This window comes from Malus domestica, chromosome 10, assembly GCF_042453785.1.
Source record: "Malus domestica chromosome 10, GDT2T_hap1".
Lineage (NCBI taxonomy): Eukaryota > Viridiplantae > Streptophyta > Magnoliopsida > Rosales > Rosaceae > Malus > Malus domestica.
This window is the reverse complement of record NC_091670.1, coordinates 34,473,536-34,616,158: the sequence shown is the minus strand read 5'-3', so window position 1 is coordinate 34,616,158 and position 142,623 is coordinate 34,473,536. Positions and strand designations below refer to the sequence as shown.

Sequence of the window (142,623 nt, the reverse complement as noted above, 5' to 3'; positions counted from 1 at the left end):
TGTTGAGAGAGTTTGTTCCGAGCCTGATTTCTTAGATCGTCATCGCCCTGAAACTAGAGTCGCGGTTGGTGCCTTTGTAATCCCAAGGTTTAAGATTAGCTCCGGCTTTGAAGCTTCTAAAGTTCTCATGGATGTAGGATTGGTGTTTCCTTTCAATGGTGAAGGTGATTTGACAGGGATGGTGGAGTCACGTATAGATAAGGCCAAAATAATTCACAAATCCTTCATTGAAGTTGATGAAAAAGGCACAGAAGCTGCAGCTGTTTCTCTTTGCGACTTTGACGATGAAGCGGATGGTGATGATGAACCATTTATACCGAAAACGATAAACTTTGTGGCTGATCACCCGTTTATGTTTATAGTCAGAGAGGAAGTGACTGGAACGGTTCTGTTCATTGGTCATGTTCTCAATCCGTTAAAAGAATGAGCTTTAGAACGTGACAATGCAAGTAAGATCTACTCTTTATTTTTGTTTTTTTAACTATTGCATTGTGGATGACTGCCAGCGGGAATGGTTTTTAATTTCTTGTTTTTCTTTGCAATGTAACAGTTGAGGTTCAGTGATCGTTTTGTTTTTCGCAGTTGAATCCTCCTCTAATTTCTGCACTGTTTGTTCTTTTTGGTGTTGAGGTTCACTGATTGTTTATTTCCAACTTAAAATAAAATAAAGAAGTATTCGTTTTGACATCCAATGAATGAGCATACGATGATGAAAATGTCATATGCATTTTTCAGTATGTCAGAAACACGACATGATACACAATATAATTATACAATTAGTTGGAAACGTAATCAAGCAAAGTGGTCTTTCTTCTCTAAGTCTATTCAGAAAGTACAAATCTAGAGAGTCTAGTATTAACTGGACCAAAACATTTTATGCAATCAACATCTATACCAACTGAGACCAACTGAGGGCAACGAAGCCACTAATACTATCGGTATTAATTTTGGTTTGATTAATATTAGGTACGATTCTCATGAATTAATCAAATTTAAAGCATACTCCATGCCAATGACGAATTGGTTTACTAGCGTTTTAATCTCTACTTGTGTGTAAATAGGTCTTGAGTCTAACTATTACGAACTATATTATTTTGCCGATGAAGAGAAAATATTTATCCCAATTGCGTTCGTATCAAATCACAGTTACAATCGTACCAATCAGTCATGTACAATATATCTATCAATAAACGAGAAAAGTTATCGTTTTGTGAACATACTATTAGTGGAACAGTATGTAAAACTTTAGCCGGCTAGGTTTTCAGTTAGTTTTTGCACACCCCTTCAATCAAGGGTCGCTTGTATTTATAAAATCATAGAGATTACATCAGTGGGTTTGAAATACCCTATGTACACGCTAGTTTGAAATTCAAACTTTACAACAGCATAATAAACTTAGCTAAGGAACATTCAAAACAAGCATCGAGGTTTGAAATTACATCAGTGGATTTGGGCCTAGCTGCGAGGTTGGGCTTTTCAAACCCAAATTCCGACCCGAGACAAATAAATTCAAGAAAGAAACCAAAAAAAAACACAAAGGCAAAGCCCCAAATCATCGATAAGAGTACGGAGACTCTGCCACGCACAGCTCTCTCCAGTCCCAACGAGAATGGCAACGGCCCTCTCATTTGCGCAGACCACTCTCTTCTCCAAAACCTCACCTTCTCTCCGCACAGCTTGCCTCAGAAGCTTCACTTTCTGCCTGCCCTTCTCTTCTTCCTCTACAGCTCTTTCCTCCGATAAGCTTCACAACAAGAAATGGAGGCAGCCGGTGGCTTCCGTGCTCGAGCTGGGCGGCGTCAAGATTGCTAAAGATGGTAACTTTGACCATTTCCCTCATCTGGGTTGCTCTCGTTTTTGATATTTTTGTTGTTTTTCTGTATTGGGTTTGCAGTGGTGGTGAAATTTTTGTACTTGGTTTGCATTTCTACAACCTGAAACTGTGGAATTTCTTCGTTCCATAAGTAGTAGTTTTTTGTGAAATTGTAATATTTGAATTGGTTTTAAGTTTTTACAACTTTGGTTAGTCCATTTATTCTATTATTCATTAACTTCTGCAGTATATTTTGTTCGTAATGCAATTTGGTTGGTTGAAAAGTTTTGCATTTTGTTTTGTATACTTGTTAGAGAATTGTATCTCACATAAATCCATTGCACTCTGGAATACTTGTTTCCGGGTGTCTGTTTGATGGCCTAAGTCTAACAAACATTTCAAAGCATGTTAGAATTCTCATCATCTGTTGCTTTTGATGCTCTGTCGGATATGTGCAATTGGAAAGTTGCAGACTTGGTTTTCTGAAGGATTTGTTAGTGGCTTGATAGTTTTGGATTATGGGTTTGTAGATGTGCTGAGGGATGACCCCACAAACAATGTACCGGATACAATTTTTGCAAAGCTTGGACTGCAACTCCACAGAAGAGATCAGCACCCACTTGGGATTTTGAAGAATGCAATATATGAGTATTTCGACACCAATTACTCAAATCAGTTCGATAAGTTTGATAATCTTTGCCCAATTGTCTCTGTGAAAGAGGTACGAACTTGATTTTATTTTAAAAATTGGGCCATGAAATACACCAAATGAAGGGGACAAGAATCTTTAGTTTATAGCATTTATCATTCATATCTCCTAGGTTCGTTTCTGGATTGTTAACCTCATTAATTAAGTCATGCATTTTTCATAAAAGAAGAATAGTAAATATGTGTTATTGCAGTGCTCTTTTATCCTTCTAAGATTGTAAGAACCCTGTGACTTACTTCTTGACAGTGAATCAAATTTCAATTCTTTCAGAATTTTGACGATGTTTTGGTTCCTGCTGATCATGTAAGTCGAAGTTATAATGATACGTACTATATTGACTCTCAAACCGTTTTGAGGTGTCATACAAGTGCTCATCAGGCAGAAATATTGAGAAGAGGACATACTCATTTCCTTGTAACAGGAGATGTGTACCGTAGGGATTCCATTGACTCAACACATTACCCTGTGTTCCATCAGGTTTCTTATCTCTAATGCTTAGAATAAGACTTCAATGCTGCTTAGCTTATTGGAATTCTGCCTGAACGAATGAATTTATTTCCTGCCCATATAGATGGAAGGTGTCCGTGTTTTTTCTCCACAAGATTGGGAGGCTTCTGGGACAGATGGCACATCTTATGCTGCTGGAGATTTAAAGAAATGTCTAGAGGGATTGGCACGCCACTTATTTGGTAAAATCTATCTTGAACCACTGTGCTTCGTATCTCCTAGGCAAGCTGTAATTTGGTGTGCCATTTGAGTGCTTTAGCATTCAACAAATAGCTATTAAGCATATGGAGTTTTATTTGCTTAAAAAATTCTTCAAGTGTTTTCTTAATTTTATTTAATTTGTTTGTTTATTTGTTATATGATACAATTTATTTTTTTTGGTGGATTGATACAGTTGTTTTGGAACATCTAAGTTTATCAGATTGAAATTTTCAGGTTCTGTGGAAATGCGCTGGGTTGATACATATTTCCCATTTACCAACCCATCATTTGAACTTGAGATATTTTTTCAGGTATACTACTGACACTGATCATTTTGGGACACGAAACAAAATTCCGTGTTTCTTTGTGGATTGTGAATCTACTTCATGCTATTTCTGATACATATGAGTTAGGATCCTGGGACACACACTTTTGACACACATTTTTGTTTGGCCCACTCCTTAATGTATCTCAACGATTCTAACTTTCTATCTTTTAGGTCTTCTCTCAGAGATCAGGTCTACCCAAAATCATCCAAATCTGAAACCAACTGTTGGATTAAATTTAGTGTTTCTTTGTAGTATATTAGTTGCCAGTATGATTTTGTCTTTATCTGCTGCCTGTGAGATCTGGGAGTTCTAGAGTGCAAGTAGGTGTTTACGCTAGATTAAACTTGATAGCTATCCTAGATTACATGTAGTGACCCTTGCGCCCCTTTCTATTCTGTAGATGAAAAAGTAATAAAAGTAAAATTTATCAAAAATATATCTATGCAATTTCTTGGAGATACTTTCTATTCTGACTGTTTCCATTGTTGATTATTTCTGTTCATATCCAACTAGTGCTTTTGACTTGCTTTGAACTGGGACACCTGTTGATAATCAAATCTCACATTGAACTAGTGGCCACTGTTATAAGTCGTGGTTCTTATGTTTAGGAAAGTTTTCTGTTGTTACAATTCATGCTTTGAAACCCCTTTTCATACTTTTCAATTGCTGCTTGGAGGCATGAATATTTTTAGCATTAAATCAATTTTATAAATGTTGAATACAATACCAGGAAAAATGGTTGGAGGTTTTGGGTTGTGGGGTGACAGAACAAGAAATATTGAGGAGAAGTGGCAAAACAGACAACGTTGCTTGGGCTTTTGGACTTGGACTGGAACGGCTTGCAATGGTTTTATTTGACATCCCTGATATTCGGCTTTTCTGGTCAACTGATGAGAGATTCACCTCTCAGGTGGTTCCTCAATCCGTTAAATATGATTTTTCCCCTCTCTTTTTTTAGATATGTTCCATTTGCTCAATTTTAAGTCTTGACAAGTGAAATAAGCAAGTATTAAAGTCCTTGGCATTTTTCTAATCCATTATATCTAATTATCCAATTTTGGATATAGTTTTCAAGTGGCCAGCTGGGAATCAAATTCAAGCCATTTTCCAAGGTATTGTTGCATAGGAAATTAGCATGTTTACTTTCTGGTTACTGAGTTTTCTGGTCACGTATTATTGTGTAAAATTAAGATATAGTTTTGTGAGATATTTGATCTCCCTCCCTCTGTCCTCGTATGCTTAGAGCTTGTGCTGCCCTTTTGTTATATCTTGTATCAAAAGATAGAAAGCAAAAATTGAACCATGATGCTATTGAGAATGAGTCCCACATTGATGGGAAGAGGGACCTTGCATGGGCTTATAAGAGGTTGGGCTACTCCCCATATTGCCAATTGGTTTTATGGTGGAACCCCAACTTTCTTCAGTAAAAGAAAGAACAAAGAAATGATTATGTATGACTGGATTTTTTTTATTGCCTTGAAAAACAAATGGCTTCTTAAGATTTTGTTGCTTGTGGATCTAACTATTGGTTTTAGGGTAAATTACTGCGGGTAAATTACTGCTTGCTAACAATTCTTATAAACTTTCTTTTCGTTTCAGTATCCTCCTTGTTACAAAGATGTCAGTTTTTGGATAAACGAGTCTTTCACTGAAAACAATTTATGTGAAGTTGTTAGAGAAGTTGCTGGAGATCTTGCAGAGGAGGTATGGCTGTTTTCACTGATAAATTTACTGGAGGTGTAGATTTTGAACATTGTGGTTGAACCTTGATGTTTATTGGAAATAAAGAGCAGCTCTAACTTGACTTATTCAGTGCAGCTAGTTTTCTGAAATGATTTTCTACTGAAGTGGCTTAAAATTGAAAGATTTGAAAGTTTTTAACGTCTCCACACCTGAACTGCTATATTTATTAACTATATCAACCTTTACTAAAATGGTTCTGTGGAATAATTCCTACACCTGGAAAGTTATTTGTAATCCAAGTCTGGAAGTTTTCGTACGCATTCATGGAAAATCTCATCTATGATTACCACCACTGTGTGATATTTGTTCATCAAGTATTTTGCCCCAACTTACTCTGTCGAGTCTGGTGAAGTGATCGCTATTACCTGACAATACTATATTGGAAGTGTTGTTATGCGTTTACTGAAATACCTGCTCCCTCATTGCCAGGTGCAATTGATAGACAATTTCACAAACAAGAAAGGGATGACCAGTCACTGCTACAGAATTGCATATCGATCCATGGAACGCTCGCTCACAGATGATGAAATTAATAAGTTGCAGGTAAGTATTACAGCGAGAAGATGTAATCATATCTTTCCTTCATAGGAGCATTCACACCTCCATAACTGTTTCAAATGTGTATGCAGTGGAATGTAAGAGAGTTGGTGCAGAGCAAGTTGAACGTCGTTCTAAGATGAGAGGTCTCGGTGCAGTAGCCTATTGTGGCAGTTCAAACTGTAAAGCTTTTCACCTGATTTATAGGTGGTTGAATTTTTACCTACATTGTGGCTGTGAATACAGAGTTTTAAGCCCGCCTTGGCAAGAGATAAAGAGATCAAACTCTCCAAGAATTCAAGGGGTAGACACTGAAAATATATTTTTTTACTGAGAAAAAAGGAAGGTGGTAGAATCGAAAGTGGTTTTGGCAAGCAATCTCTATTTCAGCAGTGCTAATTTGCTTCAGAGAGATGCACGCCTGTTTTCTCTTCATGCACACCCTTACCCTTGTTTACTTTTGACCTTTTGGTTGAGTAAATCAAAGGTTACACGGCTAAAAGCATTTAGGGTGCATTTGTTGCACTGGACTAGCTTCAAGAATTACGCTGGACTGATTTAATGAAGCGTTTGGTGCATTATCGGGCTAAGAAGCAGGATAATGGGAACTTACAAAGACAACCTCCCTACTCTATAGAGGTCAAAAGAACCCAATTTCGATTCAGCTGCAAGTCCCTTTTAGCGTGGTATCAACCGATGCAAGTCCCTTTTAATCTCATAAAACTTGGTGCATATGCGTAACACACACGAAACTACACTAATAAGTAGTCCAATCTGGTGATGGCAAACAAACGCACCTTTGTGGATATGAATATCACATCTAAATCCCTAGCCAGCGCACAAAATATGCCCTTTTGGTATTTTGCCGGAAGAGGGAAGAACTCTATGCAAATGGGCTTTGATTATATCCAAATAGGAACCCTAGTTTCAACCCAGGATATCCCCAGACCTGTTTCTTCAATGCAGAAGCATGGCCTCCACAATTTATTTGGAAATTGCACGAATCCTTACTTAGCAAGCTTCTGGAGCTCACATCTAGTTCGTTACAGATTTGTGCGGCCTGTAAACTGGTTTGTTCGCATCCTCCTGCCAATGAAAGAGAAAACTCACAAGAAATCGAACACAGCATCTTATATATAAAGATAAACGCTCTTAATCATTCAACCAATAAATTCCTTGACAGGAAAATAACATTTTCGGAAAATCGCAAAAGAAGCTATATGAAGAGAAATACAAACATTAGTTGAAAAACCAATGCTAACATTCTTAATGCAGGAAAGTAAAACATTAATGATTTCTGCATACTCTGTTTTTCACATCTCTATTTTTTAACCCCTTTAATCTTTTTCCTTTATTCTATCCAAATGTTATACTTAAACAAAAGTTGCACAATAAGAGAAGAATGTAATCTTATTGAACAAAGTAAAAGTTCTACATCGTTCATCTTACAAAATAATTACAACTTATATACTACTTATGTTAATTGGTTACATTTTTAATTACATTAAAGATTTTTGCGTAAATACTCTACACTTATTAAATACACGAATAATAAAATTAAGACAATATGAATGCGATTAGTAGTGAAATGCTGCTTTTCTCTATAAAACGTTTAACAAATTGTAAAATATGTGCCATTTTTGCCGACAGTATATTGTGTAGCCATGAGCCAGAAGGTAATCTTTCAGGATGGCATCAGGTCTATAAAGAGTAGGGGAGTATAGGGTCAAAAGGGAATACAGAAGTAGAGTGCCATGAGTCAAACAACTGGGACAATGATGGCCTCTCGAATATCCTGACGTTGGGTCCCTTTCCACCTCCACCATTGTCTACTCTCTTCTCAAGGAGACAAGGACTCAGTAAAATACCAGCTCATCCAACATTTTCCCCCAAATTTTGTTTTAAGTAATATAACCACATTTAGCGGATTAAGCACAAGACAAGAGATGCTGAAGAGAACTGAGATGCTCCTGGTCCTAGGGGTGGGTTCGGTTTAAATCGGTTCGGTTTTTTGCCAAAATCAAAACCAAACCGAAATTTCGGTTCGATTCATTTTATTTCGGTTTTTTTCGGTTCGGTTTTTTCCGGTTCAGTTTCGGTTCGGTTTCGGTTTTTTGTTTTTTGTTTTTTTCAAAAAATGAAAAACATTGAAATTTTAAATTTTAATATATCCAATACAATCATAACATAAGCATTCTAACTAGAATCAAAGACAATGAAAATAAACATTTAAAGTTGAACTAAAATCATCAATCAAGTCTTCCAAAGTCCAAATTAACAACCTCACAACTAGGGGTGGGTTCGGTTTAAATCGGTTCGGTTTTTTGCCAAAATCGAAACCAAACCGAAATTTCGGTTTGGTTCGGTTCAGTTCATTTTTTTTTCGATTTTTTTCGGTTCGGTTTTTTGTTTTTTGTTTTTTTCAAAAAATGAAAAACATTGAAATTTTAAATTTTAACATATCCAATACAATCATAACATAAGCATTCTAACTAGAATCAAAGACAATGAAAATAAACATTTAAAGTTGAACTAAAATCATCAATCAAGTCTTCCAAAGTCCAAACTAACAACCTCACAACACAAAAATCGTACAAATGACTTAGAAAAGTTAAATTGTATGATGTTGTTCAAAGATCAGGGTTGTTTGCTTGTAACTGCATGTTGACAACTTGATTAGTAAAAGTAATGCGTGAGTGGATTTATTTAGTGTGTGTTGGATTCTTTTCCATCACAAATTACCCAAGTAATCTACCCGAAATAAATGTTTATGGATTCTGTTACATGTTATATGAGAGTAGATTTGGAAAAGAAAGATGGGGCAGAAGTAGACAGTGCTATGGAGATGGATGTATGTATTTCAGGAGGAGGTTTGGTTTCGGAACCTTATATGGGGGAGAAATAATAGGTTAGGGTTTAGAGTTTTTATAGGCCTTTTTTTAATATTTTGAGCTTAAAGTTTGGCAACACATTGGGTTTAGCACATTTTAACTTACAAATTGGGTTTAGAAAATAATACCCAAAACAAATAATTAAATAAAAAATTTAATTTAATTAATTCGGTTCGGTTCGATTTGGTTCGGTTTTTAGATCACTAAAACCGAACCGAACCAAAAGAATTCGGTTCGGTTTGGTTCGGTTTTTTTAATTCGGTTCGGTTTTTTTGTTCGGTTCGGTTTTTTCGGTTTCGGTTCGATTTGGTTTTCGGTTTTTTTCGGTTTTCGGTTTTTTGAACCCACCCCTACCTGGTCCTCTCTATCTGAGTATCCATTTTCCATAGCTGTGTTTTATAGTTTATCTTCAAGACTTCAACTGTGTTGTGGTGGATACAACTAGCTAGAAAGAATTTGTTTTACAATCGTTTTGGGTTCATCGTTTCTGTTACATAATGAAACGAATAGACACATTGAAATATAAAATTTTGTTATGAAAGATATAAATACAAAGAGATGTATAATCAGTTAAAAAAATAATTTTTTTTTTCCGTTGAGTTTGAGTGTGATGATGAAGAAATTAAAAACAGAAAGATATACAATCGCTTACAAGCCAAATTCTCTCATCTCACATGAGTTAAATAACCATGGTGTTAAATACGAACAAAGTATAAAGTTATACTTTTATAAGCTATACGTTATGAGCGACATGGTCGGAGCCATGCACAAGGTTTTCTTATCTAGATCAGTAGAAGAGTGGAGCAATCATTTTCTTTCACAGTGTTAATAGTAACATCAAATGATAATTGTCTCGGTGGAACCGTTGGTGTAGTATTGAGGGGAGGTAAAGCTCTGTGTTTGTACAAATCCGACAACATTGATACCCCAATAATGCATGCAACCTGGGGACAGATATAATATGAGGTCTACCAAATGCTAGATGCATAGAGACATAATAGGTTGATATGAACATCATAAGTTGTTTCGGATTAAAATCGGTTGTTGCTGATACATTCTTCTTGGTTTCTTCTTATCTTTCTTTCATAACCCAAACTTGAAGAAGGAAGAGATAAGAGGGTCGTATAGAGTATGTGGTTAGAAATCTATAATAGAGTTCGATCACAACAACCGAATGGATTATCTCCATGCATAATGATACTAGATTTAGTATAAAAAAATTTAAAATCATCACAACCCTCCCTTTTTTCTTTGTAGAGCGCGAATACGCATGACCAAAATAATATCTCATGCATGCTTTACATTATTACATAACCATAACAAATAATTTCTCTTTTAATGATGATGTGATATCATTTTGCTGTACAAATAATCTAATTCATTGCGTTCATTCAATTTGAAAATTATTTAGTTCTTCTTGTGTGTATTTAAAAAATGAACGATTAATCATCAATTTAGAGCAAGTCCACCCCTCATTTGAAGGCTGGTTCAAAGTCTTAAAAAAAAGGCTGGCACCCCAAAAATCCACTCCACCCCGCAAAATAAACCGGCCCAAAGTCCACCAGAGTCTTTAGGCTGGTCCAAAATGAGTTGAGTGAAGAATTGACCTATCTGACTTTAGCCACGGCTGATTCTTTTTTTGCGGCTAGTGCGTGGGAAACACGCAAGCGTGGACACGTGTTCCAAACTTAAATAAAAAAATGTCAAAATCTCACCATGGGCCACGTATCCACTTATGGGCTGTTGGATTTCAACATTTTTGAAATCCAACGGTCCATATTAATTAACGTAATAAAAAATGTTTAAAAATACAAAAAAAAAATTAAATGATATATATATAAATACCTAACAATCTTCTACAAAAATTGTACTTTCGGAAAATGACACATGAGTGACAAGATTGGTTAAAAATTCTACCTGAAATTAAAAGTAAAAATATTTTTTTATTATTTTATAAAAAAAATTTAATAATATTTTAATAAGAATTGACTAGATTTTGGGCCAGCTCATTTTTTAAGAATAGATATGCACTTGACTAATTACTGTTCAATCAAGTCAATTACTATTCAGTTTGGTGAATTAAATAGATTTTAAGCCAGCTTATGTTTTTAAGAGTAGACTTGCTCTTAGATAAGTACTAGATATCTCAACCTGAAAAGTGCAATATTCCTGCAATTTGTGTGAAAGTATTATCTCAATCCTGCCTCCTGCTGTCCTGCATGTGAGTGAGCTGCCACTTGACCTCCTGTGGAGCGCTTTAAATCGAATATGAATTTTCACATCAGAATTCAGAAAGAGCGTAGTGGATTTAGCTTTTTACAAAGGATTTGGATCATTTCATGAGGCAATGGAGAGGATCCTTCTGATCAATCATTGTGAGCCGAATTTTCATCAAACGGTTATAATTATTATAACTTTAAAGGAACCCTATGTTTGTAGTCGTTGGATAAAAATACAACGGTCTACAATGATTGATCAAGAGGATGCTCTCCATTAGCTCACGAGAGGATCCAAATCCTTTTACAAACTCACCCAGGTCAGATGGAAGGGACATAATACGCCGCGCAGAGAAAGATGAAGAGAGAGCGAAAAATCTTTAGCCATACGACTCATACCCATACGTATCAATCATTGCATGCTACATCAAATGGGTGGCTGGATTGAGTTGGTAATTGGAGGAGGAAAAACCGGTGAACCTGTTAATATCTGGTAAACATCGGTCCCACTTGGTTCAACATTTGAGAAAAAAGAGAAGCAAGATGGCCCACTTTTGTCTCTGTACTCTCACTTTCTTCTTCCTCCTCTTCGTCTCCATCTTTCACAAACATCTGCATCTCCCAACAACCACCACCGCCTCGCCTACCGTCAAGACTTGGAGTTCCAATATGGTATATATAGAAGGGAAATGAATACTTTATTTTTTGCCATTTTTCCGTCCGTGAGCAATGAAATTGTGCTCGATATCAAGGGGAAAGCTTTGCCAGAAAAGAACTACTAGCATCTGATGCTACGTAGTACAAAAGAAAAACCTGAGAGAGAGAGCGAGATGCACGTTGTAAAGGCTGACAAGTGTGTGGAATTATGATAGGGATGTGTGATCGATGTGTTAATAGAAATGTTGTAATGGATCATGTATGCATCTGTCTCCCAAAATCCTACATAAGTCCCAACTACTTCTCAGATTCTGCAGAGATCAAAAGGGACCGTCATACGACCTCATCTCTTTGTAAACCTATCATTGGAAACTTGAAATCGTCCATGCTATTGAGCCTGTAGTTTTCCCCGCAACTCAATTATTGCCATGCATTTTATTTAAATCTCTACTGTTAATAAGTAATTAACTGTAACTAGTAACAAGGGTTGTAGTTTGAGGAACTCAAGATTTGGGTGCCAATAACATGCCCTAACTCAAATTTTAGTAGTTACATTCTCTTGATAATTTTCATGCTCAAATTTTATAAATCAACTTGAAAATATCACAAGCATTAAGTGTGAAGCCAAAAATAATCACAAGGTGACACGTGAATTTTTGGTAAAAATGACAAAGTTACCCCTGAGACACACCGGTTATTCTACGCGCGAACAATGGACAATCATTCTTTAATCAAGCCAAGAGTGTCCAAAAAAAGTAACCAATTCCAAATTATCTCATCCATCCTCATCTTAGGTAATTACTTCATAACCTACAAATTATTCCATATAAATGGAGATTAATTCCTAATTAATCCATTAATCATCAATTAAATCACCCATTTTCACACAAAAACCTCTAAGGTCCGGCCACCTCCAATCCCTATATATATGACCCTATTTTTTCTAAAAAAGGAGTTCCACACTCTTGCAAAACTCCCAAAAACTCTCAAAATACTTTTCTTTTTAAATTCTAACTTTGACATCAGAGGTTCTTTGGTCAAAGCCCTCTCATTCATCGTGGGCATGTGAGGCTCTCGGCCTTGACCTAAGGTGTTAATTGTTTTGTAGGTGCAATTTTGTCCAAGAAGAAGAAGGCAGAAATTTGCATCCACATTAAGTGTCAACACGGTTAAATTAAGGGCCAATTTTACTTAAATAGGTGTCGACGGTGATTGTATATAGATACTAAAAAAAGTCTATATTTTGAAAGGAAATTTTTTTGTCTACATGAATAGTTATCAATGTGTGTGTACAATAAAAAGTTCTATGATGCTCCGGACTAAGATATTTAAAGTATTGTAAACTTGGATTTTAATTTTTATAATTTTAACTAAAGATCTAATGGTTACAAAGTCCAAAATATCAAATACTTTGAAACACATTAGAAAATCTCATGTGCATCAAAGTTTTTACCAATTTGTAAGTGTTGAGAGTATGAACCTCACATCAGAGAAATGAGAAACGTTGAATGGGCTTCTAACTAAGTAAGTTGGGTTATTCCCCATATTGCCAGTTGGATTTATGATGAAACCTCAACTTTCTTTATGGTATCAATGAAAGTTTTCCACATGTGAAGCCTAACGGCCACACGTGACGAGATGTGTTATAAGCGTATGATCCACATTGAGAAAAAGAACCTTGCATGAGCTTATGAGTAAATTGAGTTACTCTCATGTAACCAATCAATTTTACGATGTAACCTCAATTTTCAATAAAGTTTCAAACAGCATGATGAAGTAGCTCCTACTATATTCCATTGGGCAATTAACCGTGCCCAATTGAAACTCTTTTCAATTGAATGTCACACTCTGCAAACTGATTCTCAGCAGATTGTAGAAATTAAAAGTGAAATTCATTAACTAAAATTGACCCGAACGCTCCAAAAGTGAAATCGAAAGTGATTTCAGGTCCCCCACTGTGAATGGGTACGGTAACCTGCAGCACGACTCACGAGCCTCATAGTCTATTTGCCAGATTTCATTTCACTATCGTAATCTGCACATCCCAACTTTTTTAATTTCTTAGTTTTTTTTCTCAACCTACACGATTATCACGTTAATTAGGTTTACAATATGATTGTGTTTTCAGTTTAAGGACGAGATGCATATCAAATGTCATGTGTGTTGAAAAGACACTTAGGGTTTCAAGCATTTGTCATTTTACCTATGCTATTGTTTCATTGACTATAACAAATTTACAGCACATGTAGTTATGTTTCATTGTAATCCAATAATGTGGGGTGTATATTATCATAATGCACTGGTCATATCGAAGTGTTGAATCTCTAATATGAGTGGGTGGTGCTATCCACACAATCATTTTTACTTCTTACACACATTTTTTAATTTCTAACCGTCAGACCGAATGAATTGAAGAAGATCAATGGACAAAAATCAATGGACAAAAATAAACAAATGTGTGTTAAAGATAAAAAATGATGTGTGAATGACACTACCCTATGTTTAAAGTAATAATGTAGTGTGCATATCAAGTGTTACGTAAAATGAAAAACAAAAATGGCAAGCTTTTTCTATATATTCAGCTATGCCATTATCCGTTTGAATTCTACAATATATATAGTTATGTTTTTAATAATAATGTGTAATATGAGAATTAAGTTTCATGAAAATTTATAAGAAAAACAAAAGTTGGGTATCATATATTGCCATAGAAAGTTTGAGGGTTTAGATGGAGAGCCTCTAATATGCAACAAGGTGTATATTCTTGTTAGTATCTCATTATATAATACATATCACGTGATGATAGTATCGAAAAATCTAACTTGAAGAGGAAGGAGGTGGTATTGGTACTTGGTAGTATAACCATAACGGTAGTGCAACATATGGAACTCCAAAATATCATATATGTGGCAGATTCTATGAAAAGTCTCATTTTAAAAAAATCTCAGTGTGTCTCATCATAAAATTTTAACCGTTAAACCTTCATCATTTTTATCTTTATCCAAGAATCCATCTATTAAAAGTTATAAAGTAAAGAATACCCAAATGTATCCACATTCATAGCACTTCTCTAATGAAAGAACCTCAATAATGATTTTCAGATTACCTCGAGCTTGTTCCTCCTTGGAAATCACACAAACCTCCCTTCCTTCCATCTCTCTCTCTCTCTCTCTCTCTCTCTCTCTCTCTCTCTCTCTCTCTCTCTCTCTCTCTCTCTCTCTCTAAAATTTAGATATGCAACACATTTTCACATTGGAATGCTCATTCAAGCCCATAATACAAGCTTTCTGCACTGCATCCTGCATGGTAGTCCATGACTTAAGCCCATGGGCTGTGTTTCCTTTTTTCTTTCTTTATTGGAATTATTTGATGAGCAACTTCCACCTTCTGATGAAACAGAATAAACGAATAAAAACCCTTTAGGAAGACAAGAAGAACAACTTATGACAGAAAAAACATTTTAGCAGGAAAATGTCTTCTGCATTCTTTTGCAATTCATATTATTTTTTTCATAAATTGTGTACCTAGTGTAGAGAAAAGCTAAGATAAAGTTCAAATACTGTGGAAAGTTTGGAGAGTATTTACATGCAGTGTTCTTTTTGAAATGAAAAAAAAATGCAATATATGCAGACAACACTTTACAAATAGCAGTTTTTACACCTACATATTGGAGGATTCTTGATGAACACTTCCACCTTGTACCTTTTCTTTTACTCCCAACTCATAACTTCATTCAAAACAATCTGCAGAAACTCAAATAACAAAACGATATCTGAGAATTCTCCCAGTAAGATCAACAACAGAGAAACCCTAGATGCAGACGAAGTGTAATTCAATGGACTTATTTCTAAACCCTAGATGCAAATGAAGTGTAATTCAATGGAACTTTTTCTAAAGTGTAATAAGTAAAAAGAATTCGCGTCTACCATAATAATTTATATACATTTTATAAAACTATACAATAATAGAAACCCTAGTTGCAATAATTTATCATATACGTTGTGTGGATCTTTGTACTGAGAAATACTGGGAGAGTCAAAATAGTAGCCAGACTTTCCACGTGTAACGACCCCAAGGATGACAAGTAAGACACGTTGGCTCTGCCTAGGTTCGTAGGTTCCTACAATGGAAACCGAAAATAGAATGTGACATACCCATGTGACTCACCTGACTCCACATAACCAATAATGCGATTCTGATCCCACATCTAAAAGCCATACACTAGTAGGTGCTTTTGTGGATATACTTGACTGGAAAACTGGATTCTTCTTCTAGGCTCACTTATTTTTGGTCACACCGTGCTACCTCAAATCAAATGTATTAGCAGTGACGGAGCTAACATAGGATTACTGGTTTGTCTATAATTTCAATAATTTCATAAATTTATGTATGCGTTGGATTTGATTCTAAAATAACCAAGGCAAACTAAATGATCTTCTTCTCTTATTTTTATTTTTTTACTAGTATATACCCACACACAAAATGTGTGTGAAATATTTTAGTTTTGTTTTTAAAATTGAAGGAGAAAGGAAGAAAGTGAGTGGGGGAGAAGAGGGAGAGAGATTTTTAACTTTTTATTTATTTATATTTTTTTAAAATAGAAATGTTAAAATCATGTGTAAGTGAGGCTTAAATAAAAAATAGCAAGATTTTGTTTGTGAAATTATGTTACTGCCCTTAACTTTTTGTTATGATAGAAGACAAAATAGTTTTTTCATCTTCTTTTGATTGAGAAAGAGGGTTCTATTAATATGTAGTTTAGATAATTTGTGTCTTCCTTTCCTCTCTTCTTGTGTACGACTCTATTGTCTGTATCAAGTGCTTGATAAAATGCCTCAGTTGACAAGCATTGACAATCTTCAACGTTACTATACAGTTTCATGTAATCACCCTTGACAAGCATCTACATATCATAGTAGTTGTTGACATATGTTGGCATAAGTCTTCAACATATGTTGGCAAGAATCAACATGTTCCTACAAATGCTCTATGAAATGGTTGAATGAAATTGTTTTGATCAAAATCATGACTCCATTATTTGAAAAGTCTGTCGTGGCCATTTTATGTTACCAATACCTAAGCCCTAATTTTAATACCTATCAATTATATATGAGTCTATTTGACAACATACATGTTAAATTACTTTATGTCTTAGTGTTTCTTGTGTCCATAGAAATGTCCTCTCGCAAATTGAACACAACCAAAGGGACTCCTATAAAGTATGTAGAAAGATAATGCCCAGGATTCAAAAACCAACAAAATGAACTTACATATCCCTTATTGTTATTGTATACCCCTTTTGGTCATCTCCTTCGTACCCTTTTTTATTTTATTTCTCTTATCTAAACTACATATTAATAGAACCATGATTGTCAGTCAAAAATCAATAAAATTATTATTATACCCTTTTATACATAATTGAAAGAAAATATTAGAAAAAAGTGTGAGCAATAAAGTAATTTCAAACAAATAAATTTTTACTTTTTTTCTTCTAAACATCACAACCAAGTCACGCTATTAGTACCCTAAACCGTCTCTCTTTTCCCCTCTGTCATTTGCACCCCACGTCTAACTTTTTTTCTTTCCACTTTTTCAACCTTCCCCAATTCACTAATTTTTTTAAACATAATTTGACATTAATTAAACTTAATTCTTTTAAAAATTTTAAATCAAACACACAGTGTGTACTGCAACTATTTACATATTATAGTTTTTATAAATAACTAAGTGATACGCAAGTGGCCTTCTAACAAAGTGATGAAAAGATGTTGAGTCATTGCATGACAGCATGAGTTCGAACCCAGTCTGTGACTAATCTAACATCTAATCTAATAAAATTTATCATTTGACCAAAAAAAAAAACTGAAAAGCTAAGTGATACAACAATGAGAAGTTATTTCCACACACCTATTTAATCCTTCTACACATTTATCCTTTTGTTTATACAATCAATATATAAAAAATAAGCAACAATGCACAAAGTAAACTAATAAGTGAGCTAAAATTATTTTCCTGCAACAAATTACATGAAAGTTTTTGGTCAGTGAAAAAGATGGTAATAATAAGAAAGAAGAGAACAGAAAGGCTGACAGAACTTTGCAAAAACTAAAAGATTCGAAAGGCTCAATTGTTGTGCAGCATGTGGTGTGGTGGGAAGCTCAGCAAAGCCTCGGGTTTATCATTGTCATCTTTTGCTGCAAAACCAGGTCACACTAGTACATTGTTGTAGACTTCTTGTGTCCAAGTCCTCCACAACGATCCCAAACAAAATGTGGCCTCTTGGTAATCCCCACACCCCTTAAAACCCAAGATCCTTCTGTCGTTGAAGATCTTGACCACCCTAAATTTTTAGGGTAACTACTAACTAGTACCGTTGTGGTAGTACACTAGCTAATAGCCAGCCTCAGTCACTACTTTAGGAGAACCTTAAGAGAGAAGATGCTTCTTCGATATCAAATCACGAGTCTTTTCCATTCTTATACACCTTCTGAAATTATATGCATACGGGTTCCTTATAGAAATGATAGTGGTACGAAAAGAGATGAGAATAATCCACAAATGATATATCACAATCATGGACGGAGCCAATGAAGGCTCGTTGGGGGCAGATGTCCCCACTCAAGTAATTCGTTTGTTTAGTTGCATACTACAATTATATAATACATATGAGTTATTTTTGAAGAAAATATATGTATCTAATATCTAACATACATTCATTCTACTTATACTCCATATCAAATATTATATGAGCAATAGTGCTCTTGTTCTATCATTTAAACCGAAAAAAAAACTCTTTCCCGTCTATCATGTACTTATATTTTTCTCATCACTTGCCACTTTCCACCACTATATTGAAATTTTTGTAACATTGGAATTGTGATACATCGTCATTTGAAACCATCATTAATATCATATTGCGTATAACCATACTATAACAAGGTTTCCTTAGTTGTTTTCGGTTGCCCCCACTAGAAGAAATTAATTGACGACGGATTTTCATACGGGAGAAAATTTGAGCTTACATGCAAATTTACGTTGAGTGGTTTACTAATAAAGAAAAAGCATAAAAGGAGTTGTAAATTCAAGTATTCGAATCCTAAATTTGACATATTATGACTTATGCGCGTAAATGCTATGAACTACTAAAGCCATTGCCCGTTAATGACTATGAGTCTTTTAAGCTGAGTGGATCCCAAATACATCAATGGATGGATGCTGTATCCAAAAATAATATAAAAAGAGGAGTTTACAGGCTTAGCGTAGTGAAGTGGGAGCCTATGGAACCCCGTCCGATGGAGAAATGAGCTATTCTCTGCCTCTGCATCGGCCTATGCTAAGATACCGCAGGGACTCACAGGAGACGTAGATGAAGTGTCACAAGTCGTAATGATATAATATATGTGTCTGGTCAAGCCATTGCCAAAAACGAAAACAGCTATTGGCTATCACAATTCTTGAAAATGAGAAACTTACCAAATTTAGATCCCACCATTTCCAGTAAACTTTTCTGCTTCCCAACCAAAGAGTAATTTTTTATTTTATTCGAAACACGAACACTACTTGTTATTATATAAATATATAAAAACAAAATATATATATATATATATATATTTTTTTTATTCATGTATGTTATGATGCGTAATATAGCAACTCGTGTTCTGAATATATTGAGAAATCTCTCCCAACAAATACACTTCGTAGGTTGCTTTTTATGTTCAACAAGGATACCATTTTGACCAATCACAAAAGCTAACCAAAAAAAGAGAAAAGAAATGGGCTCTCAAGAATTGAGGAGGAGCTCCTCCTACAAATTTGTGGCCTATTCACATAATTTTGTGCTTATAATTAGAACAGTTCAAATTATAAATCACTTTGTGTATATCATTTCTACAAAAAAAATCAAACCTAAGATCATTTAGTCATCAAAGTGTATAAAAACAGATAGACGGATTCGGAAAAGCATTACGTACGAACTGTCTATTTATTTGCTTCAGTTGATTGACTAAACAATCTTAGTTTTAATTGACTTTTTACATAAATGATCTACATAAAGTGCTTTATAATATGAATGGTTCCGATAATAAACACATATTTTTATGAATAGGGCACAAAGTACATGGAAAAGAAACTACTCCTCAATCTTAAGGAGCCAAGATTTTCTAAAAAAATGCATGTGTACAATATATTTTGGGTATTTTTTTAGCATACTAGAAAAACTCAGTATAATTCCTATATTAATAAAAAAAAAGGTCGTACCCAGTGCACAAGGCTCCCGCTTTACGCAGGGTCTGGGAGAGGTGAATGTCGGCTAGCCTTACCCCCATTTATGGAGAGGCTGCTCCCAAGTCTCGAACCCGAGACCTACCGCTCATGGACGAAGGCACTTGCCATCGCACCAAGTGCGACCTCTTATAATTCCTATATTAATAATATAAAAAAATTGTGCTTAGTATGAACGTGAAAGTAGAATCATAAGACTTAATTAAATCGAAGTAGAATCATAAGATTATTGCTAATTTTGCTGTCACGTTTTCTTCTTCTGCTTTTGCTTGAATAAATGAAAGTAGAATCATGAGACTTAATTAAATCAAAGGTAAATGCAAATGAAAATTACTACGGCCAACATAATTGAGAATCAACCATACCATACTAATCAAGATGGTAGCTATAGTAGCTTAAATAATTGAACGAAAACAAATATTATAGTATGTACTCGCAAAGCTCCATTACCTTCTTAGATACAAAATTGGTGGAGATGATGAGAGCCTAAACCCTTCAATGTGGTTCACTCTCTCTACATCCACCTAAAGTCAGTAATGGAAATGCCCCATGCAAGGTCAATACAGACAATATCCATGCCAGAAAATTACACAAATTGATCTAAATATTAACCGTGGCCCGACCAACCTTAGTATTAGTACCTAATATAACATATTTCATATGATACCAATAACCTTAACCCTACGATTTATTTATTTTTTCCCAAATGTCTCATTCTAAGAAAGAGGAGCTCTCTGAGGAGCACCCTTTCTCCTGCTGCTAAGGGAGAGGACAATCCCAGGGAGGAATCCACTGCTTTTCTTCTTCTTCTTCTTGATAACCTCTGTTTCTTGCGACATTACCGAATCACTGGTTGCTTCATTGGAGCATGACGAAGCTCTGTATTGCTGAGGGTCTTCTACGGTGGAGCTAGGCATCATGTGGCCATCATCCTCGGTCATCTCCAAGCCGTCCATGCGTAATCCTTCGAACTGAGAGATGGTGAAGTCGGACGCATCAAATCGGTAGAGTATACCAGATAAATCTTGCCCTTGGTACACCAGATGATCAACCTGTAACATATATATTTGTTACATGATATACCGCTAGATTAAGAGAGATATATATCTGCCTGTAACGTAACCCTAAAATTGAGAAAACCCTTGATGCCTTTAATACTTGGATCAAAGAAAAAAAATAATATCAAGATCATAGTTCAGGTGGAGACAAAAAGAGGTAGTAAACTAAATAAAAAGTGTATGTGCAAATGGGATTTTTCTTTTTTTCTTACTTATCTTGAAGCCACACATAAAGCCGTAGAGATGCTTCCAAGATATATAGCAAATTAATTCAACGTTGGCAAAGGCTTTAGAACCAGTGTGTGCCAGAAAATATGCAAAAGCCATCGAATAGGCAATTGGACAATGAATGAGAGAGAGAGAGAGAGAGAGAGAGGAATATGGAGGTGAAATGGACCTTGCAAGAGAGAGAACAAAAGTGGAATGGCTCTTGGAGAATCCTGTCGCAAGTGAGGCAGATGTTGGCAGAGCCCTGCTTGCAAGTCCTAGACTGTGTCTGTGGCCTCTGATTCAAGAATATCACTTTGGCACCGTTAATTGTATAGGGCTGCCAAATAAGGAACAAACTTGTTATAACGGAATTGGAAAAAGATAAAAGTAATTTTCTTTTACACTCGATCACCTTTTCTTTTTTACTCATTTGTTTTTTTGTTTGATCATATTCCAGTGCGTTTGGTATGTATGGAAATTAATGTTATGAAAAAGGTGGAAAAACCGAACCCTTGAGGAATGAAGATATTTTTTTTCCGTTCATTTTTTCTAAGCCGTTGTCAAATTGTTTTCCCCAAACTTTATCCCATAAAGAAACAAAAATATTAATGTCTCTATCTTTTATATTTACTTTCTCAACTTTACCAAACTTTGTGTGAGAAAAAGTACTTCTGATCTCCTAGGAAAACACATGGAAATTACTTTTTATGAATTCCTCTTCGCATACCAAACGCAAGGTTGGAAACTTATATTAAACCACAAAATTAATAACCAGAATAATTTGATGTCGAGCTTGTTATCTAAGTGAATTGGACTTTAAAAACCTTCTAGTTACAAGTGAAGAATATATTATCTTCTACCCCATTCTTGTTTTTACTTTGTAGTCATACCTGGGTATAGGAACAGTCAATCAGCTTTTCAAGATCACCCAATCGAACCACATCATGGTACACATATCGTCTAACCTGTCACATGGAGCCAAAACAATGTCAATTGGACTTGTTTACTGCCACAAATGGTGATTTACCCTTCAGTTAAATTTACCCTTATGACAACAAAGAAGATGAACAATGTTGAGGTAAATTTTCTGCAATATGTGACTGAAAGTGATCAAGTAAATTTGCATAATCCAAGTACAATTTTTAACTTCAAAAAGTTCAAGAGCCAATTATTTACCTCACCAGGCAGGCAATTACCTGTTGGAAATTTAGGTGAAACGAATAGCAAGGCAACCGATCATGAAGGAAAAATAAATGAACTGAGAGCTGAATTGAATTAAAAGAAGTGGGATCTTTTGAGAATATAAACACTATATGGTCAAAGTTTCGCTTTCATTGAAAGGAACAGCTGAGGAACCTTTGCAGGGTGGAAATGAATAGAAACAAAATCTTCCATTGGTAGGAAACAAACCACATAAAAAAAGTGGGAATCAAAGAAGACATCATAAAACCTTTTTGGAATTCCATTTTAAAATTTTATAAAAACAAAAACACATTCTATTGCAATTGCATGGACAGATGACTAAAATTAGAAGAGTGCTATTGAACAAGACAATTTTGAAGGATTAAAAAAAATCAACAACAATTAACTTCATCATTATTTTCTTTCTTAATTTGTTTCTTTGGCCACAATCAAGAGAGTAAAAGTTTCACTTTGTTGAAAAAATTTAGTAAAAGTGAGAGAAGATGTAAAATTGCATGAAATTAATTATACTAAATTCTAGAGTATAAGATACCTCGGAGCATACTAGAAAATCTGAAAGTGCAGAGTACAACATTTCAGCAAGAGGTTTTGAGTTTTCAAATACAACCAAAAAATACTTTCAATTTTAGAGATTAAGAAATGAGATGATAGACCTAAACATGAAGATCAAGGGTAAAATTTGCAATCACTGAGCTCTCTCTATGGTAGAATTTGTTAATTGTTCGAAGAATCAAATGAAGTATATAGAGAGGTACAAAATTTCAGGCAAATTACATATGTATAGCTAGTGCACTAGCTGAATTCACTGGAAAGCAAATAAAAAGGGAATTAAGTAACAGACAGAGGATTCTACAGTACAATTCCACGATAATTTTCAACACACGCCCAGGAATCAAGGGTGGTTACAAATTTACAATTCATTAAAAAAAGTTAAACTTTCCAGCTAGCTAGCTAGAAGTAAAAGCCAACTGGAAGTAATTGAGCAACTTTGATCCAAAACTTGTGAAAATTCAAAAGGGTAGATGGATGGTGAAATTTGGTGACGTAATTTGATGAGTGAGAAATTGTAGTATCGGAGTACCTGCAGGAGAGGATGGAGGCGGTGAGAAGAGAGGCAGTGGGGGCAAATACTAAGGCAGCAGTGCAAACAGAAGACGTTCTTCTCGTTTTTCCGGCGGCTGTGGTGGACCCCGCACCCGCCAAAGAATGTCTCGGCCATTAAACGCTCAAGCCATGCAGGCTTAATGTTGTTTCCACCACCACCGCCACCATACGATTCTGTCACCATCCTTTAACTCTGTCTCTCTCTCGCTTTGTTTCTCTCCAACGAATTATGTCTGTTTTTAAAGAAGTGGGAGGATAGTATGAAAGAGAAGAAGGCCCTTTAAGTTTAGCTGCTACTGTAGCAACAGGTAGCTAGCCAATTACTATTGTGCGCCTTTGGTTTTAGTTTCTTTTTTTTTTTACCAAGTTGGGTTTCAAAAACCCTAACCTAAATGCTATTTTATAGCTGGTGGAAGTTCCAGAACTGTTGCGTTTTTAGACAAGAGAGAGCGTGTCTTTACTTGAGAGAGAGAGAGAGAGAGAGAGAGAAATGGATTGGGTGCATGGTGAGGTGTGAGAAAAATGCCTTATATAAAACATGTTCACCGTTGTTTGACGTTAGTCTAATAATACAATATCATGTAATCGTTTTCTTTACAAAAATTTAAGTCATTAAAATCTAAATAGCGGTGAAGTGAGATTGCATGTGTTGTGGTGTAGGATGGGGGAGTGGAGTTAATGGCGGGAGGACAGCCCACCAGTATGTATGTACTTTCTCTGCACTGCAACGAGTGCAACAATACTATAACACAATTCCTTTTTCCATCTGAGCGCCTCCCAAATTTCTGTTTAATTTACTGTGCATTTTTCTGCATTGAACCCTTTTGCTTAATCTGTTCTGGCTATAATATGCCCGGGTAATTTTGTTAATTCAAGATTTATGTTTATCATTCAGGTCAAAGTGTTAGGTCAAGCTTCTTCAGTAACTTCATTTTCAACAATATAATCAAATCGTATATTGCATAGTGTATAGAGATTGATGAACTTGAAACTGATTTGGTTATCTTTTTAAGTAAAAGTTCAACGATCAAGCAGAACTCAATTCTGTGCCAATTCAGTCCTGTGGAACCCCATACGGTGGGGACCAACTTAGTATCCGATGTGTAAACAATCCGACACAAATAAAAACGAAATCGTTCTCTACTTTTTTGGTAAACAATTTTCTTAGTAACATTAACATTTTTACAAATAAATTGCAACAAAAGTTTGGGTCAAAACCTTGCATCGGTTTTCCTGCAGAATTGCATTGTATGTACTATATATGTCTGCAATAGTAATAATGAGTATGAAAGAAACACTTACCTGCTGGGACAACTCTATAGGACGTGTTGTCTCATATCCTATAAAATTGTACCATAAATTGAGATTTGGCTGTAGAATGATCAAATTGTATTTCCTCCGTAATAGGCTAAACCTTCAAACCAAACAGGTTTCACAGATAAGGAGGGTGTAGGCTCAAGCAGGGTTGTGAATGCATCAATTCAAAGCCATTTTTACCCCAAAACAAATTTCAAATCTTAATCACCCTGTTGTAATTAACAGCTAAACATGATTAGCTAGGAGCACCCAGATTGTACAATATCTAAGGCAGCAAGAAGAAAATAGTACATTTTTTTGGCTTACTAATTAGAATAAGAAATAATAATATGATAAGACCATTGGTTGTTTTGTCTGTTTTAGCTGTAGGTACAATCGCACTACCTCGGTTAAAAAGCTTTGTCATATGAGTCATGACCTACAGGTCCTTTGCTTGTATTTATGCTTCCTTGGTGTGTCCTTTTTTATTTTCATTTTTGTTTATATATTAATACGTATATACGTTGTTTACAAGTTTAAAAGGATATGTATACTTGGTCTGTGGATTATATGATTTTAAAAATTCATCGAATTACTCAAAAACTATTTTGTTATGTATTGAATGACTCAAAAACACCTAATTATGGTCGTGTTTGTCCTCTCATTTTGGGAGGTGTGTCCCATTTGGATCCTACTCATATGCTCGAAATTGAGCCCAGCAGTGAATCAGGTGAGGGTTTGATTATAGTGTAAAACTTACCTGAAACCATTTTTAACTATCACGTGATGAGAGATATAGATTGATATATAAAACTTGTTATGGGTAGCGATATGTGAAACTTACTCAATGCCTTTTGGTGGAGTCTTATTTTGCAATTGCTGTCCAATTGGTATTACATGGTGCCAGTGACAATATATATTACTGCGTGACTGGAAATGTAATATTTGACATATATATTGTGAAATGAATTTTGTTGTTGATGAGTTGACCAACCTAATCCTCTCTCATCTTTTGGGTCCAGTCAATTTTGAGCAAGCTCCATCTTCCTATAAGCGATTACTATTATATAATATTTTTGATATCTCTCCCGACCTCATGACATTATTTTGTAATTTCTCTTTTGTCAGGCTATTAGTCCCTTTGTTTAACAAAAAAAAAGGTCGAACATATATGTTTAATTAATTGAAAGATAAGCATTACAAACATTGAAGGACTAGAAGTAGAAAAATGGATTAAAAATTATGGTTATAGTTAAGGGTTTTAATGTGTTTAGAATAGTGATTAGTAGTTTTATATCAAACAACAAACCAAAGGGACTGGAATGCATGCATTCTGCAAATTCACCAGCTGCATCAAGCAATTGTTGGGTGAAAAATTAGGCAGAGGTTCACGTGGAAATAAAGCGGACAACTAGCTTTCCAAAATATTCCCTAAAATAGTTAAATTGAGATTTAACACAATAACGTTTAACAATAACACCAGTTAGGTATTGTTTAATTTTTTAATAAACTAGGTTCATTCTCCTTCCAATAATAATGTTTAATGGTCTATTAGGGGATGCCATGGTAGCTTAGGATTCCTATTTATGTCGTGTTAAATCTTAACTTAATGTTAGAGGTTAAAATATTGGAGATATATGATGTATTCGCATTCTTCAAAGGATTTGTTCGACTTAAGTACATATTAAACGTTAAAAAACGATATGATCAATTTTAATGCTCTTTGCTTACACTTAGTTTGACATGTGTATTTTTCTACTTAATTATTACTCGACACTTGACCGGTATTTCCTTCAAAGTTCGCCAATTGGGTTGAGGTAAAATTATAGTTTAATATTTTAGAAAGGAACTTCGTATGAGATTTTAAAAAGAATAGTAATTTTAATGCTCTCAATTTAAATACTGACACTTCTTGTTACAACAGATGATGATTTTCGCATTTTTGTTGTTCTGTCCTTGAGACTGAAGGAATGAAGAGATAATTAATGGACACAAACAAGAGAAAGAATATAAAATTAGAAATTTGGAGCGTGGAAATTACGATTTGAGTTTAGGGTCCATTGGTATTTAGCCTTGTTATATTAGAGAACCATAAATAATTGTGTTGTGCTTAATTGCCTAAAACATGCGGTCCAAACACATTGATAGACCTTTTCTCACTTGTAGCTGGATTTTTTTTTTTTTTGGTTCAACGGAGGGGGTGAAGACACCTAGACCAAATTAAATTATATAAGGAGTAATTAGAATCCCTTACATTTTTTCTAATTTGTTTAGACTAAATATTTGTTCCTTTATAAAATTTGATTAAGACACTTTGAACAATTGTCAACTCTGTTGTGCCTATATTTAATAGAGAGGTGCAGCAAAGGGAAGTGTTGATGCACAAAACCAGAGGGTCTGGGAACAACGTAAATCCAACCGTGAATCTGCAAGAAAGTAAATAACACAAGATGTATTGTGGTTCACCCCAAGGTTTGGGCTACGTCCACACTAATATTGTATTTCTCTGATGGTATGTATGGATTACAAGGGTGAGGGGGAGTCCCCCAGAGAAAGAGAGAGTTTGAGAGGGCTCTCTGTTTGTGAGCATGAGAGCTTGAGAGAGATGAGCTTTGTGAGGGTGAGAGGGTTTGAGGTTTGTAAGGGTGAGGAGGCCCTTTTATAGAATAAGAGCTCCTCCCCTTTTTACATTTTTGCCCCTCCATTTATTCCCCCGAGTATTTATACGAGGTCTAAATACGGAGGCCCTAAGTATGGTATAAACAGTAGTCCCCCAAGTCTTCAGTCAAGAGAATCTTTTGGCTGGAGACTTAAGATTCAGTCCATGTGTGTGCCGAAGTAACTAGATGTCATCTAGAACTGATACTCGATATGAGGCGGTGCTCAATCTGAAATGATGCTCAACTAGAAGTAGCACATGTTGCGAGACTGCTCTGCTTGTGGCTTATGTTGCCTTGGTTGGCTCGGCTTGTGGCGTTGAAGGTGAGGGAGTCCCTTTTATAGAATAAGGGCTCGCTCCTCAATACATAAGTGATGTGTTATGAGTGATGCTCGCGGCGAGGCGGTTGCTCAGCTAGCGGCGATGCTCTTTAATGAAGGTGATGGAGTTCCTTTTATAAAATAAGGGCTCGCTCCTCAATACATAAATGATGGGCTACAGTTGATACTCACGGCGAGGCGGTTGCTCAGCAGGCGGCAATGCTCTCTAATGATGGTAAGGGAGTCCCTTTTATAGAATAAGGGCTCGCTCCTCAATACATAAATGATGGGTGCTCTTTAATGAAAGTGGGGGAGTCCCTTTTATAGAATAAGGGCTCGCTCCTCAATACATAAGTGATGGGCTAAGTCCCCCAAATATTTTTCATGAGGCCTAATTAAGGCTCAATATATGGTACATAGTGTAGTCCCCCAAGTCTTCGGTCAATAGAATGTGTTGGCTGGAGACTTCAAATTGAATTCATGTATTGGCCGAAGTGGCGGTTGTTTGGAGGCGTTATTTGTATACCCTGCACTAAAGCTTTGTAGGTGAAGCTTTGCAAGTGAAGCTTTGAAGCTGGAGCTCTGTAAATGAAGCTTTTGAAGCTAGAGCTTTTGTAAATGAAGCTTTTGAAGCTAGAGCTCTGTAAATGAAGCTTTTGAAGCTTTTGAAGCTAGAGCTTTTGTAAATGAAGCTTTTGAAGCTGGAGCTCTGTAAATGAAGCTTTTGAAGCTAAAGCTCTGTAAATGAAGCTTTTGAAGCTGATTGACATGAGTGATGCTCATGAAAGTTTTTGTTGATTGACATGAGTGATGCTCATGGATGTTGACATGAGTGATGCTCATGAATGTTTATGTATGATTGATATGAGTAATGCTCATGAATGTTTATGTATGATTGACATGAGTAATGCTTATATATAATTTGAAATACTGGACAAACTTTTGATCACCTGGTTGGTGATAATAGCGGCAAGCTGCCGAATAATTTTATAGTACTGGAAATACTTTTGATCACCTGGTTGGTGATAATAGCGGCAGGCTACCGAATAGTTTAGAGTACTGGGCGTACTTTTGATCACCTGGTTGGCGATAATAGCGGCGGGGTGCCGAATAAATTTTAGTAGTAGTGGGCGTACTTTTGGTCACCTGGTTGGTGATAATAGCGGCAGAGTGCCGAATAATTTTTTGTAGTACTGGACATACTTTTGGTCACCTGGTTGGTGTTATTTTGTGCTTATGGGCCTTTGCCCTCCACACAACATTCCAGCCCATTTATTTTGGGCTTTGCCCTTTTTTTATTTTTTTTATTTATTTTTTATTTTTTATTATCCTCTGATGGGGTTATACAGATGTCTCCGGAAGATAAGAAAAATCAATTACATCGTTCTGGTGGGGTGTTTATTCCTTGCTTTTGCAGTGTCCCCATGTGCCTTCCTTTTGCTTTCTCTTTATTTTTCTTTCTTTTGGCAGATGACAGACAAGGGAATAATGACATTTCCATTTTTTGCTTTTGCTTTTGCTTTCGTTCTCTTTTCTTTTCTGCTTTTATTTTATTTTATTTGCTTTGCTTTTGCTTTTCCACCGCACTTCTTTGTCTCTTCACCTGACAGACAAAATGAATCATAATAATAGGAAGATCTTTTGCTTTTCTTCCTTTTTCTTTTCCTTTTTCTTTTCACCTTTCTTTTCTGCTTTACACGACGAGCAGCTCCCACTCTTGGATCTACAACTTGGTGGCGATGAAACCCAGATGAATCTTTTGGTGGATCTCCAACGTCCACTTCAACCTCGCCCTGAAGCTCGACTGCAGCGTCGTGTCGGCGGGTTCATTCTTGTAATCGGAGAGCTTCTCGTCAGCGGACTGGCAGTTGGGCAGCGTGTCGACACAGCAACGAGTACAAGTTTGGGAAGATTGGATCTACAGCCTCCAAATGGTGGAGGGACACCAAAGGTGACAACAGGTGTGCAGATAGCATTCCAAACAAATTCCCTCGCATATCAACCTGATAAAACCCAGACTCATGCTCATCGGTCAACCCAATGCCGAGCTGGAGGACAATTTCATTGGGTTTTTTCCCGGTAACGAGGTTGGTGAAGTTCGATTCTTCAATAGAGGTGAGCAAGTTGAGATAGTTGGTGACTCATCCGTAGAGCTGATTCTCCTGCATGTTTTCATTGAATTTGGGGACTTTGAACGATTAGTAGACATGGAAGCAGTCCTCGAACCGCAGCCACCATTTCTTCACGATGTAAACTAGCCCAGTTCTGTAAAAGGCCACACGGATTGCAAATAAAGTGCGTAAGAAATCAAAGGGTTTCTCTTCCTGCATGCTGACTGATGCAACAGACTTCCGTGTTCCTATAGGAGAATACTACGTTTTCCGGATATATTCATCTAGTGAAGTTCTTGAGCCCGTTTTCGAGTCCACTGCTAGTGTTAGAGGACCCATTGAGGTCCAATGCCTGCCCAAACCAACCAACTGAAACTGAAAGAGATGGATAACAAAAGGAATGAAGCATCAGTGATGACGAATGTCGAATGGCGAATGGGGAGAGGTGGAACACCAGGAGTTTATGAAATGCACAACGACGAGGTGAAACACCAACGAGAAGGGAGAAAGAGAGAAAGCCAGAAACGTTAAAAACGTAGAGCACTTGGTTCTCGAACTTGGCGTGACAGGGCTGCTCCAGCAACACTCAGAATTCTTCGGTGATGGCGTTGAGAGAATAGTCGGTGATGCCCTTGGGGAGGAGACCAATCGGCAGGCCCTGTTTCCGCAAGTGGTCGTAGATGCTCTACGACGGAGTTCCGCTGAAGGGTCAGATCCGGGTCTAGATCTGACGATTGTATATCGGGAGAACTTGCTTGAACGGTCCCATCTTTTAATGTCTGTAGTGATTCTACCAACAACTCCGACAAGCACTGACTCTGCCAGCAAAAGCTTTTGATGATCTGACGACTGCATCTCTCAGCTTTTGATGTTTTGCGTTGGGGCGGTTTTGTTCAATTTATGGAAGGATGATGAGATTTTGAGAAATGGGTTTCGCACAATTTAGAGAAAAGTGATAAAATTTTGGAACTTCTCAGTATTTTTCAAATAGGGTTTGCTGGATATAGAGAAAAGTAATGAACTTTGGAGTTTTTGGGGTTTTTACAGATTTTGCAGATTCACGGTGGATGTGAGAAAATGAAAGAGAACTGACATAGTTTTTTATGTCGATTCCCATAGATGGCGCCAAATGTTGATGCACAAAACTGGAAGGTCTTGGACTGTTTATACCATACTTAGGGCCTCCATATTTAGATCTCGTATAAATACTCGGAAGACTCAAATGTAATTATGTAATAAATGGAGGGGCAAATATGTAAAAAGGGGATGAACCCTTATTCTATAAAAGGGCCTCCTCACCCTCACAAACCTCAAGCCCTCTCACCCTCACAAAGCTCATCTCTCTCAAGCTCTCATTCTCACAAACAGAGAGCCCTCTCAAACTCTCTCTTTCTCTGGGGAACTCCTCCCCACCCTTGTAATCAATACATACCATCAGAGAAATACAATATCAGTGTGGACGTAGCCCAAACCTTGGGGTGAACCACGATACATCTTGTGTTATTTAATTTCTTGTAGATTCACGGTCGGATTTACGTTGTTCCAAGACTCTCCGGTTTTGTGCATCAACATTTGGCACCGTCTGTGGGAAACGATACGAAAAGTTGTGTCAGTTCTCTTTCATTTTTTCACCTCCGCCGTGAATCTGCAAAATCACAAAAAACCTAGAAACAGAAAAGATCCAAATCTCAAACACTTTTATCCTCCGCAGGGATTTCACAGTCCCCAACAAAAGGACTCCGCAACAAAAGCGATTTCACAGGGATTTCACCCCAACTAACACTATGATTTCCAAAGCTACAAGCTAAGCTTATCTTTTGCTTTTCACAGTCCTCAACAAAAGCTACAGATTTGTCTGGTGGTCTTGTTCTCCGCAGAAACTTTCAAGATATCGTTAGCGTCAATTTCAAAGCAGACGGTGATCTGGGAAACTCCTCTGGGTGCAGTCGGGATTCCGAAAAGCTTGAATTTTTCGAGCAAGTTGTTGTCCCTGATCTTGGTTCTCTCTCATTCGTACACCTAGATCAAGACTCTGGGCTAGTCGTCGGAGTAGGTTGACGATCAAATTCATTCATTGTATTCGTATAGGGTCAATGAGTGTAGTTGTAAAAAAGCATCAAAATCGGAGTTAAAATAACCATTAAATTGTGATTTTTTGTTTTATAACCGTCGAAAAGTTTTGTTTCATTACTTGATCTCTGAATGTTTATTTTTTGTGATTTTTGGCGTATACGATCTCGAAGCATATACAAACAAGTTTGACGGTTGGATCGTTAAAATTAGTTTCATAGAATTCGTATCCCATCGAAACGATAGATTCACTAACACTTAGAGTTTATTTATACTTTCATTAAGTATAACATAAGATTTTGCGGCATCCACTAATGTAAATATTTTAAATTGAAAATCGAATTCATTCATTGTATTCATATAGGGTCAAGGAGTGTAGTTGTAAAAAATCATCAAAATCGGAGTTAAAATAACCGTTAAATCGTGATTTGTTGTTTTATAACCGTCGAAAAGTTTTGTCTCATTACTTGATCTCTGAATGTTTGTTTTTTTTGTGATTTTTGGCGTATGCGATCTCGAAGTATATACAAACAAGTTTGACGGTTGGATCGTTGAAATTAGTTTCATAGAATTCGTATCCCATCAAAACGATATATTCACTAACACTTAGAGTTTATTTATACTTTCATTAAGTATAACATAAGATTTTGTGGTATCCACTAGTGTAAATATTTTAAATTGAAAATCGAATTCATTCATTGTATTCATATAGGGTCAAGGAGTGTAGTTGTAAAAAATCATCAAAATCGGAGTTAAAATAACCGTTAAATCGTGATTTTTTTTTATAACCGTCGAAAAGTTTTGTCTCATTACTTGATCTCTGAATGTTTGTTTTTTGTGATTTTTGGCATATGCGATCTTGAAGCATATACAAGCAAGTTTGACGGTTGGATCGTTGAAATTAGTTTCATAGAATTCGTATCCCATCAAAAAGATATATTCACTAACACTTAGAGTTTATTTATACTTTCATTAAGTATAACATAAGATTTTGTGGTATCCACTAGTGTAAATATTTTAAATTGAAAATCGAATTTATTCATTGCATTCATATAGGGTCAACGAGTGTAGCTGTAAAAAATCATCAAAATTGGAGTTAAAATAACCGTTAAATCATGAATTGTTGTTTTATAACCGTCGAAACGTTTTGTCTCATTACTTGATCTCTGAATGTTTATTTTTTGTGATTTTGGCGTATGTGATCTCGAAGCATATACAAACAAGTTTGACGGTTGGATCGTTGAAATTAGTTTCATAGAATTCGTATCCCATCAAAGCGATAGATTCACTAACACTTAGAGTTTATTTATACTTTCATTAAGTATAACATAAGATTTTGGGGTATCCACAAGTGTAAATATTTTAAATTGAAAATCGAATTCATTCATTGTATTCATATAGGGTCAATGAGTGTAGTTGTAAAAAATCATCAAAATCGGAGTTAAAATAACCGTTAAATCGTGATTTGTTGTTTTATAACCATCGAAAAGTTTTGTCTCATTACTTGATCTTTGAATGTTTGTTTTTTGTGATTTTTGGCGTATGCGATCTTGAAGCATATACAAACAAGTTTGACGGTTGGATCATTGAAATTAGTTTCATAGAATTCATATCCCATCAAAACAATAGATTCACTAACACTTAAAGTTTATTTATACTTTCATTAAATATAACATAAGATTTTGTGGTATCCACTAGTGTAAATATTTTAAATTGAAAATCGAATTCATTCATTGTATTCATATAAGGTCAATGAGTGTAGCTGTAAAAAATCATCAAAATCGGAGTGAAAATAACCGTTAAATTATGATTTTTTGTTTTAAAACCGTCGAAAAGTTTTGTCCCGTTACTTTATCTCTGAATGTTTATTTTTTGCGATTTTTTGCTGATGTGATCTCGAAGCATATATAAATGAGTTTAACGGTTGGATCGTTGAAATTAGTTTCGTGTATCCCATCAAGTTCAATGGTGTGTGTATATATATATATATTTATTATGTAGATTTAAATCTATTTATTTTGTACGTATAATTATTATAGTTTTTAGGGGTATTAAATTTAATTTAAAACTTAATATATATATATATATATTTATAATTATTATAGTTAATATTTTGGGGGTATAATTATTATAGTATATATAATTGTTATAATTATTTTAGTTAATATTTTGGTGGTATAATTATTATAGTTAATTTAATATATATATATATATATATAATTATTATAGTTTTAAACTTTTTAGGGGTATAAAATTGTTAAATTAATATATATAATTATTATAGTATTTTTTAGGGTTATAAAATTATTAAATTAATATACTGCTTATCGTGTATCGTGTTACCCACGTGTATACCCGAACCAACTCGTTATCTTAACAGGTGCCTATCGGGTTACCCGATAACACCCGATTCGTTATCGTGTCGACCCAAACACCTGTTAATTTTGTGTCGTGTCATGTCGGGTTATCGGGTCGTGTCAGGAATTACCAGACCTATGTGAAGGGCGAATGCCCATATGCCCAAAAGAGTCAGGCCCTCTATTATCACCAACCAGGTGATCAAAAGTACGCCCAGTACTACAAAAAATTATTCGGCAGCCTGCCGTTTTTATCACCCACTAGGTGATCAAAAGTACGTCCAGTACTCTAAAATTATACATGAGCATCACTCATGTCATTCATACATAAACATTCATGAGCATCACTCATGTCAATCAGCATAAACATTCATAAGCATCACTCATGTCAATCAGCTTTAAAAGCTTCATTTACAGAGTTCTAGCTTCGAAAGCTTCATTTACAAAAGCTCTAGCTTCAAAAGCTTCATTTACAGAGCTCTAGCTTCAAAATCTTCATTTACAGAGCTAGCTTTAAAAGCTTCATTTACAGAGCTCTAGCTTTGAAAGCTTCATTTACAAAAGCTCTAACTTCGAAAGCTTCATTTACAAAGCTCTAGCTTCAAAAGCTTCATTTACAGAGCTCTAGCTTCAAAAGCTTCATTTACAAAAGCTTCAGCTTCGAAAGCTTCATTTACAGAGCTCTAGCTTCAAAGCTTCACTTGCAAAGCTTCACCTACAAAGCTTCAGTGCAAGGTATACAAATACCGCCTCCGAACAATCGTCACTTCGGCCCATACATGGATTCAATTTGAAGTCTCTAGCCAACATACCCTATTGACTAAAGACTTGGGGGACTATATTATGTACCATATATTGGGCCTCAACTGGGCCTCATGAAAAATACTTGGGGGACTCAAGCCCATCACTTATGTATTGAGGAGCGAACCCTTATTCTATAAAATGGACTCCCTCACTTTCATTAGAGAGCACCCATTATTTATGTATTGAGGAACAAACCCTTATTCTATAAAAGTGACTCCTTCCCTTTCATTAGAGAGCACCCATTATTCATGTACTGAGGAGCGAACCCTTATTTTATAAAAGGGACTTCATGACCGTCATTAGAGAGCGCCCATCACTTATGTATTGAGGAGCGAGCCCTTATTCTATAAAAGGGACTCCTTCACCATCATTAGAGAGTATCGTCGTCTGCTGAGCAATCGCCTCGCCGCGAACATCACTCCTAACCCATCACTTATGTATTGAGGAGCGAGCCTTTATTCTATAAAAAGGACTCCATTACCTTCAACACCACAAGCCGAGCAGCCTCGCAACATGTGCTACTTCTAGTTGAGCATCATTTTACTTTGAGCACCGCCTCATATCAAGTATCAGTTCAAGACGACATATAGTTACTTCGGCCCACACATGGACTAAATTTCAAGTCTCCAGCCAAAAGACTATCATGACTGAAGACTTAGGGGACTACTGTTTGTACCATACTTAGGGCTTCCGTATTTGGACCTCGTATAAATACTCGAGGGACTCAAGTGTAATTATGTAATAAATGGAGGGGCAAATATGTAATAAGTGAGGAGCCCTTATTCTATAAAATGACTCCTCACTCTCCTCATTAAAAGAGGCCAATTCTTAGGCCATACCCCCACCCTTTCAGAGCTCTCATCCTCACAGAGAAGCTCTCTTTTCCCTCTTCAACATATCAGAGAAATACAATAATCAGTGTGGACGTAACCCAAACATTGGGGTGAACCACGATGCATCTTGTGTTATTTACTTTCTTGCAGATTCACGGTCGGATTTACGTTGTTCCAAGACCTCCGGTTTTGTGCATCTATAGGAAGAAAAATAGATTGGAGAATAGACTTGAGGAATGGTGTGTTAATTCCCCAATCCTTGTGCCTTTATTTATAGTAATTAGGAGTAGAGAAACTTGCTCTCCAAGTAATACAAAGTATATTAGGAAAGATCTTCTAGATCCCAAATGATTCCTACTTTATCTCTACTTAGGATTTACACAATCACATATTGATAAGAACATATGTCACAACACTCCCCCTTGAGTGTGTAAATACTCAAGTAGATGGCATATCAGATCTTCAGGCAAATGTAGAAGCAACTGATGAAGTCGTCTAGTCTAGTCGGCCCAAGTAGCGAATGCGAGTCTCAAAACTAGTGGAAGAATGCATAGGTGGTAAAACTCACAAAACCTCGTTATGGCAAAACCTAAGGTGGGATAAAAACCCATCGGCTAAGGAGAAAAGTGAGAAGTTGCATTAAGTCAAAACTATACGTCTTCTGGACGTAAGTAGAAGAGCTCACAAGGGTATGACCAACCCAGGATGGGTGCCTCATTAAAACCTAGTTAGGTAGCAAAACCCTAGGGGTAAAATGCTCCTAATTGTAGGGAAAAAGAGTACATTAAGGTCAAGTGAGTATACTTTTGGATACTCTCCCTGAGTTTGACAAAACTTCCAAATGAAATTACAAACATCGCAAATGAGAAAGTTACGCATACCAATTCCTTGGACAAGCTTCTGGAGACTTCGGCAGTGACATCGTGTAGAGGTCGACAAGGTTGTAAGGATTAGACTGCTTGACTTCAATCTTCTGATGCTCATGTTGATGTAGACACAATATACTTGGTGTTGACTTGTTGGATGTATCATGATCTGGTCGATACATACGGCATTGTCATCATGGATCAATGTTGGGATTTAACGATGGATGAAAATCGCAAGGATTTTGAATATGCTCAACAAGAGTTCTCGACCATATCTCTCACGTGATGAAACATAATGAGTCTTGAAATGATTCAAAGGTTTCGCAACAAAAGGTCTATCTAGTTGACCTCCAAGATATTGCGGTGTTCCTTAATGGCAAATACATAACCATATGGGAACGTACCTTGTGCGGTCAGACAAATGGTCTGATTCAGTGAATCCCACAAGGTAGGCATCATTCCGAAGACTAAGAGGGTGTGATCTATTCTGAGATGCATAGGGATAGATAAGCCCAAATCCGTAGTAACAGAAAAACATCTTTAACACCAAATTTGGTAGTGGCGTGTTAGGCGCAGTGTTGCTTTATGCCAAAATATTATCAGCACATAAGATGTCCGATCTAGTGCATTTGAGCTAAGTACAACAAACGCTCATGGTACTTAGATATGGCTACCTCACGTTCCAATATGGAACCTTATGCTTCATACCCTCCGTAAAGGTCTCATTTGCATCTAGCATACAGACGATTAGGGTATACTTGGACGCAACACCTTTTGGGTCTAGTTCAAGTGGTGGACCAGAATACCATTGGAACTAGCTCGAAACTTCAAGTCGAGGTAATGCCGAGTTTTCCCAAGATCATTCATCTTAAAGTCTGATTTAGGTGCGAGTTAGTATTCTCAACTCTAGCAATTTCGGATTTTGTACACGCAGGGGCATATATCCCTAACTGATCAAATATTCACTTAGACGAGTATACCATATCCGCCTGGATAGTTCTGCATCCGCAAAGTGAAGGCCTCTTAAGAACCGAGATGATGTTCTTGTGGTCTATAACTATTTGAATCAGTACATGTAAGTCATTTGGAAACTTCATGTAGGTTCGTATCACGATCCTAGAGAGACTACAACCACATTTATAATGCTGCAATCAATCACATTGCGTATGAGAGAAACCTTACGCCATAAGGCGTCATATTGCACTATTTCATGCTTCTCATTCGTCATAGATTGATTCTTCTAGTTGACCAATCAGTTCTACGTTGACACTAATCAATGGAACACAGTTCGTCATCGTCACTTTTCATTTACGTTTGTAGTTACCATATAAATGAAACATCATATATGATAATCTCATTCCAATTTCATATCTCATCCAAACTAGTATACAGGACCAAGAACTTCAGGTCTCGGGAGTAATCCAAATTTAATCTCATGAAATGAAAAGGTTTGAGACAGCGATCGAAAGGCGGATTTGTTCATACCATATTCCTTCATTTTTGGGGAAGTGAATCCTCAAACCGAGTGATCTATCAAGCTTCTAGCTTATGACAGATTGATTGGCTAGCCGTTAATGTACGAGGGTTGGCCACAGTAGTGGCGTTCCTGCTTTCGGGATGAATGTCTGTCGTACATTTGGTACACATCTTTGCAAGCACATTTGTAGCTAGTATATGTGATTTTGTCACTTTTGCTAGATCAGAGGAAGTGTCTGGTTATACTCTGACGATCTAGATTGGGATCGAGATGTGACATAGTGGGGACGTCCACGAGAATTCGCGTTGTTCTTTTAGGAACGTTGACGTTATTATCTCCCCCTAACGGCGGGAAGACTATCTCATAAAAATGACAGTTCGCAAAACGAGCAGTGAAGAGATCACCTGGCAAAGGTTCTTTAGTAACAAATATTAGAAGGAGAATCATAACCGACATAGATTTCCATCCTTCCTTGAGGACCCCTTTGTTCTTTTGTACATAAGGGCGGTGCAAAATGGCACATAGACCACACAACCAAAGACATGCAGATGCGATATGTCGGGTTTGTATCTAGTAACCAACTGACACCCGTTTTATAAGGTTGGGTCATAACCAAGGAAGAAAATATCGGTAATATCGGAAATATCGGTAGTTCGAAAACACGGAAATATCGATGGAAATATCGGGATAATATCGATATCGATAAAAATTACATGGAAACCACGGAAATTGTAAGAAAAACTTGGAAATTTTTATTGAAACTTTGCAGGATGTTTATTTAGTCAATTATCTATTAGTTTATCACAAAAAATTGGAATGAAATGCATTGCATGATGGATTTAACATTATCAAGTTGATTATATAGCGAGCTGACAAACATTGTGAGTGTAGAAAATATGTAGAAATTAATGAAAGAAGTCTAAACACACCATAATCATTTATATATAATGAATTAGTACAATATTTTACACTTTATACATTACATGGTAAAATACATGAGTGACTTAGTACCACATAGAGTTCCTATGAGGTTCAAAATTTTCACTATCTTCATTATCTCTATGTGTAGAGTGAGTGTATTTTGAAGAGTAGTTAGCAACCATGGCAATGGTTTTCAAGAACCAAAACCCAAAAGTCAATAGGAAACCGAATACTTCAGTATTTTTCGGGATTACCAAACAAATGGGATTTGGAAACCAATCCCATATCGAAAATTTCGGTATTTTTCGAGATGGGATTCCCGAACTTCAGGATGGTTTTGGTTTGGGATTTTTCGGTTTGGGTTTGGGACTTTTTCGGTTTGGTTTGGGATTTTCCGGAATTTTTTCCAGCCCTACCATGTAAGTGACCAAATAAAAAATAGAAAAATTAAAAACCACATGCCATTGACTAAGTAATTAATTGACACAATTTAAAATATAATACCACAAAAAATTTGGAATATGTGCATATTTGTTTCTTGTAAAAAGAATTCAAAACAAAAGCATATATATAAATATTGTAGCATATTATCACAACAACATAAGTGGTATAGTGGTTAAGGCATTAAGGAGTTAAGTGGGAGGAGTTCGAACCCCCTGTATGCTCAAAATTGTGACTTTTCAAAATTTTCAGGAATTTTTGGACTAATATCGCGATATTATAGCTAATATCGCGATATTTTGACGAAAACTCATTGGATACTCATTAAAATATCGATAACTCAAAAAAACGAAAATATCGGCGATATTTCGCCGATATTTTGGATATTTTCTTCCATGGTCATAACGAGCCTCAGGTGGACCAACATGGTTGCTTGCAATATTGCATGGCCCCAAGCAGAGATCGGAAACTTGGTACGTATGACCAATCGATCACACAATCATTTGAAGGCGTTTAATGAATGCTCCTGCTGGGTCGTTCTGGGTATGAACATGGGATTGGATGTTCAACTTCAAAACCCAACCGACATGCAATATCCATCGAAAGTTAAAGTTTTCGATGTAAAATCTCCAACTTATCAAATCAAATAAATTTGATTAGATAATCAGGGTGGTGAGCCCTGAGCTTGTTAATCTAAGCTACCAGTATGGAGAATGCAATTTGTGGACAACAGCCACACGTGTGACAAACGTGTAGAAGCATCAACCGATACTATAAAGTATCTAAATAGTCCGCATAGTGGTTGAATTAATCCACAAATGTCCCATTTGAATCCTTTGTAGAAAAGATAGAAGATGCTAAGGTATAATACGTGTCCAAGTATGATTTCTTTACTTTTGGTAAAAGGATGCCCAAAATGGCGCATCACGAATCATCCTAGATATCCCAAATGTACATCCATAACGAAAATTCCTTCAGAATCGTAGGCTTCTGGCCGGCCACTTAGTGGCTTGAATGGGTGTAATCCACTCGTTATGCGTTCCATCTTCTCTAGAATATGCATTTGGCTATATTCATAGGAGGTGCAATATGGTAATGTGCTAAGGAATTTTACTCCATTTTTCTACATTGATTTCAATATGGTAATAGTGCTCTCGAATATCCTTAAAACTCAAAAAGGGCATTCTTTCGGAACGAATGAGTATAAGGCTTCCCTTTAAGGTAAAATTAGTACCATTTGACAATATAGGATAGTGCCATGCCCCACAAACAGGTTGGATAAGCCTGAAGGGTTGTCAGGGGATGATTAGGTATGATGTTAGCATAAAGCCATACAAGCTAACTTCCCCACAAAACATACCTAAGTATGAGTTAATTGTAGTCACATGTGGTAATTTCGTTAATCAACTCTTATTCGAGAATAATAGTGACATCCAAACATCAATCTTAAATTCGAGAATAAAATATATTATTCATAAATTAAACCAAATATACAAGGGGGTTTGGCCAATACGGCATTCCATGTCAAATTTCGCTCTTCCAAGTGTGTTAGGTGGAGCAAAATTAGTCTCACGGATTGACTACAGGAATGATACTCCTCAACAACATTGGTAGAGGCACATACAAGTGCAAAACCAATGATCTATTTCGTCAAAACGGAGTTAGATTCTGTAGGGTTGAGGTTCGAGAATACTATCCTTTATTCTTGAAGTTTTTAGGTGACATGGATCATTTTTCGGGCGTGATACTACCTATGGGCAGACCTGATTCTACTATATGTTGTAAAACAAACTCGAAAATGGGATTGTGGGATAGAGACGAACCCAGATTTGGGTTCGGTAGGCCTCTGCCGAAGCAAAGCATTATTGTTCGGTGCATCCCTGCCGAAGCAGAGCACCTTCATTCGATAGACTCCAGCCGAAACTGGGTCTATATCATTCGGTAGCTCCCAGCCAAATTGCTAGGGTGCCTTTCTCTCACAAGTGTAGTAGTAAACAGATCCGAGAATTTGGTAAACTTCCGCTCTCTATACTGCTACTTCAAGAGCAATTTAGATATAGAAGGACTAGAAAGATTTTTGTCCAGTCAAAATTTAAACGGATATAAACTTCAGAATTATACATATTCATGGGCGTAAAAGTTTCAATCATGTTTTGCTTCGGGCAAAAATTCATCTTTGCATGATTTTGAAACAGTCCATAGCGAGTCAAAGAGCTATTGAGTCCTCGGCAGTGAGGTATTTCCATTTGATAATGCTTCAGGCATAAGTCTTCGAATGAAGAACCGGCTACAATGATTTCGCAACTAGTCGTAGTCAAGCAATGTGTCATGTCTTGTATCCACATAAAGTAGTTTCTTGTTCGAAACTTCCAAATCAGTGAAATCGAACTTATTACGGTTCGACAATACACTGAATGGCGGAACAAGAATGTGATTGGTGTTTTAGGAAATAAAATTTCCATAAAAATCAAAGTTAGAACATTCAGTTTCTAAGACATGGTTTAGTTTGAACGGATATAAGCATGGAGAACTTCAAGTCTCAACATGAGTGTTGCGCGTTAAGAAACTTCAGGTTTCTATGACACTTTTCCAAAACTTCGGATTCGGAAGTATGAACTTCAAGTTCATAATACCTGCAAACAAATGCAATATATACAAAAATATGCAACAAGAAATTATGCAAATATTTATAGAATTTATAATTTAATTATTTGGACTTCGGGCCAAAATTAAAAGTTGGGCGAAAAAACATTTAAAACCCATAAAGCCTAAAAATAATTAGGCAAATAAACCTCGAGACCCAAAAGAAAAATTAAGCCCACGGGTGGCTTAAAAAAATGGTCTGTGCAACCTAGGCCCAAAAATTTGTGCAACCTACACAATTTATGTAGAATCTAAAATTCGAAAAACGTAAAGTTGGGTCATGTATTATGATGAATGTTCATGCTATCAGGGTTGTAAAAATATCGAGATAAAAACCGTTGTTTTGGAAGAACCTAATTGCGTGATGATATTGATGAATTGGTTTGATGCAGAAAATTATTTCTTCAATTTCGGCTTTCATCTTCAAACTTGTGTTACATTCAACATAAGAAGAAAAATAAATTGAATAAAAAAAAGTATATGAATTCAATAAAATCAAAATTTAATCAATTAAAAAAATAATTGAAACGTAATACTCCCCTAATTGAAGACGAATAAATTCTCTTTAGCATAGCTTGAAGAGCGTGCTGATAACGTGTTGTGGCCTATATTTAATAGAGATGTGCGGCAAAGGGAAGAGAAAAAGATTGGAGAATAGACTTGAGGAATTGTGTGTTAATTCCCCAATCCTTGTGCCTTTATTTATAGTAATTATGAGAAGAGAAACTTGTTTTCCAAGTAATACAAAGTATATTAGGAAAGATCTTCTAGATCCCAAAGGATTCATACTTTATCTCTACTTAGGATTTACACACTCACATATTGATAAGAACATATGTCACAAAAAACTCAGTATTTTTCAATTTATTTAGTATATATCCACTTAAGCTAGCTAAGAACTAATTTCCTACAATCTAGGAATTTTAAATTGGTGGCTTTATTAAAAATATGAATTTAACTAATTCCTTATTATCACTAAAAAAATTAACTTTTTATTTATGTTATTATATTTAATTAGTCTCTTCCTTTATCAAAAAGGTCATTAATACTTTCATAAGAAAACTTCATTAATTTGTTAAAATTTTAAGTATAGTTACATAAAAAATGTATTTAAAACTTATGGTACATTGAAAATAAACGTACCGACTTTTGGCACGTTTAGATTATAAATGTACTAAAAAACAAAATGTACCCATATTATAGGTATCAAACGTATCAATATAATCAAATGTACCTTTAATAAAATTGTAGAAAAGATGTTTAATCAAATTCTTAAAAGAAATAGATGTTTAATCAACGAAATTGAAAAACGAGACGCCTATATCAAAATGCTCCTTAATATAATTGAGCAACCCTAAGGGCTCCTATAAGATCATTCGCTAAATGTTTGATAGGAACATATTTATGCGACTTTGTTAACTTGTTTCTTTGCATTTAGTGAGTTAGTTTCTATTTATTATAGTGATTTAAGCTATTTTCGTGTGTTTATAGGTCCAATTGGCAAAGACGACAATAAATGGCTAAATGGAGCAATTTGGAGCAGTTTTGGACTTGGATTGGATAGCATGCGTGGGGAGCACTTCGGATGGACGTTTTTGGTGTTTAAATAATGCTAGAAATGTGCTACAATCTGGAGGAATTAAGAGTGAGGCTTGGGAGACAAGGAATCAGAAATTAAGGGGAAACCTTATCCTTAACAAACCTTATCTAATCCTATCATATCCTTACCCAAACTTACCTTATCTTATCCAGTCCTGTTTTATCTCAACCTTTTCTTATCTTATCTTATCGTAGTTTAATCCTACATTACCTTATCTCCAACTACAAGGGGGATTCCTTATCACATTCAACCACTTCTAATATGATTTAAGGAGTCCTAAAACACTGCAAACAACTTAATCATTTTCCACCACAAAGTAGGTCGTGCCCTAGCCCTATAAATACAAGTTATTGCCGCAAATTTTAGAGGGAGTTTTTAGAGAGAAAATTGATGAGAGTGCCGTAGGTTTCTGGAGGAGAGAAGGAGATTTTGAGCCGTGCTTGCAAGGAGAAGAGGAGCCAATTCTGCCATCTAGAGGAGGAGCCGAATCTGCCATTGCTGGAGTGTTTAAGAGTTCTTTCTATCCTTATTTGATTTCAATGTTTAATTTAGATTGGTTTTATTTAGTTATGACGAACATGCGTAACTAAATTTCTTTTTAGCTAGAGGTGAATTCGAAGCCATGATCATATGTTTTATATGAATTGATTACATCCAGTTATTGTTTCATAAACCGTGAATGCAATTTACTTATCTGTTTTATTAAGAACTTGTTCTTGTGTGTTGATTATGGGTGCATACTTAGTTTGCATGCAGAGATTTGATGCTAGAATATAAGGGAATTTCACCTAATCGTTATGAACTTATATTTACGAGTAGTAAAAGTCACTAGTCATGATTGTGTTAAGTAAATTCCTAGCAAGAGTATCATGTAGTTCATAGTTACGAATGTCTTGTCAATGTTGATAAGAATAATTTGGTTGCGTCGCTAAGTCCAATTCAGTGAAATTAGGAAAATCTGAGAGTTAATTAGTGTGGTTCACAATTAATTTGGGGCATTGTCATTTATGGTTTATAGAAAGAATAACTGGAAATCGATTTGTATGCATATGTTTCATGTGTGGAGAAGAATCCTCTAGCTAGCCTTTCACCCAATTTTCGTACCAAACTTAATTTGTTTCTTCAATTTACTTGTTTTAAGTTAGAATTCCTCCAAAAACTTCCCCCCTTATGTTTAGTGTCAGTTTAGCTTAGTTTTCAATTTTTAAGTCTAATTAGTGTTGATTAGCATTCCTTCTAATCCCTAGCCTAGAACGATCCTTACTTACTCATACTACAACTGTCTTAATATTATTTAATTTGTGTGTTAGTTTCTGCCACATTATGTTGCATAAGCTATGGGAGGAAGCTCTAAAATATACAGACCAAGGTCCAAATTGTAGCTCTATTTGGCTATAGCTGATATACGACATTGTTCAGTTCCCTGAAACTTGTTTCAACTCACAATGCACAATCCGTCTCATCATTATCCCTGCAACTCTTCAAAAGGGTAGCGAGAGGGTGAAAAATATCTTGCACAGATTGATTCAACAATAACACAGCAAAGTCAGAGTCAGTCTCAATAATTAATTTAAATATGCCTTCTTCAAGAGCAAGTTGGAGTCCGAATTACAGGCCCCAAACTTCAGCTTCGGTCATCTTCCCTTGCCCTAGATTAATAGAGAAACCTCACTTGTAGCAGGATTTGGTTATGACATCAAATGTAGAGATTTTGCGTTAACATTCAGACTCACATACATGCGGGGAAAATATGTATAGCTTTGTTTTGTTAACCCTTTGTGAATATATAGTTTATATCTTGATAGTGATTCCAATTAAACTTCCAAGTGAGAAAAACCCTACTGTCTATTCATGGAGGGTTTTGGATTTTAACTAATTACCGTATAAACCAACACAAATTTGATAAAGCCTTAAAAACCAAACTTGTCGAACAAGTTAACCGTTTATAGTAGAAAAGGCAATCTTACAATCAGCTTGCCAGCACAAAATAATTCTTACAATCTCCTTTAGTTTATTCTCTCCTTTGTCCGTGAGTCTTTCTTGATCGCCTTTTTTTTTTTCGGGCGCGGATTGATCATCCTCACTCATTCCTGCCTGGAACACAAAACTACTGCTCAGCCATAATTCCAGATCATACAGCAGAAAGCTAGAAACTATACGGAAATGTGTCAGTGTCTCTGCGTTTGACTGAGAGTGCGGAAGTGCAAACAAAAGCAAAAGCATGAACGCTTTTTATTGTTCACATGCAAAAGCAATTCAAGAGAACATGAACTATCGATTCACAAGCATGTCCAAGAATCCTGAATTATGCATCTCTTTGGAAACTACTTACACAAGTTAAACCAATACAACAAGAGTAACCCAATTTTAACAGCTCCAAAGACACTAGTGCAAATGAATTATGCAACTACCACGTTTTTCAATAGCTACTTTCTAAGTGTCATCAACACCAACAGTTTTAGTTACACACACACATAAAATGGAAATCCTACGATAGGGTTTAATATAAATTGAGCTATAGAACTGATCACATTTGGAGAAACTTGAACCGCTAAAAACTATTATGCACTTAATATGAACACCGCATTCACAAATGAGAAAGCACACAAGTGTAGTGTAATGTACTAAAGAATTACTTGTAGAGTTTTGCAAAAGTGTCTCTCAAGCGAGCAACATCAGCACCAACAACTTCAGCCACCTTCTTTCCATCTTGAAAGAACTGGAATGTAGGCTGCACCAAAATACACACATCAGATCACGAACCAAATGGAGCTTGGATTTCACCATATCCAAGTTAAAACATATAGAATTACTAAGAAGCAAAACCAGTAATAATCCATTCAAAAGACCATCCTAAAAAGATCATCCCACGAGTGCCATGAATAAAAGAAGCTATATACGAAGAACAAAACAAATTGGAGCATTTTCTTTCAAACATAATAAGAGCAATCATTTACCACAGAGGAAATATTCAACTTGCCCAAAGTGTTTGTAAGTCCTTCCTGTAGATAGAATAAACAAGGTTAGGTATGAATTAAAAAAAAAAAAAAAAAATCATGCTCCCAGATTAAAAATAAATGAAATTACATTCAAACTAGCTAACCATTCCACGGCAGATGGCTATGAGCGCACAAGTAAAGTTATTGCTAAAACTAACTTGAGAATCGAAACCCGTAACAAATAACTAGATTTCATAATTAACAACACTTAACATATAACTAGGTTCCATAATAACTAGATTCCGATGCGAATGCGCACCTCGTCGATGTCAATCTTATATGTTGTTACATGTGGGTATTGCTCGCTCAACTCTCCAATGACTGGAGATATGAACCTGCCTGCACAAGAGATCACACCAAAGTACCAATTTTAAGTTCAAAACACATAATTACGCCACATTTCGTGCCAATGACTTCGTTGCTTAAAAGAAAACGTCTTTCGAACTTACAAGGCCCGCACCAGACTGCAGTGAAGTAGAAAAGTGCTGGCTCGGCTCCGTCTATATGAAATTTAACATATAAATCAGATAATTTGCATAAATCTTTGATAAGTTTTCTCAAAACAAAACAATTTCGAAAACCGAAAAAAAAACCCAGAAAAATTACCCTTAGCTTTGCTGATTGCGCTGCTGTATTCATCCTCTGACTTAATGACAACAATGTTTGAGGAACCTGAAATTCAAGTTAATCAAGAATTCAATTTAATGAGCTATTCCAAAACCCAAAATTCAAAATTTGAAACTTTGAGCAATGGCTGAAACAATAACAAAAATACGGAGTACCTGAGGGCGAGGAGAGAGGTCGGAGCTGCAGAAAGCGAGGGTTTGGGGAGTGGTGGAGGGGATTGGAGAAGGGTTTGGAGGTGGAAGGGGTTGCTGTGGGCGGGGGAGGTGGTGAGATGGGGATTGATGAAGCCAGGGTTTGGAAAGAACTGGAAGGAAGGTTGTGACGATGAAGAAGCGCGGCGCAGAACTTGCTGCGATTGCCGAGCAATTGCCGTGCCATGGCTACACCTGAATTCCTTGCCATTTTTGTCTCTCGATTTGGTTCTTTGTATGGGGTTTAAGGCAAAAATGAAGAGGCCATAAATGGGCCAGTTGATGCAAGTATATACGCTTGGGCCATAAGGCCTACACAACCCATAAAGATTGTTATTTTTTGTGTGTGCAAGCATATAGGCTTTGAAATCACCACCTCCTCCCCCCGAACTTAGAAATCAGTTACACAAGAGTTGTGTGCTGCACTTTCAAAATCTGAGATGCCTTTGAAATCTATCTTCCAACTATTCGATGAATTATTTCTATGGGTATAGCCTCATGCGTTTGTATGCTTTGCTATGGACATCTTTTGATAAGATCACTCAATATATGTTGCATCTATTGTCATGCTCGCTCAAAAGTTATTGACATCAGTCGATATGCTCGCTCAAAAGCTATTAGCATATATCGACAAACGTGCAATATGACTTAGCAAATGATCTCAAACCTACCAAGACTAAGGTACCGTTTGGTACGTAGGACGGGATGGGACGGAACGGGACGAGCCGTTCCATCCCACGTTTGGTGCGCCTAAAAACTGTGGAACGGGTTGTCCCATGGGACGAAATTTGGCTAATTTTTCGTTCCACCTCTTCCCCTTGGAACGACCCGTTCCACATCCGTGGAACACAAATTTATAACATTTTAAGACAAAATTTCTCTTTATCTTTTTCAATATTTACATAATCTGTTTCGTCCTGTTCTGTCATGTCCCATCCCGTTCCGTCCCGTCTGCGTACCAAACGGTACCTAAGTGAAATGTCAATTTGCATGCTATTTCATCTAAAAGATTTGTGCGTTGTTCTTAATTTCTTATTAGCACCCCAAAAAAATAACGACAAGTTCATTGCCACACGAAGATTTTCATGTGAAAACCATTTTTGATTCTGTATTTTGCTCGGGTTTCAGTCTTCACTTACGTGCTTCAGTTTAGCTAATTATGGTACATGTGTTTTAACTCGTTTATAACAATCTTGGTCTGTCCTGCCAAATATGTTAATTAAAATTTTAATCAAATTTATAGCCAGTTAGCCAGTACCAATGACTACAATTACAGTAAGCCTAGTTGTAAACACTGCCAAACATAAACCTTGCCAAAAGTTGTTCTAAATTGCAACCAAAGCAAACTAATCATGTTTCCCATGGGTATTTTGACCCCCCAGTTTTACAAAAAAAAAAAAAAAAACATTGTTATCAAAATCTAATCCAGTTGAATTTTAGATAAATAACGTAATGTTATGTGTTTTAACTTTTTCACATAACACTACAATATTGATGACGATGAATGCTAGGCGGTGGTGTAATAGAACGCGTGTTATAAGTCTATCTCTTTTGTTTGTTGGCCTTGGTGAATTTACTCTATTAATAGACATGGCCATAACCTCCTTCCCAATGCTTGTTAGGTTCGTTTGAGTTCTTAAGTTTTGGACCCTAAGTTTTAATAAGACTTGTGATCTATATTGTTAGGAGCATGTGAAGAAGTTGATAAATAGAATCACATAGGGTTAACTAACTAATTAAACCTAGGTATAATATTTACATATATTATTAAGCATCTGCAACGCTATATGCTGAAGGTGCGTTTGTTGCATCGGACCATCTCGGACTGAACTAGCTTCAGGGACTAAGCTGGACTGGCTTAGACTAGACTCATCTGGACTAACTTAGTGAAACGTTTGGTGCAGTGTCAGACTAAGAAGTTGGACTAACAATAAATTATTATTATTATATTTTAATTTCTTTTCTATTAAAAATATCAATATGAAAAAAATGGCATCTTCTTCGCAAATTGTTGGTGCTCCTCTGCACCTTGGAAATATCAGAACTTCCAATAACAAATGCTTAACCCAAATTCCAGATAAATAAAAAATCTTTCAATTTGGTATCCTAGAAAAATCAGAACTAATTGAAATCATTCAAAATTTGATCAACCAGTCCATTCGTAGAATCCAGAAATCGTTCAATTTGATCAGAACGAAATGGTATCCCAGAAAACTCACAAATCCAGCCTCCCTTCACAAACCAAAAGCAACGAATTCACAGAATCCATCAAATGTTCCGAAACTTTAAAGAACAAAACAAATAAAGTAAAAATAAATAAAAAAGAGAGGAAGAACGCAAAGCACCCAACCCAGAACCCAATCATCTTCTGCAAACCCTGCATAGTTATAATCCTTCATAAGGAAAATTAAATCCCAGAAAAATTAAATCATTCAAGCTCACTTGTATATGCAAGACTAGAAATTCGATCTTAAAACCTTAAATCGACAAAGTTCTCTTAAATTGGAAATGGAGCTCGAGGGTTCTCTGATTAAAGGTCAAATCTGAGGTCTCATTCGTGATTCTGGGCTCAGGGTGAGGAGAGAGAGAGAGATTGGTGGTGGTTTGGACCTACGGTGTGATCTTGCCATAGTTTGGTGAGTGTAGGACGCGAAGAAGAAAGCAGAGAAGGACGCGACGCGAAGAAGAAGAACGCAACGAGGGTCTTAGCAGTCCCATGGTATTTGGGGGGTCTTGCTAAGACCCTTTAGTGAGAGAGTTAGTGAACGTGAGTCCCCTTTAATCCCATTAAACTTAGTCCCACTATGTAACAAACACAGGACTGCACTGATGAGTAGTCCAGTCGAGTCCAATGAAGGCTAATGAAGCCAAATAAACGCACCCTGAATGTACTTACAAATGTCAAAAGTTAAAAATTTAATCTAACATGAGAAATTAATTAAAAGAAATCACTTTCTAAGATGACAATCTAGCTATTTCTTTACATCATTTGATATCATAGTATACAGTATTATTTGACAAACCCTAACTTAGATTTGGTAGCGGACCAATTAGCTAGCTAGTATAGTCACAGGTCACGAGTCACAATTGTTAATAACTAATGTTGGATGTTGGTCATAGACGTTGCACCAACCATATATTCTTGTGTTTGATCACCTGCTAGTCACCAAGAACACAAACATAAATTAAAGCCATTTGATAAGGACTTCCCCAGTTTATATGTCCCAATCATCCATGGAGGATGGCATACACTTAAAGCAATTCGACTGCATTAGATTTTGATGGATTTAGTTGTTTATCAAACCTAGGGTTATCACCTAATTTATACTGGCCAAAATTACCATAGTACCCTCAACCATAAAGTACAACTTGTATTCAAAAGTTGCCACGTCGGGTGGGCAGAGAAGAAGTAGGTGCCACGTCAGTCAGTTGTGCCATTCGGAGGTGGAGAAGTTCTTATGTGAGGTCATAGTTAATCATGAGTTATGGGTATTGTGTGGGAGGGAAGTTGAAAACAAATGGAACAGAATGAACATGAAAAAAAATTAGGGTGTGAGAGGTGTAGAAGATTTTTGTGCGTAAGCCGTATGAGCCATCTGGTCCGGTCTCCGGACTTAAGAATTTCTCTTGGAGGTGGGTCGACAAAGCTATGCGTTTTGGTGGAAGGATGAGAAGTAGACCCATTGCTGTGTTGCTTTTCATGAGCTGTCTTCTTATCCTGCTTATTCGTGCATGCATGCGTTATAGTGGAGCATTATTTCATCCCTTTAATTTCTCTGTATTTTTCACTACTTTTTCTCCTCCGTCTGGTAAGTGGAAGCATGTCATCTTTCCAACAAACGCACTTATAATTAGCCTCTCGCAAAACGAATGACTCTCTCATCTGTTGCGAGTTTGCATGGCGATAATATGGCCCCGATAATCATTTGTTTTTTAGCTTTTAGGTTTCCTTTTTGTGCTGGAGACGGAGCGAAGTACATGGAAAAGCAGAAGAATAGATAATAAGAGTATAGGAATAATGGTTGAAGAGATGTAGAAAAAATAAACAAGTATACAAATAAAAATTATATATTTTAAGTTATTTTCCTTACAAGATTTTGTTTCTATTCATTCTTTTAGTTTCTTCCCCTAGCTCTTTCCACCCACCATTCTTCATCCATCTAATCTCTTATATACTTCATTTTATCTCAAGTATAAAAGATAAATACTAAAAACTTTACGAATCCTTAATTAATCAAGTGAATTTTAGTAACGATAAGTTTGCATTCGTATAATATAATATGGTATACACACCATACTTTCAACCCTCCATTGATCAGGAATCATCTTTCTTTCTATCTATTGTGACTGTTACTAGTCACATGTCATGTTACGTGAATATTTTATTGTTGTAATTTAGAAACCGACTTCTAGTTCAATTATTTTGTTCTTTTCAGGTATTCAGTTCATTTGTTTACTGCGAAAAAAAGAAGATATTTTATTTAAATTAACTTCAATACCACGAATCAATCACATTTAGGAAACAAATTTAGTTTTTCAAAGAAAAGGAAATTAATTTAGTTTAGAGACTATATTACCAAAAGATTAAAATAGATTACACACAATGTACATCATTTTTATTTTCTGTAAAAATGATAAAATAATAGTAATAAACCAACTAGTCTTTGTCTTTACAGTAGTTGTCTTGTCTCTACTTGGTTGAAGGAGGTCTCACATTTGACTTTCACATGTTAGAAGACGATATATGTTTGTGGTAAGTTTGATATCTAGTTGTGGTTTTTTACACAACTGTGAAGATGACATATATCTATATGATGAGTTTGTTATTTAGTTAAGTATGTTATTCTGTTCTAAAAGTAAAAGACGTACCGTTGATAACATAGTAAAGAAAAAGATGTACTGATAAATTTGATTTTAGAAAAATGTTGTTATTAGCATTCTAAAATTTCATATCGGCTTTCCGTATTTTTTTTCTTGCTCCCTTATGCTTTTACAAAGGAAATCTGCATGATGATATTTTTTGTAGTGCTGTTTGTTTATAAACAAAATCAAAAGTTTGTTAACTAATCACGTAGGTAGAAGACACTATAGGCTTGAGTAGAACATTGCATTTCGAAAAAATAAACCTAATTTGCTATCACTATAGTCGCTGATCCCGTGCTCTGGCTTTGGGTCGGTGACAACTCCTCACTTTCTCCTCATAGCTCTTCCTCTCTTCCTCTATCCCCCCCCCCCCTCGACCCAGACTTCCCTTTCCCATTCTCTACCGTCCGTTCATCCTCCCGCTCTAGCGCCGCCACAACGCCTTATCTCCTTATCTCCTTATCCCCTTCCCATTCTCTTTATCCCACCATTTTGTATGCAGCTTTCATGGATTTAAGCCTCTTATCTAAATCTGGGTCACGCCCCTCTCAAGGTCTCTTCTTTTATTGGAGCTTGATTTGAGGTTTAGGGTGGGTTTTGTGGCTGCTGGTGGGTCGGATCCACTTTTGTCAGTGTGATTCTTCAGTGATGATGCTCTCCTTGGCCGATTATTTGGTTGTCCTGCCTTATGTGCCCAGATTTAGCGGTTCTGCAACTTTGTTCGTTCAGATTTGGTGGCTTTGCCACCTTGTATTGTATACTCAGAAATGGTGACTCCGGCAGCGTTGTGTAACTTGATCTGGTGACTCGTAAAAATTTTAGATCTAGGTAATGCAATGAAGCTACAGATGGCGTTGGATAGAGTGTCCTTGTCCTCCACTTAGATGAGCGGACCAGTGATTTCTTTCTTGGAGTAACGTAGTTGTCATGTTGTTTTTACGCTTCTAAGATGACTGTATTTTGTCATCGTTGTAAACACGGAAATTCCTGCGATGAACGAGACAAGAAACACGTGTACAAAATAATATTTGTATTGATGATTTAGGGGTTACAATCTCTTCTACAAATTTAGCCTCTGATTCTATCTTTGTAATGGGTGGATTTGATGTTGTTGAGCCAAAGGGCCGTCGGGGCTTGATCTTGGGATAAACAGTTGTGCAGATTTGTTGACGTCGTGGATCCAAAGGGCCGTCGGGGCTTGATCTAGGGATGAACGAATGATGAACGATGGACACTTTCTTCAAGGGCCGTCGGGGCTTGATCTTGAATCAGCGGAAGTTCTTCAAGGGCCGTTGGGGCTTGATTTTGAATGAGGATTTGACGAAGAACGAAGAGAGCTCTCTTGATCCTTCGGGATTTGCTTGGGAGCTTTTGAGTTTCAAAGCTTCAAGGTTGTGGTATGAGGTGAATTGGTTATGAATTGGTCTCTAAAATGAATGCACATTGGCCTCCTATTTATAGAATTCCAAAACTTGATTTTTTATTTATTTAAATAATTAGATGAAATAAATCATTTCTGCCAGGCGTTGACACGTGTCCCGTTTGATGACTTTTCCGATTTATTTTGATTTTTCGTTTAGTCACATGCTATGTGTAAAATTTATGTGACACATAAACATTGAAATTTTAATTATTGATCAATATTTATTTTACCGAAATTTCGATGTCTACAATCGTCATTGAGCGATGCGTAATGTAGTCTCATCTTTTAACGATGACTTCATGTGGTCTAACTTCTTCGTGATGATTTTGTGTGGCATTGCTTGTTAACGATGACCTGCATGGTCGTCGGTAAAGATCTGTTACGTCTATAGTTATTTTGTGACAGATTTATCATGTGACGCTTGTATGTTAGTGATTGTTGTAGCAGTATAGGCCTTATAGGGGTTTACTCTTAACTTGTTTAATTGTGCAAATTCATTCCTATCAATTTGTCGATCACTGAAGCTATATATGTACCCAATTGAGACTATTATACTTGCTTGTGTTGATAAATGAAATATCACTCTATTGTTTCTTATAGGAAAAAAAAATTGAATTTCCATTTTCAAAAAAGTTGTTACGAAATAAAGGAAATTACGTGACTCCCAAGCAAATTCACTTTGTATTTCCCAAAACTACCATCGTAGAAGGTCACACTTATTTTCTCTTCCCTTTAAAATTGAGGCAGGATCTTTGGAACAAGTTGGCAACAAATTACGCGTTTTCGACGACTGCTAGAAAAATGAACATGTTCTTATTTTTGACAAATTCCAATTCCAATTTCACATTTCACGGACGAAAAGAAAGAATAAAGGAGAAAAATAATAGACCTTGGAGAGAGAAAAGCACATGGCCAGGTGACCAAACCAAAAACTGTGGATACACCATATCTTAATAAAATTTGCAAACCAGGTACGAAAAGACAATTGTAGCCTAACTAGCTCTAGAACCCAACGTAAATTTTAGGCTTTTTAGCCAAAACGGTTTTTCATATTATCATAACTCTTTAATTTGGTTTCTGAGATTTAAAATCGATAGAAGTGATTCCTGAGATTGTCTACGTCAATCATTTTGGTCCTTATGTTAGAAATCTTTATTAAATAAGGACCAACATGATGAAAATACCCTCAATTTAGCAAACAATGAGCCAAAATGATTAGACATAAATTGAGGATATTTTTTTCATTAAATCCTTATTTAATGGAGAATTTTCACAGAATGACCAATATGATTGATTGTGGACAAACTCATGGACTAGTTCTATCAATTTTAAATCTCAGGATCAAATTAAGGAGTTATGTCAATCTTAAATATCATTTTGACAAAAAAACCTAATTTTTTCCCTCATAAGACTCACATAGGTCAAATCATTACTTTTTTTTTTGCCAATAAAAATTGAATATATTCCTAGGAAAAGAAGGCACACAAACTCGGTATGCATGCATTTGGTGGAAGTCTAATTTGTTACCATTAAAAACGATATTATATTAGTAAAGAAAGAAGCATTATTAGCAAAAAGATAATCAACGCTAAAGTAAAGAAGAAAAGAGGATCGAATCATAAAGATCCCTTCAATGGATATCACATTATTGTTTGGTCACTATGATAGTGTCACATTAGTATCATACAAAAGATAGATAATCATGAAATTTTCTTTTTGAATAACTTAGGTTGATTAATTAATTAAGTGATTCCATTTTTAAAGTTGATAAATCGGAAGAAGAAAGATGAAATGCCACTATGAGTCTGCTCATTTCTCGAAGGGTGGGCTGCCATGCGAAACCACTGTCTGGTCTCATTTTTAAAAATTGACAATATTCTCGTGTCAAACAATTTGATACGTTATGTCATCGTGATAGATTGTTAGTAATTTATAGTCTGATAACAAAATTATTGGTGTAACAAGAGTAGGTTACATTTACGCAACCGAAATTAAAGCTTTTGTTTCAGGAGCCACGTCATTCGTATAATTCATCACCACGAGAGAAAAGAGACATGCGCAAACAATTCAAATCTGGTTAGGCATAGACAAATTTCCCTACGACATTAAGACACGTTTTGTAGTATTTAGACTGATTCTTTTGGTCGTCTTCACGAACGCACACGCCACATTGGTTGCCCTAAAAGCCACCTCCTTCGTGTAGTACAAAAACTAACGAGTAAGAAGTACAACTCGGTAGGGCCAGTACCTACCCATCACATTAGTAATTACCAAATATTTCCAAGGGCAAAAGAGTAAAATCGTAAAATCGTCACCCTCCTTCCCCACCACCTCTCCCAAAACTTTGGTTAAAAAATTGCTGTCTCAACCATCTCCCTCGGAAAAGTCTCCTTCCTCCTCCCTTTCTCTCTCTTCAAAAACCAACTCTCGCTTTCTCTCTCTACAATTCGCTCCATTTTTTTGTATAAATTTCTCGGGTTTTTTCTATCGGCTCGGTACCTTACAATGGCGCCGAGTCCCAGATACCTCCAGCTTACCCAAGTCTCCGCCGGAGATCGGAAGTCGATGGTTGCCGCCGGCGACTTCGGTGATTCGGAGGACGTGAGGCTCCTGGATTCCTATGAGAATTCGGAGGGAGTTGAAGCGGGGATGAAGAGGGTTCAAGTCAGAGTCTCTGGTATGACATGTGCTGCTTGCTCGAATTCTGTCGAAGGTGCTCTGCAGAGCGTGAATGGGGTTCTCACGGCCTCCGTGGCGTTGCTCCAGAACAGGGCCGATGTGGTTTTCGATCCGAGATTGATCAAGGTTGGTCAATTTTAGCTTTTGATCTCGTTTTTGAATGCTGGGTTTGGGTTTTGCTGGGGTTTTGGGTGTTTCTTGCTGAATTGGGCAATTGGGTTCGCATCGTTTTTTTCGAAAATTTTCGAGCTTTTGGTAGCTGTTTTTGGGTGTTTTGAAGTATGGTCTAGTCCTGGTTGCTTAATTTTCAGAAAGTTTGGTTTTTTATTTTTAAATTGTATTTGGGTATTGATTTTGTGGATTGATCATGGGTTTAGTGAAATTTTGAGTTTTGGTAGCTGTTCTGGTGTTCTGAAATTAAAGTCTTAGTTGCTAAGGATTACTATGGTTTTCGAATAATCGTAGGATCCCGTTTTGGTTGGTAATGCTTTTCATTTATTTATTTATGATTTATGTTGGGACTGGATCATGATTAAGGGTTAATTATTTGGTAACTCAATTATTTTGTAGTTGTACTTTATATACTTGGAGCTGCAATCATGATAGGAATTAGGCTAAGGTGACAGATTAGTCCTCCTCACCCCTCTTTAATGATGGTGTATCCGATTTCTCTCTCTCTCTCTCTCTCTCTCTCTCTCTCTCTCTCTCACACACACACACACAGAGGCAGAGACAGACACATTTACATCTTGTTCGACTGAATTATATGTCCTAAATTGGTGCATTATGATAAAAAATTGTGACCGGTGGTACACTTTTCTTTTGAAATTTTACATAAGGTTGACTCAGATATAGCCTATGCCTGATTTTGGGAGGTAGCCGTACTCAACTGGATCAGATAGGTTATGTAGATATGGGTACGACTTGTTTTGAAAATTAAAATAATGTAAGGATGTTCTCTGTCCAGATAATGCAAGGAACCTGCATTTTGATCAGCTACTTTTGAAAGCAGTGAAGCGGCCGATGGCATGCTATTAGTACTATAAATGTGGAAACTCTCTCTGAAACTCTCCTTGATCTTTTGTAATCTTCAATAATTCGGACCCCTTTCACATTTTTACTTTCAACTTTTCCAGGCTCTGCATAGTATCTGCACTTGTTGGTTGAATTCATTTATTTTCGACTATTGTATTGGATGACGTTCCTATGAACTGCACAGAAAAGTTAACGATTTATAGGATTGTTAGGTTGGGAGTTTAATTCTAAATTTTCTGTTGCTGTACCTGGACATTTCTTGAGTAAAGTTCTAGTAAACTTATCTTGTATTCTTCAGTTGATTCCTTTTGGGGATAACCTTGATTGTATACTGTTTACCACCATGTTGTTCAGAAGTAGGGTGCTCTAATAGTTACTGAGACAACTTTAGCTCTATTCAATCAGGATGAAGACATCAAGAAAGCAATTGAAGATGCTGGGTTTGACGCAGAGGTTATACTTGAGCCCAGTGCAAGCGGAACAAAGCCACATGGTACCCTGTTGGGCCAGTTCTCAATTGGAGGTATGACCTGTGCAGCCTGTGTGAACTCTGTTGAAGGTATTCTAAAAGGGCTTCCTGGAGTCAAAAGAGCCGTAGTAGCTCTGGCTACTTCACTGGGGGAAGTGGAGTATGATCCTACATTAATTAGTAAAGATGATATAGTGAATGCCATTGAAGATGCTGGTTTTGATGCATCACTTGTACAGAGTAGCGAACAGGATAAAATCATACTGGGAGTTGCTGGCGTATTCAGTGAGATGGATGCACAGATGTTAGAAGCCATAATTATCAACTTGAAAGGTGTGAGACATTTTCGTTTTGACAGGATTTCAAGCGAACTTGAAATTCTCTTTGATCCTGAAGTTGTAACTTCTAGATCCTTGGTTGATGGGATTAATGAGGCCAGCAATGAGAAATTTAAACTACAAGTGGCAAACCCTTATACAAGAATGACTTCTAAAGACATCGGTGAAGCTTCAAATATTTTTCGGCTATTTCTTTCCAGTCTGCTTCTCAGTGTGAGTATATTTCCTTCTGTCATTGAACAGACCACTTCAGTCATGGGAGAAACTAAATTAATTATAAATTTCAATTTTCTAAACAGAGCATATAGTTTGTTTTATATTTCACTCAGAATGCATCGAGACACTGCTCTTCAAGAGCTCTTTTAGACACCTAGTCGTTATATTTTTGTTTTTCTATGCATGCGTGCATAAGTATAGATATGTATATATTTCGTTTAAAATCTATTACTGATGTCAATAAATTGTCTCCAGATTCCTATCTTTTTCATTCGAGTAGTTTGTCCCCATATTCCGCTTCTGTATTCATTACTGCTCCGGAGATGTGGGCCCTTCGTAATGGGTGATTGGTTGAAATGGGCGCTGGTCAGTGTTGTTCAGTTTGTTATTGGGAAGCGCTTCTATGTTGCAGCTGCCAGAGCTCTACGAAATGGTTCAACCAACATGGATGTTTTGGTTGCATTGGGAACTTCGGCCTCTTACTTCTATTCTGTATGCGCGCTTCTATATGGTGCAGTCACTGGGTTCTGGTCTCAAACTTACTTTGAAACAAGTGCCATGCTAATAACATTTGTACTTTTGGGGAAGTATCTGGAGTGTCTTGCAAAAGGAAAAACTTCAGATGCCATCAAGAAATTGATAGAACTTGCTCCAGCTACAGCATTGTTGCTTGTCAAAGACAAAGGTACATTATTTGGTTCTGTTTGTTTTTTCATTTTCCTTTTCACCCTTACCAATTTATATTTCCTTTTCCTGTATTTAATATCTGATATAGTTACCATTTTTTAACCACATCAAAGTTTTGGTCGGATTGATTTTAAACCTCTAGATAACTGGCTAATTTCGAATATATTGTTTATTAGGTGGGAAAGTCATTGGAGAAAGGGAAATTGATGCCTTGCTAATTCAGCCCGGGGATGTGTTAAAAGTTCTTCCTGGTACAAAGGTTCCTGCTGATGGTATGGTTGTGTGGGGTTCAAGCTATGTCAATGAGAGTATGGTGACTGGTGAAGCTATACCTGTTTCAAAGGAAGTAAATTCATTAGTTATTGGAGGAACAATAAATTTACATGGCGCCCTTCACATACAAATTACAAAAGTTGGATCAGATACAGTTTTAAGTCAGATAATTAATTTGGTTGAGACTGCTCAGATGTCCAAAGCTCCTATTCAGAAATTTGCTGATTTTGTAAGTGCTGGAAATGTAGTTTTCAATTAGTTTGTCTACTTCTATGCTATATATGAATATCATTTCAAGGGTATTAGGAATTATTTCTTATAAAGTTGCTTGTGAGAAGTTGCCAAGTGCCCCTATATGTTTAGCCCGTCTTTATTTCCACTAAAGCTAATTCAGTAACTTCTGTAAAGTTTAAAGTAAAGTGAAATTAATGTCTTCCATCTCTTCATAACTGCAGGTTGCTAGCATTTTTGTCCCTACTGTAGTTGCCTTGGCATTGTTGACATTATTGGGTTGGTAAGTTCACCGTATTTATTATGATCTTTTGCATAGTTAGTGAATTTGTAAGTTGAGAATGTTGAAGTCAGCTATTGATAAGTTATATCTTCTATTGATTTGCTTTAGGTATACTGCTGGAGCCTTTGGAGCTTACCCAGAAGAGTGGCTCCCTGAAAACGGAAATCACTTTGTATTTGCCCTTATGTTTTCCATATCAGTTGTGGTGATTGCATGTCCTTGTGCACTGGGCTTGGCAACACCAACTGCTGTCATGGTTGCGACGGGGGTTGGCGCTAATAATGGTGTGCTGATAAAAGGAGGAGATGCTTTGGAAAGAGCTCAGAAGATCAAGTATGTGATATTTGATAAAACAGGTACCCTGACCCAGGGAAAAGCTACGGTTACTACTGTAAAAGTTTTCACGGGAATGGATCGTGGAGAATTTCTTAAATTGGTGGCTTCTGCAGAGGTAACTTTCTATTACCTGTCTAGTTTCCACTTTTTTTCCAGTCTCGTTTCTATGTTCTTGTCCTTTGGATTTGAACTATGGTGCTTCAACATCTCCAGAGAAACCTCCTTTGTATATCATTATTATTTATTTTTAATTCAAATGTTTTTTTTTTCTGGCAGTCCTTGACATCTAATATTGTTCCATGCTTTAATAGAAAGTTCTAAACATTCAGCTGTAGAAAGGTGACAACTATTTTTATGTCCGCTAATATATTTTTCATATTTTCCTCGTGTTGTCTCAGGCTAGCAGTGAACATCCACTGGCAAAAGCAATAGTGGAATATGCACGCCATTTTCACTTTTTTGATGAGCCTTCTGTAGCTGACGATGCACCGAACAAGAGCAAAGACACCACAATTTCTGGATGGCTTTTTGATGCCTCAGAGTTCTCTGCTTTGCCCGGAAGAGGTATCCAGTGCTTTATAGATGGAAAACTTATTCTGGTGAGTTCTAAATTTCCATATGGCTTCCACCCTTATATGCTTTCACCCATCCAAGGTTGCTTATCGGAAGTATTGTTTCCTAAACAGGTCGGTAATAGGAAGCTGATGACTGAAAGTGGAATCAACATTCCTACACATGTAGAGAATTTTGTTGTAGAGCTGGAAGAAAGTGCAAAGACGGGCATAATTGTTGCATACGAAGGCAATTTACTTGGTGTTTTGGGGGTTGCGGACCCTCTAAAAAGAGAAGCTGCCATAGTAATCGAGGGACTTCGTAAGATGGGTGTCATACCAGTCATGGTTACTGGGGATAATCGTCGGACAGCACAGGCTGTAGCTAAGGAGGTGAGTATATTTCTGTTTATCAATTATTAGTCAACCCAATTCTGATAGAAAATATATGCAACTTTGAGTGTCATTTCGAGTTGAGAATCTTCATACGAATTGAAAGTTGGAGAATATATTTTGATTTCAAGCATGCACGAATTTTTTACCAAAAATTAAAGAGTTTTAATAATGGTTTGGTAACGTTAGAGTCATCGGTTTTTAAGTTCTTTGGTCAGCCACATATAATATAATCAGTTTTAGTTGCATAGAAATTTGACGTTCGTGTGAATGCATTGCTGGGCAGGTTGGCATTCAAGACGTGAGGGCAGAGGTAATGCCGGCTGGAAAAGCTGATGCTGTATGTTCATTCCAAAAAGATGGAAGTATAGTTGCTATGGTTGGTGATGGAATCAATGACTCACCTGCCCTAGCTGCTTCTGATGTTGGTATGGCGATCGGTGCAGGGACCGATATTGCAATTGAAGCAGCTGACTACGTGTTGATGAGAAATAACTTGGAAGACGTAATCACAGCCATTGATCTCTCAAGGAAGACCTTCACTCGTATTCGATTGAACTACGTGTTTGCCATGGCGTACAATGTGATCGCAATACCTATTGCTGCCGGGGTCTTCTTCCCATCACTGGGGATCATGTTGCCGCCGTGGGCGGCCGGTGCATGCATGGCCATGTCATCTGTTAGTGTTGTATGCTCTTCTTTGCTCCTTAGGAGATACAGAAAACCCAGACTTACGGCCATACTGGAAATAGTTGTAGAGTAGAAAGTGAAAAGAAAAAAAGGAAAGCTCTAGTTTTCAACTGTGTAGGAAGCAAAAGTAAAACAGGATAAATAGTTCGAATTAGACTTTATCCCAATTCTGTGCTCTATGTTTTCTCCTTGTGTGTTTGTGATGGGGTGTAATTTTATGCCTCATTCGTTGTAAATGTCCCTCTTCTCGTATATATCAAATCTTATGATGGAGTGTCTTACTAAAATATACAAAATAAAAATTTATGCACATGTGTTAAATTGTAAGTTTATCTATTACGGGAGAGTTGTCTGTAAGGAGGAATGGTTCATTGCAAATCACAATTTTGGGAATTTTTTTTAAATGTTTTATGAACTTGACACATTTTTCTATTCGTAATGTGCATAAAAAATTTAAGTGATTTGTTATATCAATTTTTTAAAATTATTATTTTGTCATCTCACTCTAAATTCATTAAGTTTTTCATTCAAAATGAATTATGCCACCACATACTATCGCCTTTACTCCCACTATCACCATAATTGCAGTCCTTGCCACCACCACCAACCATTATCATCGTCTGTTGCCGTCACCACACTAGCACACACATTTCCTAACTATTATCTCGTATTTCTCCACTTGTAAGTAAGAGGTCTTAGGTTCGATTCTCGCCAAAAGTAAATTTGAACCACATTACTGCTAATCTATTATGAGGCTTAGCCCACTCCCCCACCTCTTAGTGTAGATAATATCGTTTGTTTAAAAAAAAAAAAAACTAATATCTCTTATTATATATTAAAGGACTCCAGAAACATGGTAATTCTATATTTAAATGCATAGACGGAGCCAATGAAGGCTCACTAGGGGCATATGCCCCAATTCAAGTAATTCTTTTATTTAGTTGCAGACTATAATTATATAATATACACGGGTTATATTTGAAGAAAATATATGTATCTAATATCCAACATACATTTATTCTATTTATACTTCATATCAAATATTATATGAGCAATAGTGCTCTTGTTCTGTCATTCAAATAGAAAAAACCTTCTCCCGCCTATCATGTACTTATATTTTTCTCATCACTTTGCCACTTTCCACTACTATATTGAAATTGAAATTTTTGTAACATTGGAATTGTGATGCATCATCATTTGAAACCATCATTAATATCATATTGAGTATAACCATACTATAATAAGGTTTCCTTAGTTGTTTTCGATTGCCCCCACTAGAAGAAATTTCTAGCTTCGTCTCTGTTTAAATGTTATTATTCTTTTAGGTTAGCCAAACCAGAAAGTTCACAAAATTATAGAAAAGCAAACTCCGCCATCTCAAATTTCATGATTTTGGAATTTCTTGGTAATCTTAAATTTTCTCATCCAAACGCAATGTAAGATGTGAGAGAATAATTTAGCTTCAGACTTTTGACCTCAATCCCACAAGTTCTCTACTTTTCTTTGGTACTAACCTAGGATTTTTAGTTTCAAAAGCTTGTGATGAACCACTAAAAATGTACATTAACTCATCATAGAGTTTAGCTAATTGCAATATGTTGACAGTGAATCCTATAGTGAGTGAACGAGGAATCTTGTATGTGCTTGTAAGTAGTTGGACTACTCTCCATGTTGTCACATGTGAAGCATAATGGGTACACGTGCTCCACATCATGCTGTTTGTGTTGTCCATGTATTAGGCTTGAAAATTCGCTACACATGAAGGGACGTGTTGAGAGTGTATCCCCACATCTGTGAATGAGGGATCTTGCATGTTTATAAGTAGTTAAGTTACTCTTTATATTACTAATTAGTTTTATGATAGAATCTCATATGTTTTCATATTATCTTTGCGTCAGATTGCAGTATCCTCTTTTCAATATCAAGGAAAGTGGCAAGAAAATTGAACTTGCTTCCTAACTAGGAAAAACAACTTACGTAAAATGAATTCACTATTACATGATGTTCTCATCTAATAATTGATTTCTTTTTGCTTGATATATATTATTGAATACGGGACGTCGCAAAATGATATGATTTCATGAAGGTCCTCTAGCTAGGATGGTTAAAGGTTTACACTTTGAAAGGAAATATAAACTTTTATTCGTTCCAAGTCTCTCATCGGTCAGGGTTGTGTGCGGACAAAGAAAAAGATGAGGAGGGTTCGTGGCAAAGTTCAAATCAGTCTTGGCTTCTGGCACAGGTTAATCAACAATATCTCATGTCATTAGTGACGCAAAGACCAGGTCAAAGCAAAGAAAAAAACTACCAAGATGTGGTGGTTGGTCAAAAATATACTCGATAAGGATAGGGGTTTGATTCTTGAAAGAGTTAGATATTATATCATTATTTATTGCTTCAATTATTGCCTTAATTCATTTGTCCATCTTTGAGACTTTGACCCAAATAAAATCAGAAAAGGATTCTCATCAGATCATTTTTTTGGGGTTTAAGAGGTTTTGTGATCATGATCGTTTATTGTATATTGTGTTATCAGTTTTCATTAGATATTATTTATATTTAATTTTAAATTTTAAATAATTTATGATCGTACGATATTCGATGAATGATCATGATCACATGATTTCTCAAATTCTTAGGAAAATGAGGATCCTTTTCCAATATAATCAACCTTAATTAGTCACTATCGTCTTCTAGTACTACTGTAGGTGTGATACTCTTTCACACATCAAATAAGAGACAGATTAAGCATAAATAAGAGAAATGCTAAAAAAATTCTTTCAAAAGTAAGATTTTTTTATAGACTCGTCATTTTATATTTTTTATACAATATTTTATAATGTTGGTATATAAATTTATATTAAACTGTGAAGTGATAGAGAATCAATGAAGATTCCCACTTTAAGAGAGTCTCTGTACCATTCTCAACATTTAATCGATTAGAGAAATGCTAAGGAAACCTCTCAAAGTGAAACTCTTCATAGACTCTTTGTTATCTTGCAGTTTAACGTAATTCTCTTGCCAACACTGTAAAATGTTATGTTAAAAATATGAGATGACACCGAATTTATAAAGAATATAACTTTTAAGATATTCTCCTTAACATTTCTCATTAATTTAAATGAAGGGAAGATTATAACAACTTTATGCAATTAACAATATAAACATAAAATAATAACAATAAATAAATAAAAAAAACTTTTTCGACTTTCTCAACTTGGACACTCATTTATAGCTTTATGCACTGTCAGCTCACAAAAAACAACTGTAAAATATTTAATTTTGAGTATGCAATCTTTTCCAATTGAGAAGTTTATGTAACCTTGAACGTATGATCTCTCATTATTTGTGATGTTTTTTTTTTCCCACTATGCCATGACCAAAAATTGTTTATAGCTAGTTGTATTAGTTTGGTTTAGTAAATTACCTCAACTACCAAATCAAATACAAAAGGAAAATAATAAACATATACTCTGTTTTTTGTTCTTACAACTTATTTTTAATCTTGTTCGTTGTTCTGTTTGACATATTCAATTGAACGACACAAAATAAATAGAGGTGTATGAGAGACTAAAATGTGTAGAAAAAACAACTCTCCATGCAAAAGAAGAGATTCAAAACAAATGGTAATTGGAACATCATATCAAAGTTCATCTTAATTACAAAAAAGTTACAAAAATGGCCATCTTCAACATCCATGGAAAAGTAACAATGGTGTAGGGTTTGTTTAGAAGTGTTTTTAAAATGACTAAAGCCCTTTTGGTGAAAGTGTTTTTAAGCTCTAAAAGCACTTGAAGTGTTTTATGGAAGAAGCATCGTGCTTCTTGCAGGAAGCACTTACTATTCTATGATTCACTTGTATTTTACTAAAGATTAGTTTCAAAAGTACTTTCATCAAAATTGTTTTCAGTTATTTTAAAAATACTTTTCAAACCAACATGTATTTCTTTTCAACAAAAGAAAAGACATAAGACATGTTCAAAGGATCTGGAGTGTAAATTTTTTTGGTCAAACACATGTTAAACAACTTGCCCTACAAGCCAATCCCAATGGATCAAGGGTCCACTAGTGTTCCAGATAATACATAATTTCCCTAAGCGACTTAGTTTATTAATCTCCGGATAACTATTTTCTATCATATAAAAAAAAATTATAAAACACCAATGCGCATGTCAGTGTAATTGAATTCCAGAAGCTATCTATCTAAATCATTTCTACTGCAGTGGAAATCTTCAAATGCTTGATCAGCAAGTAAGAAAAAAAAATTAGAATAACGTTCACACCTGGATTACTTTTTTAGTATGTGGTCCAATATCTTAATGAATAGGATGTTGAGTTCTATATATGCATCTTGAATTTCAAACTACTTCTTCTCTAAATTAATACAATAGTTTCGAACTAGAGATGCAGGTTGGAAACTTGGAATGGTGTTTTAGATTCCAATAGTTAAATTTTTGAATCTGAACCTAAAAATTCTGAATTTGAATATTCTGTGAAAAAATTGGAATGCATTTAGAGATTTTGAGAATTCCGAATTTCCGATCCGATTTTTTCGGAACTTGTTTCAATAAAAACTTCCAAAAAAATCCGATTTTTATAGTTATTTACTCAAATTATATATTATGTAATTAACTTTTGTATTTTATCGTTAGTTATTGATACATTTTGTTCATTATTTTTATATTGAAAGGATAACCATAGTAGTATACCATAAAATTAATTGAATTTATACATAACCATATACCAAATATTAAGAAAGAACAATAAATTACATGTCCGAAAAAGTTAGAGAATATTCAAAAACTTTTAAAATATATGACTTTCCGATTTATATTCTAAATTTTTTGAAATTATTCTAATTCTGAAATTTCTGAATATGGTGAAAATTTCAAATTTTGAAAATTATGATCCGATGTGATCCGATTCCGAATTTTGGAACGGAAGTTAGAAACGTGATTTCCAATCCGATCATTCCGAAATGCACTCTATTTCGAAGTCTCCCCTTCCCGTAAATAATAGTGTGTGTGTGTGTGTGTGTGTATATATGTATGTATTAAAAAAAAACTAGATCAACTTCCAAGCTATTTTAGACAAGAAATACTGAAATGCAAAGAGTCTGACTTTGTCGTCGTTAAAAGTTTAGTGTTCATTTACTACAATGAAACCCTTCTAAAGTAATACTTAAAGGAATAACCTACTTAATAATGACAATTGACTAAGTAGTAGGTTGCCAGGTGCAAATATTGATTAGGTAATTGCAATGGCAACATCCCACTTTAAGTCAGCACATGTCATATTTGAAAAAATTATATATAAATATATATGAAAATGATGACTTGAAAGCGTTAACATTCTTAGTAAACTAGGTCATGTCTTATTATAAATTTATTAATGTTGTGTATCTATACAACAAATATTATTTGTTGTGACGTTTTATACTAAAAATATAGAAAATCCCTAATCTCAAAGTTACCGAGGAAACTAGACTCTAAATAAATATTCAAGTAATGTCAAAGAAATATAACAGTAGCCTTAATGGTGATTTTCGTATTAGTCTCCCTGTCTCAACTCACACGCATGCATGCAAAGTTGCAAACACCCCCACAGATCCCTAAAAAAAAAAAAAAAAAAAAAAAAGAAAAAAAAAAGAGACGTGGTGGCAAGCCACGGTTATCCACCTCTTCAAGAGGCCGGAAAGATCCATAGAGACATTTCAGTCTTCCCCTGGCCACAAGTCTGGCTTCCACACCAACAACGGGATTTGAACCCGAGACCTCGAGTTTTTAGTTTAAAAAAAGCATCGTAATCTGTCATTTACCGCTGGATCACCAGCTCATGGTTTCACCACAGATCCTTTGAGTGTATTAACATTTTGAGTAAACTGTCGGTTTACCCCCTGAACTTTCACCTCACTTTCGATTTCCCCCCTGAACTTTTTCATTGGAAAATTAAGGATTCAAACTAATTTTTTTAGCCAATTTGCCCCCTACCGTTAGTTTTTCATATATTCCATCCATATTTCCGTTAAGTGAGACCATGTGCACAACATGTGAGGGTAGTTAAGTTATTTCACTCTTAAAAATGATTAAAAAACTGAAAATAATAAAAAAAGCAAAACTTTCCCTATATTTTTTCCCGCTAATTCCTATCCTCGATTTTATTTTTCCCTCTCATTCCTATGCATGAGAAATGACATATGGTGTTATTGTCTACCATTTTTATTTTCTCTAACAAATTAATAATTTGACAAATGCTAATGGTGCTATTGTCTCCAAAGCAGTGCATTAATATAAGAAAGCCTAGTCTTTTTTATGGACATGTTTCTTATATTAATGCACTGCTTTGGAGACAATAACACCATGAGCATTTGTCAAATTATTAATTTGTTAGAGAAAATAAAAATGGTAGTACATGCTTCAAAAAAAAGATTAACTTAGCTACTTATGAAGACAATAACACCATATGTTATTTCTCATGCATAGGAATGAGAGGGAAAATTAAAATTGAGGATATGAATTAGCGGGAAAAAATAGAGGGAAAATTATTATTATTATTTATTTTCAGTTTTTAATCATTTTTAAATTGAAATGACTTAACTATCCTCACATGTTATGCACATGGTCTCACTTAATGGAAATATGGATGGAATATATGAAAAACTAACGGTGGGGGCAAATTGGCTAAAAAAATTAGTTTGAGTCCTTAATTTTCCAATAGAAAAGTTCAGGGGAGAAATCGAAAATGAGGTGAAAGTTCAGGGGGTAAACCGACAGTTTACTCTAACATTTTAAATGTCCTTCTCTGAAAACTTATTTAATGGAGCAGAAAAATGTTTAATTAATTAAGTTTTTCTAACCATGGTTAGATTCTTTTTAACAATTTTCTGACCAAAGAAGCATAGACCGTCTCAAATTGACGACCTCATTGATACTAGCTAACCATAAAATTTTCATTGTGATCGAAACACGAGTGGTATACTACGCGTTTTTATAAAAGTGATGAGAAATTATATTTTTTAAGTTATTAACCCTTTAACACACGTATTCCAATATTTGTATAATGATACATGGTGTACCATTTTGTGTATCGGTTACACTGAAAAATCTCTCATAGCTAACAGATGCAATTTCCAGGAAGCACGGTCACCGCTTTCTCCTCTATGAATTGAAAGGTCAACAAAAAGACTTGTCTTAATACTGACCAAAAGTCACTATAAATACAGTAGAGATATAGAGCTTGTTTGTAGTTCCATTCACAACGTAAAGGAGTGACATATATCGCCCACCACTCAAAACCATGAGGTACCACTGTTGAAACTCTAACAGTGCTTCTCTATTCACTGTCCTAAATATGTTGAGATCTTTGGCCGATACTATACTGGTAGTTCTTCGGCAACTGTCATCCTTCAGGGTTCCTCGGCATTCAATCACTCCAAGTAAGTAAAAATCCAATCAATTCCTATATTGTAAGTTATTTTACAGTTTTCAGGCATCAAAAAGGACAAATATGCCTGGTTCGAATGAGTGGGGGCAATACTACCAACACGACCTCATGGATAATGGGCAGAGAACACCACCCAGTAGTGGAGGGCTTTCAGATTCCACCATTGTCACAACAAGTAGCGCTACTGTGACAGAGATCAGCACTAGCAGCCCAGGAGGCCAGCTCACTCCAACAGGAAGTGTGTCAAAACCCATCAGAAGGCGGTCTAGGGTTTCAAAGAAGACACCCATCACCCTCCTCAACGCCAACGCTAACAATTTTCGAGCTTTGGTGCAACAATTCACAGGTTGTACTGCTTCTAGCACATCCCTTTCCTTTGGGAACCAAAAGGGTCCGATCAACTTGAGTTTTGGATCCAATAATAATGTGTTTGGTTCTGTAATGACACCTTTTGTCAATCACAACTATAACTACCAGTATCAGCAACAGTTGCAGCGGTTGGCGCAGCAGCCACTACAATTACATCAAGAACAACAACAACTACATCGACAACCGCTGCTACAGCTACAAGAAAATCAACAGCTTCATCAAGAGCATCAAGGCATGTATCCGATTGATAACGTTAGCGGTAGTGGTAACGATGTGTTTCAGTATTCGTCGAGCAGTGGTAATTATAATTCTGTACCGAGTATGGAGGTTGTGGATGGTTTTGTCATGGATCAGGAAGATATAGCTTTGTATGAACTTTCTAGGGAATTTTTCTCCGGTTAGAACACTGGTTCACTACATATTCATGAAAATAAGAAAAGCTATGTAATTTTCTTATGATTAAGTTTATTGGTTTATGTGTAATATTAGAATAATTAATTAATATCTCATTTTCAGATATTGTTCAGATGCATGATATTTTGTTACTTTCTTTTAAATATCAATCGATACTGAAGAAAGATGGGATGGAACACAAATATCCAATGCATGTATAGATAAATGCTCTAACATCTGAGTTACAAATTACTTGCATGTTTTTCAATTTAATCATTATTTTGGTGTGGAGGAATCCCATGCATTCCCATCAGGAGCACGAAAATTCTGTATGTGTAAATTGCTAAGGGCCTGTTTGATATCCTATTTGAAATTTTTTATCATTTCTCAAAACATATCTTAAGAACATTTCTTAAAAACAATTTTTTTTAAGACTCAAAAACTTGATTGGTTTGCAATTTAAAAATTTTAAATCTTACGACTTAAACTAGACAAAGAAATCTAAAAAGAAAGAGTCACAAGAGAAGGAGAAAGAGGGGAGAGGAGGAAGTAAAGTAAGAGATGATTGAAGGAAAGAGAAAGAAGAGAGAATTGGACGAGATAGAGAGGAAGATGAGTGAGAGAAAGAGCCGAGAAAATGAAGAGATCTGATTAAAGGAGAGACGAAAAAGGTAAAAAAAAAAAAAAAAAAAGAGGAGAGAGAGAGAGAGAGAGAGAGAGATTTGGAGTGAGAGGGGAGGAGGGAGAAAAAAGAAAAGAGTGAGTTTAAGTTTAAAAATTCTAAAAACTCATTTTTTATGTTTTTAAATAATAGACTATATTTTTGAGTTAGTCTTGAATTCAGTTTTTGAAACTAGTCATACCAAACAAGTTTTTAAGGTCTAAAACTTAAAAATTGTTTTTGAGTCAAAAAAGTTAGATTCAAGTAGAATACCAAACATGCTCTAAACTTTTATTTTATATACTAGTATAGTTGTATATTCCCACACAAAGTGTGTTAATTTTTTACTTTTTTTCTTATAATTAAAGGAGAGTGAGAACGTGGGAGTATGAAGAGAGGGAGAGAGGTAATTTATTTAATTTTTTTTTAAATTAGAGATGATAAAATCACATGTGGATCGGGTTTAAACAAAAATCAGCAAAATTTTGTTTTGTGAAATTACGTTACTATCCTTAACAATTTTACTGTGATAGAAGACAAAAATGTCACTCTCTTGTAATTGACAAAAGGAGTTTCACTAATATGTAGTTTACATAGTATTTTTAAGGTTTTCAAGCAAGTAACATTTGTTAATTACAATATTTCAATTTCCTTATAGCAAATCAAAGCAATGTAACCACTGCAGCTTAATTTGAGATTACAAAAAAAATACCTACTTCATAAAAAAATTGGGTTTTGATCATCTGTTCTGCTTCTATTTATATACTCACTAGTCTTGGGAGTCAAAAGAATTGATGTTTTACTATAAAACCAATTGGTAATATGCATGAAGAGTAGCCTAATTACTTATAACTACATACAAAGTTCCTTCTTTCCCCGATGCGAGATTAATACTCTCAACACGCCGCCTCACGTGTGGCGAATTTTCAAATCTAGCAAGTGGATAACACAAATCGAGTGACGTGAAGACGTGTGACTGTTAAGCTTCACACGTGAAACAACTAGCTCTGATAGCATGAAGAAAATTAACGTTCCACCATAAAACCAAATGACAATCTGAAAAATAGCTCAATTAATTATAAGTACATGCAAAATCAAAATCGCTGTTTTCCTTGATGTGAGATTAATACCTCAACACCATGGAGGTTCCAATGTTTCATTGTTGGTGGTGTGATGCAGTAGTGTTGCTAGCACAGCCGCAGTACTCAATTTAGTCAATGGTATTGACTAATGACTTATAAGAGAATAGACTCAATAAAGAGTGAGAAAAGGGTAAGGGATCGGAACAAGAAAGTGGCTGTTGTTTAATTGAGGACCACTTTTTATGTCAGTAGACTCTCAGTTGGTTGACCAAGTATCTTAGCATGCTGATTGGCTTGGTACTTGGTATACATGCGCCAAATGTAATTACGAGACTCAATCTTTTTGTTTCCATGCACTATTTTAAAAACTTAGGAAATGAAAATGGAATTCATTTTGTTTTTAACCATCTAAATTGCATAAATTAACAATGAATCAAGTGATAAAAACAAGCAAGAGAATACAGGAAAAAAAAGTGTGAAAATTATTAAATGCTTCCCGAACATGCATGCGTCCAATTTTTTTTTTTTTTTTTTTTGTGAAAGAGAATTTTGAGTACAAATTTCATAAATAGAATTATAAAATCAAACAAAAAAACAAGCAAATGAGAGTAATTGTAAATTAATGCCACATTATAGCATTCGTAATAGTCCGATGTATTAATATTTTTCGAACACATATTGACAATCAATGCAACAAATATATTTGCATGTATTATCTACGGACAAGGATTATTTTTCTTTTTTTTTCTTTTCTCTCCCCTTTCGTTTTCTTCTGTTTGAATGTTCAAAATTTCATTTTTGTAGAGAGAGAAAAAAAAAGTACAAAGAAAAAAGAAAAAAAAACTGTGAAAAGGGAGAAGGGATATGAGAGAAAAAGAACGGGGAGAGAATCCCATCCACTAGCTGTTAGCAACATGCTTCTCTCAAGTGGCTAAAAACCTTTCCATTTGTTAAAGTAGGATGGATGGACATTTTGAGTTTAAGCATCTAATCACATGAATTAGTTTAAGTCGCTTTTACTTCATCCTTTTTTGTTGGTTCAAACTTCGAAGTTTTGCAATTTTCTAATATGTTCTGCGGTTTTCTATACATTGGGTTTTTAACTATTAAACTATTAATAGAGAAAATTTTCCATGTGACTGGAAATTTTTCTCCCATTCGTGAGAGATAAAATAAATAACAAAATCACCAAAATTTAATATTTAAAAACTTCAAAATATAAGATATCCAGAGCATGATAGTATTTTTGTGCCTCTGTATACGTTGATGCCATGAAAGGAATACGTAGTAGGCTAGTAGCCAGCGTATATTTTTGCTCACACCCTATTTATTATTACTATTGCATGAGTTTAAACTTTTAGATCTCTATCTATTCATACAAATCTTAAAATTTAAACTCATCAAATAATAATAAATAAGATGATAAATATTACCATCACTTAAGGTGATCAGAAAAAATATTTTCCATGTAGCCTTGTTTTACTTGGACTGGTTCCAGTCGATATGCTCTTTCCTAAGCATGAAGGAAAATTATTCAAGCCTAAAGCCGTCAACCCAATTGGACTGATCAGATACGGTCAATCCAAGTTATTGTCTTTCTCAAATAGAGTGCCATAATTAGCTTCAAAGACTTTATGGTCATGGGTCTTTGTCTCCCTCTTACCATATAACTTGTCTATCCCCACCACTACAAAATCCTAATGTTCTTTGTGCACGTTTGAGATCTTTCAAGTTATCAACATTCATGGTTTTTGAAATTTCCAAGCATCACTCGTTCATGAGCAATATTCGGAAGTCTCCTTTTTGACTTGTGAGTTCTCCTGTGATTGAGGTTCATCACCTCTGTTAGGAATGTGCTTTTATTTGACTTGGTCTTGGATGTAAATGTGTTTTAGCCTCTGAACTACGTGTTATTTATTTATAGAATAATAAGGCAGCGTGTTAGTCTTTTAAAGTTTGAGTTCACTTTCCATTAAGTTAAAGTTGTTTAAAATAACCACTCGCCCAACTTGTTAAAATAATATATCTGTTATAAGCTCGAAGTCTTAAATTCAATTTTTATGAATTACGAATTTTGATATTTAATTGTGGCTACCCATCATACCCGTCTCCCAAGATCGTTGTATGAATAAAAAGTAATTAACGTATCGTTTTGTCACTTTATTAAAAAAATCAAAAGAAATTATGGATGTTTAAAGTAGAAAATGGTTTACTTATTTCTTTCGCAACCATATAAAGTGTAAATATAAGTTAGACCAGTTGATGAGATTTGAGGCCCCATATGGTAAGCAGGATGGGATAAGTTATTTTCAATAAAATTGTACTTGTAACCCAGCCAATGTTTGATGAGAAAAATTACAACACGAAATGAATTGGCTATCCCAACCTATTTAATTTGAGTTGTCTACGTCATTGACCCAATCTTATCCAGTTTGGTGTTTCACCAAACAAGAATTGAGATTCAAAGCCTAAACAATTCCCACCAATCCAATCCTCCATGAGGGTCAATCCCATCTTGCCCACCAAACGGACTTCGAGAGTACGGAGTTCAGGATATCTCATTGTCAAAAGACAAAAGAGAGGAAAAAAAGATGGAGTGTGGCATTGGGAAATGGGATGGGCTGAAAGCATAGGGTTGAGGCTGTTGGGCTGGGAGCTCGGGTTAAGACCCGTTCTGAAAAACGGGTCGCGGGCTTTTTGCTGTAAACTGAAAAAACGAAGCCTCGAAGAACAGCAGAAGTTAGCAGAAAACTCGACACTCGAAGAAGAAGAAGATTGAGAAGGTATGTGGGCGGCAACGGTCTCCTTCCCTTGTTACGCACACCCGAAACCGATTCATCTGTCGAATCGTACGGACTCCAAGCCTTTGAAGCTCCAAATGAGAGCTTCCTTTTTCGACTATCCTCTCGCAAGCAAAATCTTGGTTAAAAGTATGCTTTTTTGTTAATTTAATTCAGCATTTACTGTGAATTCGGTTGGTTTTCCATTTGGGTTTTCTTCAACCTGTGAATTGTGAGAAATGTTGATTGATTTACCACCTGGGTCTGCTTCAATGTGTTAACTTTTGTGTAATTCATGCAGTGGATTAGCTCTTGTTCTGAGTTTTTACCGTTTCACTATCTGGGTTTTTCTTGAAGTTTAAATTTTTATGTAGTTTATGCTGTATTTTAGATCTTGATTGTTTAATTTTGACTGACTTATCATTTGATTTTTTTTTTTTACTTAATTTATCTTCTCAATTGTGAATTTTGTGCATTTTTGTAGTGTTATCATGTGATTGGAAATTTATTAGCGGGTAGACATATTTTGACTACATTTTATTTGGATTGAGGGTGGCTAGCACATACTCGAATTTCGCTTCGATGGTTAAAATGGAATAAATGTAGGTGAGCAGAGGCACAATAATGAAATTTGGCATGCGGGTGGGATAGTTTAAGATGAGTGTGAAGATTAGGAGGGAGTGAAGGGGAGAGGTTATTGATTACAAAAGGAAGTCAAGAGTTTGGTGACTTATTTCATTCTTGTGGTTTAATCTTTTCGAAGAAGAAATGGATTAAGAAGAGGTTATTGATTACAAGAGGAAGTGAAGGGGAAGATTTCGATCAGTCCTGCACACATGAAATTAAGTAGGCACCAACAAACAAAAATACAGCTAACAGTAACATGGTAGCATTGAAAGCAATGGATTGGAAAATTGGTAACACCTAATCCATTTGTGGATTTGTAGAATACGATTTGGTTTACTTAAGCTGTTCCTAAGTGCGCAATCACATGGTTTTCCATCCAAAGTAAGCTCACTGCAAGTGAAGATTGCTTGGAACGCTTAAGTACTACCAACAATGGAAAGAGCAAGGAGTTGGTAGCAGCTATAGGAATTTCTTCACTGAGGCCTCAGATCCTTCAATTTACAAAAGATGCTAAGTTTAGAGCCTTTTTATGTACCTTAGTATAGGTTGGTAGTAGCAGCTATAGCGAGTTAGCACTTCACAAATATATTACTAGATAACTGAAGATCCCCAAAAGTATAAAGATACTATGCAATTTGTCTTTAACTGTCCAAGTTCTAACTGTATTGTTTTGAGCTGCAGATATACCATATTCCACCAGTGAAAATAGTTTGCAGCAGAAATTTTCGAGTTTCGGCCAGATAGCTGAAGGTACGTACCTTTATTTGCAGCAGAAAATAGTTCGCATAGTCCGATCCTTTATTTTTCATGTACACCATGTAACTGTATTTACTATGTCAATCAGTTAAACTAGTCAAGGATGAATCCTCAAGAAGATCCAAGGGGTTTGCATTTATTCAATATACCTGTCAAGATGATGCTATGCTCGCCCTGGAAAATATGGATCGCCAGGTTCTAAATTTGCCATTCTTCTTATGCCTTTTTCCCTGATAAAATATGACCCCTAGTGACTCATTTTCCTTTTGTTACTATCAGAATCTTGACGGCAGGATCATCTACGTAGAGCTTGCTAGACCTGGGAAAGACGCTTATGGAGAATATCCAAGAACCTCTGGTCCCCCAAAGAAGCAGAATTTGCCACAGCAAGAGGAAGTTTCGGACTGCTGGTACTGATAGAAAACAGCACTGTAAGTACGCTAGCTAGAATGGAAATACTGGATGCAGAGGTGCATTTCACCCCTGCAACTATTAGCAGCGCGGCCGAGTGTTCATCACTGTGTATGTATAAGTGGTGTATGGTTAGAGCATTGTAATTGGAAAGTATAGAATGTCGTTACGATACAGATGAGATACTGTATCATTACGACATAGTTTGTAATGAATCTTATTTCAATAACTTCTTATGCTACACAGATTGGGATTGAGCACCGTTAGTCATGGTCTGTATTAAATCCGTCATAGGATCCAAACCCAATTAATTTTTGTTTGTCACAAACACGCTGTTGTAAATGATTGATGTTAGCATTTCCTGTAAGCTGGTTGCAGTTTACATAACTCTAACACAACTTCTAAACGTATTCCATTGAGTTGGAGAAGAAATTTGAGTTTTCTTCCGGTTTAATTTCCCGTCAAATTTAGCCAGTTTGAACATGAATATTTAATTCAGTGACCAACCCAAATAATATTCAACTTTTGGTCTGTTTGTAATAAACATTTTCTTAATAAGGTAGCAGCCTAGCATGACAGGCACCATTCTTTTTCTGCATTTTTGTCCTTAAGCGTTCAAGTCAACTGGTATCAAACATACTATGAAAAGAAAAAGTATTTAAACAGTATAATATAAAAAGAAATGTGCATAATCAACTGGTTTAGCAACAATCGGTCTCACTTAAATAGATGAGATTTAAGTTCGACTAACAACTTATCATATATATGGATGATTTGTGGCACCATTTTTTTATCCAACTTGACACATTTTTTTTGTGGGGTCTATTCTGTCTATCTTTTAGAACACAATTTATAGATTATCTATATAAAATATTAGACAAATTCAAAACCATTAAGACATTCATTTATAGTGAAAAAAATGGGCGAATACGGTTTTACAAAACAACCTTAAACTCGTAATTCAATAGTCAAATTTGGATGATTTTTGGTAAACATGATAATTAAGGAAAATACTTAAAGATGAACAGTTTAGATCGTTAAAATATATTATGAAAATCCCATAAAAAGTTTGTCATGTTATAGGCATAATTTACTAAACGTTTATAGAGGCCATAGAGAGAGAGTGAGGTGTGGCAATAGTAGAGAGAAGAGAGAGATATGTAATTGTGGGTGGGTGTTATTCTACCCCATTATGCCTTTATTTATAATAGTAAGGAAGGTTGATTCCTTACCCTTTAGGATTACAACATTTAATAGGTAATATACTCATAATAGGAATATAAGATACATTCCCATATTTACTAGGATTTACACAATCACATTCCTAATCTAATAGGACTGCAACACTCCTCCTTGAGTATGTAAATACTCAAGTAAATGGTGCATCAGGTCTTCAGTGATGAAGTAAGTACAGTTGATGAAGTCGTCGGCACAATGAGCAAATGCGAGTCTCAGATCAACGGAAGAATGCATAAAAAAAAAGTGAAACTCACAAAACCTTGCTATGGTAAAACCCAAGGTGAGAGAAAAACTCATAGTCTAAGGAGAAAAGTGAGAAGTTGCGTTAAGTCAAAACTATACGTCTTTTGGACGCAAGTAGAAGAGCTCACAAGAGTATGATCAGCCGAGGATGTGTGCCTTGTTAAAACCTAGTTAGGTAGCAAAAGCCCAGTGGGAATGCCCTAATCGTAGGGAAAAAGAGTACATTAAGATCAAGTAAGTAGATTTCTGGATACTCCCCCTGAGTTTGACAACTTCCAAATGAGAACTACAAGCATTGAATATGAATAGTTAGGCATACCAATTCCTCGGACAAGCTTCTGGAAGGTTGACTTCGGCAGTGACGTCGTGTAGAGGTCGACAAGGTTGTCTGGGATCTACTTGCATGACTTCAATCTCCTGATGCTTTGTTGATGTGATGTAGATGCAATTTGTCTTGGCGTTAACTTCGTTGATGTATTATGTCTTGGTTGGGTGGATACATGTGCCATAGTCTTCATGGATCGTCGTTGGAACTCAACGATGGATGAAAACAACAAGTACTTCGAATATGCTCAACAAGAACTTCTAACCATGTCTCACTTGTGGTGTAGTGAAGTGAGGTGAGTCTTGGAACGATTCGAAAGTTTCGCAACTAAGGTCATATCGTGGACCTCCAAGATATTGCGATATCCCTAACGGTAAAGATATAACCATTTGGGGATTTTACCTTGTGTTGGTTTGATAAGTAACATGCGTCAGCATAACAAATAAGGCAAACATCATTTCGAGGATCAGGTGAGTTGGATTTGCTCGAGATGTGTTGGGATTTTCCCTCGTAGTACCTTCAGGGTACGTCTTTAATACCAATTTAGTGGTTGCGTGTAGGCGCAGTGCTGCATCTTTACCAAGATCAATAGCGAATGAGATGTCTTATCTAAATACAATAAGCTAAGTACAACGAAGTACAAAGTTGAACTTTAGATATGGAATTTCAGATTCCATAACCTCTTTAAGGGTCTCATTTGCATATAACATATGGACGATCAAAGGTATACTTAAAAGGTGACACTTTTGGGGTATAGTTCGACTGGTAGACCAAAATATCGTCAGAATAACACTTCAACTTCAGCTCAAGGCATAAACAAGTTTTCCCAAGATCATTCATCTCAAATTCCATCTTCAGGTGCGAGGCAGTTTTCTCAAGCTCTTCCGGAGTCTTAGTGAGATTCGTGTTAACAACATAAACTGTAACTTTAGCAATTTGGAATAAGACTTCATAGTTTAACACACAAGGGCATAATTCATCATTAACTGATCAAATAATCACATAGACAGGTATACCACATCCGTCGGATTTTTTAATCCATAAGTGAACGCCTCAAAACGAGTTAAGAGGGTGTTCCGTGTTTGGAACTATTTGAACCAATACATGTAATTCTTCGGGAACTTACATGTCAATCTCCGTATCTATATACCCCGTGGAGAAAACACTAACCACATTTCATAATGCTGCTATCAATCACTGGACGTTTGAGAGAAACATTGTGCCGTAAGGCGTGTATCATATGCACTATTTCATGCATCTCATAATGCTTCATTTTCCACTTGTAACATAATAGGGTTACCTTGGGCAGTGTAGGAACGATATGTTTAAACACACTTTGGTAAGGAATTTAACCTAGATTGTAATTTCGGTTGTCCAATCAGTTCTACGTTGTCAATTAATCAACGGAACATGGTTCAATATCATCGCTTTTCATTTATGTCGGTAGCTACCATATAAGTGAAAACATCATTGATGGTAATCTCATTTCAATTCCATTTAGCTCATCCAAATTAGTATACTGGACCAAGAACTTCAAGTCTTGGGAGTAATCCGGATTAATCTCATAAGATGGAAATGATTTGAGACATCGATCAAGTATGGATTCACTGTTGTGCTGTGTCTTTCTCTTCTAAGGAAGTGAATCCTACAAACCGAGTGATCTGTCATGCTTTAGGCCAAGACAGATTGATTGGATATCCACCGGTGTATTGGACAGTCCAACATGGGGGTCCAAACCGTCCAACATAGGCAGCATACCCTACAAGGATGTTGACTTGACATTTGTTGAGTACGTCTATCCTTGCAAGCATGTTTGCGGCTGGTATATGATCTCGTCACTTCAGCTTGATCAGAGGAATGCGTCTAGGGCAACATTCTGAAAGCTAGAATTTATCGCACTTGCTTATCACACTTGTGCGGTATGGGGATCGATATGAGACATAGTGGGCAACGTCCACGCAAATTTGTGCCATTCTAACAGGAACATTGACGTTCTTATCTCCCCTTAATAGCAAAAAGACTATCTCATTAAAGTGACAACCCGCAAATGAAAGGTAAATAGATCGCGTGCAAGGGCTTGAAGAGAGCTAGTGTGAATGAGAATCATAATAAACAAATATTCACATCCTTCTTTGAGAACCCATATTGGTACATTGTGGCGGCACAACTTGAAACATGAAATGCACACCCAAATGTGTAAATATGAAAGTCGTCAGGTTCGTACCCAGTAACCAACTGTAACGTCATATAGGTTGGATGGCAATGGGCCTTAAGGCGGACCAACATAACTGCATACAAGATTGCATAGCCCTAGGCAAAAATCGAAAGCTTGGTACGTTCACCAAAATTTAGGCGATCATTTAAATTGTGCTTTATGATCAGTAGGCGAGGCTCTTTGGGGTGAACATGGGAATTTGATGTTCAATTATTAACCCAAAATACATGCAATACTTTATCGAAAACCATCGATATAAATTCTCCAGCATTATCCAGTCTCATGGACCTTAAGGGATAAGTATGGTGGTGAACCCTTAATCAGCCAAGGGGTTTAGCAGCAATGTATGTAGACAAACATGTGACCAGTTTGTCGATTCATGAACCAAAACCATAAGTATTTATATGGTCCGCATTTTGGTTGGATTAGTCCACATATATTCCCTTGAATCCATTGTGAAAAAAGGGTGATTTAGTATCTTTGCGAGGAATGATATAGAAAATCAATTTCCTTAATGAGCAGGCTTGACAAAGTGTGCTTGTAGGTACAAGATCCTTACTTTGGTAAGGAGATACGTCGTAGCATCATTGGTCGACCTAAGTGTCCCAAAAGGTTGTGTCAAAGCAAGTAAACGGCTTAATCACCAGGCTCCAGACCGGCCATATGTGGTGTATTCCCAGTTAGGAGATAACCCATTGGCCCCAAATCAAAGCTTCAGGCTCATTCTTGGAGGTGGTGTAAATATATTCACTCTATTTTCTTCAGTGGTTTCATTTATGATCATTATCATCTCGAATATCCTTAAAAACTCAATGATGGGGAGAATTTAAGGTCCCTTAAATGGTAATTCAGTACAATACAATGAGGAGTGTGCCAATGCTCTTAATCAGGTTGGATAGACCTGAAGTTGTTGTTAGAGATGTGATTTAGGTGTAAAGTTAGTGTGCGTAGTACGCATTCATCTAGACGACTAACTTTCCCACATTCCTACCTAATCACATGTTGAATTGAATCGGTCACATGTATTAAGAAACATGATTCAATTAACTCATATTTGAGGCCAATATCAATAAGATTATCTATAAGTAAAACATACACCAAACTTGAATCCAAGAACATGGGAAAATGTTCACAAAGTAAATGGTTTATTGAGGGGATTCGGCCAACAAGGCCATCCATGTCAAAGTTCTGCTCTTTCAACGATGTTTGGTGGAGCAAAATTAGTCTCACATATTGACTACTAGAATGGTACTCCTCAACAACATTGGTAGGGGCATGAACAGGTGCATAACCAATGATTTATTCCATCGATACATAAGTAGATATTGCAGGGTTGAGGTTCGAGAATATTATCCCTTATTTTTGAAGTTTTAGGTCTTAGGTGCCAATGAGCATGCTTTGGGCATGATGCCACACCTTGGCAGGCTCTGATTCTACCATATGTTTGTGGCAGTAATCAGATCTGAGAATTTGGTAAACTTCCACTTTCTACACTGCTGCTTCAGGGGTGAGTTAGAAACATGGAAGGACAAGAAAAGTATTATCCAGTCAAAATTTGTTCAGATTTATAAACTTCAGAATTGTACTCATTTATGGACATAATCATGGTGTGATGTAGGCAATGTCTTTCATGATTAAACAGTCCGTATAAGCAAGCCAAATAGCCATGAAATCCTCGTTCGGGAAGTATGTCCGTTTGTAATGCTTCGGGCATAAGTCTTCGAATGAAGATCATTGCGGAGGCTTATTCAGCTCTTACATGCCATTGTTGGCTTCAATGGTTTCTCAGCTACTTTAATAGTCAAGTGGAGATTCACGTCTTGTACCCCACAAATAGTGGTTTCTATTAGAAACGTCCAAATAAGGGAAATCGAACTTGTGACGGTTCTACAATCCACTGAATTGGAGGGAACAAGATTGTGGTTGGTGCTATGGGAATGAATCATCCATAAGCATCAAAGTTAGAACATTTGAGTTCTAACACATGGGTTTCATGAAAAATGTCACGTTTTCATGGGTGTATTGTTTTATGAAAACTTTAGGTTTCAAAGGTACTAAATTTGAAACTACATGTTCAATTTAGTTTATGAACGTTTAGTTCATAAAAGAGAGGTTCCTGCAAGAACACATAATGCAATATACAACTAAGTGTAGTGGATTTGAGTTTCTTCGGGAACTCAAGTGTGAGAGTTTCGTTACTACGAAAGTATGTCAACGGTTCAAAGAAGAGAAATAAATTATTGAATTGTTAATGTCCAAAAGTGATATTCAGGTCAATAGTTTTGGATTCATTATCAGATTAATGGACTGCATGTCACTTTTAATTAATTCAATAGATCGGGACCATTCGGGGTCGATCGTAAAAGCAAAATAATGACATGTGGGTCATATTAGCTTTAATTGGCGACATGCCAAGTGACAAGTGAATTTTAACTCATTTAAAGTTAACCAAAAACGTCCCAAAAATATTTGGGTATGGTTAAGAAGCACAAGATACCAAAAAAATGGCATCGGATCGAGAAAAAAAAGAAAAAGGGCATAACCCATCACGTGCGGGCTGGTTGTGGGAGGCACGGCCCTGCAAAAAATTGAATGGATGCAGGCCATGGGCCATGTGTTGGGAAAAGCTCAGCAACTTAGAAGCTGTTGGAAGTGGGGTAAGCAAAAGCCCAACATACGCTGGTTTTTGGGTCAAGGGCCGAGGGCATGAAGCCCAACACTAAGGACTCAGGCAATTGGACCTGGTTCAATTCAAGAGTAGCAAGCCGAAGCCTTGCAGTTTGGAATACGGGCTGAGATTCCGGGGCAAGCCCAACCAGTAGCAGGTTTGTTGTATGCGGGCTGGGACACGAGACAAGCCAAGCAACATAAAGGCTGCTGGTTTGGGCCAGGGCCGCAAGGGCAGGGCCTATCATGCAGTTGCAGGGCGAGCTGGAGGTGAGCTGGGGCTTCAGGCCCTATTGAAAAACCTTCACAGGCCACAGGCCTAGTCAATCTCGCACGCAACAAGCCCAAATGGCTGCTGCCTTTGTTCGGATGTCAAACGCCATAAAAAAATCCCAATAATTTTTTTTCCGACATTCCTAGGGTTTGAAAAACCCTAATTGCTTTTAATTTATTTTAATTCTTTGACTCACAAATTGCAGATAATATAATTGCGTATTGCATGAACAAATATATATATATATATATATATATATATATATTGGAAGGTAAATATAAATGTAAGGGGTTCATGCATCATGGGAAATGTTTTCATGCTTCAAGGTCGTTTCAAATATCTTACTTCATTTTTAGTGTGACATCTTGTCCCAAATTTTAAGTTTTATAAATTTTAAAGTAGTGATTTTACGAAAATACCCTTAGAGGCGAGGATGTTTAACTTTCGTTGACTGTTCGAAGTCACAATTAATGTTTCAGAATAGATTTTGAAGCTACGAACGTGTAGGCGAAAGCCGTTTCTGAGTCCGGATAATAACGGTATAGTTACAGATGTTTGAAATTGATTATTTAAAGTTAGTTAAATAATTTGAGCTCCCATCTTGTGGGAAGGAAGCCAATGAGATTTCAACAAGGGAATAAAGGACCAATCAATTTAAATGAAACTAAGGACCAATTAGAAAAGAGGATAAAATGAGGGACTAATCATGAAGGGTGAGAAAGAACCACCCTTTCCCGTCGACCCATCCATGCGTAGCAACCCGATTTCGAACCGGTGTGAATTGCGGCCAATCTCATCCATTTTTTAGGTGAAACTCTACCATCCATCACCTGCAATCTCTTCCATAACCTTCCATCTACCATCTCCACCTACACTTGAGGGTTTTTATGTCCAAAACCGTGAGGAACTCCATCGGAGCACCGGAGGTGCTCGCCAGTGATTCCTCCGATCCGGCAAGTTCCACCATCTAAAACTACCCTTAATCAACTTCCCTTGGACATAGGAACAAGACCCAACCAGTGGTAGAGTCGTTGGAACACCAAGGAAGGAGAATCGAAGTTCACCCATTTTAGGGTTCTGGCGGGTTTAAGTGATATTGGAGCCTTTCCCGGCCAAATTAGACTTGGTCACAGGTATAAAACTTGCTCTACTTTTTTGAGATCTTCATTTCTGTAAAATTTGAGAATTTTTGGAGATAGTTGAATTTTCTAGCTAATCAGGGTGACCGACCGACGTGTGCAGCGGTGCGTGGCGGAGGCGCGTGAGTTGAGTCATCCCCTGACCTTCCTAAACTAAGTTTGACACCCCAATTCCATAGGTGAAGTCCGATTGATGAAATCTCATCGTTTAAAAATAGTTTTGTTAAAGACCGCTACTTGAACATTATGTGAATTGACGATCCAACGGTTGGATCGTCACCAAACTTTAGTACATTATAGTATGTAATATTTGAGGATATTAGAAACTTATGGATTGGGAATCTGACGTATGAATCTTCCCAAATTGGATTTGTAAGTTCATAAAATATAATATTAACCGCCACTTGAATTGGCAATTGGCGGAGATTCAACCGTTGGATCGTAATGAAACTTTAGTATGATGTCCTAGAAGTATAATGTGGATCTTTAAAAGTTACGGATCAGAAATCCGAGATGCAGATCTTCCAGATTGAGTTATGTAGGGTTGTGGACTCTATCGTTGATCTTTGACCGATGGTTGACTTTTGATCAATGAGTCTCAAACCATTCTAGAACGTCATTGGGATGTGTTTTATGTACGTTAAGTGTTCTATTGATAAAAGTTCTGAGATGTGACTGAATATTTTCTCTAGGTGATGATCGTTCGTGACGTCTCAATATTCGTGCTAGGGAGTCATAGCATGAACCTTAGGTGAGTGGGTCTTTTCCCTTTTATCGTATATATATAATTGATAGTTCCACAAATGTTTTTAAATTGATTTATGCATTTTATGCCATGTCATATATATACTTATATATTATAAAATAATATGATATGTTTGAGTTTTAGATTGCATCATGGCATATCCATATGCATATTATCTACATATAATTGTTGTGAATGCTTTGAAGTGCTAAGGTGAACGCGGGACGTGCAGGTAAGTTCAGGTGCGTTTATGGTGTTATTTGAAATGATTGAGTTATGGTATGACTATATTTGTGTAATAGGCAACTCCGACACTGTCGTACATGTTGCATTAGGCAACTCCGACTCATGTGTTATCATAAATTGATGAGTACCTGATTTTATTATGCTGCTGCCGATATGTAGTGATTTGGAATATTCTTGGATTTACTGTTGATTTACATTTGATTTCATACTTTTACGTAGTATGATTTTCTGGAAACTATACAGGTATTACAGTGAGGGGTTATAACGTTTAGAAGGTCTTTATTAAAGCTTATTCTTCAGGCCCACTCATTCTTTTTTTTTTCCCTCCAGGTCCTAGTAGTAGAGTTTTCGTATTGACGAGGATTCGCGGCAAATCTTGGTATTGGAGATTACCTTTGATGGTATGATTTTCAATCCATTTTACTGTGCTTTACTTATATTCTGACGTCACTTGTGAAATGGGTTCATTCCCTCCTCCAACGCACTCTCGTATTTAGGCACTTCTAGGTTTAAATTTATTCACATATTCCACATCGTTACACTTAATGGCTTCGTCACCTTTTAGGTGTCGGCCATCACAACTCGATTCGGAGTCCTAGTGGACAATTCGAGTCGGGATGTGTCATTAAGCGTACCTAATTGGCAGAAAACTACAAAAACCTTTGAATTTGTAGAATATCCTTCTCATAAAGCAGGAATTGCATCTCCAATGTGTTGTATCACGTTCAACACAGAAAAATTAAATTGAATAAATAGCATGTAGATAATTTCAATAAAATAATAAATTAATCATAAAAAGAATGATTAAAATGTAAAACTCTCCTGATTGAAGAATAAATTCTCTTGTTAGCCCAACGTAAAGAGCATGCTAATAACGTGTTGTAGGCATAATTTACTACACGATTACGGAGGTCATAGAGAGAGAGGGAGGTGCGGCAATAGTAGAGAGAAGATATAGATGTGTAATTGTGGGTGTGTGTTATTCTACCCTATTGTGCCTTTATTTATAATAGTAAGGAATGTTAATTCCTTACCCTTTAGGATTACAACATTTAATAAGTAATATACTCCTAATAGAAATATAAGATACATTCTCATATCTACTGAGATTTACACAATTATATTTCTAATCTAATAGGACTGCAACATGTCAAAAACTATATAAAAGATAATAATACCACATATCCATCTCATATATATATAGTTATATATATATATATAGTTATATATATATATATATATATTTGTTAATGAAATATGAAGTTGTGACGCACAATGGCAGATCCAGGTTTTCAAGATGGGGGTCCCAACATAAAAACTCAAAAAAAAAAAATATATATATATATATTAGACTAATGTGGTTCCATATCACTATTTTCTACTGAATTTGGTTCATTGAATAAATCAAGTTTTATCTTAAGGGTAATAAAACCAACAAATTTTCCTCAGCAAAAATTAAAAACCTCTTCTTTTTCTTTGTTATAAGCACAGTTGCCTGCACATCCATGGAGGCAACAAGCCTCTCCATTGCACCTGCCCAATTCCATGGAGGCAACAAGCCTCTCCATTGCACCTGCCCAAATTATTGGAGGGTTCAGAAGGTCGATCATAAGTGTTTCTTCGAGTTTCCGAAGGATCCCGGAACCCCCGGTCCCTACATGAATCCGCCAGTGGTGACGCATTCGTATCGAACTGCGTTTGTATTAAAAAAAAAAAAAGGACAATAAAAAATAACTGATTTTTGGATGTAGGATAACCGTCAAGACAACGTTAGCGGGCGGATACAAATAATCAATTATCCTCGTTACACCCGAGTTCTTGAATAGAAACCTGCGTAGAAGAGTACTTGTACCGTTGTACGTTAACGCAGAAGACTCCAACTGCTGTGGTCCTTGAGAGGGAGAGGGAGAGGGAGAGAGAGAGGGGCTGTGAAGCTCCCTGCTTTCTGTGTGAGAACCAATTTTGCAAAAACCCAAAGAATTTGCAGTTGAGAGAGAGACTGAGAGAGGCAGAGATGGAGGAAGAGAAGCAGCAGAGTATTAAGGAGGAGGAGGAGGAGGAGCGTCCAGTGAGAGTATATGCAGACGGCATTTATGATCTCTTTCACTTCGGCCATGCCAGTTCTCTCGAGCAAGCCAAGAAGCTGTAACTCTCTCTCTCTCTCTCTCTCTCTCTCTCTCTCTCTAGAATTGAAGTGGGTTGTTATTGTTTCAGTCAAATTACATGCTTTTTGCTTGAATATCAAGCAATTTCCCTGTCAAGACTTGAAATTGTTTCAGGGTTTAATTGGATGCTTACTTTCTTGAAGATTGGTCAAGTAACATTTTTGAATTAGTCCTCTCTTTGCTTCTCTCTGCCTCTGAATTCGAATTTGATGCCAAAAAGTTTCTCTCTTTGTTCTTTGTTACTGATTTTACTTGTAAATTTCTAAATTTGATAAGTTGAATGAGGTTTGATTTGGTTTTGGATTGTTTCGTTTATGTCTAAACTCTAGGTTCCCCAATACGTACCTGCTTGTTGGCTGCTGTGGTGATGAAATTACCCACAATTATAAGGGAAAAACTGTTATGACTGAGAAGGAGCGCTATGAATCGCTCCGCCATTGCAGGTTGGTTTATTCATTTGCCTTAAGTTTTTCACTTTGTTCTTGTCATTTTCCTAATCTATCTTAGGTTACAACTTATCGTGGCAAGGAGTCGGATGAAAGTATTTGTTAACCTTATGCTTATTGCTATTAACCTTGTTTTATTAGTCAAAAGATTGTTTTGATCTAACAAAAAATGTTAATTTTGGTAGAACTTAGCTTTCCCTTTTTAGAATTCACCCCCCCCCTCGGGTCCACGGGATAGCCAAATTGTTGAACACCATATTTTTGCATCGTCACTCTCAGTTAGCTACTTTACATTACTGAATTGTTGTTCCTAAAGCATTGTGTTGTAATATATTTGCTACAGATGGGTGGACGAAGTTATCCCAGATGCACCATGGGTGCTCTCGCAAGAGTTTCTTGACAAGCATAAGATTGACTTTGTGGCACATGACTCTCTTCCGTAAAGTTAACCAACCCCTAATTAATTACGATTTGCAAAATTTCTGCATCATCAATCTGATGCTTCTTCTTTTTCCTAAATTTGTAATTGTAGCTATGCTAATGCAAGTGGCTCTGGAAAGGATGTCTATGAATTTGTAAGTTAACCGGACGTATATGTTTATTTCCTATTAGGAACATTGTTAGGCCTTCTCTTTTTCCATTTTTGTATCTGTCAAGAGCCTTTTGTTCTTTGTAGACAGTCGTGACATAACCAGTTATTGTCTAGTAGATTAATTCTGGGTGGCAATAGGAATGAATTCTTCCCGTCTTATATGCCATGTTTGCTTTCATCTTGCCGTGTTTCAGGTAATTGTTTATCAGTCATTCACTAGTGCGAATGCTTACAGTGTATTAACTTTATTTTAGTAGTTTTACTCGGTAGATATATTTCTCCATCATTCTTGACTATCATTTTTATATGTTTATGTAAATTGCCACACAGGTTAAGTCTGTTGGGAAGTTTAAAGAAACAAAGCGAACTGATGGGATCTCTACATCGGATCTCATAATGAGGATAGTTAAAGATTACAACCAGTATGTGATGCGTAATTTGGACCGTGGGTACACAAGAAAAGATCTAGGTGTCAGCTATGTGAGGGTAAGTTGTTTATATGAATGTGTCGTGTTCAAGTGATCACTTTCTTTTGTTCTAGTGCGAAAAGTGATCTTCGTCATCCTTATTTCTTACTGTTAGGAAAAGCGACTGAGAGTCAACATGGGACTGAAAAGATTGCGTGAGAGGGTGAAGGAGCACCAAGAAAAAGTAGGAGAGAAGGTATGATACCATGATGCTTAATAATTTTTGGTTCCTTTTTATACGCATCACTGACTAGGAGTATCTGAGATTTTAATCCAGTAGGCTCCAGTACCATGTATGTAACAGCATGCTTCAAACGCCTATACTTTTGCATTGCTATCAGTTTGGAATTTCCTTTCATAACTGAGTCATTGATTTATATACTTCCCAGTGGAGCTGCGCATAAAATACTAAATAGATTTGGTTGCATATTGGAAAACAATGCATGAGATCAACCGTTTGTTAGACTGATGATAGTCCAAAAAGAATCGGATGTGTATTGCCTTTTTGGTCTATCCTCTCTAAGGGTACCCTTCAAGTACTTTTACTTCTTCCACGGTCTAACTGTGTTTGCAATTTTGCTGCATATTTTTGCAATTAGAGCATATGTTTATCTTTTTAATGGACAACATCTCTAATCTTTTATTTTCTTCTGGCTTCATTTTTTTTTTACAAATTTGTTGACTAATTCCTTAATTTTGAGTGTCTATGCAAAATAGTTCTCACATCTTATGGATTCCTTGAGAATAAGGTCATGTTTTGCACTCGGCAAGAGTGAACCTTGTATTTTTGAAAACGTTTAGGCTTAGAAAAACCAATGAGACTCACAAATTTTCTTGAGGACTTTAGTTCCCGGATAATATCGACAATCTTGTTGGTTTTGCTGGGCTCCTTATTTCCATGCACTAGTAAGAGCACCAGTAAGTGTGTTTTTGCTTAGAGATGTCTGGTCATAAGTTGATTGTATTTTACTCTGTTGTGAATGTGCAGATACAAATAGTAACGCAGACTGCCACCATGCGTCATAATGAATGGGTGGAGAACGCTGACCGGCTGGTTGCTGGATTTCTGGAGAGGTTTGAAGAAGGTTTCCATAAAATGGTGGGCTTTCTCTCTCTCTCTCTCTCTCTCTCTCTCTCTCTCTCTCTCCCTCTCCTTTGCTCTTAGTTTTGTTATACCACTTGCGTTTGCATGCATGAGAGCTGATTTGAATATAATCAGGGAAGATTTTTGTTTCATTTTCTTGACCTGAACTTGTCATGGTCTTGTATCAGGGAACAGCCATAAGGGACCGAATTCAAAAGCGAATAAGGAAGCAGCAGTTCAGAGGGCTTTTATATGAAGAAGAAGATGATGATGATGAATTCTATGATGACTCTGAAGAAGAAAACGATGATGAAGACGAGAACTGAATTTGCTTCTGTTGCTGTCAATTGCTTAGGAGCTGGAATACTTATCCGTTGTATTAATGTAGAACTAACTAAGAAGTCCATAGCATTAGGTTCCTTGATTATATGACTTCAGTTTGTGAAACAGCCAAAATTCAATTGTTAGTGTTCTGTCATTTCGTTTCAATAGTTGCTTGTTTGATGTAGTTGACACAAAATCTTTATGAAGATCACAAATTAGTGCAAAATCGTTCGAGTTTCCACAAATTAATGGCTTTTTCTTTTTCGGTTTCTTGTTTCGGAATCTCGCACATCAGATGAGGGTGATCCCACCAATCACTACATATTGGATGCTTTTTACAATATCTATCTAGCAAAAACCAAATACTGGATAGGTTTCCTTGCAAATTTAACATAACGAAACTGGGACATGTCTTGTTCTTCTCTTCTTTCATCATTTGTGGGGTAATGTGATCCCTTCACCTCTTTGAGTCTATCACATGGGGAGTGAAGTGCAGCGGCTTGTCCTTGAGAGCTGACGAAATTCTAGTGCTGGTGGCTTCAGCAGCACTAATAAAATCATATTAAAAACAATTGTTTTTCTATTTGTCAACGTTTGTCGATTCATGTTTTTCGAATTCATGACCTCTTTTAATAAGGTAGAGATAGAGTGTTAGTAGACCAAGTAACGTATTTCACTAAAAATTTGTGGCTCAATTGATTTAACGTATTTCATATGACCACTTCACTTGAGGTGCTGATTTAAACTTCTTTGTCCTCACTCTCACTTGTACAAAACATAAGGCCATTAACATTTATCTAATCGAGTAACTTTTTGCACATCAGGAAAAAATATAGGGAAATGCTAATGACTCTTTTAAAGTGAGACTTTTTATGGATTCTCTACTACCTCACAGGTTCATATTTTAAAGTTAATTCTCGTGCTAATATTATAAAATATTATATTAAAAACATAAGGTAGCATAGGGTTCATAGAGAGTCTTACTTCTCAAAAAGTCTCTTTAACATTTCTAAAAAAAGATAATGCTTGGGAGACTTTGTAAACAAAATTTGCTGAACGCTAAAAAATATAAGGAAAACTAATGAAAAAAGGCTTGAAAACTTTAAGTTTTAATCAAAAGGACAAAAAAATGTTGTAAGTGAATAGTACCATGGTGACTTTTTAGAGTAAAAATGTCATTAACGTTAAAATTGAACAGTACTATGAGTGTTTCGTTAAAACTCCCAAAAATATACGCTGAGTCTGGACAAAGATTTAAAGGTGCCAAAAGTAGCTTTGTTAAGTGTGAGTTGTAATTTTAATTTTAATGCCTTTCACATTATTGTCCGCACTCACCCTAAAAAAAAATTAGAGCTCCCATAGTTTTTATTATATAAAGTCAATTAATAAGTTAAGAATAAATTATAGTAATAGTCTTTCAACTTTAATCAAATTAGAGTAATGGTCCATTAATTAAAATTCATTACCGTTGGTCTCTCAACCCATCAAAACGTGTAGCTATGCTCCTTTTTGTCAACTTCGTCAGAATTTTGTCAAAATGAGTTATGTTGGAATGACCATTGCTACAATTGGGTTAAAGTTGGGATATCATTTCTCCAATTGGGTTAAAATTGAGGGATCATTTCTCCAGTTGGATTAAAATTAAGGGACCATTGGTAATTGATTTTTAGTTGACGGACTATAGCTGCACGTTTTGATGAGTTGAGAGACCGATGATAATGAATTTTTAGTTGAGAGACCATTGCTCAAATTGAATTAAAATTGAAAAACCATTGCTACAATTTACTCATAAGTTAATGTTTTACACACACACATGAAAGTGAAATATGGCGATACCAAAACTAGAACATTTAATAATATAGTTTGCATGCTTCAAAACTCCTCCATGTTCGTAACTCCATATGATATGAACCCTAATAGGATATATAGGAAGATAAAGTAGTAAAACCGGATACTAATATGAAACCCTAATACAAATTCATGAGTTTCTGCAGGTTCATATCCCATCTGCAACTCAACTAAGCTGATGACGTACTATCCCATCTGCAACTCAACTAAGCTGATGACGTACTTCTCTTATTGAGTCTCTTAGGCTGTGACAATCTCAGAAAGAGAGGGCATGCAGTCACTGGACTTGAGCCGATGTCGGCAAGTCGGACAAGAAGAGTGGCAGAGCAACCACTTGTCAATGCAGGCAACATGAAACCGATGGTTGCACTTGGGCAGCACCCTTAACTTGTCCCCATCAGAAAAATCAGCCAAACAAATAGCGCAGCCTGAAGACGACGAAGATGGAGAAGTAGTACCTGAATCAGCGTAAGTTGAAGTAGGCAAAGCCACCATTTCCTTCTTCTTTAGGCCTGAATTAAGCCGGCGTGAAGCTACCCATTCGACCGGTTCAATGACGGCACGACTTGCGCATTGAAAAACGCAGTGCAACATGGAATTGATACCAAGAACACACACAAGGGCACACAAAATTGCTGCCAAGATGACCATAAAATTGAGATGATGAATGGGTTGGAATTGATCATGATTAGGGTTTTGATCACAAAGTGTTCTTATTGAGATGGGACTGGGAATTGGAGGCACTGAAGGAATTGGAGGAGGGGATGTTTGAGCCATCGAGATAGAGATGAAACTGAAGTGGTGGAGAAAAATTGGAAGCTTTTGAGAGTAGTAGTGGGGATGGTGGAGATAGAAGTTTAATTAGTAGAGAAAAGGGGCATGCACATAGTTTTGATAGTACATGCTGAAGGGGAACGTAAATTTGAGGAAAAAGAGAGAAGAGGCTAAGGCTTAGTTAATGGAGGTGAAGAGTAATATGATTTAGGATAAACGGAAAACACTTGGTTCGTTATATGAAGAAGTTATATTTTGATACAAAAAAAATTAAATTTGACATGTGTATATAAACTTTTCTTTTGTAACTTAAGTATATGTGTACTGGACAATGATTTGGAGCCAAATATTGTTCTACAAGAAAAATGGTCCATCAATTAATGGAGGGTGTGGAGAGTAAAATGATGGATGAGGAAAATGGTGGCATGATTGGATATGCTTACTTGGCAATCCACTATCTTCTTCTCTTTTGTTTAATGCGCTTTAAAGGTATGCAAGGGCATATCTCTCTATGGTCTAACCAAAAGAAACCTTCCTATTGGTTGATTGATTGTTTCCCACCAACTTGAAAGTAGTGGAGAGATTTTTCAATGTGTTTGGGCATGGGGCAAGACACCGCAAATCATTATAAAATTGAAGGAACACTTGAAAAAAAACTTTTTTTAATTATATAATGGCATGTGGTTCTAACTTGTGTTTTGGACACACTACAAAATCTTTCCAAAAGTAGTTTTCAAGTTATTTTGGAAATGTAAATTAAGGGGGCGTTTGTTTGGCCTTGCTAACTCTCACTATATTGGACTAGACTAAGGGTTAGTTCAGTCCCATGTTTGGTTCCCACTGGGGCTAACTTTAATGGCACTAACTTTCACCCGCCTCGACTAACCATGGGATTAGCCGATTTTAGCGAAACCCCTAAAAAACTATGAGATTGCTAATCCCGTTTTCAAAACTGTCTGCATGTCGTATGAAAGCTGCAAGTCTGCAAGCATGCTTCTGGGCAACTCCATTTCCCAGCCTCAACAAATTTAGACCCAAGTCCTTTTCCATTTATCATTAAAAAATTTAATTTTTTTTTTAAATTTTTTTTTACAGTATTCTAAATAGGGTAGTTGCCTTTGTAATTCAGCCAAGCCTGACAATTAACTGGCCAATCCATTAAAATCCAACAAATAACATCTCGTGTCCACTCCCCGTGAGCCTCAGGCTTGTCATATATTTTTCTAGAGAGAAATAAAAATTCTTTATAAATTCTATGTGACTTCATAATTTAACATTAATTTCATGCTAATATTATTAAAAAATATTGTGCCAAAAATATAAAGTACCTGTATAAATCTCATATTGTTCTCATTTTATATTAATCATTGTCCAATATTACAAGCGATAGATGATTAATTTATGCATCCAAACTAAAGACTTGGATTTCTTGATTCTTAAGCCCTGGACACTAATGTCCAGAGGATCCAAAGTCCATTAGTACACACGTTTAAAGTACAAAGTCCCAAAACTATTATTGTGACATTAGTGGGAATCGTTTTAAATATGCCAAACACCATCATCACCACTACATCGTGTTTTGACTTATGACAAATAGGGTTTATGGTTTAGACAAAGTTTACTCATTTTTATCGCAAGCATACTTGTAATATCCTACATCATTCAGAGGAGTGGATCATGTAAGCCTTATATATATATTCTCATCTCTACCTTGCACGAGGTCTTTTGGGATCTCACTGGCTTCGGGTTCCATCAGAACTCCGAAGTTAAGTGAGTTCACGCGAGAGCAATCCCAGGATGGGTGATCCACTGGGAAGTTCTAGTGTGAGTTCCTATAAACAAAACCGTGAGGGTGTGGTCAGGGCCCAAAGTAGACAATATCATGCTATGGCGGAGTCGAGCCCAGGATGTGTGGAACCCGAAGTTAAGCGAGTTCGAGCGAGAGCAATCCCAGGATGGGTGACCCACTGGAAAATTCTCGTGTGAGTTCCCAGAAACAAAACCGTGAGGACGTGGTTGGGGCTCAAAGCGGACAATATCGTGTTACGGCAGAGTCGAGCCCGAGATGTGATGGGGGCCCGGACCGGGATGTGACAATACTTGTCAAATACAATAAATCACTCATTTTTGTTCCATTTCAACCGATTCGCCTCATGGATTTGAACACTATATAAATACACAAAGTTCATGGCATAATTTTTTTTTTTTTTTTTAAATCTTGAAATTTTCTGAATTTAAAACACTCTATATATGGTTTAGAATTTAGCATAAGTTAATTTGCTTGATTTTTGCTTTAAAAAACTCACTTACAAAAATACAAACACATTATGCAACAACGATAATTCATGGGTAGAGACGAATACAATTCAATTGGCTTATTAGTAATTAGATGTTCGATTTTATTCTTAATTTTTTTATTTGAAAATACAAACATCAACTACTTGAATTACAATCTCTCAATAGATCTTCAAAACTAACCTTAAAGACTATATGCTTTTATTTGGAAAGTCCATCAATCGCTAATAGTAATAGGTGTACTCTTTCTTTCTAACGTTTTTCTTTGTCTAAGGTTACTTATAGCTCATATGATTAAAAAAATATTAGGCAATTGGTTAAAATGATCAAATTAAATCTTTGCCAAACTAATTACAGATCCATCGTTATCTCATTTTTTATAAATCCAACTTTTATCCCTTATAAAGTCATTAATTATGAATTGGTTAGTCCAACACTTATATGTGGTAGAATCATTAGAACGAATAAGTTTTCAAAAATATTTGTCCAAGCATCCAGAACCACACCTAAGTCGCTTGTAAATACGAAAAAAAAAGACAATGACGAATGAGTCCTGACCAATAGCCAACCCCCTTCAGCATATACAAAGATTAGTTACGCTATTTATTCAAGAGCTTGGACTTTTGGCCATTTCTGCTCCTACTCCATGCAACTTCTACCTCACATTTGTCCATATAATCCCCAAGTATTATGTGTACACGTTCACATCTACACAGTCACAGAGCCATGTTGCTCAAGAGAGTATGAAATGGGTTCATCTCCACGTCATGTTTCATTTCACATGAATTGCTCTTATTTTACACTCTCTATAATTGTTTCTAAATGATGTTCAACCAGTTGTCATCTCTAATCATTTCAGGTTTTGGCTTGTGTTGAAATGTTATTGTCATATGCAACTTTAAGTTTAGTAAGTAAACCAGAAAAGACCTTCCTTTTATTTGATTGGTCAATTTCTATTGCACAAATTTCAGCGATGAGCCATATTCAAAATATGGCTTTGACAAAAGCAATTGTGGCCTAAGTCTTACAGAGGTATATGTATTGTATTTCTAAAGACTCAAACTACTACTACAAGCTACAACATATATATGTGTGTGTGTGTGTGTGTGTATTCCGTGGCATAATTGAATAGTATAAATCATGACCAAAAAAGAGTAGTTGATAAAAAAGAACATGACAAAATGTTGCCATCTTCCCCAACCTATTCACAATTTGTCCAGTCAATGATCTTTACACAAATTTAGGTCAGCTAGCTTCAGTTTGCCACTCCTTGATCAACTGTCACAAAAACAGAAGCCGGAGCCGCCACATTCGACTCGATCACAACACGGTTATTCGACACGTTCCTTAAGGTATGGTTAGGGAACGCATTGCCGCTGGCGCTCAGCGTGTATTGGACATGCCGAATAAGGTTAGGAAATAGTAGAATTGGATTGAAATCTACGGTCCATGAGCTCCCATTGCCTTGCACAGACCTCCTTCCAACTGTGCCTTTTGTGTTCATGCCCCTCACATTGTTCCTGTCCACATATACTTGTTCAACCTCTTTGAAAGGCCCATTATTTTGGTCCAATTGAACAATCTCTACCCCCTTATCGAACCCACTAAACATGTTGTTTACAATATTGACCCCATTGGCAACCCCTTTTATTGATTTTAGGACAATGTATGCTTCACCAAGGAAAAAACTGTTGGAGATATCAAGCTGCACCGGATCTTCCGCAACAATGCCGCTGTAGTCCATGTACGAATTCACAATTCGGGTTTGTGTCAACCCGGGCAATCTCAAATAAATTCCGGTGCCCCCAAATCCGGTAGCCTTATTGTAGCAATGTACCCCGGAAAGTATGTTGGCTGGACCCGAAATCATTATACCTACCGCAGCAGAAAAAATCACCACATCTGTCACAGCATTATCATTCCCCATTAGGTTAATCGCAGTCCCGGAAAAGTTTCTTTCACCGCGATCACTACCAGCGGTGATGTGCTGCCCTAGGAAGGAGTTTCGGATGTAAGTTTCGTGGCCACTTTGCACTAGGATTCCATTGGTGGTGAAATGTGTTATGTAACAATTGTCTATGCTTATCCTAAGTGAGTTTATGACTGAAATGCCCCCTCCCCTGTAGTTAGAGTTCAAAAGTAGGTCCTTGAGAGTTATGTACTCATAGTTGTAGGATGATGAAGAAAGCTGTGCGGACATTGAGCTCCCTTTTTTGGTTTCTTCTTTCTTGCTAGCTGATGATGTTGGAGATAAATCAATCAGGTATCCGTCAGCTGGAAAATCGTCCGAAGCGCGTAACGTTCCTCCATGAATCTGTTTCATAAAAAAAGAATGTTCAAATTATCACACAAACCTAATCACATCGCTTAATTCATATCATCATGTTGATATGTATTTGATCAACAATTAGGAAACACATATTAGACTCGGTACATTCCCGAGGGCGAGCCAAAGAACGAACATCTGGCATAACTCGCATGTATTGGAATTCCGCGGAAACTTTATGGTAGGATTTTATCAAATCTTTAAGAAAATAATGTTAATCGGGGCATACCATAAGATTTCCTACTCCGGCTCCAGGCAACCTCAGGGGTCTGCTGATCAGATAATGGCCACCCTCAAGATCGATCTGGGCACCTCCAAGGTTGGCAATACCGTCAATCAAGAACCCTTCAGTTGGGCCTCTAAATGCATCTGCCATTGCTTGAGCAAGTGCATCACTGCTGTCTCTGCTCGCCGTCGGATCAGCACCGTACGATGTCACGCGATAAACACGTGGACTAGCGCTCCCCTGCACCAACCATCACCCATTTTCAACATGGACTAACAAATCACAAATACTTTTCAACAACGAAGCTTCTGTCCCAACATTTTAACCAAGAATTAAACAACCAAATTATCAAAGAAAAATGCGAAAATTTATGCACAAAGCGATTGAATTACCGTTGGCGGAACAATAAGGCTAGGACTAGGAGAGGGTGGGATTGAAGATGGTGCAACAGAAAGCGAATCGTGGCGGGTGAGTGAAGCCTTGAACTCTTGCAGTTTTCGCAAATGATCATTGTAATCGCCACCGGAAAATTGACGGTAACCCATTTGAGAGTCCTCTGCGTAGACATGAATTACGATGAAGCTACAAAATGCCATGAAGAATGACCATATTAGAGCCGTTTTCGGCATTGTTGCCTCCATGTCTAAACTCCTCTGTTTTTCTCTCTGGTTTTAGCAATGTTAGATACAAGTTGTTGGGATATATTTGATCACTTTATATGTCCGGGAGAGAGAGAGGAAAAGGGAAGGAGGGAAAGGTAGAGTAAAGGGACATGGAAAGAGATGGGGCTAACTAAGATTTGCCAAGAATATGGGACGAAATGTTTTCCTATAGATTATGGGATCATACAAAAGACACCACCCTTCAATTGTTGGTATTTATACAAATGGTGATGACAAATCCTTAGAAATCTTTGTTGTTTTTAAAACTGATGAGAAATTTTAATTGTTGTTTTAATTAATCTTTCCCTAACGGAAAAATAAGCGGTTACCAACTTCTTACTTTTGGGACCCCAGCAAGTTTGACATTGTTTAAAAGGTATTTTCACGTCGTTGGGTTTGGTAGATCTATTTATTGAATTTCAATAAAACACTTCACTCTTATATTCATCAACAATATTTTTACCTATTTAGGTAAATTACGTTAATTTATAGAAATTTAGAATATATACAAAGGTTGAAAATATGATTCAATTACATGGGCCACGATAAAAAGGAATGTTTGAGCTCGAGATGTATTTGGTTGAAAAAGAAGACTCTAAGCACCGTGGCATCCATCACATATTTTGTATTTCTTGAAAAAAGAGGATTTTGCCACTAATGTGGTATCATTTCATCATACAATAATAATAAATTGATCGAAACCGTTCATTATATTCGTCATCGTGAAGGGATTAGTTTTTTTCAAAAAAAATAATATTCAATTTAGAGACGATTTAGTCGTTCATGTGTCAAATAAACTGATAGTTATGGTAACAAGTGATGAACCATAAATTTCTTAAATTCATATGAATGACTAAGCAATCTCCAGATTGAATAAATCTTTCTAGAGATGATCTTTGGAAAATGATAGATAATAAACGATTTCCAATTATAATATTTGTGCAGTAAATTAATGTCACGTTAGTTAGTAGGAAATGAGGAAAATTTTCAAGTTTAAAAGGACATTGCATGTCACGAGTCATTCTTTATTTCAAAGAATAATTTTCATGCAACGGGGGTATAAGTGAGTAACATTTGCATATTGTCTCGAGAATGACTTCCGTGCAAAGAGGGTGCAAATGTGGATGTATTTTTGTTATATATGAGTTTCTCTTGCATGTCACAATTTAGTTTACAAATAATAAGGAAATGCGCATTGCCCCATATATATAATCGGGAAATTTTTTACTCATAATTAAGGTGATGATCACCGTCCAATTTAGCACTTTTAGATGTGTTTAAATTTCAAAATCAATGTAGTGGACAAACACAGATCTCAAATTCAAACTTATCTAGATGTGATAAATAAGATGGTAATGAGCATTACCACAATTCAAGAGCGGTCAGCAAAAATGCACCCTATATAATCAATTTATTGGCATGCGAAAAAGTGCTTAACTTAATTGCTCTTGTAGTGGGTTCATTGTTTGAGACAAATCATGCGTCTTAAGTGCATAATTTGAGAAGTAAAACGACAAAGAATGCCTATGAGGTTTTGGTTCTTCCTCCTCCTTTTCTATCTTTTCTTTAGGCTATGAAAGAAAAGAATGCCTATTGTAATTTGTAATCTGCCATCTGTAAAATTTGGGCAAGTAAAAAACAAGACAACCTTAGGAGAACATGGAAATAACTACACCTTCAATAGACAGCTCACGATGGCCATTGATTATAGTATTCGAGTACTGAAATGCATGCTTTCTATGATAATGTTTGACAAACCATGTCTGATGCCCGTGAAGTTATTAGGATGATAAGGAAGGAGATCGGTCTTGATGCGGAGGTGGGAAGCATAGTGCATGAAATTTGGGATATTACAAAAGATGTGGGGTCAGTTTTGCTCGAGTTTGTTTGTCGAGAAGGCAACCGAACGGCACATTCTGTTGCAGCGTTTATTTAAAAAATTGGAGGTTCTTTTAGATGGGATTGTATTGGTTTCAAGTTCTTTTTTAACATCTTGACTGAAGATGTAAACATTTTAATTAAAATTTAATAAAGTCTATCTGTTGAGGAAAAAAAATAGGGAATTGTTCTTAGCACTCCAAAAATTTCATTCTACACTTCTCATAAGTGTATTTTTTTTTCTAATTATAGAAAGTTTAGAGTGCCAAATGAGATTTTTGGAGTGCTAATAATAATTCCAAAAAAATAATGCCTGCTTTCTCGACTCCTAAGCTCAGATTCCATGCAGTCAAGGACTCAAGATATCAATATATTTTACAAGATTTGCAAATTTTTAGGTTAATGTTATTTTGTTTTTTACCTTGAAGGATCTTTTCTTTTGAATACAAATTACTATCATAGGGCTTGTGTGGAATTGTTTTTTAAAATGACTAAAAATATTTTTAAAGAAAATGTTTTTGGGTTCTAAAAGCACTTAAGTGCTTCTTGCAAGAAACATCACCTCTTGTATTAAACAATAAAGTGTTTTTTCAAGATTCACTTGTCATTTTATTGAGAATTGGTACTAAAAATATTTTCATCAAAAACGATTTCAGCCAGTTTAAAAGTATTTTCAAACAAGCCTCTAATCAATAAGTGTTGTGATAGAATTCTTTCCAAAAAGACCCAAGAATTCTTTCGGTCACATATACTTGTGAATAAATTTACGGTTATGAAAAAAATAATAAAAACTTATAACTTGAGGATGAACATGTGAACCTTTAATTTTGTCATTACCCTTTAATTTAACCTTTAATTTTTTCATTAACCTAACTTTTACCTCACTTTTCATTTCCAACTTACATGGCATGTTTACATTGGGTTAATGCAATAATATGGTGCCTTATCGTCTACCATGCAAGAGCGGAAACAAAGTTAAACAACATTCTCCATTTTGGACTTGAAAAATTCTTATCCTTCTTTTTAACAAAATCAAAGAAAACTGCAATGGAAAAAGTTATGTTAAAAAGAACAAAGCGATAAAAAAAGTTTGTGTCTATTTTTCATTATGCGATCTAAGAGCATCTCTAATAATATTAGTTAACTATTCTTTTATTGTAGCTAATCAAATGACTCAAACATTAATTTGGCTACCCATCACTTCCAGCAATACTAGCTTTTAGCTTAAGTTAATTTTTTTAAACATTATTTTTTCTATACTTAATAAACCAAACTCCTTTTCCTCTCTTAAAAGCCGCGCTATTTTATAGTTTTTAACATTTAGCAAAAATTCAACTCTCTCTCTTTCTAGCTAAATTTAGCTAGTTACTTTTCAAAAAGTTAAGATAATTAGACTATTAGTCATTTAACTAGCATGTTGGAGCTTGGTTTTTTGTATTTTTTTTATTAATGTGCCAAAAAACCTCATTTAGTTAGGATGTTGGGGATGCTCATGAGAAGATCGATATAATTTAATTTTGGGATAATTTGAAATAGGTTCAATTTTATAACCTACTTTTGAAATAGGTCCAATTTTTGTGTGATGTTGACTTTTGAAATAGGTCCAATTTTTAGTCCAATTGGACCTGTTTCAAAAGACCCCTTTAATTTTTACTATAGTATTTCACTTATGGAGTATGTGGTCGTGTCCTGCCTCTATAATAACTAGTGGCCAAGTAGAAAACAAACACTTGGTTCCGACCATTTCATCACAACCCTAATTTATGAAAAGTTTAACCATTGTGTTAATGCAAGGCCCAGCAGATCATATGATGGAAATGGAATGATATAACAGAAGGTCACGGGCATGCATGAGTACTTTTTTTTTTCAGTGTGTGGAAGCCTGGAAGGACACCAAGCTGGATCAAAACAAATAGTTCTTTCCCTCCTTGTGTGCCAATTTCAATATGTACATGAATGATGAATCTACTATTGCTTGGTCTTTGCTTTGTCACTTAAGGTCACAAATATCAATTGCATCACGTAGGACAATCAAGTAGGGGAAATATTAGGTAATTTTAGATGTCCTAACCCTCAAACTATATTCTTAGTTCATATTATTATTAATGAGATCGACCGTATAGAAACAGTAGCATATCAACTGTATAAAGAAACCAAAAGAAACAGAAGAATCGTTTTACTGAATAATCGACGGAAGAGACTAGGATCGAAGAGTGCCGTGAGGCAATGGCGATGGATACCATAAAGAAACCAAAAGAAACAGAAGAATGGTTTTACTGAATAATCCTCTTCTTATTACTTATTACTTGATAATTACACTTACATTTGGGGTATATATATATATAGTTAAGGCCATGTACAAAAACTTCCTCTAACAACCTGTAACAAATATAACAATCTAACCAAAACTATACAGGTGTAACAACAATAATTGGCTGCCTAAACTATATGATCTGTCATGACTTGACATCTTTATCTTTACTGTATACTTAAAGCGTTTATATATATATAATGAACACTATATTCAGCATATGATGCATTTCAGCAATCCAAACATTGCACATGTAGCTCCATTTTGATTGCACACCTGTGTGGAGCATATTAAAAGACAGTTTCTATGCCAAATTAATTATATGATTCACATAATAAATTAAAGGTGAAATCAGTTAAATTGATTTGTTAAGATCGGCGTCTCTATGATATATATGGACGTGAGGTTGTGAAGAAATGTTATGTATTAGAAGTTTATCAAACCTTGTAAGGAGTTAGACTTCTACATATTGTAAATTAATTTTATGGTGAAATCTTAACTTTTTTCAATGTTTATGTCAAAATTTCAATATGATTCTTTTAGTTGAAATTACAACTTTTTCACATCACATTGTAGGTTTTAATTACATTGATGATGTTCCACTTTTAAAAAATGTCTAATGCCATAAAAAAAAATTTAAAAAAAAATTAAAAAAAACTACTGTACAAATGTAAGAAAATAAACCTTCAAGAATGAATTGCTTCCTTTTAGTCATCAATTGGATATAAAACCTTAGAAAGGTACAAAATTGGTAGATATTTCTTCACATCATACTTTGATTGAAGAATAATAGTGATGAGGTTCCTTTTGTTGGCTTGGATTTACATGTCATATGCAATATAGAAACAAATTTGACATGTCTGTTGGTCGCCAAGTTTAGTTGGTTTTAATCTATGTACAAACAAAGAAAAAGAAAAAGTTAAACTCGGTTTTCATAGGTCATGCATATGTAGAAAGTATGACAATTGAGTTAAAAAAATATATAGGAAACATGATGTTTTGATGAACAGATGCCTGAATAGACTAAGAAATAACTATTTACATGAAGTTTGATCTTTGATGAAGTTTTATTTGAACATGTCAATATATTTTGAAACAACCAAGTTACTAGAAGGGGAAGAATAAGTTTGTCACACCATTGGCCATTGTCTATAAAAGTCTTTATTACTGTATCAAGACATATATGTAAGTTTATATATAATATATATACACACATATATATACGTGATGTACATGTAGCATATATTCGTGAATTAGACCAATTAGTTAAAGTAGTGTACTTAGTCTTTACACTGGAGTTTGAATTCCCTCCTTGTAAATTAAAGTAATAGTTTAGAAGTTGCTTAATGAAAAATAATATGTTTGTAAACAACTAATTATGTGTGAATTAGAATAATATTGTTCATATAATAATAATTGATTATATGTAAATAAGGAAGTTTACCAAAGATCTCCTGATCACATGAATTTCAAGTTTTAGTTACTGAAATGATGGAGAATATGATTGTATATCCCCACATAAATAGACGAGAAAATTTATTTTCTAACGTTGTAGCTCTTTATTCTTAGCTGCTTAAGGCGTGACTTTTCTGTTTGAATTATCGCATGCAACATCCATCCCCATTAGTCAAGGTTAATGGAGAACAAATCATATGGTTAATGAAAAATCTAGTCTTTTACTATATACTAATATGGATTTGGGCCTCTTAAAATAAACGCAAATTTAGGTATAAAATACGGAAGCATTAAGGACTATGAGATTTCTCGGGCTTTCAAGAAAACTTGTATACGATGTATTGTAAAAGTAATCAGTTGTGAATGAGGCTGTTGAGGAATATATATATATGTCAAGTATGAGGAATGTTACTAATTCATGATCTAGCATGTACAAAATGAAAAACCGTTTTGATTCTATATTGCAACCACATGGGCGGGAATGTACTCTTTGGTTAGAGAAACCATATAGCGTAACTAAATATTGCCTTCGGAGTAACTCCGACATTTGGTGGTATTCATGCCTCACAAAAATATTAGGTTTTGAAGTCCTAAACTTATGTTGCTACAATTTATGGCACTGAAACTGGCCTATTTTGTATTGACCAATCAACTGGGTGAAGATGATCTTCAAGCATTACTTCCGATTTCTTCCAGTTTTATGCATAGCATGACTTGATAGTAATTATATTGTTATGTGCTCCTTCACCATCAATATTTATATACTGATGCATAGGATTTTGCTCCTCGCCAAGTTGATTGGTCACACAAACACGTCTCAATCTTTATGTCTTTTCATTTTCTCGGAGGATGTTACATTTTGATGTGCTAACTTTCATACGACTGCAATATGTAGCCTTGTAACTTATCCTGCTTGTGTGACCAATCAACTTGGCGAAGGGAATCTCCAAACATTGCTTCAATGTCAATCTAGCTAGATTTTTTTTATAGTAATGTCAATCCTTGTGCGTGTGTGTAAATAGGGTTAGGGAGAGATGACTTACGTTCGTAAATGAGACCTGCATAGGTGCATAGTGTTAGAAATAGGGTAGTACATACGATCAGAAACGGATGTCGCTTAGACTATCGATCATAATATGGTGTGAAGGATATGAACAGAGAGTGAGTATTAAATTGAATGAATCTGACAAAAAATGATTTGATAGAGATGAAAATAACATTTCTGGAGAAGTTGTATTCTTCAGGGGAAGTTATAACTTTTCATGTTGAAATACAACTGTTCATATCTTTTAGAATTAATTAATTAAATAAAAAATAATTATATTATTTACTTTATTAATTAATTAACTTATTTCAATACAATCATATGTATATTAGTACACCAATGTTATGGTGTACCTTCACACATGATTACACATATTGTGAAAACCATGTTATCATAACCATATTCCAACATCTCCCACTTGATTATGATGACATAAATGGTTTCTTATTCTGATTTGTTTCTCAAGAGTATTACTCATAAAGAAATTCAATGTAATATAAGATATGTGGCTTCTTTACCTGGTGCGCACCATTCCACTTTATCTGATAACATTTTACTTTTTAGTAAAATGGCATCATATCCAAGTAACTAGGAAAAACAATCCATACCCGGTTACAAATGATGACTTAGCGCCGCACTATACGCCACAATGTTATATAAATTATTTCTTAAAGCTTATTACGGATTTTACTTTCAAGATGATTTATTGTAACTTGGTTACCTTGCTAGTGCCCTTTATCATTAACCAACTAAGTACTAAAGAACCAAATAGAGTTGCATCTACTTGTCCATGTTTCAGGCATCCCAAATAGAGTTGAATTTGGTTTGATCGTAACACCCAAACGAGTAGGAAATGGGTCCAATTTCAGCTGTCCCGAATTTTGCCTAGAAGAAGAGCCCACTTCAAAAACTCTGTTGACTTGACTATGTGATGGACACCAATCTCTATTATTGCAAATTGTTTTTTTCACATGCACTATCTCCTTTGAATGCACTGTCAAATTGCTCAGAACCATAAAATCCCTTATATTTTATTTGTTTCCCATGTGAAGCCTCCCCAAAAGCAAGTTTTTCCCTTATTCTTCTTATTTTCAAAGTACTTCCTCTGGAAAAAACAGGTGCCTTTCTCTATTGTCTACGGAAATACTTCGTTCTACAGCCCGACAGATAATCTTGAACGACAGAGACAATTCTTCTTGGAGGATAACGGTGTTGAAGGCGTGGTTTATTACCACGAGAGCACGAGACGACAACTAGAGGACATGACAATGGTGGGAGAACACAACCACGCTGCTGAGTGTTATGAGTTAATGGGATGCTGCGGCGAGTCCATGGTGGAAGGCAAGACCACGGGAGAGGCAGAGGGCGTGAATGGCTTATTTTTCAAGCCGAAAGTTGCGAGTTCAAATTCGGATTTGCAGTAATCTAAGAGCAACTTTGAATCAGACTTGAAGGTGCAGGTAAATCCCTTGGGCTTGGTGACTAAAATGTAGGAAATCAATCGGCACTTGTAGTTTCAATTTCTTGTGCAGATTCGGTTTTTGCAGCCAGCAATGCCATTTGCAATGGGTTTTCTAAGGTTCTAATAGGATTGAATAAACCCTCTAGATGTAATTCATTCAAATTCTGATAATGGTAATTATATTCGGAGAGTGAACTTAGTGAATTTGAATGCTGAAGTGGTTCAATGGCAGATTGAGTTTTGTTCTTTGCTGAATGAAATGGTGTGGGGGAAAATAGTTCGAATTGTTGGGTTAATTCAGGTCTGGGTTTAAATCGGTTGTAGGATGGGATTTCGAACAAGTTATAATGTTCGAACGATTGGGTATTTTTGTGAGTTTTGGATTCTGCAGGAAAATTCTCGTATGTCGATTTCGAACTTTCGATCAAAATCGGTTCAATATTTTCCTTGTCCAACAACGTCCTCTTCCCTAATTTCTTCTCAAGTTGAAACTCAGTAAGAACGTTGTTTGATTCGTTACTTGACGAAGAGGAAGTCTCAATTGTAGTTCGAAACATCCTCAGATGAAAACTAGGCAAATTGTTTTGATTCATGAAAACCTGGATCTGATACCAATGTTAGAAAATAGGGTAGTACACAAGATCGGAAACGAATGTCACTTAGACTATCGATCACAATATGGTGTGAAGGATATGAACAGAGAGTAAGTATCAAATTGAATGAATATGACAGAAAAGGATTTGACAAATATATAGAGATGGAAATAACCCTTCTAGTGGAGTTGTATTTTTTAGGGGAAGTTATAACTTTTTATGTTGAAATAAATTAAATAAAAAATAATAATTATATTATTTTCTTTATTAATTAATTAACTTATTTCACTACAATCATATGTATATTAGTACACCAATATTATGGTGTACCTTCACACATGATTACACATATTGTGAAAATCATGTTATCATAATCATATTCCAACATATGGATGCATGTTTTATGCCTGGCGTGACTTGATAGTAATTATATTGGTATTTGCTCCTACTCGACGCCGTCCAGAATTCTTGACTATTAAATAGGAACATTTTCATCTTTGAAGTATTTTTCCCTTCTAAAATACAAATACCTTTTTAGGAAGAAATCAAACTCTGGCTTTGTATTGATCTTGTATTGCGTTTTATTTTTATGTTTTTTCATGTTCCTATATAATCTTCTTCAACATCTTTTTTTTTAGTTTGAAAGAGCTGAAGGTGCTTTATTTATCACCAAGTAAAGATGAATACTAAATGGTAGCGGTATGAAATTTTTTGGCGTACATCAAAATCATTCTCAACGAGTCTACAAGAAGTGATTGCATTTTTTTTCATCAGGTTAGGGTAGAGACCAAAGGTCTTGAGAGACAGTTCAAATGATTTTCTACCTGACCTTATGAAGTCTTGAACTTATGTTAAGTTTGAAATTGGTCCATCATGTTTTGACCAATCAGCGATGGGATCTCCACCCAATTAATGTTTTCTTGTCAATCTCAAAGGATGTTATATTATGGTGTGAAATGTCAAAATTTAACATTTTTCCTCCTCTTAATAAAGTCAAATATTCAAACTAATTAATTCTTAAACACGCTTAACCATCTGGCATCAATCAGATAATGACCTTAATTAATGAAATGGGTAGGCTGGGTAGGCTCCTTGTTTCAAACTCACACTTCATCTATCCCTTCTTTAAGCCTACGTTTTCTATGCTCAAATACAAGCTTTTGACATAAAACATGCAGCTTGCACTTGCAGTAAACATGTGTTGTACCAGTACAACATTTTACGATGTGTCCAACTGCATGAAACTATTTCTCTCATTTTTATATTGTTTCTTCCCCATGCATCCACTTTCCATGATTCTTGTGCATAAAAAAAGAATCTCGAGGAATATTTTGTAGGTCCACTACTGCTCCATATCAGTGGAATCCTTAGGAATTTTAGTGCATAATAACATGAACTAAATTTTAATAAAATTAAAGGAAAGACAATCGTAAAATATTGCATAGAGGGATATTCGTCACCACGCACATATATAATTAATTAACACAACTGCATGCATTGCTCTCCGGTCTCCAGGGAATCTTTAGACCACCTTTGCCCTTCCCTTACAGGTGAAACTGGGAAAAAAGCCAAACATAAATGCAAAGAGTTCTATGTTGTTTGGAGATGATAAGGAGAAACCGATTTGTTGGAATTTTTAGATCGACAGTTTGGGGATTTCACTCTAACGATATCAATATTGTCTTCAACTTTATTATCTGTCCAAACCGTTAGGTGTGAGGTTTTACCACAAAAAATCTCGATATTAGTAAGAGTGGTGATGAGTCCATATTATACCATATATTTTACCCTAATCTTAGTATTAATTTATTGGTTATTTTGGTAGAATTTTGATACTTTGTTATATATTTTCATTGTAGGATGTTCATGTTCCTTTCAAGATGATTGTGTCAAAATTCCATATTTTTCTAACTAGCTGTTTGACCGTGGCAATGAAATAGAGGCCAAGCGAGCAGCTTTCTCAGATTGACGTTTCTGGACATTTTGATTATTTTGAAGGTCAAGATGGCATATTTTGAGGAAGATTCCTTCTGAGGATTTGTAGGGGACGTCTTCAGCTTTCAAAAGAGACATTTTGAGACCAAATCGGAGTTGATTTGGTCGGTCAAAAGACTAATTTTCTAAGAACTCCGAATTCTAGTTCAAATAGGAAACCTTTTATTTTCTGTTTTATCATTTAATTATGTTTCCTAGTTTTATTCTAAGACCTTTTATAGGAAGGATTTTATTTTGTAGTAGTATAAATAAGGCTTTTTAGCCATTAGGAGAGGGGGGGAAGAACACGCATTTTGGCTTTAGAGAGCTTTTGATGATTCAAGTTTATTTTCAAGGTGTTTTCCATCCATGTTTCTAACAATATTTTATTTTATGATTGTTCGTAACTAGTTTTGTTTGCTAGGGCGAGGCCACGAGCCTTAGCAAGAATATATAGTTTCTTTTCAATTTGCTTATGATATTATGTATGCAAGTTTTGAATTATTAATCACTGTGCTTTAAACTATGTAATTGTCTTGATGATTGGTCACCATTAGGGTATTTAGAAAAGTAATTTGATATAATTTTGGCAGAGGGTTGTCCCTGGAATGGGCGTTGGCTTTGGTTAATATGTGTAACTTCTTAGGATGGACGACACGTCTTAAGGGTTATATGGTTTTTCAGAAGGTTTTCACAAAAAAAAAAACCAAAAGAAAATAGTTTTGCAATCTATTTAAGCACTAGGGTTCCGCCGTCACCTTAACAATCCTACGTAATTCTTCCAATTACTTATGACTTACACTAGCATATTTTGAAGGTTAGGTTTTCCTAATATATATCCTACTTGGAACCTCCAACACAGGGCCGGCCTTGAGAATTTAGGGGCCCTGTGCAAAATTTAGACAGGGGCCTTCATTTTCTAACGGTGTATTTTTTTATATTATTTCTTAACTTTCAATTTATTCAATAAAATTGAAATATTACAAATTAGGGAATAAAAAATAAGTTTGTTTTATAGGAGTTTTTTTTTCTATCTTCAAAAGGTCTTGAATTCGAAATAAGGTGAATGTTTTTGTGTAAATTTGTCTGCTCAATAAGTTTATAATATGCAAAAAAAATTAAAATTCCAAAGCAAAGCCATAGGGAATCGAACCCTACTCCTGGGTGAAAGAGTAGGAAGCCTAACCCACTACCGCTTACAAATAACTTCGATATTCTCTTGCACATTTAATATATTTATATGTATATGTGTACATGTAAAGAAATTTTGTGGGCCCTTCCGAATTGGGGGCCCTGTGCGGTTGCACCTTTTGCACACCCTCAGGGACGGCTCTGCTCCAACATAGAACATATATCTAACATGCAACTTGTCTGTGGTGTTCAGATCGAATGTGAACATGCCAAACTCATTAAGTTTTGTGAAAACCTTCTGAAAAACCATATAACCCTTAAGACATGTCGTCCATCCTAAGAAGTTACACATATTAACCATAAGAAGCCAATGCCAATTCCAGGAACAACCCTCTGCCAAAATTGCATCAAATTACTTTTCTAGATACTCTAATGGTGGCCAATCATCAAGACAATTAGATAGTTTAAAGTACAGTGACTAATAATTCAAAACTTGCATCCATAATATCATAAGCAAATTGAAAAGAAACTAGTTTCGAACAATCATAAAATAAAATACTGTTAGAAACATGGATATAAAACACCTTGAAAATAAACTTGAATCGTCAAAAGCTCTCTAAAACCAAAATGCGTGCGTTCTCCCCCCCTCTCTCCTAATGAATAAAAAGCCTTATTTATACTACTACAAAATAAAATCCTTCCTATAAAAGGTCTTAGAATAAAACTAGGAAACATAATTAAATGATAAAACAGAAAATAAAAGGTTTCCTATTTGAACTAGAATTCGGAGTTCTCAGAAATTAATCTTTTGACCTACCAAATCAACTACGATTTGGTCCCATAAGGTCTCTTTTGAAAGCTAAAGACGTCCCCTACAAATCCTCAGTAGGAATCTTCCTCAAAATATGCCATCTTGACCTTCAATATACCCAAAATGTCTAGAAACATCAATCTAGGAAAGCTGCGCGATGGGCCTTTATTTCATTGCCACGGTCAAACGGCTAGATAGAAAAATATGGAATTTTGACACAATCATCTTGAAGGGCACATGAACATCCTCCAATTGGAATCACTCCAAAATTCATCCGTTTGATCACTTTTTGCACCAGAGGAAGTCGAATGCCCTACATTGAAAATATATAACTGTGAACACGGAAAATTCCTGAAACGAAAGAGACAAGAACAACGACGTGCACAAACAAATATTATGTATTTGATGATTTTGGGTTACAATCTCTCTCTAATTTGATCCTCTGATTCGATCTCCGTAAGGTGTTGATTTGTGGGATGTGCGATTGATCCAAGGGCCGTCGAGGCTTGATCTTGGATGAACGAGGATGAACGGATCTTCAATGGCTTTTGAGCTTGATCTTGAAGAATGGTGATTGACGGATCTTCAAGGGCTTTTGGGCTTGATCTTGAAGAACAGTGATGAACGGATTTCCGAGGGCTTTTGGGCTTGAACTCGAAGAATAGTGATGAACGGATCTTCGAGAGCTTTTGGGCTTGAACGGATCTTCGAGGGCTTTTGGGCTTGATCTCGAATAACAGTGATGAACGATGAACGCTTTCTTCAAGGGCCGTCGGGGCTTGGGCTTGATGAACAGCGGATGAGCGGATTTGTTGATGTTGTCGATCCAAAGGGGCCGTTGGGGCTTGATCTTGGAAGAACGGATGATGAACGATGGTGCTTTCTTCAAGGGCCGTCGGGGCTTGATCTTGAAAGAGCGATGGACGAAGAACGAAGAACGAAGAGAGCTTTCTTGATTCTTCGGGAACCTGGATGCTTGAGAGCTTCGGAGCTTCAGAGCTTCAGAGCTTCAAGGTGTAATATGAATTGGTCCTCCAAATGAATGAAATGGGCTTGTATTTATAGAATTTTCCAAGGCCTAATTTTGAATATAATATCCCAGATGAAATAAGTCGTTTCTGCCAGGTGTTGACACGTGTCTTATTTGATGACTTTTCCAACTCATTTCAATTTTCGTTGAGTCACATGCTACGTGTAAAATTTATGTAATACATGAGCGTTGACACTTTGATTTATTGGTCAACATTTATTTACCGAAATTTCGATGTCTACAAATGCCCCCACTTCAAGGCACGTCGTATACATGTGCTTGTCACGTGTAGGAGATGTGTTTTGAAGTCCCTTACTATAGATGTCGATCCAAGGGCCGTCGAGGCTTGATCTTGAATTGGGCTGGAGATTTCTTCAAGGGCCGTTGAGGCTTGATCTTGAATTGGGCTTGAGATTTCTTCAAGGGCCGTTGAGGCTTGATCTTGAATTGTTGTTTGAAATTTCTTCAAGGGCCGTCGAGGCTTGATCTTGAAGGTTGAAATTGGACCACAAGGAGTTTCATGTGGTAGATGATCTTTGGCTTTGGTAGTGGGTGAATCGACACGTATTTTGTTGCGCTTTGTTGACTTTCCACAGCTTTGATCTTGAACTGGGTTGAAGGATTTTCTAGATTCCTCCAATTGTTGATTTTCCACAGCTTATTCTTGAACTAGGTTTTGATTCAAGGGTGGTAGACACTTAATCTTGAATCGGACTTGTGATTTCTTCCAGGGCCGTCGAGGCTTGATTTTGAATTTGGCTGGAAGCTTCTTCAAGGGCCGTTGAGGCTTGATTCTTGAAGGTTGACTCGAACACATGGTAAGCAGGCACGAGGTAAAGGTGACAACCTGTTTCTTTGTTCAATCTTTCTAATTCACACCTGAGCAGTTTGGTCAACGGTATGATCTTCAAGGTTGATGAGCTCTTCTTCCCGTTGGTGACATGATCTTTAAGGATTTGATTCAAGGGTGGTGAATCAGCACGTGCAGCCCACAACGCCTAGTAAGTCGACCCAAGAATTTGAGGGTCAAAACGAGTTCTTCATCTCAGACTCTTTCTGCCGAGTTAACTGAGCATGCTGCATTCTTCTCTGCTTGTTCCTTCTGCACCTTGTCTCCACATGCTGCAAGGTATCATTTTCACTTGCCTTATCTGTTCTTCAGGCAGATGTGGCAGCTTCTTTGAAAGTACAGCAGCAGTGGAAGGCGAGTACTCGAGAGCAGTGCTAGGTAGGCAATCAGGGAAGGGTTCCAAGCAGTCGGTTCCTTACCCGAGTTTGAGTGGAAGTTCCGGCATATTGTTTTCTTTATCCTTGTCTTTGTAGGTAAGAACAGGGATAAAGGAAAGGACAGGGAGAACGCATGATATGAGATACTCTTGCTTTCTACCCTGGTGATATGAGATACTTTTGCTTTGGAGTCATTGGCTTGCAGAGGTACCCCAAGGAATAAGGAACACTGGGTAACTCAAGAGGCTTCGTTGGGAAGGCATTCTCAGAGATGAAGAAAGGTTTTGTATGTCTGCCTTGCTATGGAGGGTGAAGATGGACAGTTATAGGAAGTTCTTTAATACTTGTAGAGGTACTATTCTTTCACTCGTGTCGGCAACTAACGCGTGATTGAACAGTAAAATTTCACGTGCTTTCTCTTTCACCGAAAATCTTCGACAAATTGCCCGTGATTTGCGCAAAGTTGAGTGTGCATATGACAGGTGATGACTCGGCTGAAAAAGACTGGCGCCTCTTCGATATCTGGGATTGGCGCTTCGACAAATTACCCGTGATTTCCGCAACGCTGAGTTTGCGTGTGACGGGTGCCGACACGTCTGGAAAAGCAAGATGCTTCTCCGATTTCTGAGCTTGCCTCTTCGATTTTTGAATGGCCTCTTCGAATTCTGAGCTCGCCTCTTCGATCTCTGAAATCCCGTCGAGTGCTGATTTTTTATAGAGGCATGCAGTTCGTTTCAAAACACACTTGAATTTTCGCTTGTGAAAACTTCCCTCTTGTACTTCTAAGATCTTGATTTGTCCGATCTCTTCTTCCTTCAACACTTTGAAAATGTCTGGTCCCTCCGACCGTCGTTTTGATTTGAACCTTGGTGAAGAGGTAGTCCCGTCTTCTCCAGATAACATATGGCGCCCATCCTTCATATCCCCTACTGGTCCTCTTACTGTTGGGGATTCGGTGATGAAGAATGATATGACCGCTGCGGTGGTGGCCCGGAACCTTGTCACTCCCAAAGATAACAGACTACTTTCCAGGCGGTCTGATGAGTTGGCCGTTAAGGAGTCCCTGGCTCTAAGTGTGCAGTGTGCGGGTTCTGTGTCCAACATGGCCCAACGCCTATTTGCTCGAACCCGTCAAGTTGAATCGTTGGCGGCTGAAGTGATGAGTCTCAAACAGGAGATCAGAGGGCTCAAGCATGAGAATAAACAGTTGCACAAGCTTGCACACAACTATGCCACAAACATGAAGAGGAAAATTGACCAGATGCAGGAATCTGATGGTCAGATCTTACTTGATCATCGGAGGTTTGTGGGTTTGTTCCAGCAGCATTTACCTTCGTCTTCTGGGGCTGTACCGACTGCTGAGGCTTCAAACAGCCAACCTCTAACGCCTTCTCTTCCTGGAGCTCTGCCGAGTTGTGAGGCGCCACCTGATCGTCCTTGAATATCCCCTCTTGTAAATTTGATTTGATTTGATTTTTTTTTTTAAATTTATGTATAATTTCCAGAAAAATAAATAAAATGGACCTTCTATTTCTCTCTATGCATTTGTTTTTTTTTTCTTTTTCTTTTGGTGCTGGATGCACCAAGTTCCATCATTTTTTTTTTTTTATTATTATTTTTTTTTATGTTTATTTATTTATTTATTTTTTTTTTTTTTACAATATTTATTTTTTATTTATTTTTTTTGCTTTCTTTCTTTCTGCACATGGTGCCCATGCACCACCAGAAACTTTTGATCTGCCATGGGGCTGTACCCCATCTTTGATCCACCATTCCTCTTTTTTTTTCACGTGGTGCCAGATGCACCACTTTGCTTTGCTCCACCATCCTATTTTTTTAATATATCTTTTTTGTATAAATGTTGATGATGGGTAAAGAAATTTGCAGGCAGCGGAGCAAGGAGGACGGAGAAGATGGTGCTTCGAGCTTCACGACCGGCTAGTCGTTTGACGGCGGTCGTTGAAGTCGTTGGCAGCTGCGGTGGAAGATGGGCAAAGAGGAGCGGTGCAGCTTTGGAAGTAGCAGGAGATGACGGAGAAGGAGTCCCGCTCGATGGTGTTTGAGATTGGGTTGCCCCATGCATTCACAAGTTTTTTTTTTGTTTGATGTATAGTGGTTTAGAGCAGCCACCACGGCATTCCCAAGTACATCCTTACCTCGAACCTTGCGGGGACCAACTTCTGCTTGGGAACGATCCTGCAGTGATGAAGGTGGACTTGGCGAGGCGGAGTGCTAAGACCGGGAGCTGGGTTCAGTAGATGAAGACTCGAAGTTGATGCCGGCGTTGTGGCGACGGAAGCGTTGTGCAGCAACGTTGTGGGCCCTGGCGTCCGTTTGGCTACGGGACCACGCTTTTGTACTTGGAGGAAGGGAGCTTCCGAGACTCGACCTCGAAGCTGCCGGTGCCGCCGCTGTTGCTGAGCTTTGAGTCCAGAAGTGCACTGCCCGTGCTGATGTTGCCGATGCGGGGGTTCAACGGTAAGCTGGTCTTCGATGAGGTCATCGACGGAAACAAGGTCATCGACAATGGTGAGCATGATCTGCAACTTCTTGATCCCGTAACCAACGGAAACCAATTTCGATGCGCCCCAGAAGAGACCCTCCATCTCGACACTCCGAACAGCCTCATCGAGCTTCTTCATGTCAGACTCATCGTCCCAAGGCTTGACATCCAAAAGAACAGAGGATTTTCCACTCTCCTTATTTGTAGACGCCTTTTTGGCTGCCGCCAACTCCGCCTCGACAGCTATGAAATTCTTCCGGCGACCGTTGGATCTTCGCCATGTGTCTCTTGCCCTCTCCCTATCTCGGGTTTCTGAAAACGTTGATATTTGGTGCCTCAAAACATTGATATGAGGCGGTCGTAGATCTGCTCACCGCTGAATGTAACGAGAGCGATGCCGAGGCCAGGAGTGGCGTGGTGGAGCTGATTGGAAAGCACGGGGTGCTTCATCTACTCGTCCCTCATCCTAAAGAAATCCCATGTCGTCCCCAGCGTCTTCTTACACGCTTTACGTATCCATGGTGCAGCATCAGAAACAAGGTGTACTCGAATAAACTATGTTCCTCGCTGATCCAGCAACATAACACGAAATTCTTCACCTGCTTTACATATCCATCCACTGGATTTAGTTGGTCGGGGGCCTCAGATCCAAGTCCACCTTGTAGATATAATAGGTATGGCAATTGTTGTTCTTCTTTACTAACTGAAACAACTTCGCGAGCGAAGACTGAGATCTTAGGCGAAGCGGTACGATCGACGGAGTAGTCAAGGGGCACAGTGAATCGGTGGTCTCGGAGTCGGAGCTCCGGCACCGAAAACCATTTCTCGGCAGCATGGTCTGGCGATGATACGGCAGACGCGGCGGTCTGTACAGACATGGCTGTTACCGTACGGAGTGAGCTTCGGCTTCGACCCGACTTCCAGTCTGAACCGGAACGGCGATCCAAACTTGACAATGTCCTCCACGACGAACCGGTCCTGGTTGCATTTCACCGGGTACACGCCCTGGTAATGGGAGCCGTAGTCGTGGGACCGGATTGCCAGATCGAAGGCGTCCTGGAGCGATCGAGCCTGTTCTTGAGCACATCGGGCAGGCGATCAATGAGCGGTAGCTGCAACCCGAGCCCACAGTCCGGTTTCGGATCCAAAAAACCTCTTCACGATCTTCAGCAGATCGATCTCCTGGTGCGGCATTTGACGGAGGCAATGGTCAACGGGAGTGGAAGACGGCATAGGAAATCTTGGGGTGGACCCGGAAGCAGCACTGAAGTAGTTATTTGACGACGAGGCGTTCCCAGAGGACGACGTCGTTGAGGCGGCGGAGGCCGACGAAGTTGAAGGGAAATGCTTTTGGGTGTCCTGGCAGTGGGGATGAGTGAGTGATTAGAAGATGGGGTTGGAGTTGTGTGCTCTGCTGGGCTGCACTGTGGGCCAAGGAGAAATGAGGAAGAAGACAAGCTGGAGTTTGGGCCCGTTGTGGCTTGAGCCCTTTTGCTGCTGGGCCGAGACACTCATATATTATATATATATATATATATTTTTTTTTTCTTTTCTTTTGTTTTTTTTTTTTTCTAAATACATAATAACATATGTATTTTTTTTTTTTTTTTTTTGAAGAAATTGTATCTCTTTTTTTTTTCTCTTTTTTTTTTTCTTTTTTTTTTCTAAATACATAATAACATATGTATTCAAAATTTTTTTTCGAAGAAACTGTAATTTAATTTTGTACAAAGAAAATTGCAAATTTTCTTAACAAAAATAAATTTGTAATGAAATTGACCTTCTTTAATAAAACATTTATTCTTTTGATTTTGATGTGATTGAACTCGAAATTTCGAATATTCAAGCTGCCTACGTACCCCTCTAAAGAAGAGATCAAGTCGTAACGTAGTTCAAATACATGCATATTTTTTTTTCTTGGTATTTTCTTTTTGTGCCGTTTGCAGTTTCAACTCGTGCAGGCAAGGAGCGTTGGTGTCGTTTGCAGTTTCAACTCGTGCAGACAAGGAGCGTTGGTGTTGCCTTTTATGCTCGTGCAGACCAGGAGCATTGTGCCATGCAGTTTAGGCTCGTGCGGGCGAGGAGCCTTGTGTCTTGCAGTTTAGGCTCTTACAGACAATGAGCTTTGGTGAATTTGTCAAGCAATTTTGGAGAGGCGTTCCTCACAATCTTCATAGCAAGGAGCCTTGACCGAGTGATTGAAGAAGTCTTCGGGCAAGAAATCACGCATCGTGATGGGGATGGACGATCTATATGTCGAAATTTCATCATCTTCAACACGTTCACGTTGCTTCGAAGGTTGACAAGAGCTGCTTTGCCCCCTTTCCGATTGGCGGACTTGTGGAGGAGACGTATGCTTCTTGTGCAATTTCTTAGGAGTGACTTGAGTCCATCCTTCAACTTTGCTTGTCTTGGAGGATGCCCCCAACGGTTGAGGTGAAAACTTTGAGTCGGAAGAGCCAGAAGTGAAGGTGGTATAGTTTGACTTCACCACATCGTCCAGATCTAGCTCGATGATTCCTTTCTGAGCCAACTTCATGATGAGATCTTTCAGCACAAAACATTTTTCTGTCGGATGACTGATGAAGCGGTGGAATTTACAGTACCTTGGACTGTCGGTACGATTCATCTCTTCCGGCCGTCTGCACTCAGGCAAACTGATCACCTTTTTGTCCAACAGGTCATCCAGCATGGCAACTACAGCAGAGTCGGGGAATGGATAAATCTTTTCCTCAAGCTCCTTCAAAGTGCGTCTACGCATCTCTTGATCACGAAAAGCTTCGGTTTGAATCGCCTTGCCTCGTGTGGAGATTTTGACGGGAGCTGTGTTGACCGTCATCGCTTCCTTGGTGGGTTTCCATGCAGCCTTTTCCACCTTTGTCCCAAGAACTTTGTCGTTCTTGTAGTCGGCGATCGGTTCTTTCTTCCCATGATGAGCGATGCTCAACTCCATGTCATGAGCGCGAGTGGCCAATTCCTCGAAGGTCCGTGGTTTAATGCCTTGAAGGATGTATTGCAAACCCCATTGCATGCCTTGGATGCACATCTCGATTGAAGAGGTTTCCGAGAGCCTGTCTTTACAGTCGAGGCTTAGAGTGCGCCATCTGTTGATGTAGTCAATGACTGGCTCGTCCTTCCACTGCTTTGTGCTCGTTAGTTCTAGCATGCTCACAGTGCGGCGGGTACTATAGAAGCGGTTGAGGAATTCCCGCTCTAACTGCTCCCAGCTGTTGATGGACTCAGGCTCTAGGTCTGTGTACCACTCAAAGGCGTTTCCTTTCAGCGAGCGCACAAACTGCTTGGCGAGGTAATCCCCTTCGGTTCCTGCGTTGTTGCAAGTTTCAACGAAGTGGGCAACGTGCTGTTTCGGGTTTCCCTTTCCATCAAATTGCATGAACTTTGGTGGTTGATATCCCCTCGGCATTTTTAGGGCATCAATCTTCTTGGAATAGGGCTTCGAGTAGAACAAGGAGGTATGTGAGCTCCCTTCGTACTGTGCCTTGATGGTGTTGGTGATCATCTCCTGCAGCTGCTGGATAGAAAGAGATCCCATGAGTGCCGCTGCTTGGTCTGGCTCCGGCTTCCCATCGATTTTCTTCACCGGGGGTTCTTCGTCTCCGCCAGCTCCTCCCTTTAGTGGATCATCTTCTGGGTCGGGTTTATCGTCGTCCTGCGCCTCCAGTCGGTTGACTAGTGCTGCAATTTGCAAGTCTTTTTCTTCCACAGTTCGGGTTAGCCTTGCGATTGCTTCATTCATTTGAGCCAGTTGTTCTTCAACGGAGGTAACGCCGATAGTCATGACTTGTGCGACCAATAGACGTGACTTTCCTTTAGACATCCAGGATGCTGATGAAGAACGTCGTTGGCTGCTTTGGGATGTCATCTTGTGTGCCCCAACATCGTGCTTCGGTGCCCCCAGTGAGGTCAGGTTGATGACATACTCACACCTTGGATGCTCCCCTTGCTCTTTTAGCGGCACCAATTTTGAAGTGGCATGTTGAGGAGCGGTTGTGGCGCCAATGGATTGTCCGTTTGCGGCAGAAGTGCTTAGGATCCTTCCTTCAGTGGTTGCGAGAATGGCTTGTCCCTTGCTTGATGCCATTGACTTTGAGGTGTGCTTGGATTCCTTGAACGGAGAAAGAGATGAGAGGTAGAGATTATCCCACCGGGCGTGCCAATTTGTGAACACGGAAAATTCCTGAAACGAAAGAGACAAGAACAACGACGTGCACAAACAAATATTATGTATTTGATGATTTTGGGTTACAATCTCTCTCTAATTTGATCCTCTGATTCGATCTCCGTAAGGTGTTGATTTGTGGGATGTGCGATTGATCCAAGGGCCGTCGAGGCTTGATCTTGGATGAACGAGGATGAACGGATCTTCAATGGCTTTTGAGCTTGATCTTGAAGAATGGTGATTGACGGATCTTCAAGGGCTTTTGGGCTTGATCTTGAAGAACAGTGATGAACGGATTTCCGAGGGCTTTTGGGCTTGAACTCGAAGAATAGTGATGAACGGATCTTCGAGAGCTTTTGGGCTTGAACGGATCTTCGAGGGCTTTTGGGCTTGATCTCGAATAACAGTGATGAACGATGAACGCTTTCTTCAAGGGCCGTCGGGGCTTGGGCTTGATGAACAGCGGATGAGCGGATTTGTTGATGTTGTCGATCCAAAGGGGCCGTTGGGGCTTGATCTTGGAAGAACGGATGATGAACGATGGTGCTTTCTTCAAGGGCCGTCGGGGCTTGATCTTGAAAGAGCGATGGACGAAGAACGAAGAACGAAGAGAGCTTTCTTGATTCTTCGGGAACCTGGATGCTTGAGAGCTTCGGAGCTTCAGAGCTTCAGAGCTTCAAGGTGTAATATGAATTGGTCCTCCAAATGAATGAAATGGGCTTGTATTTATAGAATTTTCCAAGGCCTAATTTTGAATATAATATCCCAGATGAAATAAGTCGTTTCTGCCAGGTGTTGACACGTGTCTTATTTGATGACTTTTCCAACTCATTTCAATTTTCGTTGAGTCACATGCTACGTGTAAAATTTATGTAATACATGAGCGTTGACACTTTGATTTATTGGTCAACATTTATTTACCGAAATTTCGATGTCTACAATAACAAAGTATCAAAATTCTACCAAAATAACCAATAAATTAATACTAAGATTAGGGTGAAATATATGGTATAATATGGACTCATCAAGTGGGGTGATCATATTTAAACCCATTATTTTCTTTTTGCACCCACAAATATGGGATTCCAACACTCCCCCTCACGAGTAACCTCATTTAGTGGTTCACACGTGGGGATCCACACACTGGCAATTGAAACTCAGATGTCGGCTCTATGTTAAGAGTCCATACTTATTTTCAATAGAACTCATAGGCTGGCTCTATGTTAAGAGTCCCAGCTTGTTTCCTTCCTGGTGACAAGCTCATTAGCTTGCACGGGCCTGAACCTTGACTTTGATACCTTGTTGGAATTTTTAGATCGACGAGCCCGGGAGCCCCACTCTAACAATACCGATACTATCTCCAACTTTACCATCTGCCCAATCCGTCAGGTGTGAAATTTTAGTACAAAATGCCTCGATAATAGTTAAAGTAGAGTGATTATATTTAAACCCATTATTTTCTTTTTGCACCCACGTACCGAAGTGGGATTCCAACACGATTGAAAAAGATAAGAAAAAAAGGGGGAAGGAGAGAACTGTAATATAAGAGGAAGAAATGAATTGTGAAGCTACCAGTTTTGTATTGGAAAGTAAGTGGGTACGTTGCCATTTGCCCGTAGTCCAAATTTTGGCCTCCTTTTTTCGTCAACATTGAAAGAGAGGCCTAGCTTGTTTCAAGATTTGAGTAATACGTACAATACATGTGATCATCAAGACAAGAACTTGCTTGGCTGGTTAAACTACTTGACAGATTATGACAACTTTAGTCTTGCGTGATTTGTTTTAATTGCAAATTAAGCGAAGAAGTCACTCACGTAACTTCAACTTGTCCACTTTTGTGAAAACAGCATCGCTACCTATTATATATGTCAATATACAAGGGTTAACAATTTACTACTAATAATAGTGTTATTGCTTTAAATTTACTACTTGCACATATGCGAAGATGCATAGTTTCATCACGAAAGATTTTGATATTTTTAATAGCTGAACTATTATAAGTAATAATATATTTTATTAAGTTTCGATGGGCTACATTCCTTGAGCATATATATTTTAATTTTATTAATGGAATCGTGACCAAAAAAGGCTTCTGGCGTGGGATTACATTCTTTAGGTCTGTAATTCCGTTTTCAAGACAAACATGTAAATCGTCTTCAACAGATGGTAGCCTGTTATAATATAGTATAAATGAGCATGATTCTGTGTTTATTGCGTTACTAATTTTCTTTAAGAAAATATGCCCATAGACAAATGTGTCGGCCTTAAGCTTTTGTCTTCATCATAGGACGGTAACACCCAAACATTCTCAAACCAATCTTTTATATTTATTTTGTGTGTGAATTTTTTTGTGTTCTTTTTTTATTAGTTGACATGTGTTAGTCTAAGACGACAAAGTTAAGAATGATTAATGAAATTTACACTTTGAATGCGATCCCTAACTATTAATATTCTTTTACTGAAATTTTGTTAGTTTTTAGATTTTGATCGAAGTCCATGACATTAATGTAATAATGTAAGTTACTATATTTTTTTAAGTTAAAAATTAAAATTTGTAATTTGTAATTGTTTATATTAATGAGATTTTAAATAGAACCCATAATTTGTGGGATTAAAAATAATAAAATATAAATTATACTCTCTATTATATTGTGTGTATACACACACACACGTAAATTTCTTCGATCGAACTTGACATGGATACATTCTCAAATCAATAAAAAAGAATGTACCCATATAACTTTAAAAATGGATTAAAATTTTTGAATGGATTTTATATTAAAAAAAAAGGTATATTTTACATATAACAAATTGGTATATTTAAGAATGGGTACATTTAAGATTTAAAAAAAATTGAAAAATTATATGAATGGGTACATTTAAGATTAAAAAATTAAGAATCTTTTTATTAAAAAAAAAAACTAATAGGTACAAACTTAATCTAATTTTATTTTTTATTATTTTGGAAATGTTTGAATTGAAAATTAATTAGGAGTTTAATAAAGGTGTGAGTATTAAACCCTAAATTAATTACCCATTTTATATTAAAAATTATGTAATAAACATGTAAATTCATTATCACATTAATCCTAGGGACTTCAATCAAAATTTGAAAATTAATAATGTCTCAATCAATGAACATTAGAAATTAGGGACCAAATACTAATTTTTCCTTAATAAAATTAACCCGTTTTAATCAATGATGAGGTCACTAAAAAACCACACATAAAATGGGTGCAAAAGATTTGAACTACTGTTAGCTTACTGATTTTTCTCTTCTTAAATCTGAAAAACAAAAATGTTGGAGACTATCTTTTTAAATTATTTGTAAATCATAGGATGTAACGGTTAATGATTGCCTCATCATATGTCTACATAATATGGTCTAGAAAGATGGTGTCTTTTTCTTTAAAAAATTTGTACAATTTAGTTCTAAATTCTCATATTGAAAAAAAAAATATGGATATGTTTGTTATAATATTAGAGCATATTGTGCTATGTGATAATGCAGCCACTCAACTTTTCCATATCTTTCATCACCCATCATTCATGTTTTTCTTTTTAGTTATTCACCTTCCACTAATTTGTTTTCAAGCTATTAACTGTTTGTTCATTATATTCTTTTTGAAAGGGATGCGATTTCTTTCAATCCCTATGATACAATATCAAATTTCTTATTATGTGTACTGAAGTTCGAATCCCTCCTCAATCCTCTTTATAATTAGATTAATTTAGCTAAACTATAGCTTGTATTAAAAAATAGTCTTATTTAAAAATATTAATAATAGCTCTATAATAGTTCGAATTCTCCCTCTCAGTTATAGGAACTCTTCCTTTTCAGTTAACATACGCAGGTCATTCGAGTGTGAAATATATTAATTTTTAATGTGAGTTAAGAAACGAGAATAGAATTTATAAATTGTATATATGATATATATTTTTCTGGTAATAAACATACTATAAGATGCTAACATTAACAGTAATGTCATTTTCTGCCGGATTCGACATAATTTATAAAATAATCCTTGTGGGATTCCAAAAACCGCAACATATATACCATTCTAAAATCTTGTTTTGAATAAAAATAATTAATATACAGTCTCTTTTATAGATGCTCTCCACATATTAAAATCAAGATACTGCCAAGTCATACGGGACTCACGAGAGGATCCTTTCTAGATCCTCTAATCACATTCATTTATTTTATATTGTACGGTCAGTTCTTGTCAGATACTATTTATATTCAATTTTTAATAAAAAAATTATAATGATTTTTTACCGCACAATGTACAATGACTAGATGTGATTAAAGAATCCTCATAATCCTCACAAAGAGAATCAAGCAAGTATCGTCATGAAGGACTCACATATATAGTTGGGTCCACATCAACCCACACGTCATCATTGTCAATTATTACACAACAAATTGATAATTGGTTTTTTGAAGAACTTCAACTTTTATATGGGATCAGAACATGTTGTTTATGCATAAATCTAATGAATAAACTTTATGCTGCTTTGTTTATGTTATTTATATATTAGGCTTGAAAATTCTTCATAATAAGATGTTGTATTAAGAGTATAAATTTCACGTCTATAAAAAAAAACCCAATGCACATGCTTGTAAAATTAGTCTAATTTTCATATTAATTCTATAGTAGAATCAAAATATCTTTTATGTAGGCAACCATTAAGGTGCACCCTAAATCTCACAATTTGCACAAAGCTTTGGTTCAGGTGGCAGCCATGGCAACTGTTACACGTGTCGACAAGAGAACCTATTCCGCCATTAATCCCACCTCCATTTTCACCTCCTGCAGTTTCCATGATTCAGTGGTTTTGGTCAGCTATTTGGTGCTTCTGCTTTCTTCATCAACCATCACTCCATCTTTTGGGGTTTCTGGTAATTATCAATGGCACTAATTGACATGTTTATCTTAAAATCTAATTTGTATGTGTTTTTATCATTAATAATATTCGTACGAATAGGTGTTGGAGAAGAGAGCGGTTCGTATCCGAAAATTCTGAGGGATGAGGCTGTGGCTAGACTTCACCAGCTTGGACGGGTATGATATTTCCAGACTTCATGTTCCCTTTCTCTTTTTTTTTTTTTAAAGTACTAATTTTATATAAAAGATGGAGATATTAAATTAATTCGATATATACTAATTAATTTATCTAGAACCCATGAATTTTCTATTTTTCATGGGTTTGATGATTGTCTATTTGAAATATATAATCTTAAGTAGGGTTCTTGCAATTGTTACAACTACTGTAACGGTAACTGTAATCCTTAGCAGCTCAGACCTTTTCTTTTTCCTTGCATTGGTTTGGTGTTTCTTTTTGGGTTCTCATAACTCAATTTTGCAAATCCATGTATGTTATGGTAGTGAAAGTGATCATGTTTTAATTTTGATTTTGTTGCCTTGACCCTTGACCATCAGGTAAGTGATGGTGATGGATATCTTGAGAGGACATTCATGAGCCCGGCTGCTCTGAGGGCAGGAAATCTTATCCGGGAATGGATGGAAGACGCGGGTTTGAGAACGTCAGCTTCTATCCATCTGTGTATCCAAAATGTGTTTCAGGAATTCTTGTCTCATGTTTTGTCTTGATTTTCAGATGGGTTGACTGCTTGGGGAATGTACACGGTCGAGTTGAGGGAAGGAATGCTAGTGCGGAAGCTCTGTTAATGGGTTCTCATTTGGTAATATTTTCTTCCCTCAGTTTCCTAATTATTTGAACTTAAACTTGGGACTATTGTATCCTGATATTTAACAATTCGGGTTATAACAGGATACTGTTGTTGATGGTGGGAAATTTGATGGAGCATTAGGCATCATTTCTGTGTTATCTGCATTGAAGGTTTTGAAGGTCAATGGAAAGTTGGGAGAACTAAGCCGGCCAGTTGAGGTCAGTGAACAATTAAAGTTTTATGGGAAAGATATATATCGGCGCTTTATTGAAATGATTTTAGAAGTTTTCTGTGGTAATATTCTCCTATGTGTTTATCTTACTTGAATAGAGGTTTTGTGAAACCATACCAATTTTTCATCTGGAGATATCTCAAAGTGGAATTGCGTGTAGGGTCTAATCTATTATGCCTTTTCGATTAAGTTTCATCATTAACTCTCTATTTTCCAATTCGTGGCCTTTTCATTCAAGTTGTATATTTCGTCGGAGTGAAATTAAGGGAAATTTAACCTGTTTAGTTTTCCAGTTAGTCCCTTCATGTTTTACAGTATGTAGGAGCAGAAATTTCTTGCAAAACTGTATGTGGAGTGACTCTGTAGTGGCTATACCAGAAATCTAACTATTTGTTTCATGCTATCTATGCTTCACAACATTGCAGGTAATAGCATTTAGTGATGAAGAGGGAGTAAGGTATCAGTCTACATTCTTAGGCAGTGCTGCTGTAGCAGGAATTTTACCCGTTTCAGCACTCAAAATATCCGATAAAAGGTTTCCTCGGATAATTCCCATTATATATCTGTTTGAAACACTATTTACCATCAATGTACTTACATGTAATAAATCCTTGTTCAGTGATGTAACAATTGAAGATGCTCTTAAGAAGAACTCCATAGAAATTACAGAGGAGCACTTGTTGCAGCTTAAATATGACCCAAAGTCGGTCTGGGGTTATGTTGAGGTACGGTGACCTATGCTGGTTGTATTGTATTAGTATCATCGCCTTATAAGTTATTCTAGCATTTGACCCTCAATATTCATGTTGCAGATTCATATTGAACAAGGACCTGTACTAGAATGGGTTGGCTTTCCTCTAGCTGTGGTTAAAGGCATAGCTGGACAGACACGAATAAAGGTATACGATTATGAAATATTTCCGTTTGCATAGTTGCATCATATCTAAATTGTGGTCCATTTTTTTATGAAAAAGAAGATAATTCTTATATAGTGAGTAATTCTATTTTGTGGCTGAATATTATTTTTGGAATTCGTGGGCAATTCAAAATCGAGATAAACATAATATATGAAAAATTGGATGAGTATCATGAACTACATATATGTGTACAGCTCACAAAGGGTACAATCTTGTAAAATTTTATGGCAAAACTCAGTCAATAAGAGATTTGCACGGAAGCTCTTTACAAGTAATATAGACTTTATTTGATCATCGACGTCTTGTTGCAATTTTAGCTTCTTATCTTGATTGAGCAGTTTGATATGCATAAATGTTGTAGGTTACGATGAGAGGTTCCCAGGGGCATGCTGGAACAGTTCCAATGTCTATGCGTCGTGACCCTATGGCTGCTGCTGCTGAAGCAATTTATTCATTAGAAAGCTTATGTAAAAGCCCTCAAGATTTTTTGTCTTTTGATGGTCAATGCAAAAGTTTCTCGATGGAGTCGCTTTCAGCTTCGCTTGTTTGTACTGTTGGAGAGATATCAACTTGGCCGAGTGCAAGCAACGTCATTCCTGGCCAGGCAAGAAGTTCACCTCACGACACTGTCAAATTTGATAACCAGCCCAAAGGTGGTTAGTTATCATTCACTTCTTAACATCTGTAATGAAAATGAAACTCTTGGTTTCAGGTAACATTCACCGTAGATTTACGTACGATAGATGACATGGGACGTGAAGCTGTTGTGTATGAGTTTTCTAACCAAGTGTATCAAATTTGTGATAGACGCTCTGTTTCTTGTACAATTGATCGTAAGGTAAGGGACTTTCCTATCCTAGTTAATCTTTTTGCAGGAAGCTTAACTGTTAACATTATATGGTTTGTATTTTTCAGCATGATGCAGGTGCAGCCATTTGTGATTCTGAGTTGAGTTCAAAGCTGAAATCTGCAGCATATATCGGGCTCAAGAGAATGACAGGTGCAGCCATTGAGGATGAAATTCCCGTGTTAATGAGTGGAGCAGGACACGATGCAATGGCTCTATCTCATTTAACCAAGGTTTGTTTTCATTTTCCAGAGAATTATGAATCATGAACCATGTTATTGTTTGTTTTATTTTCTTGTGGACAATTCTGGCCTGAGAACTTGTGAACAGGTGGGAATGCTTTTCGTGCGCTGTCGAGGAGGCGTAAGTCACTCCCCTGAAGAGCATGTATTGGACGACGATGTTTGGGCATCTGGTTTGGCAATTTTGGCATTCATAGAGACTCAACTGTAAACTGCAGGATTTATTGACACGGATTATTGCAGAACATCTAAATAGTCTTAGAACGTATAAGAAATTTGTCAATTGTACAGTTTCAGGTGGCTGTTTTGTGTATAGTTTTTGCTCGCTCTTATGAGGTATCATATTATCTGCAATGTGAATAATAGTCTTTTTTTCGTTTCGTGTACTCAAGAGTGTTTGTATTATTTCTGAAACTAGTGTCATTTCCGACTTGGAGGTTAAGATTGACCTACCCTCAAAACCTATGCTTTAGTCCGATAGGGCTATAATTGGTGTTATTTGCAATTTTATTACCTTGGCTTTTTATAACGGTTCCAACTTTAAAGAGAACTTGTATGGCTCAGGTTCACTGCCATGCTAGCATTCAATGTTAATAACATGAGAACATGTGAGGAAAAAAAAACAATTATTCTTGTATTATTTACACAAAACGCGTAGCTGTATATCCATGCCATGCAAGTTCATCTCAGCTGCAAGAGTTTTGATGAGTTGTTGATGTAAGGAAGTATTTGTTTGAAATGTTTAAAAAGGTTGAGGTCAATTGGAAAGACACTAAAAGGTTAGGGAGTTTTAGGTACTTAAACTAAATAAAAAATACTAATATTTTAATACAAATTGACTAGCTATTTAGTTTAGAGGTGGAGATGCACTTGGACAGTTACTATTCACTGCATGCAGTTACTGTTTATTTAAGAGAATTGAGTTGCCTATTGTCCAGGAAGCCTTACTACACTTTCTCTCCCCCTTGTACATATATGTGTCGATCATCCAAATCTAGAGATTTAGTAGTTTGCTTTCTTAATTATGATAGTGAACTTGTATTTGTTGTTCTTGCTTGGTTTCTTTTGTCAACACCTTAGATCTGTTCATACTTTACACCAAAGAGTAGGAGTCCAGTTTTTACCCAAAAACAAAAAGAAATAGGAGTCCGGTCCGTCGTATATAACAATTCAAGAGATAGTGAGACTGATGGATTATGAAACGACAAGGAAAATATGAGGGAAAACATCTACTGCATTATCGGTTTTAAGAGTTAAGTACTTCACTTTAATTATTCTTCACTCTCTTTCATACCATATATTTGTGTATGTATGGTTGTTATATAATTTTCTTGTTATATGTTTCGACTCTCAGTTGAGCTCTCTTTGGATCAAACGTCGGATAATTGGCCAAGCACGAAGATATATGGTAATTCTTCTTGTGTAAGTGTTCACATTACCCTTTTGTTTAGTACGTAATTTAATTTTCATTAATTTTAATGGCTTTTAGTTGTGGTGTGAATGCTGTGAGTTTGAGTTATAACTTTTTGACATCGTTCTTGCATTTACTCTAGGGTATTTAATAAGGTATTTATATATTTTTTTTAGTACAACCATATATTTTTGTGTTAAAATGATGGAGAGTTTGGCTAAATCACACAATGAGCAACTTAATTTGGTATTGAATTCGTCATCTACGAAATTTCTTAACGTTTCCAAGTAAAGAGGAATACCACCAGACCGTAGTACTGAGTAACAATAAGGTATTTGTCTTAAAAAACAACAGTAAAAACACTAGAACAATTTTTAGAAGATTATGAGTTATGATATTGATTGCACCGAGAGGATAATTATCAAGCACCGTACTGAATCTGTAATTTGCCACACGATTATTAGTGGTTGGCGTGATGCGAAGAGGCATAAGAGATGGGGTTCATCTGTTACATCAATTGAAGTGTTGGACCGTTACAAAGTTATAAATCATTTGCAACATGTTATCAATTACTAGCAAGGTTATCTCATGCTTATGAATCAAATACCATCTGCCAAACCTAATCTCGATGGTGCTCTTAGAATTTAAAAAATAAAATAAAAAATCAGTTTGTGTTCCTTAAAAATGATTTTGTGTTATGAATAGTTTTCGTAAGTCGTAAGTCGTAACACAAAGTTATTTTTCAAGGGACACAAATTGGTTTCTTTTAATATTAAGAGTACTACCGAGATAAGGTTTGGCTGTAATATTTAATTCATAAGCACAGGAAACATAAGTTATATACGTTGTTAAGAAAGTATAACTTTGTAGCGGTCTACCACTTCAATCAATGTAACAGATAAATCCTCATCCTTTATGCCTCTTCGCATCCTTAACCAATCACTAGTAATTGTGTCCCAAATTACACAGATTGAGTGTGGGGAATATCATATACTCCATGACTTTCTAAAAACTGTTCCTAGTATTTCCTACTGTGATTTTGAAAACAAATGGCTTATATACCACTTTTACTTGACCATGTATTCCTGAAAATTTCCAATTAGAATAAATGCAAGAACCATGCCGAATATGGGTTTTATTCAAGAATCTGGATATTGAGAAAGCAACTGCAGAAATGAGATTTTCCTTCTAAAGCAAGAAAGTGAGAGGTTAAAAAAAAATTTAAAAAAAAAACACCCCTTTGACAAAGCATTAGATATTTGTTGGGTGGCCAATAGAAAGCTCCATCACTACTCTATACGGACCGCATGCTTGACACCTTCCTTGTGAAGGCTTTGCTGCCTACCAAACCAAGGCAGGGTCATCGAGAGGGGGAGTCGGATTTTTTTTTTCTCCTATTTCTATTTTTTTTTCTCACTTTCTCTCACATTTTGTTTTTTGTCTTTTTATCTTTATAAAAAAATTAATATAAGATGTTAACGTGACTTAACCGTAGTCATTCAAATAGAAAGAAACAAAGATGGTAAGAGAGATTAGGAGGGGATATAATCCTCCCCTCCCTCTTATATATGTGTGTCCATCATCCGTATCTAAAGATTTAGCAGTTTTCTTTCTTAATTATGATGGTGAACTTCTGTTTTTGTTTTTTCTTAGTTTCTTTTGTTAACACTTTATACAGTTTTATAACTGTGTTTTTTTCTTGTGCGTATTTAACTTTTGAAGTTTACAAAAGTTAATATCACTTGCAATCTACCGTTTACTCATGTCGAAGATCAAGGGAATGCATTACTTTACTATATTGGCCCTCTTGTATTTTCAAATTTGTAAAAGTATCAATGGACAATGATGGTATGTTTCACACAATAACAAAACATGAGTAGAGTTGTAGACATTCTAAACACAATTAATGGAAGTGGAAATCAGCATTGTTTGAGAGCGTATACTATGGCCGAAATATCACTTACTATAACGATGGGCAAAGACAATTTGAGTATGCAAAAAATTTATTTGTGCATATAATCGATTATGTTGTTTTTGTAAGTATAGTTCTATTTTTTCGAGGTTATTTATAAAAATATTAATAAAATCATTTGCAAAGAGTGTTAACGTTTGTTTATTGTGTAGGGTGCAAAGAGGTTCACATTAACACTCTTTGCAAATGGTTTCTTTGATATTATTATAAATAACCCCGAAAAATGGAAACCTACACTCATAGAAAACAATGTAATTGACTATATGCACAAATAAATTATATATACTAAAACTCAGTTTCTGAACACTGTTCATTAACAGTGATTTGACGAATTTGCCCCTCGGTTTCTTCTTGATCTCCCGTTGTGCTGCCTCTTTTACACAGTGAAATGACCACTTTGTCCTGGCTGGCCACGCATTCTTCATCAATGGCCTTTCCTGTTGGATTTCTCTGTTGTTTCATTCTCTGCCTTCCATTTCCTGCAATCGCTTTTTTTTTTCTCAGCTCCACGTCTACACGTGTTGGTCATCGTGGAAAGAAAAGTGGTGGAAAGCCGACGAAAGCAGTGGAAAAACCCATTTTCTTTTCCATTCGCTAATCTCAGAAAGGGCATCCCCTCCCATCGCCGTTCTCGAGTTCTTTCGATGAAGTTTTCTCTCTCATTTTCTTGCTAAAAACGACAGAACCAGTCAAAATTTGTGCAGATCTTTTTTCTGGAACAATAGAAACGATGCGCTGTTCTTCCCTCATTCTCCAGGTTCCTCCCTCTTTCCTCTTCATCCGTTGGACAACGTCTCCTTCGTTTCGACCTCTCTCTTAGAAACACAGTGGAGATCTCTTCAGTTTTCTCTCCAGTCTTCTTTGTCAGGATCTCTGGAGAAAAAAAGTTGATTTTTTTTTTTCAGTTTTTGGTTTGTGGGTTTTTAATTTTTTTGACTTTTTGTGCAGGTAAAGGAAGAACCCAGAAGAGATATGTTCACTGAAGGACTTGACAGGAGCGCCCTTCATGGGGTTAGAAAGGTTTGTGAAGAAAAATCATTACCATCTTCCTTTTTTCGAATTTAAAAAATAAATAAAGTAGGGTTTAATTTTACTGTTGTTTGATTTAGTCCTCAGCACCATTCGTGGTATTTTTACTCATTCACTACCCGAAAAATAAAACCCATATATTTTTTTTTAAATTTTATGAATTTTGGTGTGATTTTGGTTGTTGATGTTTTCTCAGTGATTGAATTCTGGGTTTTTAGCCGTACCCAATTTTAGTCGACCCATGGAGCATAGGGCGTTTGCCCCTGTTTGCTTTCCTTTTCTCACCAGACATCTCTGCCAGCATGATCCGCCAAACTCGCCGATCGCGTCTGCTCTCGTGGACTAGGTATGACTTCTATCACTTTCCGTTTGTTTCCCGGGAAAATTTAGGGCTAGAAAGTGTGTAGAATTTTAATCTTTAAACTTTAAACTGTCCTATGCAAAGAGAAATTGAAATTTAATTCCAGGTTCTGTATTGCTCTATAATTGAAGGTCTTCTACTCCCTAAAAGGCTGATTAACACCAGCAACCACAACACCAACAAGGACTACTGCAGCTTAGGTACAATTAAACAACCATAATTCCCAAGTTTTGATTATTATTTTTTACTAATTTGCTATCTTTTAAATATAATCATACCATCCGTGTTGATATGAACAGTCCATAATGTGTTTATTGTGTTGAAAGATGCGGAAAAAAATGAAAAATTTGGTGTGAGTTTGTTGCGTTTTGGTTTAATAGTTTGGGGAATGTGGAGTTGTTACTTCAAAATTGAAATTTAATGGGAATGCCATGATTGAAATTTTATAGCAATGATGAATGAGCCAATCTGAAATACCAAATTACAGCTGATGAACTCACTCCTATATGACTATTACTGCATATACTCATCTTTTATTTCGTTGGATTTTATTTTTATTTCATTTTTTTTGGTTTTGCAAAGAACTGAATTTTATCTTATCTATAGCTCTATACGCATGTAGTTTTTCTCTTTTTTGGTTTCGAGTATGTGGTTGGTTTTATTTAACAATCTTTTGGAATATAGAGAATCTTTGCATCAATGTCTTATTCTTGGATTTCCTGATGATTTGGCATTGAGATGTTAAGCAAAGGTGTCCCATGGGAACCACAGATTGTTCGAAACTATCTCAAAGAAGTGGAGAGATTTGTTACGTAGCTCCAGACTATGCCAACTATGAAGCTCTAGAAAAATGGTGCGGAAATTGGCTGTTTGTCATTGATGAGGTATAATCCAATAGCTAATAAGTATGCTCCTATATTCGACACTTTAATTATGTCTAGAACTAATGTTGTTATTACTACTTTCATTTTTACAGAAGGAAAGGTTTTTTGTTCTTCATTTCTTGCTATATCATCTAGGGTTGTGCAAACTATTCATTATAGGGGATCCCTTCATGTATATAGTTGTTTCTTGCTAAGATTTCCGCAAACTATTTTTGTTATGTCGAAGTTGAAATCTTTTTTTACGATTGTAAATAGATTTCACATGTATGCAAATAGTATATATACACATTATAACTTTCTACATATTTTGTACAGTTTCAAAACCCGCGGCATCGCGCGGGCACTCTTGCTAGTTTCTCCTAAACTCAAATTCTCGCCAGTAAGTGATCTTTTGGCCATAGTATGTGTTCAAACAATGCCAATTTCCACTTTCATTGATTGTGTTCAGAATGTCTATAACTCTATGTTGCTGTTATTGTATGCAACAAACCATCATTTTCCATTGATACCCTTGAGAAATTTGAAAATGCAGGAGTGCCGTTATAAGAAAGTAATACCTTCCTTTCGTGGACATGAGCAAAGGGTGTAACGCAAGGTTGGGCAGATAGTTTTTTGTTCATAAGCATGAAAAACCTTGCCAGTAATTCATACCATGTTGCGAAGAAAATACAACATTGTAGCGGTCCAACTCTTTAATTGTTGTAACAAATAAATTCCCATCCTCTAAGCCTCTTTGCATCAAGACTCACCCCGACGCTGTCGCCTTTCCTCGCTGGACAAGACGAGCAAAAAAATTTGAAACTTAATGGACAAGGAACTCTACTCCTTGGCCTACAAGTAAACTCAATAAAACTTAAAACTAATTTCCAACAAAAAACACTGAAGATTTTAATTAAAAGATGAGAAGCGCTCGCGCATTCTTGTCTATCATTATGAAAGTGATTTCAACAAAGGGTAAGCTAGGAAGTCGCATCACATGGTTTTCAAATTGAAGAGATTTTTTTAATGTGTGTGAAACACGGGCAGTACATCATATGTTATTATACAAGTGGAAGAAAGTTTTTTTTTCAAGTGTCCCTTCATTTATATAATGGCGTATGTGCCCATGTTCCAAGCACATTAAAAAATCTCTTGCAAATTTGATCTAAAGAATTAATCTACCTAGCTTTCTCTTAACTAAAATATATATGCTTGGAATTTCATATCCTAAACAACATGAGAAAATAATGTTCCGTAAGTGACATGAAATCACTTTTCATGCATGCATATCGGAAGTCCATGATTTATTTTATTGCATAGTAGTATCATACATTACATTACAATAACAGCTAGGCATCGATTACTACCAACATTTCATTTTATTTTTCCCATCTCCTTCTCCAACGAGCCGCTTTGAGTGCAATTGCTAGGGCTGCCTTGTCTTTGATGTTGTCGAAGAATCTAAAATAGGCATACCTCCATGACTTCTTTATTATTAAAGTGCCACAAACTCCCCAGAAGCCTACGACAAAGCCGAGTATCACACTGACATACAACCAAAGCCTTTCTTCTTTATCTGTGTTGTCTTCTACATGCAAAGGTTGTCTTGTAGGCGTCTCATCTCCAGGGCAAGAAGTTGAAAGAGGAGCACCGCACAATGATGGATTTCCCTCGTAAATGGATTTGTCAACCAGCGTTTGTAGCTGGTTGCCTGTAGGAATTCTTCCTGTCAAGTTGTTGTAGGACAAGTTCAAGTGAGACAGGAAGGTAAGAGAAGAAAGGCTTTGAGGAATATGTCCTGAAAGGTGGTTGAGCGAGAGATCAAGATTTTCCAGCAAACGCAAGTTTCCAATCTTCGAGGGAATCTTTCCACTTAATTGGTTCATCGACAAGTTCAAGGTGCCCAATTCAATGAGACTGCTTACTTCTTCGGGGATTTCACCTTGTAAATTATTTGACGAAAGATCAACGCTCTTTACATATTGCATTTGGCTGCGTCCATAGTCGAGTTCTCTCCCTTTTGATGTGACTGTTGTTTGCGCATCATATATATATCGATAGAGGTACCATTCACTGGAATCATTACCGCCTAGAGAAGCAGAATCCACTAGAGAAGTCATATTATTCAAACACTTTGGAATGCTACCTGAAATGTTGTTGTGACCAAGGTCGAGGATGTGAAGGTAGATGAGACTGCAGAATTGTTGGGGAATCTGTCCGCTCAAAAGATTGGATCCCAATTGTAACAGTTGCAATGTTGATACATTTGATCCAATCCATAAGGGCAGGTTTCCCGTGAATTTGTTCCCTCCCAGATCAAGCCGCCTCAAAGTAGAACAATTGTTCAAGGAAAAAGGAATTTCGCCGGTGAACTTGTTGTCGTTCATCTTTAAAACTTGAAGAGACCTTGGGATACCCACTGAAGTCGGAACATTACCAGAGAGATTGTTGTATGCAACATCGACAACAGTTATTATGCTCCACAAACTCCACTCATGAGGGAATTCTCCATATAACCAATTTCTTCTTAGCGACAGGACCATCAGATGGTGGATTTTGCATATAGAGGGTGGAATAATACCTGTCAAATGATTCTCCGACAGACACAATTGTCGCAAATTGGGCATCAATTCGTCAATGTTTGAGGGAATTTTCCCGGATAACAAATTGCTTTCAAGATCAATGACGGTCGCATTAGTGGACCAAAGTGGTAGTAGACCATCAAACTGGTTATGACCCAAATTTATAGATTTTAACTCTGGAAACTTCAGTTGGAATGGAAGCCTTCCCTTGAATTGGTTGTAAGATAAATCCAGAGATTTAACTTGCGAAGATATCTTCATGAACCACTCCTCTGGTATGGAATCTGAGAATCCGGCTCTACTAATGGTGACATCAATGAGCTCAGTTTGAGACTGAAGCCAAACAGAAAAGGCAGGGCCTACTCGACAGTAGTTAATCAGAATTGTGTGGAGCTTGAAAGGAGGAACCCACTCAGAAGACACGTTGAAAATGAGGGACATGGGCTCCTCGCTGTATATCGAAACATATTTTAATCTGGTGAGATTTAACATATGGGATTCTGTTAGCATGCCTGCCCATGAATTTGCAGTCAGATAAAGATCAACCAGCTCGGAGAGTTGTCCCAAACTTTCTGGAATGGACCCGTTCATATGATTATAAGACAGGTCCAATGTTTTCAACAACGACAAGTTTCCAATAGATTTAGGAATTGAGCCCCAAAAGTAGTTGTTCCCAAGGTTAAGATATCGCAGATTTTTTAATATTCCTAAGGAGGCCGGCAATTGGCTTGTGAACGAATTAAAAGACAAATCCAGTGACTCTAATGTATTATTCGGACAATCTGAGAAACTCCTCAAAAACGCTTCCATCCCCCCATCAAGTAAGTTCTCCATAAGATTTAAGATCTTTAGCTTGCACATATTTCCAATGCCCTTGGGAATGAGACCTTTAAATCCCATGTTAGATAAATCAAGATATTCTAAAGATTTGAGGCCTGCAAGTTCACTTGGAAAAGGACCACTGAAGGAATTCGAGCGTAGATCAAGTTTTCTGAGGCTAGTAAGATTAAAAAGCCAGTTGGGAAATGAAGAATTATTTATATGGTTCCATGACAAATCAAGGACCAAAAGTGACGTGAAGTTGATCCTTTGCAGTGAGAGTGGAAGGCTTTCAATTACAATATGACATGAAGATAAGTGCAACTCTAGTAAGGATGGAAGCATGTTAACAGCATGCATCCAACTTACTTTTGTGCCGCCAAGGTCGATGCCTCCGAGATTAAGGTATTTCAGGGAAGAGAGATGAGAAAGCCAATTCAAGTTTCTGGAAGGTATTTCCAATAAGGAGACATCAGAACGAAGGTCAAGATAGTTCAAGTATGACAAGTTACCAAGGGAAGAAGGAATCACCCCCCCAAACGACGCAGATGAGATATTGAGATACCTCAAACTTTCAAGCCGTCCGAAGAACTCAGGAATTTGAATACCTTGAAAATTGTTGGAGCTTAGATCTAGGTAATTTAAATGTTTCAAGCGAAGCAAAGAAGGATTTATCTTACCACCTAAGCACGAACGTTCATAAGCAAGCTCGTCCCAGTTTTCATCATCACCAGTGGGATTTGGCTCATGCTTATTCCGGAGGTCCAGCTTCGCAACATGACCTGTGGTGTAGTTGCATGAAATCCCTTCCCATTGACAACAATCATTGCCTACCCAAGAAGAAAGCCTGCCAGAGGGATCGGTGAGATCTTGCTTGATGTTGAGAAGCGCACGTCTCTCTTCATCCATGCACAACTTCACAGTAATGCCCGGAAGTCCATCACCCAAGCAGACTTTAGCAGTGTCTAGATATAAGGACACCAACAACAAGAAGAGCAAATAGTGAGAATTATTGAGGTGATAGGTAGGGTTGAATAACTTAGCATACAGGGCATCCATCATACAAATTTACTGTTCTCTCAATTTTCTGCAGATGGCTAGTGAGCACAATAAGGGAACTCATATATATAAGGTGTTTTTGCTGAAATTTCCGTGTGAACAGCCCAGTTTACAAGTCTTCGAGTCCCGTCGGACTCATGTAGGTGCCCATATTCCAAGTCCTCAACTCATTACAAGTTTTCGAGTCCCGTCGGACTCAGGTAGGTCCCCATATTCCTAGTCCTCAACCCATTTTACAAGTTTACGAGTCCCCTCACACTCAGGTAGGTGCCCACACGCTTTTAAATTATTTTCATGACTTTAGTATCCAAGGCAATTATGGTAGGATTTACTCATTGTACCATAAACGTGTTACAGTAGTGTATAATTGTACTACAAACATGTTTACTTTAGGCTTGGTAAAAAAAAATTATACAGCTTCGCAGACGGTAACTTAATTGGTATTTTCAAATGGCCTTGTCGTGGTTTTGTTGATACAAGCGATAGTGGGGGAGGCCAGGAAGATTCAAAGTCGAGGCCTCAAGTGCATGGGTAAATGCTCTTTATCAACTGCGCTACGGTCCCCTTGCAGCTGCTACATACTGTCTTCGCATTCTGTTGAACATGTCCAAGACATTCAAATAAATATGGAACAAATTAAGGTACAAAATCGTGAAATTTTCACATTGCCAGTCAAAAGGTTGGTAACTTGGTATCTTCGAAAATTGGTTACAGGGTGTGCAATTTGAAACTTCCCTAGCTCTACCGCGTTTTAAAAGTTTGCCAGTCCATCATCCAATGAGATAGTAAAGTTGATCTTTCTTCTTGACTAGGTTGTCCACAGCAATAATGGTAGGCTCTATTCATTGAACTTGTTTAGCGCGTTATACAGTTTCACACACAGTTGCCCTTGCTTTGTATAATTTCTGTCTGTACCCTACTTTCTTGTTGTTGCATGAAATCCCTTTCCATTAACAGCAATCATTTTCCACCGAAGAAGAAAGCCTGATTCCGATGGGTGGTCGCGTTGATGCATGTTCTCGACTGTGGGTGCCAAAGCTGTATAATGCTCGGTCGGATCAATTATTTTTAAAAGCTAAGACTAGTTTATCACTGTATTTGATAACTACTTTTACATGCCAAAGCTATATAATGAGTTGATGCATTTTCTCGACTGTGTTTGCATTTACTTTCTTTGATCTTCTATCTTGGAAATTAACATGCTCCAGTACTTTGTATTCATAATTAATTCAGGATTATTAAATCAAAAAATAATTGTGTTACTGCGCCTCCTTATAGTTATAAAATTAATTTAATTCTAACATTATTAGTTTATTACTATAGAGGTTTTAATTGCAACTACTTCTCAAGAAGCCAAACAACGCTGACATTGAAAGCAATGTATGGAGTTCCTCTTCCCCCAGTTGATTGGTTTAAGCACAACATAAACTTAGGACTTCAGGAGCTATCTTCTGAGCAAATGAACAAACTTAAAGAATTATATAGTTTGTGAATGTATCCCGATACTGAAGTGCGGAGTACAAATATGCATCAGCAGGGTCGTCTTAAAAAAAGCATAAGTTCAACATTTCATAGTTAATAATATTTTTATACAACGATATATTTACATTAAGGGATGAGGGAATAAATTAGTTGCGAACTTGTCATTTTCGAAATTCGAAACTAAGACCTTACTTATAACCACTAGACCGTAAAACTAAGTGTTCTGCCAGACCCAACCCTAAAACTAATAAAAAGAAGGGTAAATTACACAGTAGCCCTTCAAGTTTGAGGTCTATTACAACCTCATACAATAACTTTAAAACATTTCACTTTCATACCTCACGTACCATTTTATTTCAAAATAATACCTCCGTTAGATTTTCCATCCATTGATCTGTTAAATGTTGACGTGTCATTAGTGGACCCTGTTACACGTCAGCCCATTCCCTCCAAAACTTGCACACGTGGATACCCAGCTGCCACGTCATGCCAACTCAACAAAAAGTGCCCATGTGGCCAAAATTTTCCCGCCAATTTTTTTTTTTTAAACTCCTATTTCTTTATGGGTTTTGGTGGCTAAATTATGAACAATTGCATCAGATGCAATCCAAAATGCAGAAATGCATATTCCCACAGTAATCAGTGAATAGGTAAAAATGTATTCCAATATCCAAATAGGCAACTAAAGTAGCAATATATTTCACTTTCTTGGTAACCAAATAACAAGCATGTTCCATATATTGGCAACCAAAGCTAACATCTAGGAGTTCAACTGGATATAACCATAAAAAAACCCTAACAAGCTAGCATGTTCCCAAAAGGATATCCAGCCAGTAGCAAAATAGCAGTTCCTAATAAGCCACAAATCCAATTGGGAGCAAAATAGCAGTTCCTAGCTAAGCAAAAGAAAAAAACAGTTTCTAGCTGCTGCCAGCATTCACAAAATATTCTAGCCACTAGCAAAAAATTCCAACATCAAAAAACCCAGTTTGTTCTTGTATGGCAACACTTCACTTTCTTGGTTGCCTTGTCTTTCTCTTCTTCACTCTTCCATCTGTTTGAACCTCTGAATTTCCACCTCCAGCCGTGCTTGATGCCTACATCCAATGTTCAATACAACAATATCCAAATCAACAACAATATAGGCCACAAGTTATCACAAAAGAATATCCACATCCAATGCATACAAAAGAATCCCTAAGTTATCACAATATAGGCCACAAATTCATTTACAAACCCTAACTAAATAAAACAAGTGAAGCAGTGCTTACCTTAGGTTTCCTTCCCCTCTTCCTTGGTACACCACCTAGATTACTAGATGCTCCATGTGAAGAACTTGATGCCTAAAACAAATTAAAGGATTTCAGGATTAATAAAGTCTTAAATCAACTTAGAAATCATATAACTTTGTATAAGGTTATGTGTCACCTCTTGTCTTGTAGGAAGATGCCTATGATGAGTCCTGGTATTGTGGCCCTCTTTTTTACATATTCCACATTTGACGGTCCTTTGGCCTTTCCTTGAGAGCTGTTGTGGCTGTGGAATATCTCCACTTATGTTAGTAGCCTCATTTTGTGTAGGATTATCTTCTTTCTCCTTTTCTACAGCCTCTTTGTTTCTCTTGTTCTTGGGTCTTCCAGGTTGTCTAGTATATAGAGGAGGCTGGATAGGTGGATTTTCAGTGACCTCCCACATTGACATCACATTCATTGGCTGGATCAAGTGTCCATATATTTCCAAGTACATAACCTTGGAATAACAAACATCCACATAGTCTTCTGGCTTATCCCGCTTGTAATTAATAGCAACAATGGCATGGCTGCATGGAAGACCAGTGAGGTCAAATTCCCGACATGAACATGTACGCTCAGTCAAGTCAACAACAAATTGGTCACCTCCTCTAGCATCCATTTGGAATTTAGTCCCACTAGACCACTGAGCAATGCATCGACCACTTTCTATTTTTGCAACCTCCAACTTTTTCTGAAGCTTAGGGCACAAATCTCCAGGTTGTCTCATCATAATGTCTCTTCTCATTTGAATCTTTCTCATTAACATGGTATGAATGATCTGAAACATGGTTACAATTGGTTTCGACCTTGCCTTCACTATCACGGCATTGAAACTTTCACACAAGTTGTTCAGCAACATTTCACACTTGGTATGCGTTTGAAAATGGGACCTACTCCAATGAATGCCAGGTCTCTTCATGAGCCAATCATATGCATCTTCGCTCAACAATCTAAGCTCCTCCATAGCTCTTCTAAAGTGTGGAATTATAGTGGTCTTGGCAACAGCCCATAAAGCATCCTTCAGTGCCTTACCATTAAACTGTTCTCTATAGTTTGTGTACAAATGTCGCACACAAAACATGTGGTAACAATCGAGAAGAACCGCCAAGAATGCATGAATTAAACCCTTCTACTTGTCACTAATGAATGTCCAACGATGTTGATTTATAATCCCAATATCCTCGGCCAGAATCTCCAAGAACCAAATCCAGGAATCTTTGTTCTCCATCTCAACAACTGCATAAGCTATCACCCAA

General features: G+C 36.6%; 13 protein-coding genes and 1 long non-coding RNA gene across 17 annotated transcripts in view; 8 read left to right on the top strand and 6 right to left on the bottom strand.

Annotated features, from left to right (window-relative positions):
- Positions 1-573, top strand: part of LOC103446037 (serpin-ZX-like) — a 1,429-nt gene extending 856 nt beyond the window's left edge. The window contains exon 1 of the mRNA XM_008385094.4: positions 1-573. This exon is cut by the window's left edge and continues 856 nt beyond it. Within this exon, the coding sequence (XP_008383316.1) occupies positions 1-427 (427 nt within the window). The 3' untranslated portion in view covers positions 428-573.
- A 964-nt stretch (positions 574-1,537) lies between these two features.
- Positions 1,538-6,217, top strand: LOC103446008 (phenylalanine--tRNA ligase, chloroplastic/mitochondrial). Its single transcript, XM_008385066.4, has 10 exons — positions 1,538-1,817; positions 2,344-2,534; positions 2,793-2,999; positions 3,094-3,211; positions 3,465-3,541; positions 4,290-4,469; positions 4,627-4,671; positions 5,159-5,263; positions 5,732-5,845; positions 5,932-6,217. The coding sequence occupies exons 1-10, from the start codon at positions 1,610-1,612 to the stop codon at positions 5,980-5,982; spliced, it is 1,296 nt and encodes a 431-aa protein (XP_008383288.1). The 5' UTR covers positions 1,538-1,609; the 3' UTR covers positions 5,983-6,217.
- Positions 6,218-20,231: 14,014 nt separating this feature from the next.
- Positions 20,232-23,914, bottom strand: LOC103446007 (protein RGF1 INDUCIBLE TRANSCRIPTION FACTOR 1). The gene is made up of 4 exons (XM_008385065.4): positions 23,436-23,914; positions 22,042-22,116; positions 21,339-21,488; positions 20,232-20,935 (listed from the first exon to the last, which is right to left on the bottom strand). Exons 1-4 carry the CDS (start codon positions 23,640-23,642, stop codon positions 20,600-20,602), a joined length of 768 nt encoding a protein of 255 aa, XP_008383287.1. The 5' UTR covers positions 23,643-23,914; the 3' UTR covers positions 20,232-20,599.
- A 21,826-nt stretch (positions 23,915-45,740) lies between these two features.
- Positions 45,741-48,100, bottom strand: LOC103446005 (thioredoxin O2, mitochondrial-like). The gene is made up of 7 exons (XM_008385063.4): positions 47,638-48,100; positions 47,462-47,527; positions 47,305-47,355; positions 47,115-47,194; positions 46,814-46,858; positions 46,493-46,587; positions 45,741-45,950 (listed from the first exon to the last, which is right to left on the bottom strand). The coding sequence occupies exons 1-7, from the start codon at positions 47,882-47,884 to the stop codon at positions 45,941-45,943; spliced, it is 594 nt and encodes a 197-aa protein (XP_008383285.1). The 5' UTR covers positions 47,885-48,100; the 3' UTR covers positions 45,741-45,940.
- Positions 48,101-56,295: 8,195 nt separating this feature from the next.
- Positions 56,296-62,409, top strand: LOC103446006 (copper-transporting ATPase RAN1-like). Of its 2 annotated transcripts, XM_029110115.2 has the most exons (10): positions 56,339-56,764; positions 57,606-57,686; positions 58,079-58,693; positions 58,952-59,381; positions 59,560-59,885; positions 60,112-60,170; positions 60,279-60,621; positions 60,905-61,105; positions 61,193-61,450; positions 61,737-62,409. In XM_029110115.2, exons 3-10 carry the CDS (start codon positions 58,199-58,201, stop codon positions 62,211-62,213), a joined length of 2,589 nt encoding a protein of 862 aa, XP_028965948.1. In that variant the 5' UTR covers positions 56,339-56,764; positions 57,606-57,686; positions 58,079-58,198; the 3' UTR covers positions 62,214-62,409. The 2 variants fall into 2 exon arrangements, with proteins under 2 accessions (XP_008383286.2, XP_028965948.1); XM_008385064.4 differs by lacking the exon at positions 57,606-57,686 and having other exon boundaries at positions 56,296-56,764.
- Positions 62,410-68,740: 6,331 nt separating this feature from the next.
- On the top strand, positions 68,741-70,471 carry LOC103445994 (VQ motif-containing protein 22). Its single transcript, XM_008385056.4, has one exon. The coding sequence runs from the start codon at positions 69,647-69,649 to the stop codon at positions 70,352-70,354; it is 708 nt and encodes a 235-aa protein (XP_008383278.1). The 5' UTR covers positions 68,741-69,646; the 3' UTR covers positions 70,355-70,471.
- Positions 70,472-74,587: 4,116 nt separating this feature from the next.
- Positions 74,588-76,919, top strand: LOC103445996 (glycine-rich RNA-binding protein 4, mitochondrial). Its single transcript, XM_008385057.4, has 4 exons — positions 74,588-75,018; positions 76,177-76,245; positions 76,340-76,446; positions 76,531-76,919. The coding sequence occupies exons 1-4, from the start codon at positions 74,874-74,876 to the stop codon at positions 76,666-76,668; spliced, it is 459 nt and encodes a 152-aa protein (XP_008383279.1). The 5' UTR covers positions 74,588-74,873; the 3' UTR covers positions 76,669-76,919.
- A 10,616-nt stretch (positions 76,920-87,535) lies between these two features.
- On the top strand, positions 87,536-91,059 carry LOC103445997 (choline-phosphate cytidylyltransferase 1-like). The gene is made up of 8 exons (XM_008385058.4): positions 87,536-87,900; positions 88,250-88,363; positions 88,710-88,805; positions 88,899-88,941; positions 89,289-89,444; positions 89,541-89,621; positions 90,414-90,524; positions 90,698-91,059. The coding sequence occupies exons 1-8, from the start codon at positions 87,770-87,772 to the stop codon at positions 90,833-90,835; spliced, it is 870 nt and encodes a 289-aa protein (XP_008383280.1). The 5' UTR covers positions 87,536-87,769; the 3' UTR covers positions 90,836-91,059.
- A 1,862-nt stretch (positions 91,060-92,921) lies between these two features.
- Positions 92,922-93,458, bottom strand: LOC103445998 (RING-H2 finger protein ATL74-like). The gene has a single exon (XM_017335104.3). The coding sequence runs from the start codon at positions 93,456-93,458 to the stop codon at positions 92,922-92,924; it is 537 nt and encodes a 178-aa protein (XP_017190593.1).
- A 3,433-nt stretch (positions 93,459-96,891) lies between these two features.
- On the bottom strand, positions 96,892-99,076 carry LOC103445999 (polygalacturonase QRT3). The gene is made up of 3 exons (XM_008385060.4): positions 98,695-99,076; positions 98,306-98,542; positions 96,892-98,064 (listed from the first exon to the last, which is right to left on the bottom strand). The coding sequence occupies exons 1-3, from the start codon at positions 98,941-98,943 to the stop codon at positions 97,006-97,008; spliced, it is 1,545 nt and encodes a 514-aa protein (XP_008383282.1). The 5' UTR covers positions 98,944-99,076; the 3' UTR covers positions 96,892-97,005.
- Positions 99,077-125,007: 25,931 nt separating this feature from the next.
- On the top strand, positions 125,008-128,958 carry LOC103446000 (allantoate deiminase 2). Its single transcript, XM_008385061.4, has 12 exons — positions 125,008-125,467; positions 125,554-125,630; positions 126,009-126,112; positions 126,187-126,271; positions 126,361-126,477; positions 126,917-127,026; positions 127,111-127,216; positions 127,304-127,390; positions 127,770-128,012; positions 128,121-128,246; positions 128,324-128,488; positions 128,586-128,958. The coding sequence occupies exons 1-12, from the start codon at positions 125,311-125,313 to the stop codon at positions 128,706-128,708; spliced, it is 1,500 nt and encodes a 499-aa protein (XP_008383283.1). The 5' UTR covers positions 125,008-125,310; the 3' UTR covers positions 128,709-128,958.
- A 3,390-nt stretch (positions 128,959-132,348) lies between these two features.
- On the top strand, positions 132,349-134,455 carry LOC139188477 (uncharacterized). Of its 3 annotated transcripts, none has more exons than XR_011571939.1 (5): positions 132,349-132,637; positions 132,829-132,900; positions 133,106-133,255; positions 133,402-133,470; positions 134,017-134,455. It is a non-coding gene; the product is annotated as an uncharacterized lncRNA (long non-coding RNA). The 3 variants fall into 3 exon arrangements; XR_011571938.1 differs by having other exon boundaries at positions 134,009-134,455; XR_011571937.1 differs by having other exon boundaries at positions 133,955-134,455.
- A 1,057-nt stretch (positions 134,456-135,512) lies between these two features.
- LOC103446002 (receptor-like protein EIX2) lies at positions 135,513-138,593 on the bottom strand. Its single transcript, XM_008385062.4, has one exon. The coding sequence runs from the start codon at positions 138,591-138,593 to the stop codon at positions 135,513-135,515; it is 3,081 nt and encodes a 1,026-aa protein (XP_008383284.4).
- A 2,358-nt stretch (positions 138,594-140,951) lies between these two features.
- Positions 140,952-142,579, bottom strand: LOC103446004 (uncharacterized). The gene is made up of 3 exons (XM_070807142.1): positions 141,504-142,579; positions 141,347-141,418; positions 140,952-141,172 (listed from the first exon to the last, which is right to left on the bottom strand). Exons 1-3 carry the CDS (start codon positions 142,446-142,448, stop codon positions 141,086-141,088), a joined length of 1,104 nt encoding a protein of 367 aa, XP_070663243.1. The 5' UTR covers positions 142,449-142,579; the 3' UTR covers positions 140,952-141,085.
- Positions 142,580-142,623: the final 44 nt, after the last annotated feature.

Excerpts from the sequence above, each read along its gene's own strand:
- LOC103446000 (XM_008385061.4), top strand. The coding sequence starts at position 125,311 with ATGGCAACTGTTACACGTGTCGACAAGAGAACCTATTCCGCCATTAAT. Across the intron at positions 126,113-126,186 it reads GAAGACGCGGGTTTGAGAAC|ATGGGTTGACTGCTTGGGGA; the intron begins GTCAGCTTCTAT and ends CTTGATTTTCAG. Across the intron at positions 126,272-126,360 it reads TGTTAATGGGTTCTCATTTG|GATACTGTTGTTGATGGTGG; the intron begins GTAATATTTTCT and ends GGGTTATAACAG.
- LOC103446004 (XM_070807142.1), bottom strand. The coding sequence starts at position 142,448 with ATGTTTTGTGTGCGACATTTGTACACAAACTATAGAGAACAGTTTAAT. Across the intron at positions 141,419-141,503 it reads ATCTTCCTACAAGACAAGAG|GCATCAAGTTCTTCACATGG; the intron begins GTGACACATAAC and ends AATTTGTTTTAG. Across the intron at positions 141,173-141,346 it reads AGAGGGGAAGGAAACCTAAG|GCATCAAGCACGGCTGGAGG; the intron begins GTAAGCACTGCT and ends CATTGGATGTAG.
- LOC103446007 (XM_008385065.4), bottom strand. The coding sequence starts at position 23,642 with ATGGTGACAGAATCGTATGGTGGCGGTGGTGGTGGAAACAACATTAAG. Across the intron at positions 21,489-22,041 it reads TTGACTGTTCCTATACCCAG|CCCTATACAATTAACGGTGC; the intron begins GTATGACTACAA and ends CTTATTTGGCAG. Across the intron at positions 20,936-21,338 it reads TTTGTTCTCTCTCTTGCAAG|GTTGATCATCTGGTGTACCA; the intron begins GTCCATTTCACC and ends TATATGTTACAG.
- LOC103445998 (XM_017335104.3), bottom strand. The coding sequence starts at position 93,458 with ATGGCTCAAACATCCCCTCCTCCAATTCCTTCAGTGCCTCCAATTCCC.
- LOC103445996 (XM_008385057.4), top strand. The coding sequence starts at position 74,874 with ATGTGGGCGGCAACGGTCTCCTTCCCTTGTTACGCACACCCGAAACCG. Across the intron at positions 76,246-76,339 it reads TTTCGGCCAGATAGCTGAAG|TTAAACTAGTCAAGGATGAA; the intron begins GTACGTACCTTT and ends TATGTCAATCAG. Across the intron at positions 76,447-76,530 it reads TGGAAAATATGGATCGCCAG|AATCTTGACGGCAGGATCAT; the intron begins GTTCTAAATTTG and ends TGTTACTATCAG.
- LOC103446002 (XM_008385062.4), bottom strand. The coding sequence starts at position 138,593 with ATGGATGCCCTGTATGCTAAGTTATTCAACCCTACCTATCACCTCAAT.
- LOC103445994 (XM_008385056.4), top strand. The coding sequence starts at position 69,647 with ATGCCTGGTTCGAATGAGTGGGGGCAATACTACCAACACGACCTCATG.
- LOC103445999 (XM_008385060.4), bottom strand. The coding sequence starts at position 98,943 with ATGGAGGCAACAATGCCGAAAACGGCTCTAATATGGTCATTCTTCATG. Across the intron at positions 98,543-98,694 it reads GCCTTATTGTTCCGCCAACG|GGGAGCGCTAGTCCACGTGT; the intron begins GTAATTCAATCG and ends TGGTTGGTGCAG. Across the intron at positions 98,065-98,305 it reads CCGGAGTAGGAAATCTTATG|ATTCATGGAGGAACGTTACG; the intron begins GTATGCCCCGAT and ends TTTATGAAACAG.
- LOC103446006 (XM_008385064.4), top strand. The coding sequence starts at position 56,465 with ATGGCGCCGAGTCCCAGATACCTCCAGCTTACCCAAGTCTCCGCCGGA. Across the intron at positions 58,694-58,951 it reads TTTCCAGTCTGCTTCTCAGT|ATTCCTATCTTTTTCATTCG; the intron begins GTGAGTATATTT and ends AATTGTCTCCAG. Across the intron at positions 59,886-60,111 it reads TTCAGAAATTTGCTGATTTT|GTTGCTAGCATTTTTGTCCC; the intron begins GTAAGTGCTGGA and ends TCATAACTGCAG.
- LOC103445997 (XM_008385058.4), top strand. The coding sequence starts at position 87,770 with ATGGAGGAAGAGAAGCAGCAGAGTATTAAGGAGGAGGAGGAGGAGGAG. Across the intron at positions 87,901-88,249 it reads CTCGAGCAAGCCAAGAAGCT|GTTCCCCAATACGTACCTGC; the intron begins GTAACTCTCTCT and ends TCTAAACTCTAG. Across the intron at positions 89,445-89,540 it reads TAGGTGTCAGCTATGTGAGG|GAAAAGCGACTGAGAGTCAA; the intron begins GTAAGTTGTTTA and ends TCTTACTGTTAG.
- LOC103446005 (XM_008385063.4), bottom strand. The coding sequence starts at position 47,884 with ATGGCAAGGAATTCAGGTGTAGCCATGGCACGGCAATTGCTCGGCAAT. Across the intron at positions 47,356-47,461 it reads CGCAATCAGCAAAGCTAAGG|ACGGAGCCGAGCCAGCACTT; the intron begins GTAATTTTTCTG and ends AATTTCATATAG. Across the intron at positions 46,859-47,114 it reads ATAAGATTGACATCGACGAG|GAAGGACTTACAAACACTTT; the intron begins GTGCGCATTCGC and ends TTCTATCTACAG.
- LOC103446008 (XM_008385066.4), top strand. The coding sequence starts at position 1,610 with ATGGCAACGGCCCTCTCATTTGCGCAGACCACTCTCTTCTCCAAAACC. Across the intron at positions 2,535-2,792 it reads CAATTGTCTCTGTGAAAGAG|AATTTTGACGATGTTTTGGT; the intron begins GTACGAACTTGA and ends CAATTCTTTCAG. Across the intron at positions 5,846-5,931 it reads ATGAAATTAATAAGTTGCAG|TGGAATGTAAGAGAGTTGGT; the intron begins GTAAGTATTACA and ends ATGTGTATGCAG.